Here is a 130,000-nt window from a genome sequence, read left to right as displayed (position 1 = left end):
CCCTTTTTGTTTTCACATTTAAAATTAAATATATATTTTTAAGCTATTAGGCTGCAGCTATATGTTTTTATAGAAAAGGAGTTTAATGTTGCTATAAAATGTGACTAAAACTAGACTAAAATGGAATTTGTTTTCGTCGACTAAAACTAGACTAAAACTAAGAAGGATTAAAATGACTAAAAGGTGACTAAAACTAATATGCATTTTCGTCAAAAGACTAAGACTAAGACTAAATCAAAAATAGCTGCCAAAATTAACACTGGTTTAAATCACATCTGGATATAAACTCATTTCATTTCCTGGTGTAAATGGAGTCAAGTTACTTTTCTGTTGCTCAATCGATTCAATTAAAAGCGTCTAAACGTGTGTAACGTTCTCCACACTGCCCCCTGTGGTGCAGCAGTGTCGGTGCAGCCTGTTAGCATCACAGCTGAAAACAAACGGAAGGTTGTTGTGTCGCTGCTGACGACTAATGAGCCGACAGCTCGTTAAGACTAATGGAGTTTTGACGACTCTCAGATAAACTCCATGTCGAGCTGATTTTCCTTCTCTCCTCATTTGTCTATCTTTAAACACTTGAACTCGTGTGTCGGTCTGAGTTGTGGGTCACAGGTTTACACATTATTTTCATTCCCCTTATCATTGTGCGATTGTGTTTTCATGCTTTTCTTCAGTTGGCAGCAGGAAGCAGCTCAACTCGTGGTTCGGTGACATGGAGGCAAAATAATCTATTTGTTTGGATCATGATGTAATTCCTGAATAGATAAGGAAATGTGTTTTCATGGTTAAAATATTAAAACATAGTTAAGGTTGTTTAGTCTTTGATTAAAAAAATATATAATTTTCAGTCTTGAAAAGACGACGTGTTGTTTTAACAGTTCACAGACAAACATCTCATGATAGAACATTTATTTTTTCATCCTTTCAGGGAAAGTTATTGTATATTTATTATTAATAATGACTCTATTGTTTATCTGTTAGGATTATAATGTGTTGTGATGTCAACCAGCAGCACGATACATATTCATGAGGATGATTCAGACATCCCAGTTAATGACGTTTGTAAACAGGTTGAATTGTTTCTTAGTTTTATTCATGAACTGATTTTATTGAATAACTTTAATGTCTCAATAATTAAATGTTCATCTCACAAAAGAATTGTGTAGACAAACCTGTTTGTTGAGCAGCAGCCGTCAGACTCTGTCGCCCATAACCTGGTTTCACATCATCACACAAACCCGGAGGGGGCTCGATGACATGTGTGTGAGCGGTTATGAATCTTAAACACACAGATGGAGGTAATCTGTGTGTTGATATTCTTATCGTGTCGTTTATCTCAGGGCGACGCAGTCACACAAACGTCTTTATGCAGATTTCAGAAGTGTCCAAACACAGTGTGGACACGACTGAACGCTTCAGAGTCGAAGACATTTACACCAGCAGAGAAAAATAACTCAGGATTCATTTATCTGACTCAGGAGAAACGGAGCTGCTTGGAATGAGGCGATGGAATAATGGGTGATCTCTGCTCATTGTAAAGATAATGAATGAGTTAATGTTCTGATTCTTACTGCCCATTAAACACAGCAGCACCAGTAAATAAAGGCATAATGGTGTTTATTCTGACTCTTTAACTTCATTATGTGCAGTGATACATGTTTATGTTTCACAGCGAGCTGAGTGCATTTCCATAATGGACACGACTGAGAATAAGCCGCTGAATAATGTGTTGTGTGAGCAGCGCCCGTCTCTTTCAGCTGAAAGCTAATAACCTGCAGTTCAAATGACTGATGTGTTCATATGAACCGGCTGCGCTGGATTCACCTAAACATGAAAAATAATCACTGGCGTGTTGAAATGGCTGAAATTGACTTTGAGTGACGAGTGGACTGAGATGGAAGTGGATCTGAATATGAGACATTTGATTGACACATGAAACAGAATTACTGCTGCGTTAGTGAAACGACTCTTCAGACACGTGTGTGAATATTCACATCTAAACACAATTTTGAGATTAATGGAATTTGATGAGTTTACATCTCGTCAACAGTTCGTTTCCCACCGGTCGAAAACACCTTCGGTTAATTCCCCCGGGGTCACGACCTCACAAGCGGGACGAGTGAAGAAGTAAAACACGCCCACGATGAGGGCGGGACCATCTCAGGTGTCAACACGACACCTTCCACGGAGATCGGAGGAGAATCCGACGTCTCAGGAGCAAGTGCAGAGTTGAGCTCAAGCAGAAGCTGTTAGAGTGAGAGCTTTTAGAGTAAGAGCTGTTAGAGTGAGAGCTGTTAGAGTGAGAGCTGTTAGAGTGAGAGCGCAGGGCTGAGAGTGAGAGCTGTTAGAGTGAGAGCGCAGGGCTGAGAGTGAGAGCTGTTAGAGTGAGAGCTGTTAGAGTGAGAGCTGTTAGAGTGAGAGCGCAGGGCTGAGAGTGAGAGCTGTTAGAGTGAGAGCTGTTAGAGTGAGAGCTGTTAGAGTGAGAGCGCAGGGCTGAGAGTGAGAGCTGTTAGAGTGAGAGCGCAGGGCTGAGAGTGAGAGCTGTTAGAGTGAGAGCTGTTAGAGTGAGAGCTGTTAGAGTGAGAGCGCAGGGCTGAGAGTGAGAGCTGTTAGAGTGAGAGCTGTTAGAGTGAGAGCTGTTAGAGTGAGAGCGCAGGGCTGAGAGTGAGAGCTGTTAGAGTGAGAGCTGTTAGAGTGAGAGCTGTTAGAGTGAGAGCTGTTAGAGTGAGAGCTGTTAGAGTGAGAGCTGTTAGAGTGAGAGCAACCAGAAAGACCAAACTCTTCAATAGAGGAAATAAAACCCTCACACACAAAACCTCAGGATCCTAAACAACACATGTTCACACAGGGTCTCAGATGTGTTGTTGTTGTTGTTGTTGAACTAAATGTTGTGGATGAAGCTCATCACTGACAGAAGCATCAGTGGAACCTATGAAACATTAATGTGTATTATGAATCATAGTTTAGTGTTTGTGTGTGTGAGTGTGTTGTTCTTTCTTTTGAAATGAGGTGTGTGTTTTGTGTGAGCTGCACACTTTCCCTCTCCTCCGTGTTCCATCTCTTCTCTTGGTGGCAGCTGTAGATATTTGTGATGACTGAAAAGAAGAAAAGCTTCAGCGTTTGTTTGGTGCATTGTGGGAAATATTGTCGACAGGATTCGTGAGCAGCTCGTTGTGTAACAGCTCGTTGTGTAACTACGATTTGAGCAAAATGACAGATTGGCCCAGTTTGATTGAATCTGGTTCTTTCTGCAGATATTTGAGAGACACAGTCGCACTTTGTGTTTTTTAATTATTCTGGTCCTGAAACAAACGATTTTCTTCATTTATATTCATTATTCATATCTTTTAATCTCTTTATTTGTTTATTTACTCTTTCATCTACCTGCGTCTTTCCTTTCATGTTGATTTATTTCACGTCTTGTTATGTTCATTAGTGTCAAGAGTCACACTTTAAATGAGCCGGTTCATCTCCAGGGGCTCAACTGATAGAAGTATAGAAATCAATTCACCACATTATCTCCCTGTGTGGCTGTGTAATCACAGGTGTGTGTGTGGGGGGGGAGGGGGGGGGGAGGGGGGGGGGAGAGACAGTCAGTGTGGTGGTGGTGGGGGGGGAGTATAAATATATAATTTTAAATATCTGAAGAGCAGAAATAATGAGATTCACCTCACTCTGTTTTCTGTGCAGAAATTATGTGATTAGTTTGAGACATTTAATCATCTTGTAAAAATAAACTTTAGTTTTAAGACCAACAGAGACTAAATGGACCTGATGGTTAATGAGACAAAATATAGATTTATTGTGTTGCCGGGTTCCTGTGTGTTTTATATCCATTAAACTTTAAACAACTTTAAACAAGAAGAAACGTTCAGTCTTAGGAATGCTGGGAAATGTAGTTGTGTCTTTTTGATCACGACGCAGTCTTCTCTGATTGGTCCGGCTCTGTCACATGACCTCCATCCTCAGCTCCCAGAGTAAAACACAACATGGTGGATCTTCAGTCAAATTCTACACGTTTCTTCATCACTGATTCTCGTCAGTAGCCGAGCTCTTTATGCAAATCACGACCAAACGCTTCCTGTTTGTCTGTGATTTGTGTTTTCATGCACGTTGGAGTGCACGAGGATTAAAAGTGACAGAGTCAAAACGTGCGTGTGGACAGTTGAGGACTTGAATTACATATTTCAGAAGTGAATAGAGAAATGTTTATATTTTGTATTGAGGCTCAGAACGTGTTTCTGTGGAATCCTGTGAATCCTGTTTCCACGGATTGAACACAAATCCAAATTATCAAAGTCTCCTTAACGTCACGATATCAGCAGATTGTATTTTTGTAAAGATTTTATTTGTAATATTTGTGTTGAGATACATGTGTGTTACATGTTACATGTGTTACATGTTGATCCTTTGTGCAGCAGATGAGTAGAAACACACTGTGTCAGGAGAAACTGTCTCTGTAGTTTCCACTTCTCTTCATCTGGAGCTCAGACTTTTCATCTTCCTCCTTCTCCTTCCTCCATCGTCACCTCCTGTTTTCAGTCGTTGTCATCGTTTGGTTTCTCGTCCTCTTCCTCCCTCGCTCCCTCTCTCTGACCGCTCCCTCTCTTACCCTCCCCCGCCCCCCCGGCCTCCCCCGGGCTTGATTATAGAATCTGTGCCTCGCCCTCAACTCGCTGGAAATGAAAAATGGATCCAGTGTCCCATCGCTCTCCCCTTAGTGTGTGTGTGAGTGTGTGTGTGTGTGTGTGTGTGAGTGTGTGTGTGTGTGTGTGTTTGTGTGCGAGTGTGTGTGCATGTGTGTGTGAGTGTGTGTTCATGCACTATGGGGGGGGGGAGTATGTGAGTGAAAGAGATAAATGTTAGAGGAGAGAAGGGTGTTGACGTGGAACCGTGTGTGTGTGTGTGTGTGTGTGGTGTGTGTGTGTGTGTGTGTGTGTGTGTGTGTGTGTGTGTGTGTGTGTGTGTGTGTGTGTGTGTGTGTGGATAGATGTGCTGGATGTGTGTGTTGATGGAAGCAGTAAATTCTTAATGAGCCGGGCGGAGAGGCCTGTTGAAGCCCCGGGAGGTGAAGCTGATGAAGACTCCGACAGACCGAACACGCGGCGACAACAAAACACGACAATAAAAAAAGAAACACTCTCGGCTCCATATGTTCACGTGTTGATGAGAAACAGTTTTGTGCAGGAGACGTTTCTGGTTTAGAACCCAGTGGGTGCGTCGTCTGTTTGAACTCATCACAACACACACTGAAAAATATCTCAACAACAAACACCCTCACAGACGTTCATGATCCCCAGAGGATCATTTCACTAACGTCAACAATCCTGACTTTTCATCTTGTGCCACAATAACATCGCGGATGAGAAATTAAGAAGGAGTCGGTCTGAAAACTACAAATTCTCTGTATACGATTAATTATCATTTAAACTAAAAACCATAATCATAAAGTGATGAACAACACGACCCCCTCTAGAGGCCGCCCGCCCTCTGTGCACTTTAATGAGCTGGTGATTAAAGTGTTTTCTGTACCATTAACATATTTGATTTGAGTCACTTCTCTCATGGTCCATTGATCAGAGATGAATCCATGACTCGTCACTGTGGAACATAATGAAGTGAACACACTGGACCACGGTCGATACTCAGCAGTTACCATGAAGCCTCCAGTCGCTGTAATTCAAAACTCAGTGTGACGGTCACGGAGCTCGTGGATCAATAATCCGTCATCACTGTGAAAACACAGCGAGTGAGATTCATCACAAACACAAACACACACACAAACACAAACACAACACAAACACAAACACAAACACAACACAAAGCTGCAGCCAAAAGAAACGTCAGCTCTTCTCTCACGTTCGCTTATTAATTTCACACTTCACTTAGCTGTGATTTCTGTCAGGCTTATGTGGCGGAGCACAGTCGGGACCCTTATTGTTGGCGTGTAACACACACACACACACACACACACACACACACACACACACAGCAGAATAATGAGCAGCAGCACAGCAGGGAGTGGGGGATGGAGTCGTTTTCGTGCACAGGGAAGTAGTTGCACGCAGACAAACAAACACAATGATTCTTGTGTAGTGAGTCTTAAACCTGTCGGTGCCATCTGTGAACGCTGCTCATCCTCTGTCTGCACACAGACACACACAGTTACAAGCACAGCCTCTAGAATCAAGGCTGTTACCGTCAATTAGATCTGAGACAGATGTCTCACCTGGGACTCTTCAGTAAAGTGTTGTGTTGACAAACAGACGACTTCCTGTTTGAGCTGAAACCAAACAGCTGAACTCTGAGGACGTGTTGAGCTCAGACAACAACCAAACCTCTTCTCTCAAAGCACTGACAAACAAAACGATGAAGGCGACAATTCAGGAGCAAAGAGAAGCAACTCTCCAAAACACACACACACACAGACACACACACACACAAACACACACACAGACCTATTTAATAGCAGATGAGACACACAATCACTGACCAGGTCACAACAGGCCTGATCAGCTGCGGTTATTGACTGAGTATTGACTGTCTTATGTTTACTGACACAAACACACACACACACACACACACACACACACACAGACACACACACAATCACAACCTGCAGAGAACATGTAATGCATAACAATCAGCTCTGAGACGAAGGGGGGGAAAAGGTGTGCGTTTGTGCGCATCCATGCAAGTATTCATGAGCCGGTGTGTGTGTGTGTGTGCGTGTGTGTGTGTGTGTGTGTGTGTGTGTGTGCGTGTGTGTGTGTGTGTGCGGTGTGTGTGTGTGATGTGGCAGTAGCAGGTGAGCCTGAGCATTCAGAGGCCTCCTGCATGTTTCCACAGACATTAACTTGACATGTGATGTTTCCAATATTAAAACATAATAATAAAAACAACTCTGAGAATTTATATTACCACATACACACACACAAACATACACACACACACACACCAGAAGAAGCACATTCTCATTAATAATTACCTGCCTGTTCATAGCAGGTGTTTCTGCTCCTCTTGCCCCGGAGTCTCTCTCAGATATTATATTTATGCTAATGAGCGTCGCTGGCGGCTGGTTCTGAACCAGTCACGAGCAGCTGATTGAACCAGAGGCCACAGACGCCTCTTTAATTCAGCTTCTGCTCCACAGACAGTTTGTGCCTTTGAGCAAGGCACTGGCTGCCTGTCACCTGACATGCCCTGAGCGTGCTCGCCACTCGGTCACATTTAGCTTCAAAATGGGAATTTGCTTTGGTTTCCGTCATGAGAGAAAGACTTGAAATGAGTTGTGAGACGACAACACAGTGTTTGTGTTACTGTTACCTCGGGTTTGGTCTCCTCCACCTCCTGAGGGAAAAGTCCGGCTCCTGCTCGCTCCTCAAAAAAACAAAAACCTGCACCTGAGCATCACCAATATCTACAGACACAATAAGTGTCCAGTATGAATGTGTTATAACTCATGTTGGTTTCTGTGTCTGTAGCAGAAAGGATGGAGCAGCTCCCTGAGACCGATGGACCGACATGGAGACATGAAGGTAGGACTCTCTCCTCCATCTGCCTCCTCTCAGCTCTAATAAGGTTCTGCTCCCATCCAGCTGAGGGTGGGTGGAGAATATCTCCTCAGACTCTTCAAAACCTGAAGAATTCTGAACAGAGTTTGGTGGATCTGCTACAGCTGCAGCTCTTCAGGTTCAGGAAGCAGAGGATCATGGGTAATATCCGGGGTTCAGTAGAGTCAACAACGCCTCCGACCTTGAGTTATTATAATTCTCAGCTTCACCTGCTTCAGATAATAAAGACGCTTCAGACGTCCTGAACTCTTCTGACTCGACTCCTCTGGGCTCAGATCTCGACTCAGCTCCAGAGCAGAAGTCGTAACAAGCAGACTTGACTTTAGTGGAGGTCTCTCCTGCAGCCCACTATTTAAAGACCCCCCCGTTCCTCAAACTCCTGATTCAGCACAATTTGAACATTTCTCGTTCCTCGCCCGCAGCTGAAGAAAAGCTGACTCATCAGTACGAAGCTGGTTCTGCCTCATATACGTTTAATTTGGATTTGATTTAGAATCGTTTGTTATAATTCTTATTCACAAATCCATAAATTACAGATCTCCTCCCATCCTCAGGTCAGAGGTCGGAGAACCTCTCAGCCACCACTTGACAGGCCGCAAAACTCCCAGGAGGCCTTGCAGCCACCCGGCTCAGTGCGTAAGGGTCACAGGAGGAAAGGTAAATCACATCTGACCGAGTCATGAGAGCACATCTGGTTTTTCAGTCTTCTCTTTCATCTTCTCTGACTTCTCTCTGTGAAGTGTTGCTGTCTCACAGGATTCCTCCGTTTCCTCTCATCCTTTAATATCATCTCTCTTCATCACTTCCCACCTGAGCTGCTTCTTCCTCGTCTTTCCCACGCTCCCTCCTCCTCATCACTCCTCCTCCTCCTCCTCCTCCCATCTTTTCATCTGCTTTCTCTTTCTCTAGTTTCCAGCTGAGCTCACTTTTCTTTTATATCCCGAGGCTTTCTTCTAAATATCAAATCATGTTGTGGGATCACTTGACTTTTACCATCTCTCCTGATGTGACTGCAGCAATTCATCGTTTCTATTTGTTCTTTCTCTTTTCTATTTGACATTTTAACCTTTATTGAGTCAAACAAATACAGAAGAACATTGTGTTCACGGCTGCTTGGGTTTCAATCAGGTTTTAAATCTGTCTCTAGAGATCTGATCCGTTAAGTTGAGTTCAGTGAATCTTGGTCACAGACAAACAACAGGATGTTGACACCCTGCCCCCCCCCCCCCCCCCCCCCCTCAGGTACAGTCGTGTGCGGCAGCACCTCCATCTCCTCTGTTACCATGGTAGCCATCCCTGACTGCATGGACAGCTCCACGCAGACGGACCTCAGCTTCCAGAGCGTCATGACGATGGGGAGGAGCAGAGGTCACCACCCCCACCACGGCCGAGGAGGCTCCTCCTCCCCTCCCCCTCCTCCCCCCTCCCCTCCCCTCCCTCACCTCGGGGGGCCGTACGGGATCAATGAGTTGTGAGTCTCCACCTTTGTCTTCCAATGTCTAAGAAATGAAAATCTCTAGATATGAAGAATCTGTGTGGACAGGACTGTGATTGACCTTTCTGCCCCCCCCCCCCCCCCCCCCCTCCAGCTGTGTGTTCGAGTACAATGACCCCAACGACTACTTTGACGCGTCTCATCATGAGGTGGACAGACAGGATGACCTGGAGTACGAGGTGAGGACGTCCTCAAGTCACCAGGAGACACGTCTCTTTGTGTCCCTGTGAAACAGCAAATGAACAAAGTAACATGTTTGGAATAATATAATAATAATTTAATAATATAAAAAAAGTGTGTGTGTGTGTGTGATGGTGGTGGAGGTTCACACTTAAGCTGTATTTGTGTGTGTTCAGTTTATAATCTGAATAATAAGAGAAGCATTATAAGATGTGGTATCAGCGTCTCTCGGGGGTTCGATGCCGGCCCCTCAGGACCCTTTGAAACATTCCTGCAGGTAGAAGGTTTGAAAAGTGGAGGGATGAGAAATGAAGAAATGGGAAGCAGAGAAGAAGGGAGTGACAGCATGAGTAGATGAATAATCAAATATAGACTGATCCAGAAGCAGGAAAGAAAGAGAAAGGAGGACAAAGGGATGGAAACGTGAGGAGGGCGGATTGAGGGCTCACTGAAATAAGGACAAACAGAAAATGAAGAAATAAAAACGTTGGATTTCTGCTCCTGAAGCAAAATAACAGCCTAATGGACGTGTTTCAGCTGAATGAGGCTTTTTGTCTCTGCTCCACTGGTTCACTGCTGCTTCCTGAGATCATTATAGAAGTCAGTAAAGTGGAAACTCTTACCACCGAGACTTCCTCCTCCTCCTCCTCCTCCTCCTCCTCCTCCTCCTCTTCCACCTTTTCTGCTTCATGCTCCGTCTTTCCAGGATTAGTTTTCGCTGCGTTTGACCGACAGCTCCTGTGTTCTCCAGCTTGTTCTCTAATTCTAATTCAAATCAAATGTATACATAAAGCATTATTTACGCTATTATTTTACAGCACATGCACAGTTTAAAAAATGGATAAAGTCATCTCAACACAACAACAGGATTTACCACATGAGAAGAAACAGATCCTGATTCTGTCGTAGAGGAGAAATGCGATGGGCCCGAGAGCTGAGCCTTGAGGCACCTCTCAGGTGACAGCAGCCGAGAAAGACCTGCGCTCTTCATCATTAACCACCAACTCTTCCTCCTCTTCCTCCTGCAGGAGGTGGAGCTCTACAAGTCCAGTCAGCAGGAGAAGCTGGGTCTGACCGTGTGCTACAGGACGGAGGACGAGGAGGACCTGGGGATCTACGTGGGAGAGGTGACCACAGGAGACATCTTCTTCCTTCTCCTCTTCATTCTCCATTAACCTCAAACTGACTCGTTGATGGGTTCACTCGTCTGTGGCCTGATGCAGACTGATGAGTCTTCTCTCTCTCTCTCTCTCTCTCTCTCTCTCTCTCTCTCTCTCTCTCTCTCTCTCTCTCTCTCTCTCTCTCCATCTCTACTCAGGTTAATCCAAACAGCATCGCAGCTAAAAATGGACGAATCCGAGAGGGCGACCGAATATTACAGGTACGCAAACAGTTCAGAGACGTAAGAGAAGAAACAACGTCAGAAACAAAGTCCTGCAGTCAAGTGAGAGACGTTATTATCAGCAGTGTCAAAATAAAATACCTGCAGGAAAACAGCTTCTGTGAGTGATTTATTATTATAAAAGTCAGGCTTAAATAAAAAAAAAGGCTGCTTCCATACTTCTGTGTTTTAGTTTGAAAACCTTCTTTCAAACCATCTCTGTATTTTGATCGAAAAAGGAATTTGAAATAGATCATTTTAATATAACGTGTTAATCTGAAAAGTCACCAGTAACTGCAACTCAGATAAAGAAAAAGTAACTTAACCCTGAACTATAAATAAAGATGTTTGTCTTTAATTTCATCATCTGGATATTTTTACCTTGACCTTCTGGTTTCACCTTTTTCCATAAATAAAACGTGAATCAACTTTCACTGAGGTTTAAACTCTTGTCAATCACTCGATGACTTTTGCTCTAGCTTCATTCAGACGAGTGATGAAAAGAATCCTCTCAGTTCTCATGATGACTGTCGACCTTCGGGTCAGGTCCAAGCTTCTCCTGGAAACACAAACTCTTCCTCTGATGCCTTCAGGGTCTAAACTAAAATAGATTCAAATCAAACTATGGAAAGTTATACCCTGAAACCCTGGCGTCGTCCAATCAGAGAGAGCCGTCAGCTGCCCGGTTACTGCTGCCCTAAAAATAGACGGAGAGATGGTGTGGGTGGGGGGGGGCAGTGTCACCACTCAGCTGACTCATGAAACTGTCACTTCTAATAAAATAATCACGTTTTCATGAACATACAGACGTGACTCCAGGACCTCGTGTTTCCTGCCGGACACTCGATTTGTTTTCACAAAGTTTAAAGAATTTGAATCTGATTAAACTGGACTCAACTGGTTCAGTGTGTTTCAGACAGAAAATATCCAACAGACGTTTATCAATCTATTCAGGTTTATCAAAGATCTTTTTGTGATTAGTCCACAAGTGACAGAAGTTAAAGTTCTGAGAGGTTTTTGTCTCCTTGGTGGTTCCTGGTGCAGCTGCTGTGTTCACCCAGTGAAGTGATTGATTCAGTTTGTGTTGTACTGGTTTTTAAATCCAGAACGTAAACCAGTGGACGTCTGCTGGTCGTCCAGATTCAAACTGCTTCACGTTGATGGTTCAATGGTTTCGCTCAAAACACCAAAACGTTGAGTGAACTCAAATTTAAACTGATGTTTCTGACACAATTTACTTTCATAAAAGCAATTTGTAGATTAAAGAAGATGCAGCACATTATTATTGGTTTAAATAAATCACACACAGACACACACACACAGACACACACACTCTGATAGAAAAGCTCAAGTTGGAGATGTGATAAGAATAACCCAGCAGCGATGGGCATCGCCATGGTAACCTGACAGCAGCTCGACCAGTTTCCATGACACCGGTCACCAGACAGAGAAAAGACATTTGGACAGACGTGTTGTCTCGCTGTGAGTTTGGGGAACACACAAAACTTACAAACACAAACCCGACAGCCGTGTGACAGGCGCCATGCATGTTGTGTCTTCACGTGTCAAACATGTCCTCTCTGTTCACGTGAGACAGGTCTTCACTCTGTTGAACTTTGTCCTCTCTGTTCAAGTGAGACACGTCTTCACTCTGTCTCACTTTGTCCTCTCTGTTCACGTGAGACAGGTCTTCACTCTGTCTCTCTTTGTCCTCTCTGTTCACATGAGACACGTCTTCACTCTGTTGAACTTTGTCCTCTCTGTTCACATGAGACACGTCTTCACTCTGTCTCTCTTTGTCCTCTCTGTTCACGTGAGACAGGTCTTCACTCTGTCTCTCTTTGTCCTCTCTGTTCACGTGGGACACGTCTTCACTCTGTTGAACTTTGTCCTCTCTGTTCACGTGGGACACGTCTTCACTCTGTCTCTCTTTGTCCTCGGACTTGGATCCTTCACAGACTCTCGATGTTTGTTTCCTGTATAAAGTTTTTCCCTCGAGGTTCAGAACAGAGGAAGTTTCACTTTGTCAAACCCTCTGAGGACAATTTGGATTTGTGGATATGAACGATACAAATAAACATTGATTGATTGATTCAGTTCAAAACCAAAGATATTAAAGTTATCATCCTACAGCAAAGCTTCATCCTCAACTCAACTGGGTTTTCACATTTTGATGATTTAGTTTTTCTTTTTGAAAACTGAATTCATGGATTCAAGAACGTTCGGTAGATTCACAGTGACCTTGTGAGTCTGAGGCAGACCAACACAATGTGGGGATTCTTATGTGCTGTGTGTGTTTTTGTGTATAACTGAGGAATATGAAGACACAATCTCGTTATCGTCTCCTCTAGATTAACGGAGTCGAGATTCAGAACAGAGAGGAAGCGGTGGCCATTCTGACCCGAGAGGACAGCATCAACTTCTCCCTGCTGCTGGCCAGGCCCGATGTGGAGGTGACACAACGAGACACAACACAACAAGACACAACGCAACACAATGAGACACAACACAACCTGGCACCACACAACGAGACACAACACAACCTGGCTCCACACAACACAACGAGACACAGCACAACCTGGAAGCACACAACACAACGAGACACAGCACAACCTGGCACCACACAACGAGACACAACACAACCTGGCACCACACAACGAGACACAACACAACCTGGCACCACACAACGAGACACAACAAGACCCAACACAACAAGACACAACACAACCTGGCACCACACAACGAGTCACAACACAACCTGGCACCACACAACACCATGAGACACAACACAACACAATGAGACACAACAAGACCCAACACAACCTGGCACCACACAACGAGACACAACACAACCTGGCACCACACAACACAACGAGACACAACACAACCTGGCACCACACAACAAGACACAACACAACCTGGCACCACACAACACAATGAGACACAGCACAACCTGGCACCACACAAGACACAACACAACCTGGCACCACACAACACAACGAGACACAACACAACCTGGCACCACACAACACCATGAGACACAACACAACACAATGAGACACAAAATAACAAGACACAACACAACCTGGCACCACACAACGAGACATAACACAACCTGGCACCACACAACAAGACACAACACAACCTGGCACCACACAACACAATGAGACACAGCACAACCTGGCACCACACAACACAATGAGACACAACACAACCTGGCACCACACAACAAGACACAACACAACCTGGCTCCACACAACACAACGAGATACAGCACAACCTGGCACCACACAACACAACGAGACACAACACAACCTGGCTCCACACAACACAACGAGATACAACACAACCTGGCTCCACACAATCATCTGAATCATCTGAATCAACTGAATCATCTGAATCATCCATAACTTCAGGTTCATCACGTCTCTTCTGTTTCATCACTCATCTCCCAGTTTAATAACCGACTCTCTGCAGCGGCTGCATGAGGCCGATCACAGGCGGTGTCACAGGGGGCTCCCGGTCCCACAGCAGAGACGTCACACGTTCGATGCCTGCGACCACCGGGCGTGGTAGAGAACGAGCAGCTGACCACTATCGATATGATAATAACTATTCAAATTGAAATGATAAAAATCATCATATCAAAAAAATCACAGTTTCTAGAGCTCATGTAAAATAACTGGATCATTTACAGCCTAGAAACCACGGAGCGGCTTTTCCCTGAATGTCATAACTGTCAAACACATGCCTGCACACACACACACACACACACACACACACACACACACACACACACACAGCCATGATAAATGTGTGCAGTGTGTCAGCAGGTCCCAGAGTGTGTGTCCACATGTGCTGACGGAGGAGGAACTGCAGGACGGTATATTCATACATGTCGGTTAAAACACACGTCATACATATTCAGCGACTCTGTGTGTGTGTGTGTGTGTGTGTGTGTGTGTGTGTGTGTGTGTGTGTGTGTGTGTGTGTGTGTGTGTGAGCATTTAGAGAACTCTGACACTTGATGTCGTCACATCTGAGAGAGTAGGAAGAGATGGATGTTTAATCAATGAAGCAAATCATAAATTACATGTGTTGATATGAAACAGGAGAAAAAGAGAGAGAGCAGAAATATGAAGATGAGTGATCTTTAAATTCATTAAATACAGAACAACATGTACAATATCACAAAATATTCAGTTTTACAATATTTGTATTATTTGAGGTTCATACTATTTGATGGAAACATAAAGAAATAAAAGGTGAGCAATAAGATTCACTGCTGCACAGATTATCATGAAAAACACAGATCCCAATGATAACAACCTACAAAATGAATAGAGTAATAATCCTAATATTATAACATTAATCTGTGAGGGGACATTATATTTATGTGTTTCACTGAAGAGAGACGTATGGGATGATGAGGGGTGAAGCAGTGATGGATGAAGAGGAGGAAATAGATGAGGAGATATTCATCTTGTGTGTTCCTGTTGTTTCTGTCAAGGTCACACACACACACACACTCACACACACACTCACAAACACACACACACACACACACACACACACACACACGAACACGCACACACACACAACCCTGACACAACTCTACTGTAACAACACACAAGTTTTATTTATTACCCTTTAACTCTGGCTGCAAAGCAACATATAGAATCTGTGATACTATTTATATTTACACAGAATTTAAATTGATAATGTGGAAGCTGTGGATTTTATATCACAACTCAGACTCAAATATAAATATTACCAAGCTCTGTGTGAAAAAAACGTGAGAGACACACACACACTCACACACACTCACACACACACACACACACACAACTCATCTTCAAACTATAAAAGATCAGCGAATGTTTCTAAACGTTTTCTTTTCAGCAGCTCAGGAACCTCAGATTCGTGGACGTCATGTGACTCTGGAGTCGAGCTGATGAGATTCAGAAACCTGTCGTGGTAAATGTAACAAATGTCTAAACTCTGAAATGTTCCTGGTCTCAGAATGAAAACCCCGTGGACCCAGAGGAGGACATGGAGCTGACGCTGGAGGGAGGAGTCCTCCACCCAAACCCTCAAGCTTCCTCCTGCTCCCTCAACTCGCCTCATCTCTCAGGCTACTACCGCCTCCGCAGGGGAGGAGGAGGAGGAGGAGGAGGAGGAGGAGGAGGAGGAGGAGGCCTGCCCTGCCCTGGAGGAGGTGGGGAAGCAGGACGTGGAGACGGTGCAGGGGGTGACGGGGAAGTGGAGGAGGACGAGGATGAAGAGGACGGAGAGAGAGGAGAGAAGGAGGACAGAGACCCACCCGTCCCTCTCCCTCCTCTGCTGAACCTGGCTCCACTGCTGTCCCACAGCCAGGAGCTGGACAGCGGCGTGGGCCGGACGGACGACAGCACCCGCTACGAGGAGCTGTCGGAGCAGGAGCTGCTGGGGGAGCAGACCAGCGCCTGCAACACCAACACCACCAACACGCCGGGGAGCATCAGGAAGTTCAGGCCCAGCCCCAGGTAGGACCCAGTGTCGCCACTGAAGGCTGACGTCCCACAACATGGACGCTAACAGGTAACCTGTCTCCTCCTCGCAGGCCCAGTCCCAGACTCAGTCCCGGCGTCGGCCCGAGTCCCAGGCCGACGCCCAGCCCTGGACGAGGGGACACCACCCCTCCTTTCCTCCACCTGCGAGACCTGCAGCTCAGCTCGGACTCCCTCCCCGGCCTCGAGTGGACGGCAGGAGGAGGATCAGGAGCAGCAGCGTGCAGCCCCCACCACCTCCATCACAAGGTCAAATATTAACTCATCACAAGGTCAAATATTAACTCATCACAAGGTCAAATATTAACTCATCACAAGGTCAAATATTAACTCATCACAAGGTCAAATATTAACTCATCAAAGTATCGGTCTGGACATTTTCTGTGTTTAACAATCTGTTATAAAATTACACAGAAAGATTTTATGAAGGGGTGGGACATGACACAGATTCCATAAAAATTTAACCTAACATAGTAGATGCACTCTGATAGTATTTTTAGATTTATTGAAACAATATTATTATTTATTATGTTATTAGTTTGAATAGTTTAATGCTCCAATTTATTTTCTGTCAATCAACCGATGATTTCAGCTTCAGAGTTGGTTTGTATCGTGGAGGCCGTCCGGGGCCCAGGAACATATTCTTGCCCTGGGGCCCCGACTGAGGAAAACCCGCCCGTGGGAGGCAAAGATTGAAATACTGTGACGGGATCAATGAAACACTTCTGTGGCCCGGTTGGCTTCTAACTGACCTCTGACCTCTGACCTGCAGCACCACCACCACCATCACCAGCCGCCTCTGTCCATGATGATGATGATGCCGGGCCTGACGGAGGAGGAGTGCCAGCGATACCAGGAGCTGCTGGAGATAAAATGTCAATACGAGAGACGCCATAAAAAACACCAGAGAGAGACGGTGAAGAAAGGTCTGGACGCCACCGATGTGCACGCAGAAGGTCGAGAGGAAATACAGGAGGCGGAACAGGAAGAAGAGGAAGCTACTTCCTTCCTGGTGGTGGATGTGAACTGCAACGAGACCCTGAGCGAGCACGAGATGGCGCTCATCGACGAGGAGCTGCGCCACCTGGAGTTCAAATGCCGCAATATTCTGCGGGCACAGAAGATGCAGCAGCTGAGAGAGCGATGCCTGAAAGCCTGGATGATGGACGAGGAGCCGCCAGAGGGACGAGGTAAACAAGGGAAGAGGGAATGTGACATTTATCTGCTTAATGTAGGATGAACGTGAGATTCATTCTTAATTATCACTGTTCAGGTTTTAATGTTACGATGCCATCTTTTTATCGTAGACGTGGATAACGTGGATAACGATGATAACGACGACCCTCATCATCACGAGTTGTCGTCCATCAACGAGCTGCCGGAGCGATTGGACGACAGAGACAGCACCAGCGCCTACAACACCGGGGGGGAGAGCTGTCGGAGCACGCCATTGGTCAGCACGGAGCAGATCCCGCCTCTGCAGGAAGAGGAAGACGAAGCAGGGCGGCGACTGATGTCTCCGCCTCCTCTCCTCCCCCTGGGTCTCCTCCCCCCTCTGAACTCCCCTCTGACCCCGCGGCGTCACAGGCGGGACAGAGAGAGACGCCACTCAAACCTCAGCTGCTCCTTCTCTCCAGGCACTTACAGGAAGTACGAAACAGCCAATGGCAGCGGGGCAAATGGCTCAAGCTCCACCCCCTCCACACCCTCCAAGTTCAGGTCTTCACGCTTTTTTTTCCCGCTGCTATAAACATGTCATCAAGTTAAAGTTAGTGGTTGTGTTGATTTGTGTTAAGTTAAAAAATCGCTCGATAACTTTCTGTTTCCATCATCAGGTCTCTGACCAGGGAGGGGGCGTCGTCTTCAAGAAGGGGTGTGGCTGACCGAGGGCGGAGCTCCATAGCAGGTACAGAACACCAACAGCTGGTGGCGCTAGTTCACCAATAAATACAGCACCATGCCAACGACAAGTCACGAAGAAGAAAATCAAAAAGGTGACATTCATGTAATATTTACAGTTTTTTTACTTTGTGCAATATTCGTTTCCTTTGCAGATGGAGCCGCCAACAGGCCTGGAGGAGGAAGTGCAGAGTCCAGTCCCTATTTCACCCGGAGACACCACAGCCACAACCAACCACCGGAGCGCTACCAGAGCTGTATGACCCTGCCCTCCGAGGGCCTGGTGGACCCCCTGGACCGGCTCAGAGACCGAACCAGGGCCGAGGGGGAGGAGAGGGGGGCGGGCACAGGGAGCAGCGGCCCGGCCAGTCCGAGGAGCGTGAACAGCGCCCCCTGTGGTCTGGAGGACCGCCACGCTGGAGCCTCACGGTTAGGACTGGTCTTACCACTTGGGCTGACCCAGTCGTCACCAACGGCTTCACGGCAGCGCATGGAGTGGAAGGTAAAGAGTGTGAGGAGCCGCTGGTATGTCGGGAAAAGGTTCAACTTTTATTTTGAAAGACAGACACATTCCCATGCCCCAATAATAACTATAATAAAACTTTATTTAAATAGAGCTTTTCAAAAACAGGTTTCCAAAGTGCTTCACAAACATAGAAACAGAAAAAAAGAAAGAAGTCTAGTCAAAGCCATATTATAAAAGAGAGTTTCTAAACGAGATTTAAAAGAGGACAACGAGGAAGCTTGTCCGATTGGAGTCGTGGAGCCACCACTTTATACTGGGAACCAACAGTTGATCTGCAGATCTAACATTACGAGCTGGGACGTATGGGATTAAACAGCACTTGTGCAGTAAGCAGTTGCACCCCCCCATCATCCTGACAACAGCGTCTGAAACTTATTTCAGTTAGCGCTAAGTCAAACAATCGTAAACACGGTAAAACAAAAGTAAGAGAAGGTTTTATGAGTTTTCTTACACTGAGGTCGACAGAGAGCAAAGCATGAAGCTGTGAAAACTGAACCACAGAGGATTGTGTTTTACTCTAGTGGTTCAAAAATGTAGGATGCAACTCAAAGATTCACTGTGGGTGCTGAGGTTAAATCAGTTGAGAAGCTTCATCCAGGTAAAGGAAACATCTGGAGGTCTTCCTGCCTTCAGTGTGACTCCACAGCGTCTGTGTGCAGGTGAAGATCCGCAGCGACGGGACGCGCTACGTGGCCAAGCGGCCGGTCAGGGACCGACTGCTGAAGGCCAGAGCCATGAAGATCAGCGAGGAGCGCAGCGGCATGACCACCGACGACGACGCCGCCAGCGAGATGAAACAGGTAGAGTCCCAACAGGGAACATAGAACCAGCAGAGGTTCGATACCCGCCGACACAAGCTGCTGCAAAGAATTCAAGTTAAAAATACTTTAAGGCTCTAAGGCAAGGCTCTTCAACGTTTTTCAGGCCAAGGACCCCTTACTGGTGGAAAGCTGGAGCGGTGACCCCCTACTATATATATTGTATACAAGTGTGTTTTAAATTAAACTGGGCCTAGTGCCATATATAAACATAGCTACCCTGTTACTGTGCATTCAATACTAAGCTATTCAAATATTACACAGGCTCATATATTCATTTTTTTAATTTAAACATGTGCAAGGTACAGGGTGGCCATGCCACTGCCATTTATAAACATACATCTTGCATACAACACTGAGCTATTAAACCAATTCACAGATTCATGTTTTTATTTAAAAAAATACATGTAGAAGAGACAGTGAATCCTCAAGCCATCTGTGGACGGCACACATAATCCCACATTAGTGAGATGTCGGACCCTGATGGGTAGCACACAACTTATCTAACCTTGGACGGATGGAGGTTGTCAGGCAGAGGGTCATATCAGCCTCACAATATGTTGGATGCATGTTAATGTGTATTTACAGACATTTAAATTTGTGAAAAAAAAATTGTTAGAAAATAAATAAAAAAATTTAAAATAAAAAAAAAAATGTTTTATCTACCAAACATTTCGCGACCCCCCTGCAGTACCTCCGCGGACCCCCTAGGGGTCGCGCACCCCCTGTAGAAGACCTCTGCTCTAAGGCTCAACCTGCCTGAAGAGAGAACGGGAGCTTTCAGGAAACTCTCAAGGCTTCTGGGGGTTTGTTCACCATTTTGTTCTTAGACCTGCAGCTTAAGTTCTTAGATCTACTAGAGTCTCAGCAAGTGGCTCAGTGTTTCACTCACTTGTTTACTTGTATTAAATGAGCTCCTCTGTCTTCTCCCGTCACACCTGATGTCACTGCTCTTGGAACAGGGCCGCTACTGGAGCAAAGAGGAGAGGAAGCAGCAGCTGCTCCGAGCCAGAGAGTACAGACGCAGACGAGAGCTCATGATGCAGAGCCGCCTGGACTATCTCAAAGGAGACAGGTACGATGACTCGGGGTCACGACTCAATCCTGACCCATTTCTCCATGAAGTTTGGATTAGTAACAGCGACCTATGTCTATAAACTAACAATATACAGGATGAGATATTATAGATGGAACTTTTACTGTCATGAGGATCTCAAGAGGTTATTTTGACAAGTATAAGAATTTAATTTGGTTTTAAATCCGTTTTCTCTGGGATTGGTCACACGTCTGTTCAGCAGCACATCATGAGATTAAGATGAGATCAGTCACAACAGTAATATCATCTTAACGCCTCCTGCTGAAGATGATGATGATGATGATGATGATGATGATGATGATGATGATGATGATGATGATGATGATGATGTAGAGACGTTATTCAGTGAGAATATCCACAAAACATCCTTGAGACAAACTTCTCGTGAATCAAAACCGATGATCCTGTGAAAACAGCTCAAATAGTTTGAAACAGAGTTTAGGTTCCACACTGACACACATTCATTCTCGTGATCACATTCACCTTAAAGCCCTGAAAAGTAAATTATGGTTGTTCAATTTTGTGTAGGAGAAAAAGTCTCCCAGATACTAGATTGATTTTTAAAGAATATAGAATATATATAACTGTATATATTGTATTTATGTGAATTTAATTGTCAAATCAATAGTTTATTTTCTTTTTACTACTCTTTCTTCTTTTCACTTGGAAGGCAAAGTCCTGAAAGACAATATACATCCTATTTTTTATTATTTCCTTTCCAGGGACCCGACATTAGAGCACTGCTCCTCCCGACAGGACTCCCCCAGCAACAACATCCTGTCACTGAGCCAGAAGAAGATCACCAAGAAGAGGAACCGGAGAATCCTGGACAACTGGATCACCATCCAGGAGCTGCTGGCTCACGGATCCAGGTCGCCAGACGGAAAGAAAATATACAACCCTCTGCTCTCTGTGACCACGGTGTGATACGAGAACGGAGACGGATGGAGGGATGAACGTGAAAATACAAACTTGGACCTATTTTTTTTAGCTAGAAGTAACAATTTTGTGGAAATAGGAGAAATTCTGGAGGAAAAGAGGAAACTTTTATGGCTTCAAACTGTGACAAGGACAAAAGATATGAAGGATTAAAGAAATGAGAGGAAACAAAGAACTAAAACATCAGAAGATAGCAACTTTATACATTTTCAGGTTTGAGAACGAATTGTGGAGCACAAGGAGAAGAGCTGAAGCTGGAGCACAGAATCTGTGCTATCCGAGTGCAAGCGCACAGCCTGAGCACAAGCAGAGCTCGAAGCACAAGCAGGGGCTTTAAAGCTTTATAAGATCTGAACGTCAGGTCATGAAGTCCAGCTCTCACAGTGAATACAGGGAAAATGACCTCCTGTAGCATGAGCTCAGTTTCCGAACCCAAAGTGAGGAGTCACATGGTCTGTGATGTAATACAGAGTCTATGTGTCACACTTTGTTTTCATATAGCGTTTCATTTGATTTTCTCCTCTTCAGACTTTGTACAGAAACGTATGTGATGACACATATTAAAATAATAGTAAAGTATTATTGATGCAGCATGAGGCGGAGCTCCAGTTTCAACACCACAATGTGCATTGGTGGAAACATCCTCCTTCTATCCCCGACGGTCAGATCTCAATGATCGGCCATGTTCCTCTCATGCCTTTCAATTTACAGCTGCATCATTTTCCCACAATGCCTTTCGAAGACTCCAGGGGACCGATATGATTGTTACGTGACTGTTTATTTTTTACCTCATTATTACATGTTACAATGTTGATATTATGTCCATTAAATTGTGAGGTCATGAGGTCGATCATCGCAGCAGGATGGTGGATGATGTGCCAGGCCTGTGTAACAGGAGATATTATAATGCATGAATTTAGTACTGAACTTTGTGGATTATTGAACATAACTCTTGATCTCAAGTCGTGTAGCGTACAAAGCGATGTGCCGAACATTTTTAGTAGTGAAAGGCGTGAAAGTGCAAACAATTTAGAGTTAATTAAATGAAATATAATGAAATATCGAGTGAAATGTTCCCTGTTCTTTTGTTTTTCTCTTTCAGCCCGAACATCGGATAAAAAATCTCAAAATATTAATATTGTTTGCTACATTTGACAGTTATTTGTTTTCTTTGACACTGAGTTACTGAACCATGATGATTCCCTTAGACTAGTAATGATAAAAAAATCAGGGGATATGACGTAAAATATCCTGCTTAATGAACTCCAGTCCACCAGGTGATAGATAGATAGATAGATAGATAGATAGACAGATAGATAGATAGATAGATAGATAGATAGATAGATTACTTTATTCATCCCGAAGGGAAATTAAGTCCTCATAGCAGCCGGTATATTGGATACAATAAAATACAATACAATAGAATAAAATAAAAAATATTGAGGTAGAAAGAATAAAAAACAGAAACACAAGATAAATAGGTAGATAAGGTGCAGTGGCAAGATGATGGTAATAGTACTGATGATATGATGGTAATGTTATTGTTAGACAGTATATAAAAATAGTACACTATATATAGTATATAATATAACATAATATATATTTATATATGATAGTAATTATACCAATATAATAGCAGCATATAGTAATAATGGCAGCAACAGTATATATAATAATAGGGTTAGGGTTAATAATAATAATAATAATAACATTTACACAGGTATAAATATGTGTATATAGACTTATATATACAAAGAATATACAAAGAGTATGATATAATATGATATGATATATAGTAGAGGTATGAATATAAGTATTTGACTATACAATAGATAATATAATATACTATGAGTGTACGAATATGTAGACAGAGTGTGCAAAAGACAATATTATTGTATAAAATGATATATAATATCAATATGGGTTATATTAACACATATCACATATGATGTGAAGTGTTCCAGTATATGGAGCGGAGTGTTGTACAGGCTACACAGTGAAGGAGACAGGTATATTTAGATCAGTTCAGTGATGGTGGCTCTGACAGAGGTAGAGGAGTTGTGTAGTCTTATTGCGGTTGGGAGGAACGACTTCCTGTAGCGTTCCTTAGAGCAGCGGGTTGAATGAGTCTGTGGTTGAAGCTGCTCCTTAGCTTGTCCAGTGTTTTGTGGAGGGGGGGAGAGGGATTGTCCATGATTGCCAGCAGTTTTGCCAGCATCCTGTCCTCCAGCACCTCCTCCAGGGTGACAAGCTTAGAGCCAACCACAGACTCTGCCTTCCTGAGGAGTTTTCTCAGTCTGTTGGCGTCCTTAGCCTTGATGCCCGCACCCCAGGACACCACAGCAAAGAAGATGGTGCTCGCCACAACAGACTTGTAGAACATCTGCAGCATCTTGTTGCAGACGTTAAAGGACCTGAGCCTCCTCAGGAAGTAAAGCCGGCTCGGGCCCTTCTTGTAGACGGCCTCTGTGTTGGTGGACCAGTCCAGTTTATTGTCCAGTGTGACACCCAGGTACTTGTATTCAGGGACCACCTCCACACCCGTCCCACCGATGCAGACAGGAGAGGGCAGGGGCTTGTTCCTCCTGAAGTCCACCACCATCTCCCTCGTCTTCTTCACGTTGAGCTGCATGCGGTTCTCCCCACACCACTTCACAAAGCGGTCAACCAGGTCCTTGTACTCACCCTCCCCCCCCCGCCCTCAACACACCCCACAATGGCCGTGTCATCAGAGAACTTCTGCAGGTGACACGTCTCAGTGCAGTGCTTAAAGTCAGCAGTGTGTGTGGTGAAGAGGACGGGGGACAGCACAGTTCCCTGGGGGGCCCCGATGTTACTGATCAGACCATCAGACACACAGTTCTGTAATCTCACAAACTGTGGTCTGCCCGTCAGATAGTCATCGACCCAAGTGATGAGGGGAGCACTCACCTGCGTGCCCTCCAGTTTGGCCTTCAGCAGTCTGGGCTGGATGGTGTTGAAGGCGCTGGAGAAGTCGAAAAACATGATCCGGACTGAGGTGTTGGGTCTGTCCAGGGAGGAGTAAGCCTTCTGCAGCAGGTAGATGATTGCATCATCAACCCCAACATGGGGCTGATATGCAAACTGCAGGGGGTCTTGTGATGGGCACACCAGCGGTCTGAGGTGGGCCAGGACCAGTCTTTCCATGACCTTCATGATGTGAGAGGTCAGTGCCACCGGCCTGTAGTCCTCCAGTGCAGCAGGACGTCCTTTTTTGGGCACTGGGACCAGGCAGGATGTTTTCCAGAGGCACTCTCTGAAGGTGTAGGCTCAGGTTGAAGAGGTGCTGGAGAACTCCACAGAGCTGGCTGGAACAGGCCTTCAGCACACGAGGGCTGATGCAGTCCGGCCCCACAGCTTTCCTCGGTTTGAGCCTCTCCAGCTCTCTCCTCACCTGGCGGCTGTGATGTGGAGTCCAGACAGGGGGGTGGGGGGTGTCAGTGGTGGGTTTGAGGGTGGAGGTTTGAGGGTGGTGCAGAGAGGTGTGTGTTGCAGGAGGTGGTGGGGGGCTGGTGGGTGATGTGAGGATGTCCTTGGGGTGGGAGGTGTGAAAAGGTCTGTGAAAAGATGCTTCAACTCAACTGAACATCTAATCGTACACATGTGAAACAACCGAGGGCCAATAAAACGTTCCCGTGTCTCGGATCCAAACCCCCCCCATCACTGAGCTAATCAGAGGGAGAGAAGTTGAGCTGAAGGTTGAACACAGGGAGCGAGTGAAAGAAGACAATGAGCTGAGGGGGGTTAGAGATCTGAAGGAAGAAGAGGATGAGGAGGACGAGCAGGATGGAGGTAGAGAGATTTATATTCTTCTTCTTCATGGCACAGCACATTTAAAACAGCAGGTTGGAAGGAATATATCAACTTGTACAGATGAAAGAGGAGAGAATGAAGATTAAAAAAGTCCAACTGAAAAATAGGTGGGAATGAGAGATGATTAAAAAACAGCAAGGCTGAGAAGAAGAGGATGGTCAACCCGAGATGGAAGAAGGAATGAATAAACTCCTGACTGATAAACGTGAATGAGAGAACAGTGGATGGAAACTGGAATAACATCAGAGCAGCTCCTAATCACTCTGTCTCTCTGGTGACAGGACCCATCAATCACAGCCGACAGGCAGAGTCCAGAGGAAACAAGGTGCAGGCAGACATGAAGACATCTCTTTGTGTTTAATCACCACACAAACAACGAGGAGGGGTTGGTTGCTGCAGGCATCCAAGTGAAATCAATTTAAATCTCTTTTAGTGTGAGTCTCACTCAACAAGCTGTTGAGCCGTGGCACCACCTGCAGGATGTGCACGTCATTGAGGGATAAAATCACAGACCACAAAAAGTCTGTGGTGGCAGAGTTACAGGAAGAAGATCCCAATGTTCAGGATTCATCTGGACCAACGAGCTGCAGAATCTCTGTGGAGACCTGAACCTGCTTTTCACACAAAACATGAGGTTGTGTGAATCCAGACCACGAGCTTGTTACTGTGCTCAGTTTGTATTCTGACCCTGAGAAACCAGCAGCAGATTCAGTGGTTTGAGTTTCCTGTGTTTAAACCAGTTTGTGTCAGTGACGTGCTGAGCTCCTGCAGACTCACTGAAGAGGAGCAGAAAACTGAATAAAGTTGTGATCCAGGTTAAACACAGAGAATCTGACAAACTTTTAATTTCACTGCCTCCAACAGATCTTTAACTGAGAAGACGTCACCTGACCCCATAACTCCAAAATGCATCTAAAGTTCAATCAGATTCTAAACCTCACCAACTCAAAATGTACAATGTCCTAGAAACTCTGTGGGATCCTCCAATCAGTGAGATCCTCCTTATAGAAAGAAATCCTGCTGAGACTTTACCTTTAAAACATGTGTCTTAGTCCAACAGCTCATCAGGATCCTTTAAAACTCCAGAACATTTATTTATGAGTGTTAATCAAATTCACTGGGTGTAAACAAGATGTGTGTCATGGAGGTGAAGGTAAACAGGAAGTGGATGATTGGTGATGGAGCTGATGCTGTGTGTGGTGTCGGGGGGGAGGGACTCTGTTAATTAGAGAAGTGACAAGTTCCTTATTTATCAGTGAAGAGAGAGCAGAATCAGCTTCAACCATCAGAGCCTCGACATGAACGTCTGCTACACTTTGATCTGCTGCTTCTTCCTGTGTGAGTATCTTCATCATTTATCAAACTCACTCAGAGGAAAGTCTCTTCTCTGTCTGATCCATGAGATTCAGCCCCATCCTTATTTCAGATCTCAAAATGTCTCCCTCCTCTATAATCTGCTTTTGTCTCAAATAATTAAAATAAGAAGATGTAGATTTACAATCCTGTGTCCCCCTCATGTTGAATGGGGTCCTAGAAGGTTGTAGCAGGAAGTAAGGAGTCATAAGGACCTGACTGAGGAGCCGGCCCAATATCCAGACGATTAGGAAAACAACTATTACTAATGACAGGAGGAAGTACAGTTCCCCTAAGGCCACACAGACCTGGTTGTATTCAGTGTGTTTACAGTGGGTGGAGGCTCTGGTTCTGGAACTCTCTTGCAGTGACTGGTATGAATCCACGTTGTCCTGTCAGCGACCTCTACTGCTGTGTGTTGTTAGCAGGATCTGGTTTGGTCCTGTCCAGCATCTATGTAGTCTTCTCCTCCTAAGATCTTTCACTACCACCCAGTGACCGGGCTTCAGGTCACTGGGTGGTCCGGTGGCCGGGGTAGGGAGTGCGTCTTTAACAACCATCTGTGTATGTGCTGTGACATTTCTTTCACAGTACATGCTCAATCGCTGTGGGTCTAAGTTGGAGTTCCTGTAAGTGAGTTGTGGGGGGGTTGGGGTTGGGTGTAACCTGTAAGAGAATGTGTGAGTTAGGAAGTGGCTGGTGAGCAGCTGCTTTCACTGCTGTACCCGCTCCGGCCTCCCTTGTGACACCAGGTCATTATTAGAAGTGTGAGCATCATAGGAACCTGGGTGTGACACTCGACAGTCGACTCTCCCTCACTGCCGACATTACTGTAACAACACGGTACTGTAGATTCATGCTGTACAACATCAGGAGAATACGCCCCTTCTCACTCAGAAGGCTGTGCAGGTTCTGGTCATCTCCGACTAGACTACTGTAACTCCCTCCTGGCAGGTCTACCTGCTAATGCCATCCCTTCACTGGTTACCAGTGGCTGCTCGCATCCGGTTCAAAACCTTAGTACTTGTGTACCATGCTGTGAACGAATCAAGTCCAGTCTACATCCAGGACATGGTCAAACGTTACACCCTGGTCCATTCTCTCCGCTCTGCCTCGGCCAATCGGCTCGTTGCTCCCTCACTGCGAGGGACAGCTGCCACTCAACCACATCACAACTGTTTGCTGTCCTGGCTCCTAAATGGTGGAATGAGCTCCCCATCGACATCTGGACATCTGAAGTTTACATTAAATGTCATTTGGCAGACGATTTTGTCCAAAGCGACTTACAATTAGTACACTCAACATCTAAATGGGGGCATTTTTAGGGGTTCAGTGTCTTGCCAAAGACACTTCGGCATGCAGATGGGGAAGAGTGGGGATTGAACCACCAATCTTCTTGTTGGAGAACGTCCACTCTACCCCTAGGCCACACCGCCCCTAACACATCTTCCACCGCTAACTAAAAACATACCTCTACCAACTATACCTTGAATAACAAAATACAATTTCTGAGACTAACAATTTAGTAGCACTTGAATGACACTTACTTATAGCACTTTGTAGTTTTGCTTTATTTTTAAAGGAACTGTACTTTCTTGATTCTTGTTGTTCTTGGTTTGTACCCTCGGGGTTGATGCACTTATTGTAAGTCGCTTGGGATAAAAGCGTCAGCTAAATGAAATGTAATGTAAAGCATCACATTTACATACTGAGACCTGTTTGGGGAGGAGGGGAGCATCAAACATCTGGGACACTGCAGCATGATGTAAGGAGTTGGTTTGCCTGATGATGTGAGGAATGATCTACTGTCAGTGTAGATGTTCACCATCTCCCTTCAACTTGCTTCACTGAGAGCAGAGAGCTCTGCTGCCTGTGCAGACAGAAGCAGGGAGTGGTCATGTGATCAATGCATCATGAGCTGTTACCACAGGGAAACACACTGGAGTACTATCTGCTGGTCGGCCTCGCCCGTGTGCGGGCCAGTGAAGAGTCATCATGCTAACATCACGTGTTCTATGGCAGCAAAATACTGCTTCAAACCAAAAAGCGTTCAGTTTGTGTGTTAACTGTGTAGCTCTGACGTCCCACAAATAATCAGTTTCAATTAAATTAACTTTCACTTTTACAGTTTAAATGAAATCTTTACTAACACAGAGAAACTGCAGTGAGAATAAAAGAGGAAGGAGAAAAGAAAGATGTGAATGAAAACAGGAACATTCAGTCTCTGTGTTTAACCTCAGACTCTGTGTAGATGTTCAGTTATTACAACACTAATGATCATAAACTAATGACTGCTCTTGTGTGACTGTTCAGATGACGTCAGCGCAGTGATCCTCACCTACTTAGCTAATGAAGGAGAAACCATCAGAGTCAAATATCCCTTCCGTTCATATGGAAGCAGGAAGTTCTGTCGGGGACGATGTGAAGCAGGAGATGTTCTCATTGAAACAGAAGAAAATGAAGCGAGGAACGGACGATACAGCATCAAATATGAGAAACCAGGTGACGCTGAAGGAGATCTGACAGTGACCATCACACATCTGAGCAAGTCTGACGCTGGAATGTACCACTTTGGCCTCGGCAGTGATTCTTCTTTGTATCGGGAGTTTGGGATCCTCGTCACTGATGGTGAGTTTCAACTATAATACATAAAACTGTGTCGTCCTTCTTTCTGAAGCAGGGACGTTGAATTACCTGGAGGCCCCGAGGTGAGTCTCTTTCCTGCTTCTTGTCTCGTGCTGCAGCCGTTTGGACAAAGTGCAGAGACGGGGGGGGGGGGGGGGGGGGACTGATAACTGAATATTGGCTGCAGTACCTGTTTGAAACACTAGCTGTCAGTCCTACGTGTTGATCCTTTAACTACAGATGTTTGTCTTCTCAACAGCTCGGCTGGACGGAAGCTCTGGAGTAAAACAGCTCTATAAGAGAAGTGGAGGAAACGTCACTGTTCGATGTGTCTTCAATAACCCCAAAGGAAGTAAATTCTTCTGCAGAGAAGAATGTGGAGAGACCAAGAACGTTCTCATCAAAACAAGTGGTGACGAAGATCAAAGCGGCAGATACAGCATCAGGTATTATTCAAGATCTGAAGGAGGAGGAGGATTTCTGTTTTTGACCATCACACAGCTCATCAGCTCCGACTCAGGACGCTACAGATGTTCTATTGGTGAAGAATCACACAGAGACTTTGAAGTCATTGTCAGAGATGGTAAGTTTCCACTGGAGTGAACATCAAAGCCTCCTAAAGTCAAAGCTTCCTAAAGTCAAAGCTTCCTAAAGATAAAGCTTCCTTAAGTTAAAGCTTCCTAAAGTTAAAGCTTCCTAAAGTTAAAGCTTCCTAAAGTTAAAGCTTACTAAAGTTAAAGCTTCCTAAAGTTAAAGCTTCCTAAAGTTAAAGCTTACTAAAGTTAAAGCTTCCTAAAGTTAAAGCTTCCTAAAGTTAAAGCTTCCTAAAGTCAAAGTTTCCTAAAGTTATTATTTGGTCCAGATCCAAATCTGATAGAAAGGTTTTCCAGTTGGTGAATAAGTGACTTGTAGTTTCTCTGTCGTCTGTCGTCAGGATTTCTGTGAATCTGTATTTTTCCCTCAGTCTCCACAACAACATCTCCCAGTTCCAGCTCCAGTTTCACACGTTCATCAGCTTCACCTGAAACCACCAACCAGTCTGAGGACCAGACACCTGAGACCACCAACCAGTCTGAGGACCAGACACCTGAGACCACAGGTAAACACATGTACCTGCGTCCTCTCAGTGCCTGTTGAAGCTGAAACACAGATTTTAATATGTGTCCTGTATTAATGCTCAGGAGCTGATACGTTCTCCACCAAGAACTTGATTCTGACTGTGAGACTGACGCTGGTCGTCCTGGTCGTCCTGTTATCAGGGGCCGCACTGATATTCTGCAGAAACAGGACTAACAGACCCAGAGGTGAGGCCACAGGTAATACACACACACACACAAGTACACACATGCTGATCACACATACAACAACTGGATCTTCAGTTTTCAGTGAATATGAAAATCATCGAGATCAAAACCCAGAATCTGATTCAGCAGCAAACACGAAACACAAGTTCCAACGTTTATGTGCAGAAATAAGGAGAAGAAGGAAAACTCACCAGGACAGATACTACAACTAATACTAGAACTCATACTAGGACAAATATTGTAACAAATACTAGAAGATACACAGATAGATATAATAGAACAGAAGGTTTTGATTGGACTCAAAGAACCTGTGTTGTCACCTTCTGCTGCTGAAGCTCCAGATGTGAACTCAGGACCCAGTTTGATTTCCTCTTGTGTTTTCAGAACCTCCGGTGGAGACGGATCCTTCTTCTGTCCCTGAGGTGAGTTTCAGCCGTTAGTAACACAAACGTCCCTGAGGTGAGTTTCAGTCGTTAGTAACACAAACGTCCCTGAGGTGAGTTTCAGTCGTTAGTAACACAAACGTCCCTGAGTTAAGTTTCAGTCGTTAGTAACACAAACGTCCCTGAGGTGAGTTTCAGTCGTTAGTAACACAAACGTCCCTGAGGTGAGTTTCAGTCGTTAGTAACACAAACGTCCCTGAGGTGAGTTTCAGTCGATAGTAACACAAACGTCCCTGAGGTGAGTTTCAGTCGTTAGTAACACAAACGTCTCTGAGGTGAGTTTCAGTCGATAGTAACACAAACGTCCCTGAGGTGAGTTTCAGTCGATAGTAACACAAACGTCCCTGAGGTGAGTTTCAGTCGTTAGTAACACAAACGTCCCTGAGGTGAGTTTCAGTCGTTAGTAACACAAACGTCCCTGAGGTGAGTTTCAGTCGATAGTAACACAAACGTCCCTGAGGTGAGTTTCAGTCGTTAGTAACACAAACGTCCCTGAGGTGAGTTTCAGTCGTTAGTAACACAAACGTCCCTGAGGTGAGTTTCAGTCGTTAGTAACACAAACGTCCCTGAGGCGACAAAACTTTGTCGACCAACATCCAGAAAAGTTTTGAACAGAAGAGAAAGTTATTAAAAGTTAAAAAGAAGAGAGATCTTAAAGAAACAGATCAGATTCCTCCAAAGAGGAGCAGATTATAACATGTTGATATTTAAATGGTTTAGTTTTGTTGATTAATGAAACTCAAATCTCTTGGTCTCCTGCAGCCCGACCCCGTGTACGAGGATTTCAGAGACGAGGGCCGACCTCCTGCTGCTGTGGAAATCTCTCCAGATTATTCTTACGTCAAGTACAACACAACACAACCAGTCACAGCCGGTGATGACTACAGCTTTGTCACTGCTGCTACTTCTCAGCACAATGTAAGGAAAAGCATTACAACATTAAAATCTCTACCAGGTCACTTAAACATGAAGGTGATCCAGAAACACATGAAGGAAACGTAGACTGTGAATAAGAACGGACAGAGACTACGTACAAACCTGTGTTCTCTGGATTGACCAGCAGAGGGCGACTCCACTGGTCGTAATAGAATGGAGGTCAACAGAAGTTTCTGAGCCTACGTCAGTGAACATTCTACTAAGAAGTCTTCTTCAAACAGCTGATGTTCATTTAGTCAATTCTGATCATTTGGAGTCAAAGCTTCAGAGGAGGTGGTTTTAAGTGTAATAACACAATAGTAAAGTAAAGTCACACAAATACACTTTGTCTGTTTTCTTTTTCCAGGCTGACGACAGCTCAGGTTGACTCACCTGCGATCGGGGGGGGATAATTCCAACAGGGCTACAGGCTTTGCTAACAGCACCCCCCACCCCCTCCGATGAGGATGATGTAGTCTACTCCGTCCTTCAGTAGATGATCTGTCACTTCAGCGTCTCCTCTCTCATTGGCCGACAGGAAGTGTCGGCATTTTATATTTGAGCTTGTCTGTGTGTGTGTGTCTGTGAAGATGGCATTAGAACTGAAAGTCTAAAGAATAAAGCAGGAGGTTGGGGGCAGGAGCAGTTTGGGCCTTCACACAAATGATTTATAATAACCTTTGGTGCTTTGTGTTAATCTTGAAGTTAGATTGTGTGTGCGTCACATCGCTGGTCAGTCTCACACCTGTCTTGATAAAGGGTCTGATGAGAGCCGCTGCCTGTTGTGGGATAAATCTGTGACATACGATACACTGTACATTAACTTCTTCTCATATTTAACTTTTTATATTAAAGCATAACTCCCTCAGATTCATTCAACATCACACAGAGTTCAAGCAGCTGCCCCAGGTTCTGGGGGAAGATAGAAAAGTGTTGTTCTGGTTTAGTTGTTTTGAATGTTTACACAAATAGAACATACAGCCGATAGAGCAGGAACACAATATTCTTTACTCCAATGAACAACAACATTGACCCACAAGGCGTCAGCCGAGTCAAGGCTAGTTTATGAAACACAAAATCCAACTGTCATGGTGGGGAGATTTGTCCTTCAACTATCAGAGGAGCAGCGTGACTGGGAGTGGCTCCTTGTCACTTCCTGGTTCCAGAGCCAAGAGGCGTGGATCTAAGCCTGTGCACCAACCAGGGAGAACCACATTGATTTGCGGTGACACCCCTTCATTATTTGGCCCAATCAAATTATACCTAGTGTTATAAATATAACAATCATCGTCTTTTCAGCGAGACTATTGACCACCCCGTGCTTCTTGTTTATCCGAGGCTGTGCATGAGCGCTCATAGCTATGCTGTTAACTTTTCATTGCTTCTTAATAAATCCTTGTTGAATTAGTCCAGACCGGCTCTTCTCATATTTGTGATAAACGAACACGTTGACAGAAGCTGCTGAAGATCATCTGAAGCACATGAAGACAAAAGTCTCTTCTCAGTCTTATTTTAGCTTCATATTATTTATGTTGACAATGTTTTATTATCACAGAAAATTAAAACAGGTTGAAGACAAATAATTCATGTTTAAGTTTATTGTCGTGTTGGTTGTTTTTGGGAGCATCAGGATTAACATAAAATATTTGGTTAAAATCGTGTTTCTCTGCTTTATTCAATTATACAAATTTAAAATACAAAAAGGTAAATTAATTAATATGCAGTTACTTCCTGTTGGTAATTTCTGGTACTGCAGGTCAGTGGAAACACAATCTGGGACTTTCATCAAACACTCTCCTGTGTGTGTGTGTGTGTGTGTGTGTGTGTGTGTGTGTGTGTGTGTGTGTGTGTGTGTGTGGTGGAGGTGGTTGTGGTGGTGATGGTGTGTTTGTGTGTGTGTGTGTGTGTGTGGAGGTGGTGGTGGTGGTGGTGGTGTGTGTGTGGGGGGGGGGGGGGGGGGGTGTTATCTAGTCCAACATATTTAGCTTGATGGACTGAAGGTGTGATTGTGAGTGTGGATTATTGTTTTTCTCTGAAACTAGAAATAGAAAATCACCAGAACCGTCTGCATGGGTACATTTATTAATAGAGAGATATTACTTTAGAATGTATAAAATATAACATGACACGAATCGTCTTTGAAACGATATGTAGTATGTAAGTTCCAGGTTATTGAAATGTGGTAACGGTACCAGTAGGTGGCAGTGTGTAGCAGAGCTGTGAAGTGATAAATACTTTAGTTTCTTCTGTTCACACATACATGAGGTTGTGTGAATCCAGACCAGGAGCTTGTTACTGTGCTCAGTTTGTTTTCTGACCCAGAGAAACCAGCAGCCGATCCAGTGGTTTGAGTTTCCTGTGTTTGAACCAGTTCGTGTCAGTGACGTGCTGAGCTCCTGCAGACTCACTGAAGAGGAGCACATCTCCAGCTCCTCACCAGTGAAGCAGAGATCTTCTGCCCTCTGCTGGTTCTCTGCTGCAGCGCCTCACACCTGCTGCAGGGTTTCAGAGCTCCTGACTTTTGAGCAGCTAATATGCCCAATTCTGTGTTGATCCTAATTAAAGTTAAATTAATTAGTTTGATAGTTTATTCAATGAGTAACTAACTTGTCCACTTTATCTGAACTTGTGGAAGTTGTACAGTAATAAACCATATTCACACAGTTCCTCTGACATCACACTCAGGTGCTGCTCCGAACAGAATAAAGTTGTGATCCAGGTTAAACACAGAGAATCTGACAAACTTTTCATTTCACTGCCTCCAACAGATCTTAAACTGAGAAGACATCACCTGACCCTATAACTCCAAAATGCATCTACAGTTCAATCAGATTCTAAACCTCACCAACTCAAAATGTCCAATGTCCTAGAAACTCTGTGGGATCCTCCAATCAGTGAGATCCTCCTTATAGAAAGAAATCCTCCTGAGACTTTACCTTTAAAACATGTGTCTTAGTCCAACAGCTCATCAGGATCCTTTAAAACTCCTGAACTCTAACATGTGGAGACGTGGGACCATGTTTCAAGTTCATCAATATATCTGATCACTCATTGGCCATCACAGCTGTTTTCATATTGAAATATGAAGGCACCTCTTGGACACATTTATTTAAGAGTGTTAATCAAATTCATTGGGTGTAAACAAGATGTGTGTCATGGAGGTGAAGGTAAACAGGAAGTGGATGATTGGTGATGGAGCTGATGCTGTGTGTGGTGTCGGGGGGGAGGGACTCTGTTAATTAGAGAAGTGACAAGTTCCTTATTTATCAGTGAAGAAAGAGCAGAATCAGCTTCAACCATCAGAGCCTCGACATGAACGTCTGCTACACTTTGATCTGCTGCTTCTTCCTGTGTGAGTATCTTCATCATTTATCAAACTCACTCAGAGGAAAGTCTCTTCTCTGTCTGATCCATGAGATTCAGCCCGATCCTTATTTCAGATCTCAAAATGTCTCCCTCCACTATAATCTGCTTTTGTCTCAATTAATTAAATTAAAAAGATGTAGATTTACAATCCTGTGTCCCCCTCATGTTGAATGGGGTCCTAGAAGGTTGTAGCAGGAAGTAAGGAGTCATAAGGACCTGACTGAGGAGCCGGCCCAATATCCAGACGATTAGGAAAACAACTATTACTAATGACAGGAGGAAGTACAGTTCCCCTAAGGCCACACAGGCCTGGTTGTATTCAGTGTGTTTACAGTGGGTGGAGGCTCTGGTTCTGGAACTCTCTTGCAGTGACTGGTATGAATCCACTTTGTCCTGTCAGTGACCTCTACTGCTGTGTGTTGTTAGCAGGATCTGGTTTGGTCCTGTCCAGCGTCTGTGTCATCTTCTCCTCCTAAGATCTTTCACTACCACCCAGTGACCGGGCTTCAGGTCACTGGGTGGTCCGGTGGCCGGGGTAGGGAGTGCGTCTTTAACAACCATCTGTGTATGTGCAGCGACATTTCTTTCACAATACACGCTCAACCGCTGTGAGTCTAAGTTGGAGTTCCTGTAAGTGAGCAGTGAGGGGGGGGGGGTTGTAACCTGTAAGAGAATGTGTGAGGCAGGAAGTGGTTGGTGAGCAGCTGCTTTCACTGCTGTACCCGCTCCGGCCTCCTCTTGTGACACCAGGTCATTATTAGAAGTGAGAGCATCACATTTACATACTGAGGCCTGTTTGGGGAGGAGGGGAGCATCAAGCATCTGGGACACTGCAGCATGATGTAAGGAGTTGGTTTGCCTGATGATGTCAGGAATGATCTACTGTCAGTGTAGATGTTCACCATCTCCCTTCAACTTGCTTCACTGAGAGCAGAGAGCTCTGCTGCCTGTGCAGACAGAAGCCGGGAGTGGTCATGTGATCAATGCATCATGAGCTGTTACCACAACACACTGGAGTTGATCCTGTGTCTGAATTGTGAGACGCTGATCCAGAAACAGCTCAGGGTCTGGATTCTTCAGTGGTGATTCCTGTACGTCTGATCTGGAGGAACAAACTTCAGTTCTTGTTTCTACACAGTTGTGTTGTTCACCGTCTCCTTCTGCTGGAAGAACAGTACATCTTCTCACAGTGATGTTAGACATTTCCAACAGAACAGATGAGACGTCTTCTGTTCCAACTCAATCAGAGACACAGCAAGTGGGACCAGTAGGGTGAGTGGGGAGTATCCCACTAAACCCCTGGACGCCTTCTCAGCCTCCTCTGCAGCTGCTGCAGCTCTGAGACCCGTAGGAGGCCTTCAGCAACAGGACCAAGGTTTGATGAGATAAAGCCACAGGTCTCTGTTTGCCTCCATGTTCTGGGAGTAGCACTGATGTCATGTATTAATACTAATACATAAATACATAATTCCATTTTGTCCCAATGACTGTGTTCAGTTAGCGCTCCACAGTTATCCATCATATTTATATCTACTTTAGTCGGTCAGTGTGTTGAGCTCTGACTTCCCACAAATAATCACTTTCAATAAATTAACTTTCACTTTTACAGTGTAAATGAAATCTTCACTAACACAGAGAAACTGCAGTGAGAATAAAAGAGGAGGGAGAAAAGAAAGATGTGAATGAAAACAGGAACATTCAGTCTCTGTGTTTAACCTCAGACTCTGTGTAGATGTTCAGTTATTACCACACTAATGATCATAATCTAATGACTGTTCTTGTGTGACTGTTCAGATGACGTCAGCGCAGAGATCCTCACCTACTCAGCTAATGAAGGAGGAAACATCAGAGTCGAATATCCCTTCTATTGGGATTACGGAAGAAGGATGTTCTGTCGGGGACGATGTGAAGCAGGAGATGTTCTCATTGAAACAGAAGAAAATGAAGCGAGGAACGGACGATACAGCATCAAATATGAACCAGGTTATTATAAAGGAGATCTGTCAGTGACCATCACACAGCTCAGAAAGTCTGACTCTGGAACGTACCAGTTTGGCCTCCGCAGATTTTCTTCTTTGTATCGGGAGTTTAAAATCCTCGTCACTGATGGTGAGTTTCAACTAAAATACATAAAACTGTGTCGTCCTTCTTTCTGAAGCAGGGACGTTGAAATTACCTGGAGGCCCCGAGGTGAGTCTCTTTCCTGCTTCTTGTCTCGTGCTGCAGCCGTTTGGACAAACTGCAGAGACGGGGGGGGGGGGGGGGGACTGATAACTGAATATGGGCTGCAGTACCTGTTTGAAACACTAGCTGTCAGTCCTACGTGTTGATCCTTTAACTTCAGATGTTTGTCTTCTCAACAGCTCAGCTGGACGGAAGCTCTGGAGTAAAACAGCTCTATAAGAGAAGTGGAGGAGACCTCACTGTTGAATGTTTCTTCACTAACCCCAAAGGAAGTAAATTCTTCTGCAGAGAAGAATGTGGAGAGACAAAGAACGTTCTCATCCAAACAAGTGGTGACGAAGATCAAAGTGGCAGATACAGCATCAGGTATTTACCAGGATCTGAAGGAGGAGGATTTCTGTTTGTGACCATCACACAGCTCATCAGCTCCGACTCAGGACGCTACAGATGTTCTGTGGGTGAAGAATCACACAGAGACTTTGAAGTCATTGTCACAGATGGTAAGTTTCCACTGGAGCGAACGTCAAAGCTTCCTAAAGTTAAAGCTTCCTAAAGTTAAAACTTCTTAAAGTTAAAACTTCCTAAAGTCAAAGCTTCCAAAAGTCAAAGCTTCCTAAAGTCAAAGCTTCCTAAAGTTAAAGCTTCCTAAAGTTAAAACTTCCTAAAGTTAAAGCTTACTAAAGTTAAAGCTTACTAAAGTTAAAGGTTACTAAAGTTAAAGCTTCCTAAAGTTAAAGCTTCCTAAAGTCAAAGCTTCCAAAAGTCAAAGCTTCCTAAAGTCAAAGCTTCCTAAAGTCAAAGCTTCCTAAAGTTTCCCAAAGTTAAAGCTTCCTAAAGTTAAAGCTTCCTAAAGTTAAAGCTTCCTCAAGTTAAAGCTTCCTCAAGTTAAAGCTTCCTAAAGTTAAAGCTTCCTAAAGTTAAAGCTTCCTAAAGTTAAAGCTTACTAAAGTCAAAGCTTACTAAAGTCAAAGCTTACTAAAGTCAAAGCTTCCTAAAGTTAAAACTTCCTAAAGTTAAAGCTTCCTAAAGTTAAAGCTTCCTAAAGTTAAAGCTTCCTAAAGTTAAATCTTCCTAAAGTTAAAGCTTCCTAAAGTCAAAGCTTCCTAAAGTCAAAGCTTCCTAAAGTTAAAGCTTCCTAAAGTTAAAGCTTACTAAAGTCAAAGCTTCCTAAAGTTAAAGCTTCCTAAAGTTAAAGCTTCCTAAAGTTAAATCTTCCTAAAGTTAAAGCTTCCTAAAGTCAAAGCTTCCTAAAGTCAAAGCTTCCTAAAGTCAAAGCTTCCTAAAGTTAGAGCTTCCTAAAGTTTCCCAAAGTTAAAGCTTCCTAAAGTTAAAGCTTCCTAAAGTTAAAGCTTCCTAAAGTCAAAGCTTCCAAAAGTCAAAGCTTCCTAAAGTTAAAGCTTCCTAAAGTTAAAGCTTCCTAAAGTTAAAGCTTCCTAAAGTCAAAGCTTCCTAAAGTCAAAGCTTCCTAAAGTTAAAGCTTCCTAAAGTTAAAGCTTACTAAAGTCAAAGCTTCCTAAAGTTAAAGCTTCCTAAAGTTAAAGCTTCCTAAAGTTAAATCTTCCTAAAGTTAAAGCTTCCTAAAGTCAAAGCTTCCTAAAGTCAAAGCTTCCTAAAGTCAAAGCTTCCTAAAGTTAGAGCTTCCTAAAGTTTCCCAAAGTTAAAGCTTCCTAAAGTTAAAGCTTCCTAAAGTTAAAGCTTCCTAAAGTCAAAGCTTCCAAAAGTCAAAGCTTCCTAAAGTTAAAGCTTCCTAAAGTTAAAGCTTCCTAAAGTTAAAGCTTCCTAAAGTCAAAGCTTCCTAAAGTCAAAGCTTCCTAAAGTTAGAGCTTCCTAAAGTTTCCCAAAGTTAAAGCTTCCTAAAGTTAAAGCTTCCTAAAGTTAAAGCTTCCTAAAGTCAAAGCTTCCTAAAGTCAAAGCTTCCTAAAGTCAAAGCTTCCTAAAGTCAAAGCTTCCTAAAGTTAAAACTTCCTAAAGTTAAAGCTTCCTAAAGTTAAAGCTTCCTAAAGTTAAAGCTTCCTAAAGTTAAAGCTTCCTAAAGTTAAAGCTTCCTAAAGTTAAAGCTTCCTAAAGTTAAAGCTTACTAAAGTTAAAGCTTCTTAGTTAAAACTTCCTGAAGTTAAAACTTCCTAAAGTTAAAGCTTCCTAAAGTTAAAGCTTACTAAAGTTAAAGCTTCTTAGTTAAAACTTCCTAAAGTTAAAACTTCCTAAAGTTAAAACTTCCTAAAGTTAAAACTTCCTAAAGTTAAAGCTTCCTTTGTCAGGCCTGGACTGAAATGAGGACTCAGATGCAGAGGATTACACATACCAGCACACTTTATTGAATTCCGATCCTCTATGAAGAGTGACAAACAATTGGGCTATGAAAAACTCACTTAATATATCTATGGCCTGAAAGAATAACTCGGAGATAGGAAAACTCCCTAATAAATTCAAAACACTCACTAGACAAGGAAAGAGGTATGATACATAAATCGCTCCCGAAGGTGACAAACAAAAGGCTAGAGCAAAAAATAAAAAGCGCTGCCGAAGGAGGAAAACCAAACCACTGTGAAACGGGACAAAAGAAAAGGCTCACCTAAACAGGAGGCTCATCAAACTAACTAAAACTCTCTAAACATAAATCGCTCCAAAAGAGAGGAAGAAGAACAGATTACAAACAACACAAAACAAAGCTAAACTAGAAAACTTTAACAAACGAAAAATCAAACCTCATAGGCAAAAAACGACAATGACTGTGGAAAAGGGCTTAGGTGCACGGACAAGGACGAAACACTTTGGCACAAGACAAAGGGGAGACGCAGACTATAAGCACATAAGGGTGAAGGGAACAGGTGGAAACAATCCGGGATCAGTGACACATGAGGAAGGGCAAGTGACCTGAAACGAGAGGAGAGTTAGGATTTCAAAATAAAACAGGAAGTTACCAGACAAAAAAACCCAAGACAAGACAAACCTCACCGCGGTGTGTCATCCTTAAGTCAAAGCTTCCTAAAGTTAAAGTGAAAGCTTCCTAAAGTTAAAGCTTCCTAAAGTTAAAGTTAAAGCTTCCTAAAGTTAAAGCTTCCTAAAGTCAAAGCTTCCTAAAGTTAAAGCTTCCTAAAGTTAAAGTTAAAGCTTCCTAAAGTTAAAGCTTCCTAAAGTCAAAGCTTCCTAAAGTCAAAGCTTCCTAAAGTTAAAGCTTCCTAAAGTTAAAGTTAAAGCTTCCTAAAGTCAAAGCTTCCTAAAGTTAAAGCTTCCTAAAGTTAAAGTCAAAGCTTCCTAAAGTTAAAACTTCCTAAAGTTAAAGCTTCCTAAAGTTAAAGTTAAAGCTTCCTAAAGTTAAAGCTCTAACACTCTAACACATCGTTCTGTTGGTTTTCGTCCGTCTGTTAGAACGATGACAGATTTCCAGTAAACCTGGTGGAAGGATGTTTGCTCAGGGAAGATTTACATATGAATTTAATTTAATTAAATTATTATTGATTTTTCAGATAATAATTCACTGATTTGGTCCAGATCCACATCAGATAGAAACGTTTTCCAGTTTATGAATAAGTGACTTGTAGTTCCTCTGACGATCATCTGTCGTCTGTCGTCAGGATTTCTGTGAATCTGTGTATTTTTCCCTCAGACTCCACAACAACATCTCCCAGTTCATCAACTTCACCTGAAACCACCAACCAGTCTGAGGACCAGACACCTGAGACCACAGGTAAACACATGTACCTGCGTCCTCTCAGTGCCTGTTGAAGCTGAAACACAGATTTTAATATGTGTCCTGTATTAATGCTCAGGAGCTGATACTTTCTCCACCAAGAACTTGATTCTGACTGTGAGACTGACGCTGGTCGTACTGGTCGTCCTGTTATCAGGGGCCGCACTGATATTCTGCAGAAACAGGACTAACAGACCCAGAGGTGAGGCCACAGGAAATACACACACATCCAAGTACACACGTGCTGATCACACACACAACAACTGGATCTTCAGTTTTCAGTGAAGATGAAAATCATCGAGATCAAAACCCAGAATCTGATTCAGCAGCAAACACGAAACACAAGTTCCAACGTTTACATGCAGAAATAAGGAGAAGAAGGAAAACTCACTAAGAATCAAAACACAGAAGAAAACGTTCGTTCAGGTCAGACACAAGGAAATACTAGAACAAATACTACAACAAATACTACAACAAAAATACAGTACTAGAAGATAGATAAATAGATAGATAGATATTGTTGTACATTAGTGCATAAAAAGTGTTTCCAGAAAATGGTTTGCCTTTAGGCACTCAATAAATTTGGTTATCAAAATAAAATATAAAACATTAATATTTAAAGTATTAATATTAAATCATAACTTTAATTGGTTAAAGTTCTAGCCGGGCACCACCCTTCAAAGAAGGGAAAAGATAGCCAATTTATTGATTAAGATCAGTCTCATTTAGATCTAGTTCAATTAGAAATCTCAATATTTTACTATTAAAGATTATATAATGAACAGTGAAGGTTATGGAGTTTTTAATAGTGTAACGGTTGGCAAAATTCACTTATGCAATATTAATGACATTTTGTGAAAGAAGAACATTTATTATGAAAATAATAAAGTATAAAAACACAAATAACTAAACAATCAAACTAACTAATGACTAGCTGACTAAATGTGAGTGTGCGTGTGTGAATGTAAATTAGGGGGCCTCTCAAAATGGCTGACCAAATTTCACACCTTTCTAGAATGCTTTCAAAATGGTGGTTTTAGCCCCAACTCAAAGGTCACAAAGCAAAACAAAATATTTCTAAGATCCGGTTACCAAATGGCCTTACAACTGCAGATCGCCTACAGATTAATGAAGCATTCAGGGACTTTTACACCCAGCTTTATACCTCAGATTGTCAGAGTGATTCTAATGCAATTTCTGACTTTCTAAGTGGTCTTAACATCCCTAGTCTTTCATCAGACATAACGAAAAGATTGGAAGAACCTATATCCCAGACAGAAATAGCTTCAGCCATTTCTTCAATGCACTCAGGCAAGTGCCCAGGCCCCGATGGCTTCCCGGCAGAATTTTTTAAGAAATTCTCTCTTCTGCTTTCCCCACTGTTATGCTCAGTCCTCTCTGAATCTTGCAGGCAAGGCTCACTTCCTCCATCATTTACTGAGGCCTGTATTACCCTTATTGCTAAGAAGGGTAAAGATCCGACTGAATGTGCCTCCTACAGGCCTATTTCTCTCCTTAACATGGATGCTAAAATTGTAGCCAAGGTCCTAGCCCATAGATTGGAGATGCCCTCCCCACAATCATATCCAAAGACCAAACTGGCATTGTTAAAGGCAGGCAATCCTATTTTAATATTAGACGACTGCTTGACATTATCTACTCTCCCTCTGAAGATATCCCAGAATGCGTTGTCTCTCTCGATGCAGAGAAGGCATTCGAAGCTTTAGACCTTGCCAATTTGCCTTTTAGAATTGAGGATAAGAAGTTTTCCTATCTAGGTATCTCAGTTACAAGAAAGCACAAAGATCTATTCCAAGACAACTTTACCACGTTATTGAATCAGACTAAACAAATATTAACACAGTGGTCACCCTTGTCATTATCTCTTGTTGGACGTATTACCTCTGTAAAAATGACCATTTTACCAAAATTTCTGTACCTTTTCCAGGCCTTACCTCTCTTTATCCCTGGATCCTTTTTTCGACTTCTTGATTCAGTTATTTCTTCATATTTATGGCAAGGTAAACGACCACGTTTGAACAAGAACCACCTGCAGAAAACCAAGGCTACTGGTGGTCTTGTTCTCCCAAATTTTCGTTTCTATTACTGGGCTTCTAACTTGCGCTGTCTTGCGTTTTGGTCTTTTTACTACAGCCGACCTGACTGCCCTGACTGGGTAGAGATGGAGCTACAGTCGGATGATAATATATCAATTCTTGCACTTCTCGGATCCCCACTCCCACTTCACTCACTCAGATTCATTACAAATCCGGTGGTTAAACATTCTTTAAAAATTTGGGCACAATTTAGGAAATATTTTGGATTTCAGGGCTTCTCTCTTCTGAACCCCATCGCATCAAACCATCTTTTTAAACCGTCCTGCCAGGATTCTGCTTTTCGTGAATGGCACAGGAAGGGTATCATGCGCTTTAAAGACCTGTTCATAGGCAACAGCCGGGCATCTTTTGAGCAGCTAAGTGAAAAATTCAGTCTTCCTAAGTCAAATTTTTTCAGATATCTTCAAGCAAGGCATTTTGTTGTTTCTCATTTACCTGGCTCTTTAATATCAACAGACTTGACCACTGTTGATAGAGTCCTCTCTGTCAATCCACTTAAAAAAAAGTTAATTTCAGTTCTGTATAACATGGTGTTGGATCTTGGACGTGCCTCCACAGATAGGCTTAGAACAGCATGACGAAGACTTGGGTCTCTCTCTATCAGAAGACACTTGGACTTCCATACTTAGACTGGTTAGCTCGACCTCCCTCTGTGCACGTCGCAATTTAATTCAGTTCAAGGTGGTGCACAGGGCTCATATCTCCAAAGCAAAACTAGCATCTATGTACCCTGATATTAGCCCACACTGTATCAAATGTGGTTTTGCTGAAGCTTCACTCATCTACATGTACTGGTCCTGTTCGAGCCTTACCAACTACTGGAGAGAAATTTTCAATACACTCTCTCGGGTGTTAGGCATCAGTTTGGAACCAAGTCCGTTGATTGCTCTTATTGGGCTCATGGAGACGGAGGTCGAGTTGTCCATAGAAAAACGACGTACTATATCCTTTGTCTCCATGCTAGCTAGGCGACTGATCCTGCTCAGGTGGAGGGATGCCTCCTGCCCCAATCACGCACAATGGCTAGAAGAAATCATGTCCTGCTTAAAATTGGAGAAGGTTAGATACTCGCTTAAGCAATCAAGTGGGAGATTTCAGAAGGCGTGGGGTCCTTTTCTTAATGCATTCCAGATTTTGTGAAAACCTGGCCATTAGGTGCAGTTTAACAATGCTATGTACTCTTTGCTTATGCTTATTTTTAGCGCAGGCTCTAGATGTGACAATGTGCTCATATTATTGTAGTGTATTGGCAGTGACTGGGAAGGATTATTTTCCATTTGAAGATTTTATTTGATATATTCTTTCTTTTCTGTTTAACGTTGCATTATTTTTTTTTCTTCTGTTTTTCATTTTCTGTTGCTACCTTGTATCTTTTTTTTTCTGAAGTTATATTGCCCAATTCATGTCTGTCTGGACACATTGGTGTTGATTGTTGTACTCATGTTTGCCTCTTGTCTCTGTAATGTCCATTCAGCATTGCAATTATATATATTGAAAATCCTTCAATAAACAGATTTTGATTTAAAAAAAAATATTAATATTAAATCATACCTTTAATTGGTTAAAGTTCTAGCCGGGTACCGCCCTTCATAGAAGGGAAAAGATAGCCAATTTATTTATTAAGATCAGTCTCATTTAGATCTAGTTCAATTAGAAATCTCAATATTTTACTATTAAAGATTATATAATGAACAGTAAAGGTAATAGAGTTCTTAACAGTGTAACGGTTGGCAAAATTCACTTATGCAATATTAATGACATTTTGTGAAAGAAGAAACTGAAAGAAATCAAACTAATGACTAGCTGACTAAATGTGAGTGTGTGTGTGTGTGTGTGTGAATGTAAATTAGGGGGCCTCTCAAAATGGCTGACCAAATTTCACACCTTTCTAGAATGCTTTCAAAATTGTGGTTTTAGCCCCCCCCCTTCTTCTGAGGTTGCTTTGCGGCCGAGGGGGAAGGTTTAACTAGGTGTAGATGTATGCGTGTCTGTGTGGATGTTAAATCAGAGAATGCAAGAGTCAGAGAGACCTACAGAGGAAGCCTATGGAGGGCCTATCTAACATTAGCTTTCATTAAACTTATAACACAATATCAGAAACACATATCAAACTTATAAACACACACAGAATCAAATAAACAGTCTTGCTTAGCATGTATAATTATTAAGCCCAGATTATTACCAGTCCGAGGGAAAAGGAAAGAAGTTGCTGTTCAGTTTGCAGTTCGGTGAAGTCTCCAGTGGTCGAATGGTCTCTGCCTTAGCGTTACTGTGGAGCCGTGTGCTCAGATGCTGGTTGAAGTTCTCCTGCAGGACACGAGTCGCTACGAGGAGTTTTGTAGAGCTTGAAGGGCGAGGAGATTTCTTTGAGAAGATGAGCTGGAAGCTAGACCTTTGACCTCCGGTTGTTGGTGGGAAGAGAAGAGTTGAGCTGGAGAAATCAGGTTTCTCCTCTCGCCGATGCAGGAGGAGAAGCTGGCGGCCTCCCTGCTGGAAGGTTGTGGATTGGTGAGAGAGGAAGAGTTTGTGGGAGACCTCTCCTTATATTGGGATGATGACCCACAGGTCAATTGGCCATAGTGACCAATAGGAGGTGAGCATTTTGTGGCTTTTCACACCTATGCGTGACATTTTCCAGATCACAGAAAATGTAGCATCCTGTTACATCCTGGAGACGGAGTTCCCCTGACTTTCTCAGAACAATGAGACCGGTGGCATCTTGGGAGAATGAGTTCGCTCCAGCCCATGCGCTCTCAAGAACATGTGGCCGGGCTTTGGTTTCACAAAAACCATGGCCTAACAATATAATAGAAGTTTTGATTGGACTCAAGAACCTGTGTTGTCACCTTCTGCTGCTGAAGCTCCAGATGTGAACTCAGGACCCAGTTTGATTTCCTCTTGTGTTTTCAGAAGCTCCGGTGGAGACGGATCCTGCTTCTGTCCCTGAGGTGAGTTTCAGTCGATAGTAACACAAACGTCCCTGAGGTGAGTTTCAGTCGTTAGTAACACAAACGTCTCTGAGGTGAGTTTCAGTCGATAGTAACACAAACGTCCCTGAAGTGAGTTTCAGTCGTTAGTAACACAAACGTCCCTGAGGTGAGTTTCAGTCGTTAGTAACACAAACGTCCCTGAGGTGAGTTTCAGCCGTTAGTAACACAAACGTCCCTGAGGTGAGTTTCAGTCGTTAGTAACACAAACGTCCCTGAGGTGAGTTTCAGTCGTTAGTAACACAAACGTCTCTGAGGTGAGTTTCAGTCGATAGTAACACAAACGTCTCTGAGGTGAGTTTCAGTCGTTAGTAACACAAACGTCTCTGAGGTGAGTTTCAGTCGATAGTAACACAAACGTCTCTGAGGTGAGTTTCAGTCGTTAGTAACACAAACGTCCCTGAGGTGAGTTTCAGTCGTTAGTAACACAAACGTCTCTGAGGTGACGAAACTCGACCAACATCCAGAAAAGATTTGAAAACGAGAAAGTCATTAAAAGTTAAAAAGAAGAGAGATAAAGAAAAAGATCAGATTCCTCCAAAGAGGAGCAGATTATAACATGTTGATATTTAAATGGTTTAGTTTTGTTGATTAATGAAACTCAAATCTCTTGGTCTCCTGCAGCCCGACCCCGTGTACGAGGATTTCAGAGACGAGGGCCGACCTCCTGCTGCTGTGGAAATCTCTCCAGATTATTCTTACGTCAAGTACAACACAACACAACCAGTCACAGCCGGTGATGACTACAGCTTTGTCACTGCTGCTACTTCTCAGCACAATGTAAGGAAAAGCATTACAACATTAAAATCTCTACCAGGTCACTTAAACATGAAGGTGATCCAGAAACACATGAAGGAAACGTAGACTGTGAATAACGACGGACAGAGACTACGTACAAACCTGTGTTCTCTCGATTGACCAGCAGAGGGCGACTCCACTGGTCGTAATAGAATGGAGGTCAACAGAAGTTTCTGAGCCTACGTCAGTGAACATTCTACTAAGAAGTCTTCTTCAAACAGCTGATGTTCATTTAGTCAATTCTGATCATTTAGAGTCAAAGCTTCAGAGGAGGTGGTTTTAAGTGTAATAACACAATAGTAAAGTAAAGTCACACAAATACACTTTGTCTGTTTTCTTTTTCCAGGCTGACGACAGCTCAGGTTGACTCACCTGCGATCGGGGGGGATTATTCCAACAGGGCTACAGGCTCTGCTAACAGCACCCCCCACCCCCTCCGATGAGGATGATGTAGTCTACTCCGTCCTTCAGTAGATGATCTGTCACTTCAGCGTCTCCTCTCTCATTGGCCGACAGGAAGTGTTGGCATTTTATATTTTAGCTTGTCTGTGTGTGTGTCTGTGAAGATGGCATTAGAACTGAAAGTCTAAACAATAAAGCAGGAGGGTGGGGGCAGGAGCAGTTTGGGCCAGATATATGGCTTTCACACAAATGATTTATAATAACCTTTGGTGCTTTGTGTCAATCTTGAAGTTAGAGTGTGTGTGCGTCACATCGCTGGTCAGTCTCACACCTGTCTTGATAAAGGGTCTGATGAGAGCCGCTGCCTGTTGTGGGATAAATCTGTGACATACGATACACTGTACATTAACTTCTTCTCATATTTAACTTTTTATATTAAAGCATAACTCCCTCAGATTCATTCAACATCACACAGAGTTCAAGCAGCTGCCCCAGGTTCTGGGGGAAGATAGAAAAGTGTTGTTCTGGTTTAGTTGTTTCGAATGTTTACACAAATAGAACATACAGCCGATAGACCAGGAACACAATATTCTTTACTCCAATGAACAACAACATTGACCCACAAGGCGTCAGCCGAGTCAAGGCTAGTTTATGAAACACAAAATCCAACTGTCATGGTGTGGAGATTTGTCCTTCAACTATCAGAGGAGCAGCGTGACTGGGAGTGGCTCTTTGTCACTTCCTGGTTCCAGAGCCAATAGGAGTGGATCTAAGCCTGTGCACCAACCAGGGAGAACCACATTGATTTGCGGTGACACCCCTTCATTTTTTTGACCAATCAAATTATACCTACTGTTATAAATATAACAATCATCGTCTTTTCAGCGAGACTATTGACTACCCCGTGCTTCTTGTTTATCCGAGGCTGTGCATGAGCGCTCATAGCTATGCTGTTAACTTTTCATTGCTTCTTAATAAATCCTTGTTGAATTAGTCCAGACCGGCTCTTCTCATATTTGTGATAAACGAACACGTTGACAGAAGCTGCTGAAGATCATCTGAAGCACATGAAGACAAAAGTCTCTTCTCAGTCTTATTTTAGCTTCATATTATTTATGTTGACAATGTTTTATTATCACAGAAAATTAAAACAGGTTGAAGACAAATAATTCATGTTTAAGTTTATTGTCGTGTTGGTTGTTTTTGGGAGCATCAGGATTAACATAAAATATTTGGTTAAAATCGTGTTTCTCTGCTTTATTCAATTATACAAATTTAAAATACAAAAAGGTAAATTAATTAATATGCAGTTACTTCCTGTTGGTAATTTCTGGTACTGCAGGTCAGTGGAAACACAATCTGGGACTTTCATCAAACACTCTCCTGTGTGTGTGTGTGTGTGTGTGTGTGTGTGTGTGTGTGTGTGTGTGTGTGTGTGTGTGCGTGTGTGTGTGTGTGTGTGGTGGAGGTGGTTGTGGTGGTGATGGTGTGTTTGTGTGTGTGTGTGTGTGTGTGTGGAGGTGGTGGTGGTGGTGGTGTGTGTGTGTGTGGGGGGGGGGGGGGGGGGGTGTTATCTAGTCCAACATATTTAGCTTGATGGACTGAAGGTGTGATTGTGAGTGTGGATTATTGTTTTTCTCTGAAACTAGAAATAGAAAATCACCAGAACCGTCTGCATGGGTACATTTATTAATAGAGAGATATTACTTTAGAATGTATAAAATATAACATGACACATATCGTCTTTGAAACGATATGTAGTACGTAAGTTCCAGGTTATTGAAATGTGGTAACTGTCCCAGTAGGTGGCAGTGTGTAGCAGAGGCTGTGAAGTGATAAATACTTTAGTTTCTTCTGTTCGCACAAAACATGAGTTTGTGTGAATCCAGACCAGGAGCTTGTTACTGTGCTCAGTTTGTTTTCTGACCCTGAGAAACCAGCAGCCGATCCAGTGGTTTGAGTTTCCTGTGTTTAAACCAGTTTGTGTCAGTGACGTGCTGAGCTCCTGCAGACTCACTGAAGAGGAGCAGAAAACAGAATAAAGTTGTGATCCAGGTTAAACACAGACAATCTGACAAACTTTTCATTTCACTGCCTCCAACAGATCTTAAACTGAAAAGACGTCACCTGACCCCATAACTCCAAAATGCATCTAAAGTTCAATCAGATTCTAAACCTCACCAACTCAAAATGTCCAATGTCCTAGAAACTCTGTGGGATCCTCCAATCAGTGAGATCCTCCTTATAGAAAGAAATCCTCCTGAGACTTTACCTTTAAAACATGTGTCTTAGTCCAACAGCTCATCAGGATCCTTTAAAACTCCAGAACTCTAACATGTGGAGACGTGGGACCATGTTTCAAGGTTCATCAATATATCTGATCACTCATTGGCCATCACAGCTGTTTTCATATTGAAATATGAAGGCACCTCTTGGACACATTTATTTAAGAGTGTTAATCAAATTCACTGGGTGTAAACAAGATTTGTGTCATGGAGGTGAAGGTAAACAGGAAGTGGATGATTGGTGATGGAGCTGATGCTGTGTGTGGTGTCGGGGGGGAGGGACTCTGTTAATTAGAGAAATGACAAGTTCCTTATTTATCATTGAAGAAAGAGCAGAATCAGCTTCAACCATCAGAGCCTCGACATGAACGTCTGCTACACTTTGATCTACTGCTTCTTCCTGTGTGAGTATCTTCATCATTTATCAAACTCACTCAGAGGAAAGTCTCTTCTCTGTCTGATCCATGAGATTCAGCCCGATCCTTATTTCAGATCTCTAAATGTCTTCCTCCACTATAATCTGCTTTTGTCTCAAATAATTAAAATAAGAAGATGTAGATTTACAATCCTGTGTCCCCCTCATGTTGAATGGGGTCCTAGAAGGTTGTAGCAGGAAGTAAGGAGTCATAAGGACCTGACTGAGGAGCCGGCCCAATATCCAGACGATTAGGAAAACAACTATTACTATAGACAGGAGGAAAAGTACAGTTCCCCTTAGGCATCGGTTCCAAAACTGGGGTATGCGAACCCCCAGGGGTACACAAAGTGGTTCAGGGGGTACGCAGGGAGAGGATTTGATATTTGCCGGGGGCAGAGGGAGCGACTGTCGACTGGGGGGAACTTTTCTCAGTTTGCCTCAACTGCGTTGCATCGCTCAGGGCCGGGAGGGGCCCTCGCAAACCAGGCGCCAGGGGTCTGTGGCAATGTCGGCAACCCACCCGACCCGTCTTGAAACACGGACCAAGAAGTGTAACGTCGGGTCAGAGGCTTTATATGTGTGTGTGTGGGGGGGGGGGGGGGGCTACGTAGCTGGTGTTGGAATGTCTGAAGGGGTACGGGACTGTAAAAGGTTTGCGGACCACTGCCATAAGGCCACACAGGCCTGGTTGTATTCAGTGTGTGTACAGTGAGTGGATGGTCTGGTTCTGGAACTCTCTTGCAGTGACTGGTATGAATCCACTTTGTCCTGTCAGTGACCTCCACTGCTGTGTGTGTTGTTAGTAGGATCTGGTTTGGTCCTGTCCAGCGTCTGTGTCATCTTCTCCTCCTAAGATCTGTCACTACCACCCAGTGACCGGGCTTCAGGTCACTGAGTGGTCCGGTGGCCGGGGTAGGGAGTGCGTCTTTAACAACCATCTGTGTATGTGCAGCCACATTTCTTTCACAGTACATGCTCAACCGCTGTGAGTCTAAGTTGGAGTTCCTGTAAGTGAGCAGTGAGGGGGGGGGGTTGTAACCTGTAAGAGAATGTGTGAGGCAGGAAGTGGTTGGTGAGCAGCTGCTTTCACTGCTGTACCCGCTCCGGCCTCCTCTTGTGACACCAGGTCATTATTAGAAGTGAGAGCATCACATTTACATACTGAGACCTGTTTGGGGAGGAGGGGAGCATCAAACATCTGGGACACTGCAGCATGATGTAAGGAGTTGGTTTGCCTGATGATGTGAGGAATGATCTACTGTCAGTGTAGATGTTCACCATCTCCCTTCAACTTGCTTCACTGAGAGCAGAGAGCTCTGCTGCCTGTGCAGACAGAAGCCGGGAGTGGTCATGTGATCAATGCATCATGAGCTGTTACCACAACACACTGGAGTTGATCCTGTGTCTGAATTGTGAGACGCTGATCCAGAAACAGCTCAGGGTCTGGATTCTTCAGTGGTGATTCCTGTACGTCTGATCTGGAGGAACAAACTTCAGTTCTTGTTACTACACAGTTGTGTTGTTCACCGTCTCCTTCTGCTGGAAGAACATTACATCTTCTCACAGTGATGTTAGACATTTCCAACAGAACAGATGAGACGTCTTCTGTTCCAACTCAATCATAGACACAGCAAGTGGGACCAGTAGGGTGAGTGGGGAGTATCCCACTAAACCCCTGGACGCCTTCTCAGCCTCCTCTGCAGCTGCTGCAGCTCTGAGACCCGTAGGAGGCCTTCAGCAACAGGACCAAGGTTTGATGAGATAAAGCCACAGGTCTCTGTTTGCCTCCATGTTCTGGGAGTAGCACTGATGTCATGTATTAATACTAATACATAAATAAATAATTCCATTTTGTCCCAATGACTGTGTTCAGTTAGCGCTCCACAGTTATCCATCATATCTACTGTAGTCGGTCAGTGTGTTGTGCTCTGACTTCCCACAAATAATCAGTTTCAATAAATTAACTTTCATTTTTACAGTTTAAATGAAATCTTTACTGACACAGAGAAACTGCAGTGAGAAGAAAAGAGGAAGGAGAAAAGAAAGATGTGAATGAAAACAGGAACATTCAGTCTTTGGGTTTAACATCAGACTCTGTGTAGATGTTCAGTTATTACAACACTAATGATCATAATCTAATGACTGTTCTTGTGTGACTGTTCAGATGACGTCAGCGCAGTGATCCTCACCTACTCAGCTAATGAAGGAGGAAACATCAGAGTCAAATATTCCTTCTATTGGGATTACGGAAGCAGGAAGTTCTGTCGGGGACGATGTGAAGAAGGAGATGTTCTCATTGAAACAGAAGAAAATGAAGCGAGGAACGGACGATACAGCATCAAATATGAACCAGGTATCCTAAAGAGAGATCTGACAGTGACCGTCACACATCTGAGCAAGTCTGACTCTGGAACGTACCAGTGTGGCCTCTATGGTTCTTCTTCTTCTTTTAGGTATCAGGAGTTTCAGATCATCGTCACTGATGGTGAGTTTCAACTATAATACATAAAACTGTGTCGTCCTTCTTTCTGAAGCAGGGACGTTGAATTACCTGGAGGCCCCGAGGTGAGTCTCTTTCTTGCTTCTTGTCTCGTGCTGCAGCCGTTTGGACAAAGTGCAGAGCCGGGGGGGGGGGGGGGGGGACTGATAACTGAATATGGGCTGCAGTACCTGTTTGAAACACTGGCTGTCAGTCCTACGTGTTGATCCTTTAACTACAGATGTTTGTCTTCTCAACAGCTCGGCTGGACGGAAGCTCTGAAGTAAAACAGCTCTATAAGAGAAGTGGAGGAGACCTCACTGTTGAATGTTTCTTCACTAACCCCAAAGGAAATAAATACTTCTGCAGAGAAGAATGTGGAGAGACCAAGAACGTTCTCGTCCAAACAAGTGGTTACAAAGAACGAAGTGGAAGATACAGCATCAGGTATTTCACAGAACATGGAGGACAAGGAGGATTTCTGTTTGTGACCATCACCAAGCTCATCAGCTCCGACTCAGGACGCTACAGATGTTCTGTGGGTGAAGAATCACACAGAGACTTTGAAGTCATTGTCAGAGATGGTAAGTTTCCACTGGAGCGAATGTTAAAGCTTCCTAAAGTTAAAGCTTCCTAAAGTTAAAACTTCTTAAAGTTAAAACTTCTTAAAGTTAAAACTTCATAAAGGTAAAGCTTCCTAAAGTTAAAGCTTCCTAAAGTTAAAGCTTCCTAATGTTAAAGTTTCCTAAAGTTAAAACTTCCTAAAGTTAAAGCTTCCTAAAGTTAAAGCTTCCTAATGTTAAAGTTTCCTAAAGTTAAAACTTCCTAAAGTTCTCATCATCTCATCGTCATCCGCTTATTCGGGGTCGGGTCGCGGGGGGAGCAGCTCAAGCAGGGGGCCCCAGACTTCCCTTTCCCGGGCCACATTGACCAGCTCTGACGGGGGGATCCCGAGGCGTTCCCAGGCCAGTGTTGAGATATAATCTCTCCACCTAGTCCTGGGTCTTCCCCGAGGTGTCCTCCCCACTGGACGTGCCTGAAACTCCTCCCAAGGGAGGCGCCCAGTGGGCATCCTTACCAGATGCCCGAACCACCTCAGCTGACTCCTTTCTAAGTAAAGGAGCAGCGGCTCTAATCCGAATCCCTCACGGATGACTGAGCTTCTCACCCTATCTCTAAGGGAGACGCCAGCCACCCTTCTGAGAAAACTCATCTCGGCCGCTTGTACCCGCGATCTCGTCCTTTCGGTCATCACCCAGCCCTCATGACCATAGGTGAGGATAGGAACGAAGATCGACCGGTAGATCGAGAGATTTGCCTTGCGGCTCAGCTCTCTTTTCGTTACAACGGTGTGGTAAAGCGAACGCAATACCGCCCCCGCTGCTCCGATTCTCCGGCCAATCTCACGCTCCATAGTACCCTCACTCGCGAACAAGACCCCGAGGTACTTGAACTCCTTCACTTGGGCTAAGGACTCATTTCCTACCCGGAGTAAGCAATCCATCGGTTTCCTGCTAAGAGTCATGGCCTCAGATTTAGCGGTGCTGATCCTCATCCCAGCCGCTTCACACTCGGCCGCCAGCCGATCCAGTGAGTGCTGAAGGTCACAAGCCGATGATCCAATGAGGACCACATCATCCGCAAAAAGCAGTGACGAGATCCTCAGACCACCGAACTGCAACCCCTCCCCACCACGACTACGCCTCGATATCCTGTCCATGTATATCACAAACAGGGTTGGTGACAAGGCGCAGCCCTGGCGGAGACCAGCACCCACTGAGAACGAAACTGACTGGCTGCCGAGGACCCGAACACAGCTCTCGCTTTGGGAGTACAGGGATTGGATGGCCCTGAGGAGAGACCCCCTTACCCCATACTCCCGCAGCACCTCCCACAGTTTCTCCCGGGGGACCCGGTCATACGCCTTCTCCAGATCCACAAAACACAAGTGGACCGGATGGGCATACTCCCAGGCCCCCTCCAGGATCCTTGCGAGAGTGGAGAGCTGGTCCGTAGTTCCACGTCCGGGGCGAAAACCGCATTGTTCCTCTTCAATCTGAGGTTCGACGATCGGCCGAACCCTCCTTTCCAGCACCTTGGAGTAGACTTTACCAGGGAGGCTGAGAAGTGTGATACCCCGATAATTGGTACACACTCTCTGGTCCCCCTTTTTGAACAGGGGAACCACCACCCCGGTTTGCCACTCCTTTGGCACTGTACCCGACTCCCACGCGATGTTGAATAGGCGTGTCAACCATGACAGCCCCTCAACACCCAGAGCCTTTAGCATTTCTGGCTGGATCTCATCAATCCCTGGGGCTTTGCCACTGCGGAGATGTTTGACTACCTCAGTGACCTCCACCAGGGAAATTGACGACGAAACACCATCAACCTCGAGCTCTGCCTCCAACATAGAGGGCGTGTTATTCGGATTCAGGAGTTCCTCAAAGTGTTCCTTCCAACGTCCGACGACCTCCTCAGTTGAGGTCAACAGAGTCCCATCCTTACTGTACACAGCTTGGATGGTTCCCCGTTTCCCCCTCCTGAGGTGCCGGATAGTCTTCCAGAAACAGTTTGGTGCCGACCGAAAGTCCTTCTCCATGACCTCTCCGAACTTCTCCCACACCCGCTGCTTAGCCTCCGACACGGCAGCAGCTGCAGCCTGTCGGTACCCTGCAACCGAGTCAGGAGTCCTCCAGGATATCATATCCCGGAAGGCCTCCTTCTTCAATCGGACGGCTTCCCTGACCACCGGTGTCCACCACGGTGTCCGAGGGTTACCGCCCCTTGAGGAACCTAAGACCCTGAGGCCACAGCTAGCCGTCGCAGCTTCAGCAATGGAGGCTTTGAACACCGCCCACTCCGGCTCAATGTTGAAGATACCTAGGACGGGGGCCTCCTCCAGACGTTCCCAGTTCACCCGCACTACTCGTTTGGGCTTACCAGGTCTATCCGGAAATTTCCCCCATTCCCTGATCCAACTCACAACCAGATGGTGGTCGGTTGACAGTTCCGCCCCTCTCTTTACCCGAGTGTCCAAAACATGCGGCCTCAGATCAGATGACACGATCACAAAATCGATCATTGATCTTCGGCCTAGGGTACTCTGGTACCAGGTACACTTATGAGCACCCTTATGTTCGAACATTGTGTTTGTTATGGATAATCCATGACTAGCACAGAAGTCCAATAACAAACGACCGCTCGGGTTCAGATCAGGGAGGCCGTTCCTCCCCACCACGCCTCTCCAGGTATCTCCATCGTTGCCCACGTGGGCGTTGAAGTCACCCAGCAGAACTACGGAGTCCCCTACTGGAGCCCCATGCAGGACTCCATTCAGGGTCTCCAAGAAGGCCGAGTACTCTGAGCTGCTGTTTGGTGCATACGCACAAACAACAGTCAGAGTTTTCCCCCCTACAACCCTTAGGCGCAGGGAGGCGACCCTCTCGTCTACCGGGGTAAACTCCAACACCGCGGCGCTCAGCCGGGGATTTATGAGTATCCCCACACCCGCCCGGCGACTCACGCCCTTGGCAACTCCGGAGAAGAATAGAGTCCAACCCTTATCCAGGAGTACGGTACCAGAGCCGAGACTGTGCGTGGAGGTAAGCCCCACCAGATCTAACTGGTAGCGCTCCACCTCCCTCACAAGCTCCGGTTCCTTTCCCCACAGCGAGGTGACGTTCCACGTCCCCAGAGCCAGCTTCTGCCGCCCGGGTCTGGTCCGTCGAGACCCCTGACCTTCGCTGCCACCCATGTGGCTGCGCACCCGACCCCAACGGGTCTTCCCACAGGTGGTGGGCCCATGAGATGAAGAGAGGGGGGGTGCCACGTAGTTTGTTCGGGCTGTGCCCGACCGGGCTCCGTGGCAAACCCGGCCACCAGGCGCTCGCCATCGAGCCCTCCGTCTGGGCCTAGCTCCAGACGGGGGCCCCGGGCTTCCTCCGGGCTGGGTCCCATCTCCTCTTGTATCGATATTCATTGAGGGTTTTTGAACCATTCTTAGTCTGGCCCCTCACCTGAGACCACTCTGCCATGAGAGACCCTACCAGGAGCACAAGGCTCCAGACAACACAGCCCTCAGGTTCACAGGGACACGCAAACCTCTCCACCACGATAAGGTGACGGTTCCAGGAGAGGCTAAAGTGAAAGCTTCCTAATGTTAAAGTTTCCTAAAGTTAAAACTTCCGAAAGTTAAAGCTTCCTAAAGTTAAAGCTTCCTAATGTTAAAGTTTCCTAAAGTTAAAGCTTCTTAAAGTTAAAGCTTCCTAAGTGGTCTGTCGTCAGGATTTCTGTGAATCTGTATTTTTCCCTCAGACTCCACAACAACATCTCCCAGTTCCAGCTCCAGTTTCACACGTTCATCAGCTTCACCTGAAACCATCAACCAGTCTGAGGACCAGACACCTGAGACCACCAACCAGTCTGAGGACCAGACACCTGAAACCATCAACCAGTCTGAGGACCAGACACCTGAGACCACCAACCAGTCTGAGGACCAGACACCTGAGACCACAGGTCAACACATGTACCTGCGTCCTCTCAGTGCCTGTTGAAGCTGAAACACAGATTTTAATATGTGTACTGTATTAATTCTCAGGAGCTGATACGTTCTCCACCAAGAACTTGATTCTGACTGTGAGACTGACGCTGGTCGTACTGGTCGTCCTGTTATCAGGGGCCGCACTGATATTCTGCAGAAACAGGACTAACAGACCCAGAGGTGAGGCCACAGGAAATACACACAGACAGTACACACATGTGGATCACACATACAACAACTGGATCTTCAGTTTTCAGTGAATATGAAAATCATCGAGATCAAAACCCAGAATCTGATTCAGCAGCAAACACGAAACACAAGTTCCAACGTTTACATGCAGAAATAAGGAGAAGAAGGAAAACTTACCAGGACAGATACTACAACAAATACTAGAACTCATGCTAGGACAAATATTGTAACAAATACTAGAAGATACACAGATAGATATAATAGAACAGAAGGTTTTGATTGGACTCAAAGAACCTGTGTTGTCACCTTCTGCTGCTGAAGCTCCAGATGTGAACTCAGGACCCAGTTTGATTTCCTCTTGTGTTTTCAGAAGCTCCGGTGGAGACGGATCCTGCTTCTGTCCCTGAGGTGAGTTTCAGTCGTTAGTAACACAAACGTCCCTGAGGTGAGTTTCAGTCGTTAGTAACACAAACGTCCCTGAGGTGAGTTTCAGTCGTTAGTAACACAAACGTCCCTGAGGTGAGTTTCAGTCGTTAGTAACACAAACGTCTCTGAGGTGAGTTTCAGTCGTTAGTAACACAAACGTCCCTGAGGTGAGTTTCAGTCGTTAGTAACACAAACGTCCCTGAGGTGAGTTTCAGTCGTTAGTAACACAAACGTCCCTGAGGTGAGTTTCAGTCGATAGTAACACAAACGTCCCTGAGGTGAGTTTCAGTCGTTAGTAACACAAACGTCCCTGAGGTGAGTTTCAGTCGTTAGTAACACAAACGTCCCTGAGGTGAGTTTCAGTCGTTAGTAACACAAACGTCCCTGAGGTGAGTTTCAGTCGATAGTAACACAAACGTCCCTGAGGTGAGTTTCAGTCGTTAGTAACACAAACGTCCCTGAGGTGAGTTTCAGTCGTTAGTAACACAAACGTCCCTGAGGTGAGTTTCAGTCGTTAGTAACACAAACGTCCCTGAGGTGAGTTTCAGTCGATAGTAACACAAACGTCCCTGAGGTGAGTTTCAGTCGTTAGTAACACAAACGTCCCTGAGGTGAGTTTCAGTCGTTAGTAACACAAACGTCCCTGAGGTGAGTTTCAGTCGTTAGTAACACAAACGTCCCTGAGGTGAGTTTCAGTCGTTAGTAACACAAACGTCCCTGAGGTGAGTTTCAGTCGTTAGTAACACAAACGTCTCTGAGGTGAGTTTCAGTCGTTAGTAACACAAACGTCCCTGAGGTGAGTTTCAGTCGTTAGTAACACAAACGTCCCTGAGGTGAGTTTCAGTCGATAGTAACACAAACGTCCCTGAGGTGAGTTTCAGTCGTTAGTAACACAAACGTCCCTGAGGTGAGTTTCAGTCGATAGTAACACAAACGTCCCTGAGGTGAGTTTCAGTCGTTAGTAACACAAACGTCCCTGAGGTGAGTTTCAGTCGTTAGTAACACAAACGTCCCTGAGGTGAGTTTCAGTCGTTAGTAACACAAACGTCCCTGAGGTGAGTTTCAGTCGATAGTAACACAAACGTGCCTGAGGTGAGTTTCAGTCATTAGTAACACAAACGTCCCTGAGGTGAGTTTCAGTCGTTAGTAACACAAACGTCCCTGAGGTGAGTTTCAGTCGATAGTAACACAAACGTCCCTGAGGTGAGTTTCAGTCGTTAGTAACACAAACGTCCCTGAGGTGAGTTTCAGTCGTTAGTAACACAAACGTCCCTGAGGTGAGTTTCAGTCGTTAGTAACACAAACGTCCCTGAGGTGAGTTTCAGTCGTTAGTAACACAAACGTCCCTGAGGTGAGTTTCAGTCGTTAGTAACACAAACGTCCCTGAGGTGAGTTTCAGTCGTTAGTAACACAAACGTCCCTGAGGTGAGTTTCAGTCGTTAGTAACACAAACGTCCCTGAGGTGAGTTTCAGTCGTTAGTAACACAAACGTCCCTGAGGTGAGTTTCAGTCGTTAGTAACACAAACGTCTCTGAGGTGAGTTTCAGTCGTTAGTAACACAAACGTCCCTGAGGTGAGTTTCAGTCGATAGTAACACAAACGTCCCTGAGGTGAGTTTCAGTCGTTAGTAACACAAACGTCCCTGAGGAGACAAAACTTTGTCGACCAACATCCAGAAAAGTTTTGAACAGAAGAGAAAGTTATTAAAAGTTAAAAAGAAGAGAGATAAAGAAAAAGATCAGATTCCTCCAAAGAGGAGCAGATTATAACATGTTGATATTTAAATGGTTTAGTTTTGTCGATTAATGAAACTCAAATCTCTTGGTCTCCTGCAGCCCGACCCCGTGTACGAGGATTTCAGAGACGAGGGCCGACCTCCTGCTGCTGTGGAAATCTCTCCAGATTATTCTTACGTCAAGTACAACACAACACAACCAGTCACAGTCGGTGATGACTACAGCTTTGTCACTGCTGCTACTTCTCAGCACAATGTAAGGAAAAGCATTACAACATTAAAATCTCTACCAGGTCACTTAAACATGAAGGTGATCCAGAAACACATGAAGGAAACGTAGACTGTGAATAAGAACGGACAGAGACTACGTACAAACCTGTGTTCTCTCGATTGACCAGCAGAGGGCGACTCCACTGGTCGTAATAGAATGGAGGTCAACAGAAGTTTCTGAGCCTACGTCAGTGAACATTCTACTAAGAAGTCTTCTTCAAACAGCTGATGTTCATTTAGTCAATTCTGATCATTTAGAGTCAAAGCTTCAGAGGAGGTGGTTTTAAGTGTAATAACACAATAGTAAAGTAAAGTCACACAAATACACTTTGTCTGTTTTCTTTTTCCAGGCTGACGACAGCTCAGGTTGACTCACCTGCGATCGGGGGGGATTATTCCAACAGGGCTACAGGCTCTGCTAACAGCACCCCCCACCCCCTCCGATGAGGATGATGTAGTCTACTCCGTCCTTCAGTAGATGATCTGTCACTTCAGCGTCTCCTCTCTCATTGGCCGACAGGAAGTGTTGGCATTTTATATTTTAGCTTGTCTGTGTGTGTGTCTGTGAAGATGGCATTAGAACTGAAAGTCTAAACAATAAAGCAGGAGGGTGGGGGCAGGAGCAGTTTGGGCCAGATATATGGCTTTCACACATATGATTTATAATAACCTTTGGTGCTTTGTGTCAATCTTGAAGTTAGAGTGTGTGTGCGTCACATCGCTGGTCAGTCTCACACCTGTCTTGATAAAGGGTCTGATGAGAGCCGCTGCCTGTTGTGGGATAAATCTGTGACATACGATACACTGTACATTAACTTCTTCTCATATTTAACTTTTTATATTAAAGCATAACTCCCTCAGATTCATTCAACATCACACAGAGTTCAAGCAGCTGCCCCAGGTTCTGGGGGAAGATAGAAAAGTGTTGTTCTGGTTTAGTTGTTTTGAATGTTTACACAAATAGAACATACAGCCGATAGACCAGGAACACAATATTCTTTACTCCAATGAACAACAACATTGACCCACAAGGCGTCAGCCGAGTCAAGGCTAGTTTATGAAACACAAAATCCAACTGTCATGTTGTGGAGATTTGTCCTTCAACTATCAGAGGAGCAGCGTGACTGGGAGTGGCTCCTTGTCACTTCCTGGTTCCAGAGCCAATAGGAGTGGATCTAAGCCTGTGCACCAACCAGGGAGAACCACATTGATTTGCGGTGACACCCCTTCAATATTTTGACCAATCAAATTATACCTAGTGTTATAAATATAACAATCATCGTCTTTTCAGCGAGACTATTGACCACCCCGTGCTTCTTGTTTATCCGAGGCTGTGCATGAGCGCTCATAGCTATGCTGTTAACTTTTCATTGCTTCTTAATAAATCCTTGTTGAATTAGTCCAGACCGGCTCTTCTCATATTTGTGATAAACGAACACGTTGACAGAAGCTGCTGAGGATCATCTGAAGCACATGAAGACAAAAGTCTTTTCTCAGTCTTATTTTAGCTTCATATTATTTATGTTGACAATGTTTTATTATCACAGAAAATTAAAACAGGTTGAAGACAAATAATTCATGTTTAAGTTTATTGTCGTGTTGGTTGTTTTTGGGAGCATCAGGATTAACATAAAATATTTGGTTAAAATCGTGTTTCTCTGCTTTATTCAATTATACAAATTTAAAATACAAAAATACAAAAAGGTAAATTAATTAATATGCATTTACTTCCTGTTGGTAATTTCTGGTACTGCAGGTCAGTGGAAACACAATCTGGGACTTTCATCAAACACTCTGCTGTGTGTGTGTGTGTGTGTGTGTGTGTGTGTGTGGTGGAGGTGGTTGTGGTGGTGATGGTGTGTTTGTGTGGGGGGGGGGGGGTGTTATCTAGTCCAACATATTTAGCTTGATGGACTGAAGGTGTGATTGTGAGTGTGGATTATTGTTTTTCTCTGAAACTAGAAATAGAAAATCACCAGAACCGTCTGCATGGGTACATTTATTAATAGAGAGATATTACTTTAGAATGTATAAAATATAACATGACACGAATCGTCTTTGAAACGATATGTAGTACGTAAGTTCCAGGTTATTGAAATGTGGTAACGGTACCAGTAGGTGGCAGTGTGTAGCAGAGGCTGTGAAGTGATAAATACTTTAGTTTCTTCTGTTCACACAAAACATGAGTTTGTGTGAATCCAGACCAGGAGCTTGTTACTGTGCTCAGTTTGTTTTCTGACCCAGAGAAACCAGCAGCAGATCCAGTGGTTTGAGTTTCCTGTGTTTGCACCAGTTCGTGTCAGTGACGTGCTGAGCTCCTGCAGACTCACTGAAGAGGAGCACATCTCCAGCTCCTCACCAGTGAAGCAGAGATCTTCTGCCCTCTGCTGGTTCTCTGCTGCAGCGCCTCACACCTGCTCCTAATTTAATTTACATTAATTAGTTTGATGGTTTATTCAATGAGTAACTAACTTGTCCTCTTTATCTGAACTTGTTGAAGTTGTACTGTAATAAACAGCGCCGCCGCTCCCATAACGTGCACTACGCGCTGTGCGTAGGGCACCAAGTCCTGAGGGGGCACCACAAAATAGGCAACTGAAAAATCATCATAGTTATAATAATTATGTAGCCGAGCGTTTGGTTGTATCATAGGTCCGGCCTCAGCCGACAAAGGACACGAGAGCAGGTCGTGCGCTCGGGACAGCACACCCGTTTATTCTCCGTTCATTTTACAACTTCACTCATCACAGAACCCACTTCCTTTAAAACCCCCTTTCAAAATAAGAGTTACTACCAACAACCTGCTTAGAACAGGAAATACAAATCATCCCTCAACAATAACGTCATTAAATAAAATAGCTTACTATTATAATACCGATATTATTTCAGTATAGAAATATTAGGCACCTTTTAGGCATGTATATCACAAAACAGGCAGAACAAGAGATATATTTAATTGCTCCAAAAAAGTTACAATAGTACCCCATCCCCCCCCCCCCCCCCCCCAAAAAAAAAAATAACAACCAATACACACTCAACTCCCTAAGCTCGCCGTGCCCTTTCCTATCTCAGTGGCCTGACGAGCTTTGACAGTAGAATAGGTCAACTTTTCGAAAATGGCCTCAAAAAGACAACAGGAGTCAGGGGCAGAAAAAAGAAAGAGAAAGAAACTGCGAGATGACGCCCGTGGATCACTTTCAAGTAAGTCCATGTTTAATCATTGTAAAAAAAAGCACTGGTAATAACCCTTATTCACACAGGTCCTCTGACATCACACTCAGGTGCTGCTCCGAACAGAATAAAGTTGTGATCCAGGTTAAACACAGAGAATCTGACAAACTTTTCATTTCACTGCCTCCAACAGATCTTAAACTGAAAAGACGTCACCTGACCCCATAACTCCAAAATGCATCTACAGTTCAATCAGATTCTAAACCTCAGCAACTCAAAATGTCCAATGTCCTAGAAACTCTGTGGGATCCTCCAATCAGTGAGATCCTCCTTATAGAAAGAAATCCTCCTGAGACTTTACCTTTAAAACATGTGTCTTAGTCCAACAGCTCATCAGGATCCTTTACAACTCCTGAACTCTAACATGTGGAGACGTGGGACCCTGTTTCAAGGTTCATCAATATATCTGATCACTCATTGGCCATCACAGCTGTTTTCATATTGAAATATGAAGGCACCTCTTGGACACATTTATTTAAGAGTGTTAATCAAATTCACTGGGTGTAAACAAGATGTGTGTCATGGAGGTGAAGGTAAACAGGAAGTGGATGATTGGTGATGGAGCTGATGCTGTGTGTGGTGTCGGGGGGGAGGGACTCTGTTAATTAGAGAAGTGACAAGTTCCTTATTTATCAGTGAAGAAAGAGCAGAATCAGCTTCAACCATCAGAGCCTCGACATGAACGTCTGCTACACTTTGATCTGCTGCTTCTTCCTGTGTGAGTATCTTCATCATTTATCAAACTCACTCAGAGGAAAGTCTCTTCTCTGTCTGATCCAAGAGATTCAGCCCGATCCTTATTTCAGATCTCTAAATGTCTCCCTCCTCTATAATCTGCTTTTGTCTCAAATAATTAAAATAAGAAGATGTAGATTTACAATCCTGTGTCCCCCTCATGTTGAATGGGGTCCTAGAAGGTTGTAGCAGGAAGTAAGGAGTCATAAGGACCTGACTGAGGAGCCGGCCCAATATCCAGACGATTAGGAAAACAACTATTACTAATGACAGGAGGAAGTACAGTTCCCCTAAGGCCACACAGGCCTGGTTGTATTCAGTGTGTTTACAGTGGGTGGAGGCTCTGGTTCTGGAACTCTCTTGCAGTGACTGGTATGAATCCACGTTGTCCTGTCAGTGACCTCTACTGCTGTGTGTTGTTAGCAGGATCTGGTTTGGTCCTGTCCAGCATCTATGTAGTCTTCTCCTCCTAAGATCTGTCACTACCACCCAGTGACCGGGCTTCAGGTCACTGGGTGGTCCGGTGGCCGGGGTAGGGAGTGCGTCTTTAACAACCATCTGTGTATGTGCAGCCACATTTCTTTCACAATACACGCTCAACCGCTGTGAGTCTAAGTTGGAGTTCCTGTAAGTGAGCAGTGAGGGGGGGGGGTTGTAACCTGTAAGAGAATGTGTGAGGCAGGAAGTGGTTGGTGAGCAGCTGCTTTCACTGCTGTACCCGCTCCGGCCTCCTCTTGTGACACCAGGTCATTATTAGAAGTGAGAGCATCACATTTACATACTGAGGCCTGTTTGGGGAGGAGGGAAGCATCAAGCATCTGGGACACTGCAGCATGATGTAAGGAGTTGGTTTGCCTGATGATGTGAGGAATGATCTACTGTCAGTGTAGATGTTCACCATCTCCCTTCAACTTGCTTCACTGAGAGCAGAGAGCTCTGCTGCCTGTGCAGACAGAAGCAGGGAGTGGTCATGTGATCAATGCATCATGAGCTGTTACCACAGAGAAACACACTGGAGTTGATCCTGTGTCTGAATTGTGAGACGCTGATCCAGAAACAGCTCAGGGTCTGGATGCTTCAGTGGTGTTTCCTGTTAGTCTGATCTGGAGGAACAAACTTCAGTTCTTGTTTCTACACAGTTGTGTTGTTCACCGTCTCCTTCTGCTGGAAGAACATTACATCTTCTCACAGTGATGTTAGACATTTCCAACAGAACAGCATGATAATAAAGACAGCGTGCATCAGACAGATGAGACGTCTTCTGTTCCAACTCAATCAGAGACACAGCAAGTGGGACCAGTAGGGTGAGTGGGGAGTATCCCACTAAACCCCTGGACGCCTTCTCAGCCTCCTCTGCAGCTGCTGCAGCTCTGAGACCCGTAGGAGGCCTTCAGCAACAGGACCAAGGTTTGATGAGATAAAGCCACAGGTCTCTGTTTGCCTCCATGTTCTGGGAGTAGCACTGATGTCATGTATTAATACTAATACATAAATAAATAATTCCATTTTGTCCCAATGACTGTGTTCAGTTAGCGCTCCACAGTTATCCATCATATTTATATCTACTGTAGTCGGTCAGTGTGTTGAGCTCTGACTTCCCACAAATAATCAGTTTCAATAAATTAACTTTCACTTTTACAGTTTAAATTAAATCTTCACTAACACAGAGAAACTGCAGTGAGAATAAAGAGGAAGGAGAAAAGAAAGATGTGAATGAAAACAGGAACATTCAGTCTTTGGGTTTAACATCAGACTCTGTGTAGATGTTCAGTTATTACAACACTAATGATCATAATCTACTGACTGTTCTTGTGTGACTGTTCAGATGACGTCAGCGCAGAGATCCTCACCTACTCAGCTAATGAAGGAGAAACCATCAGAGTCGAATATCCCTTCTATTGGGATTACGGAAGAAGGATGTTCTGTCGGGGACGATGTGAAGCAGGAGATGTTCTCATTGAAACAGAAGAAAATGAAGCGAGGAACGGACGATACAGCATCAAATATGAACCAGGTTTCATTGAAGGAGATCTGTCAGTGACCATCACACATCTGAGCAAGTCTGACTCTGGAACGTACCAGTGTGGCCTCGGCAGTAATTCTTCTTCTTTTAGGTATCATGAGTTTCAGATCATCGTCACTGATGGTGAGTTTCAACTAAAATACATAAAACTGTGTCGTCCTTCTTTCTGAAGCAGGGACGTTGAAATTACCTGGAGGCCCCGAGGTGAGTCTCTTTCCTGCTTCTTGTCTCGTGCTGCAGCCGTTTGGACAAAGTGCAGAGACGGGGGGGGGGGGGACTGATAACTGAATATGGGCTGCAGTACCTGTTTGAAACACTAGCTGTCAGTCCTACGTGTTGATCCTTTAACTACAGATGTTTGTCTTCTCAACAGCTCAGCTGGACGGAAGCTCTGAAGTTAAACAGCTCTATAAGAGAAGTGGAGGAGACGTCACTGTTCGATGTTTCTTCACTAACCCCAAAGGAAGTAAATACTTCTGCAGAGAAGAATGTGGAGAGACCAAGAACGTTCTCATCCAAACAAGTGGTGACGAAGATCAAAGCGGCAGATACAGCATCAAGTATTATTCAAGATCTGAAGGAGGAGGAGGATTTCTGTTTTTGACCATCACACAGCTCATCAGCTCCGACTCAGGACGCTACAGATGTTCTATTGGTGAAGAATCACACAGAGACTTTGAAGTCATTGTCAGAGATGGTAAGTTTCCACTGGAGTGAACATCAAAGCCTCCTAAAGTCAAAGCTTCCTAAAGTCAAAGCTTCCTAAAGATAAAGCTTCCTTAAGTTAAAGCTTCCTAAAGTTAAAGCTTCCTAAAGTTAAAGCTTCCTAAAGTCAAAGTTTCCTAAAGTTATTATTTGGTCCAGATCCAAATCTGATAGAAAGGTTTTCCAGTTGGTGAATAAGTGACTTGTAGTTTCTCTGTCGTCTGTCGTCAGGATTTCTGTGAATCTGTATTTTTCCCTCAGTCTCCACAACAACATCTCCCAGTTCCAGCTCCAGTTTCACACGTTCATCAGCTTCACCTGAAACCACCAACCAGTCTGAGGACCAGACACCTGAGACCACCACCAGTCTGAGGACCAGACACCTGAGACCACAGGTAAACACATGTACCTGCGTCCTCTCAGTGCCTGTTGAAGCTGAAACACAGATTTTAATATGTGTCCTGTATTAATGCTCAGGAGCTGATACGCTCTCCAACAAGAACTTGATTCTGACTGTGAGACTGACGCTGGTCGTACTGGTCGTCCTGTTATCAGGGGCCGCACTGATATTCTGCAGAAAAAGGACTAACAGACCCAGAGGTGAGGCCACAGGTAATACACACACACACACAAGTACACACATGCTGATCACACATACAACAACTGGATCTTCAGTTTTCAGTGAATATGAAAATCATCGAGATCAAAACCCAGAATCTGATTCAGCAGCAAACACGAAACACAAGTTCCAACGTTTACGTGCAGAAATAAGGAGAAGAAGGAAAACTCACCAGGACAGATACTACAACTAATACTAGAACTCATACTAGGACAAATATTGTAACAAATACTAGAAGATACACAGATAGATATAATAGAACAGAAGGTTTTGATTGGACTCAAAGAACCTGTGTTGTCACCTTCTGCTGCTGAAGCTCCAGATGTGAACTCAGGACCCAGTTTGATTTCCTCTTGTGTTTTCAGAAGCTCCGGTGGAGACGGATCCTGCTTCTGTCCCTGAGGTGAGTTTCAGCCGTTAGTAACACAAACGTCCCTGAGGTGAGTTTCAGTCGTTAGTAACACAAACGTCCCTGAGGTGAGTTTCAGTCGTTAGTAACACAAACGTCCCTGAGTTAAGTTTCAGTCGTTAGTAACACAAACGTCCCTGAGGTGAGTTTCAGTCGTTAGTAACACAAACGTCCCTGAGGTGAGTTTCAGTCGTTAGTAACACAAACGTCCCTGAGTTAAGTTTCAGTCGTTAGTAACACAAACGTCCCTGAGGTGAGTTTCAGTCGTTAGTAACACAAACGTCCCTGAGGTGAGTTTCAGTCGTTAGTAACACAAACGTCTCTGAGGTGAGTTTCAGTCGATAGTAACACAAACGTCCCTGAGGTGAGTTTCAGTCGATAGTAACACAAACGTCCCTGAGGTGAGTTTCAGTCGTTAGTAACACAAACGTCCCTGAGGCGACAAAACTTTGTCGACCAACATCCAGAAAAGTTTTGAACAGAAGAGAAAGTTATTAAAAGTTAAAAAGAAGAGAGATCTTAAAGAAACAGATCAGATTCCTCCAAAGAGGAGCAGATTATAACATGTTGATATTTAAATGGTTTAGTTTTGTTGATTAATGAAACTCAAATCTCTTGGTCTCCTGCAGCCCGACCCCGTGTACGAGGATTTCAGAGACGAGGGCCGAAATCCTGCTGCTGTGGAAATCTCTCCAGATTATTCTTACGTCAAGTACAACACAACACAACCAGTCACAGCCGGTGATGACTACAGCTTTGTCACTGCTGCTACTTCTCAGCACAATGTAAGGAAAAGCATTACAACGTTAAAATCTCTACCAGGTCACTTAAACATGAAGGTGATCCAGAAACACATGAAGGAAACGTAGACTGTGAATAACGACGGACAGAGACTACGTACAAACCTGTGTTCTCTGGATTGACCAGCAGAGGGCGACTCCACTGGTCGTAATAGAATGGAGGTCAACAGAAGTTTCTGAGCCTACGTCAGTGAACATTCTACTAAGAAGTCTTCTTCAAACAGCTGATGTTCATTTAGTCAATTCTGATCATTTGGAGTCAAAGCTTCAGAGGAGGTGGTTTTAAGTGTAATAACACAATAGTAAAGTAAAGTCACACAAATACACTTTGTCTGTTTTCTTTTTCCAGGCTGACGACAGCTCAGGTTGACTCACCTGCGATCGGGGGGGATAATTCCAACAGGGCTACAGGCTTTGCTAACAGCACCCCCCACCCCCTCCGATGAGGATGATGTAGTCTACTCCGTCCTTCAGTAGATGATCTGTCACTTCAGCATCTCCTCTCTCATTGGCCGACAGGAAGTGTTGGCATTTTATATTTTAGCTTGTCTGTGTGTGTGTCTGTGAAGATGGCATTAGAACTGAAAGTCTAAACAATAAAGCAGGAGGGTGGGGGCAGGAGCAGTTTGGGCCTTCACACAAATGATTTATAATAACCTTTGGTGCTTTGTGTTAATCTTGAAGTTAGAGTGTGTGTGCGTCACATCGCTGGTCAGTCTCACACCTGTCTTGATAAAGGGTCTGATGAGAGCCGCTGCCTGTTGTGTGATAAATCTGTGACATACGACACACTGTACTTTAACTTCTTCTCATATTTAACTTTTTATATTAAAGCATAACTCCCTCAGATTCATTCAACATCACACAGAGTTCAAGCAGCTGCCCCAGGTTCTGGGGGAAGATAGAAAAGTGTTGTTCTGGTTCAGTTGTTTTGAATGTTTACACAAATAGAACATACAGCCGATAGACCAGGAACACAATATTCTTTACTCCAATGAACAACAACATTGACCCACAAGGCGTCAGCCGAGTCAAGGCTAGTTTATGAAACACAAAATCCAACTGTCATGGTGGGGAGATTTGTCCTTCAACTATCAGAGGAGGAGCGTGACTGGGAGTGGCTCTTTGTCACTTCCTGGTTCCAGAGCCAATAGGAGTGGATCTAAGCCTGTGCACCAACCAGGGAGAACCACATTGATTTGCTGTGACACCCCTTCATTATTTGGACCAATCAAATTATACCTACTGTTATAAATAATACAATCATAGTCTTTTCAGCGAGACTATTGACCACCCCGTGCTTCTTGTTTATCCGAGGCTGTGCATGAGCGCTCATAGCTATGCTGTTAACTTTTCATTGCTTCTTAATAAATCCTTGTTGAATTAGTCCAGACCGGCTCTTCTCATATTTGTGATAAACAAACACATTGACAGAAGCTGCTGAAGATCATCTGAAGCACATGAAGACAAAAGTCTCTTCTCAGTCTTATTTTAGCTTCATATTATTTATGTTGACAATGTTTTATTATCACAGAAAATTAAAACAGGTTGAAGACAAATAATTCATGTTTAAGTTTATTGTCGTGTTGGTTGTTTTTGGGAGCATCAGGATTAACATAAAATATTTGGTTAAAATCGTGTTTCTCTGCTTTATTCAATTATACAAATTTAAAATACAAAAATGCAAAAAGGTAAATTAATTAATATGCAGTTACTTCCTGTTGGTAATTTCTGGTACTGCAGGTCAGTGGAAACACAATCTGGGACTTTCATCAAACACTCTCCTGTGTGTGTGTGTGTGTGTGTGTGTGTGTGTGTGTGGTGGAGGTGGTTGTGGTGGTGATGGTGTGTGTGTGTGTGTGTGGGGGGGGGGGGGGTTGTTATCTAGTCCAACATATTTAGCTTGATGGACTGAAGGTGTGATTGTGAGTGTGGATTATTGTTTTTCTCTGAAACTAGAAATAGAAAATCACCAGAACCGTCTGCATGGGTACATTTATTAATAGAGAGATATTACTTTAGAATGTATAAAATATAACATGACACAAATCGTCTTTGAAACGATATGTAGTACGTAAGTTCCAGGTTATTGAAATGTGGTAACTGTACCAGTAGGTGGCAGTGTGTAGAAGAGCTGTGAAGTGATAAATACTTTAGTTTCTTCTGTTCACACAAAACATGAGGTTGTGTGAATCCAGACCAGGAGCTTGTTACTGTGCTCAGTTTGTTTTCTGACCCTGAGAAACCAGCAGCCGATCCAGTGGTTTGAGTTTCCTGTGTTTGCACCAGTTCGTGTCAGTGACGTGCTGAGCTCCTGCAGACTCACTGAAGAGGAGCACATCTCCAGCTCATCACCAGTGAAGCAGAGATCTTCTGCCCTCTGCTGGTTCTCTGCTGCAGCGCCTCACACCTGCTGCAGGGTTTCAAAGTTCCTGACTTCTGAGCAGCTAATATGCCCAATTATGTGTTGATCATAATTAAAGTTAAATTAATTAGTTTGATAGTTTATTCAATGAGTGACTAACTTGTCCACTTTATCTGAACTTGTGGAAGTTGTACAGTAATAAACCATATTCACACAGTTCCTCTGACATCACACTCAGGTGCTCCTCCGAACAGAATAAAGTTGTGATCCAGGTTAAACACAGAGAATCTGACAAACTTTTCATTTCACTGCCTCCAACAGATCTTAAACTGAAAAGACGTCACCTGACCCCATAACTCCAAAATGCATCTAAAGTTCAATCAGATTCTAAACCTCACCAACTCAAAATGTCCAATGTCCTAGAAACTCTGTGGGATCCTCCAATCAGTGAGATCCTCCTTATAGAAAGAAATCCTCCTGAGACTTTACCTTTAAAACATGTGTCTTAGTCCAACAGCTCATCAGGATCCTTTAAAACTCCTGAACTCTAACAGGTGGAGACGTGGGACCATGTTTCAAGTTCAACAACATATCTGATCACTCATTGGCCATCACAGCTGTTTTCATATTGAAATATGAAGGCACCTCTTGGACACATTTATTTAAGAGTGTAAATCAAATTCACTGGGTGTAAACAAGATGTGTGTCATGGAGGTGAAGGTAAACAGGAAGTGGATGATTGGTGATGGAGCTGATGCTGTGTGTGGTGTCGGGGGGGAGGGACTCTGTTAATTAGAGAAGTGACAAGTTCCTTATTTATCAGTGAAGAAAGAGCAGAATCAGCTTCAACCATCAGAGCCTCGACATGAACGTCTGCTACACTTTGATCTGCTGCTTCTTCCTGTGTGAGTATCTTCATCATTTATCAAACTCACTCAGAGGAAAGTCTCTTCTCTGTCTGATCCATGAGATTCAGCCCGATCCTTATTTCAGATCTCTAAATGTCTCCCTCCTCTATAATCTGCTTTTGTCTCAAATAGTTAAATTAAAAAGATGTAGATTTACAATCCTGTGTCCCCCTCATGTTGAATGGGGTCCTAGAAGGTTGTAGCAGGAAGTAAGGAGTCATAAGGACCTGACTGAGGAGCCGGCCCAATATCCAGACGATTAGGAAAACAACTATTACAGTTATAGACAGGAGGAAAATTACAGTTCCCCTAAGGCATCGGTTCCAAAACTGGGGGTAAGCAAAGTGGTTCAGGGGGTACGCAGGGAGATAATTTGATATTTGCCGGGGGCAGAGGGAGCGACTGTCGACTGGGGGGGACTCTTCTCAGTTTGCCTCAAATGCGTCGCGTCCCTCAGGGCCGGGAGGGGCCCTCGCAAACCAGGCGCCAGGGGTCTGCAGCGATGTCGGCAACCCACCCGACCCATTTGAAACACACGGACCAAGGCTTTATATGTGTGTGCGGGGGGGGGGGGGGGGGGGCTACATAGCTGGTGATTGAATGTCTGAAGGTCTTTTTCACTACCACCCAGTGACCGGGCTTCAGGTCACTGGGTGGTCCGGTGGCCGGGGTAGGGAGTGCGTCTTTAACAACCATCTGTGTATGTGCAGCCACAGTGCACGTTCAACCGCTGTAGGTCTAAGTTGGAGTTCCTGTAAGTGAGCTGTGGGGGGGGGGGGGGGGGGGGGGGGGGTAACCTGTAAGATAATGTGTGAGGCAGGAAGTGGTTGGTGAGCAGCTGCTTTCACTGCTGTACCCGCTCCGGCCTCCTCTTGTGACACCAGGTCATTATTAGAAGTGAGAGCATCACATTTACATACTGAGACCTGTTTGGGGAGGAGGGGAGCATCAAGCATCTGGGACACTGCAGCATGATGTAAGGAGTTGGTTTGCCTGATGATGTGAGGAATGATCTACTGTCAGTGGAGATGTTCACCATCTCCCTTCAACTTGCTTCACTGAGAGCAGAGAGCTCTGCTGCCTGTGCAGACAGAAGCAGGGAGTGGTCATGTGATCAATGCATCATGAGTTCTGTCAGACAACTCACGTTCGATCATGTATTATATTTGCTATAACAGATTTAGTGTTTGGCGTCTAGGCTCCAACTTAATCACTCCCCCATATGATTACACAGGAATGATGGGAGTGATGAGCAAATACTTGTAACCCCCGTTGGAGCCTACAGGTGGATGCTGGGCCTACAGGTGGATGCTGGGGTGGTGGAGGGACTGAAGCAACAGGTAGCAATACTGCAGCAGCAGTGCGAGCAAGAGGGGTTGATGGGAAATGTCTCTCTGGTTAAATAGACCATCTGATAAGTTGGGTGTGTATTAAGATGGTTGTGGAGATTGATGTATGTCACATGATTGGCGCATTGCAGCTCGAGTTGCCTGCCAGAACTAGCTCGCAGGCGTCGCCATATTTCTGTCAGACAACTCACGTTTGATCATGTAATATATTTATTACAACAGATTTAGTGTCACATGTGCAACAGATTTGCACATGTGACACATTTGTCGCATGTGCAATGCGACAAATATAGCACATGGCATGTCTGTTGCGAAATCATCGCATGCCAGAAGTTATAAGAAAGTCATATATACAAGTTATTTACAATTATTGCATGCAACATCTATGAGGGCCCATTTGAGGGTTCAGTATCTTGCCCAAGATTGAACCACCAACCTTTGGTTAGAGGAAAACCACTCTACCCACATATTACCTGCTAGCATTTGATTCCTTTGGCAAAGGTACTGTTGTCAGGAGACAGAAGCTTCAGACCCATGGCTGGAGATTGGACTACGACTCCCATAATCCTGCTGGAGTGACGTACCAGGAAGTACTATAACACGAGCCGGTCCCGTAGTTTTGTTTACATCACGTGCAGGGAAGATGGCGTGTGATTCGAGACTGAATTGTTTCATTCATAACGTTCAGTGCAGACTTCATTCAGCAGAGGAGACAGGATGAAAGCCCCAGCGGATCCAGGCGCGCTTCCTCTGCCTCCGAGGGACAACATCCCGCGGTGAGGGAGAAGTTGGTAGAGCAGAGATGCCCTCACAATAAGGCATTATGCTAAAGTCATCATGCTAAAGTCATCATGCTAAAAGTCATCATGCTAAAAGTCAACATGCTAAAGTCACACTAAAGTCATCATGCTAAAGTCATCATGCTAAAGTCACACAAAAGTCATCATGCTAAAGTCATCAGGCTAAAGTCAACATGCTAAAGTCATCATGCTAAAAGTCAACATGCTAAAGTCATCATGTTAAGTCAACATGCTAAAGTCATCATGTTAAATCATCATGTTAAAGTCATCAAGCTAAAGTCATCATGTTAAGTCATCATGCTAAAGTCAACATGCTAAAGTCATCATGTTAAGTCAACATGCTAAAGCCATCATGTTAAATCATCATGTTAAAGTCATCATGCTAAAGTCACAATAAGGCATCATGCTAAAATAATCATGCTAAAGTCACACTAAAGTCATCATGCTAAAGTCATCATGCTAAAGTCATCATGCTAAAAGTCAACATGCTAAACTCACAATAAGGCGTCATGCTAAAGTCATCATGCTAAAGTCACAATAAGGCATCATGCTAAAGTCATCATGCTAAAGTCATCATGCTAAAAGTCATCATGCTAAAAGTCAACATGCTAAATGCATCATGCTAAAGTCACACTAAAGTCATCATGCTAAAGTCATCATGCTAAAGTCAACATTCTAAAGTCACAATAAGGCATCATGCTAAAGTCATCATGCTAAAGTCACAATAAGGCATCATGCTAAAGTCATCATGCTAAAGTCACAATAAGGCATCATGCTAAAGTCATCATGCTAAAGTCATCATGCTAAAAGTCATCATGCTAAAAGTCAACATGCTAAAGTCACACTAAAGTCATCATGCTAAAGTCATCATGCTAAAGTCACACTAAAGTCATGCTAAAGTCATCATGCTAAAGTCAACATGCTAAAGTCATCATGCTAAAAGTCAACATGCTAAATTCATCATGTTAAGTCAATATGCTAAAGTCATCATGCTAAAGTCACACTAAAGTCATCATGTTAAAGTCATCAAGCTAAAGTCATCATGTTAAATCATCATGTTAAATCATCATGTTAAAGTCATCATGCTAAAGTCATCACACTAACGAATGATACTAGCTTACAGATAACTCTACTTATTCTTCTTCTAAAATAATCTAAAATCTAGAATAATAATGATTAAGAAAATACAAATAATAAAATATAAATGGTAAAATCATTAAATGCATTAATATTAATACATAAATACATAATTCCATTTTGTCCCAATGACTGTGTTCAGCAGCTGTTCTACAGATATCCACCATATTAACAACTGCTTCAGTCGGTCAGTGTGTTGAGCTCTGACTTCCCACAAATAATCAGTTTCAAATTAACTTTCACTTTTACAGTGTAAATGAAATCTTCACTAACACAGAGAAACTGCAGTGAGAATAAAAGAGGAAGGAGAAAAGAAAGATGTGAATGAAAACAGGAACATTCAGTCTCTGTGTTTAACCTCAGACTCTGTGTAGATGTTCAGTTATTACCACACTAATGATCATAATCTACTGACTGTTCTTGTGGGACTGTTCAGATGACGTCAGCGCAGAGATCCTCACCTACTCAGCTAATGAAGGAGAAACCATCAGAGTCAAATATTCCTTCCGTTCATATGGAAGCAGGAAGTTCTGTCGGGGACGATGTGAAGCAGGAGATGTTCTCATTGAAACAGAAGAAAATGAAGCGAGGAACGGACGATACAGCATCAAATATGAGAAACCAGGTGACGCTGAAGGAGATCTGACAGTGACCATGACAAATGTGAGCAAGTCTGACTCTGGAATGTACCACTTTGGCCTCGGCAGTGATTCTTCTTTGTATCGGGAGTTTAAAATCCTCATCCATGATGGTGAGTTTCAACTATAATACATAAAACTGTGTCGTCCTTCTTTCTGAAGCAGGGACGTTGAATTACCTGGAGGCCCCGAGGTGAGTCTCTTTCTTGCTTCTTGTCTCGTGCTGCAGCCGTTTGGACAAAGTGCAGAGCCGGGGGGGGGGACTGATAACTGAATATTGGCTGCAGTACCTGTTTGAAACACTAGCTGTCAGTCCTACGTGTTGATCCTTTAACTACAGATGTTTGTCTTCTCAACAGCTCAGCTGGACGGAAGCTCTGGAGAAAAACAGCTCTATAAGAGAAGTGGAGGAGACGTCACTGTTCGATGTTTCTTCACTAACCCCAAAGGAAGTAAATTCTTCTGCAGAGAAGAATGTGGAGAGACAAAGAATGTTCTCGTCCAAACAAGTGGTGACGAAGATCAAAGCGGCAGATACAGCATTGAGTATTTCACAGAACATGGAGGACAAGGAGGATTTCTGTTGGTGACCATCACCAAGCTCATCAGCTCCGACTCAGGACGCTACAGATGTTCTGTGGGTCGATCACACAGAGACTTTGAAGTCATTGTCACAGATGGTGAGTTTCCACTGGAGTGAACGTCAGCTCCAGTTTCACACGTTCATCAGCTTCACCTGAAACCACCAACCAGTCTGAGGACCAGACACCTGAGACCACAGGTCAACACATGAACCTGCGTCCTCTCAGTGCCTATTGAAGCTGAAACACAGATTTTAATATGTGTCCTGTATTAATGCTCAGGAGCTGATACGTTCTCCACCAAGAACTTGATTCTGACTGTGAGACTGACGCTGGTGGTCCTGGTCGTCCTGTTATCAGGGGCCGCACTGATATTCTGCAGAAACAGGACTAACAGACCCAGAGGTGAGGCCACAGGAAATACACACAGACAGTACACACATGTGGATCACACATACAACAACTGGATCTTCAGTTTTCAGTGAATATGAAAATCATCGAGATCAAAACCCAGAATCTGATTCAGCAGCAAACACGAAACACAAGTTCCAACGTTTACATGCAGAAATAAGGAGAAGAAGGAAAACTTACCAGGACAGATACTACAACAAATACTAGAACTCATACTAGGACAAATATTGTAACAAATACTAGAAGATACACAGATAGATATAATAGAACAGAAGGTTTTGATTGGACTCAAAGAACCTGTGTTGTCACCTTCTGCTGCTGAAGCTCCAGATGTGAACTCAGGACCCAGTTTGATTTCCTCTTGTGTTTTCAGAAGCTCCGGTGGAGACGGATCCTGCTTCTGTCCCTGAGGTGAGTTTCAGTCGATAGTAACACAAACGTCCCTGAGGTGAGTTTCAGTCGATAGTAACACAAACGTCCCTGAGGTGAGTTTCAGTCGATAGTAACACAAACGTCCCTGAGGTGAGTTTCAGTCGTTAGTAACACAAACGTCCCTGAGGTGAGTTTCAGTCGTTAGTAACACAAACGTCCCTGAGGTGAGTTTCAGTCGTTAGTAACACAAACGTCCCTGAGGTGAGTTTCAGTCGTTAGTAACACAAACGTCCCTGAGGTGAGTTTCAGTCGATAGTAACACAAACGTCCCTGAGGTGAGTTTCAGTCGTTAGTAACACAAACGTCCCTGAGGTGAGTTTCAGTCGATAGTAACACAAACGTCCCTGAGGTGAGTTTCAGTCGATAGTAACACAAACGTCCCTGAGGTGAGTTTCAGTCGTTAGTAACACAAACGTCCCTGAGGTGAGTTTCAGTCGTTAGTAACACAAACGTCCCTGAGGTGAGTTTCAGTCGTTAGTAACACAAACGTCCCTGAGGTGAGTTTCAGTCGTTAGTAACACAAACATCCCTGAGGTGAGTTTCAGTCGATAGTAACACAAATGTCTCTGAGGTGAGTTTCAGTCGTTAGTAACACAAACGTCCCTGAGGTGAGTTTCAGTCGTTAGTAACACAAACGTCCCTGAGGTGAGTTTCAGTCGTAAGTAACACAAACGTCTCTGAGGTGAGTTTCAGTCGTTAGTAACACAAACGTCCCTGAGGAGACAAAACTTTGTCGACCAACATCCAGAAAAGTTTTGAACAGAAGAGAAAGTCATTAAAAGTTAAAAAGAAGAGAGATCTTAAAGAAACAGATTCAGATTCCTCCAAAGAGGAGCAGATTATAACATGTTGATATTTAAATGGTTTAGTTTTGTTGATTAATGAAACTCAAATCTCTTGGTCTCCTGCAGCCCGACCCCGTGTACGAGGATTTCAGAGACGAGGGCCGACCTCCTGCTGCTGTGGAAATCTCTCCAGATTATTCTAACGTCAAGTACAACACAACACAACCAGTCACAGCCGGTGATGACTACAGCTTTGTCACTGCTGCTACTTCTCAGCACAATGTAAGGAAAAGCCTTACAACATTAAAATCTCTACCAGGTCACTTAAACATGAAGGTGATCCAGAAACACATGAAGGAAACGTAGACTGTGAATAACGACGGACAGAGACTACGTACAAACCTGTGTTCTCTCGATTGACCAGCAGAGGGCGACTCCACTGGTCGTAATAGAATGGAGGTCAACAGAAGTTTCTGAGCCTACGTCAGTGAACATTCTACTAAGAAGTCTTCTTCAAACAGCTGATGTTCATTTAGTCAATTCTGATCATTTGGAGTCAAAGCTTCAGAGGAGGTGGTTTTAAGTGTAATAACACAATAGTAAAGTAAAGTCACACAAATACACTTTGTCTGTTTTCTTTTTCCAGGCTGACGACAGCTCAGGTTGACTCACCTGCGATCGGGGGGGATAATTCCAACAGGGCTACAGGCTTTGCTAACAGCACCCCCCACCCCCTCCGATGAGGATGATGTAGTCTACTCTGTCCTTCAGTAGATGATCTGTCACTTCAGCGTCTCCTCTCTCATTGGCCGACAGGAAGTGTTGGCATTTTATATTTGAGCTTGTCTGTGTGTGTGTGTCTGTGAAGATGGCATTAGAACTGAAAGTCTAAACAATAAAGCAGGAGGGTGGGGGCAGGAGCAGTTTGGGCCTTCACACAAATGATTTATAATAACCTTTGGTGCTTTGTGTTAATCTTGAAGTTAGAGTGTGTGTGCGTCACATCGCTGGTCAGTCTCACACCTGTCTTGATAAAGGGTCTGATGAGAGCCGCTGCCTGTTGTGGGATAAATCTGTGACATACGATACACTGTACTTTAACTTCTTCTCATATTTAACTTTTTATATTAAAGCATAACTCCCTCAGATTCATTCAACATCACACAGAGTTCAAGCAGCTGCCCCAGGTTCTGGGGGAAGATAGTGTTGTGCAATAGTAGGAGTAGAATTGACGTTGGCTAATTATTAATAATCATGAAATATGATTATTAAAATAACAATTATTTCTTAAAAATAATCAAAAATGATAAAGCTATTAATTAAGAAACGTAACACATTTAATTAGAAATGATACGGTTATCCATTAATAATAGTTAAAATAATTAATGAAAACAATAAAATTATCAATTAAGAATAATACAAATCTGTAATCATTGCTTATTGTTGCGGGGCACCACCCTGGTTACAGGGACCAACGATACAATCTATAAATATCAGTCTCATAATGATAAATGTCAAATCAATAATCTCAATATTTAATATTAATAATTATTTAATTAACAGTGAAGGCTACTAAGTTCGAGCACAGGCAATCATAATCCAGCTGCAATCACATACATATGCACAAATAATCACAGACTACAGATACTTTAATTACAAAAGCATTTATTAAAAAGGGGAAATAAAGTTATAATGTTATTCAATGATTCATCATTTTAACAAGCTCCGATATTTCAAAGATAAACACAGCAGCAGCACTTATCACAATTCAGACAATACATGTAAAACCGGCGGTCTACCTATTTATGTCTGTCTCGGTGTGTGTGTGTGTGTCTGTGTCAAAGTGTCTCTCTGTGTGTGTGTGTCTATGTGTATGCATGTGAAATAAAGTTAGTGTTATTTAATGATTCATCATTTTAACAAACTCCCATATTTCAAAGATAACAACAGCAGCCACTTATCACAACTTAGAAAAACACATGTATTCATCTATGTGTATCTGTGTGTGTGTATCTGTCTGTGTCTATCAATGTGTCTCTGTGTCTGTGTGGGTGTGTCTGTGTGTGTGTGTGTGTGGGTGTGTGAGAGAGCGAGAGAGAGAGAGAAAAAGAAAGGGGGCGTGGCGATGACGCAGTCACTTGGTGACGTCACATCTAAGATGGCGGCCGATCATGATCCGTGGAATCAAGGCCTAAAAACTCTCAAAATGGCGGATTGACTACAAAACAAGATGGCGGAGCCGTTATGAATTTAGAGCCAGAATGGGAGGAGAGGGAGAGAGGAGGCGTGGCAATAATAGACTCAAAATGGTGGGTTTAACTTGCGTTATTCAAAATGGAGTCTATGTTAATGACACCATGTGGCCGGAGCTCACACTGGTGGTCGTCACATGAATTACACCAAGGGATTTTCAGACAAAGAGAATTCTTTGTCTCTGCTTCGGCGTTCGGCCGCATGGCTTCCAGATGTGTCCAGCCTCTCTGAATATAGATTTAACTATGTTACATGAACTGTATTCTAAATACAGATCGGATGTGTGTATAGGTCGGTTTAGAAGGAGAGAGAGAGAGAGAGAGAGCATACATACAAGGAGAGAGCAAAGCTCTTAAAAGCACCGTCAGAGACAAGTTACATTTACTTTACCACTCAGCACCCAAGTGGCGTTGTGTGCTGAGGTTTGACCGGTAAAGTCTCTTTAAAGTTGTTCAAACGGTCACAATGAGCTGGAGACGCTGCTCACGGCGCTTAAAAACTGTGGCACAAGGCCGTAACCGGAAACCGGAAGTGGCGAATCGCCGCTAACACTAGAGACTCGGCGGTCTCATACAAAACAAATACATTCAAGTATTAAAACAATACGCTACGTATTAGATTAACATCTGCCCAGACAATAAAGCCTCTTACTGTACCACCCTCGCGGTGTGCGTGCGCGTCGGGCCAGTGAATCACGTGGTCTCTCAAGCGGTCTTCGGCCGCTGGACCGGACAAACAGCGGATTTGCTCGTGCTGCTTCGATGGGATGAACGTCGTCCTTCTTCTTCAGGGATGTGGAGCTCGTGCTCCTCAGCGGAATGAATCTCGCGCTTCTGCAGGGGATGAACAGCGGTAACGCCGCTGTGGATTTGGAAAGAAAGTCTGTGATGCTCGACCGGCGAGCGAGTTCCTGTGCGCGGCCTCTTCAAGTTAAAATCACAAAAGTCCTTTTGGAAATAAAAACGTCGACTGAATAAAGAAATAAAAGAAATGAAAATAAAATAACTCTGGTTGATAAACTAAAGTTAAGGTTGCCCCCGTTAGCAACTGAATCAGCTGAGAGGCCCCGAAGGGGGCCTGGTGTTGTCTTCAGAGCAGGGTAAAAATGGCAGCGATTATTGGGGTCTCAGTGGTTTTGTTCTACCTGAGAGGTCCTCCTCCTTGAGGAGTTGGTCATAGGATGATGCTGGCTTTAAGCCAATTGAGTGTCAGAAATGGATCTGAGTGGGCGGGGCTTGGAACTGAGCGGGGGTTTCTGGGAAAACCCCAGGACATTTCTCCACCACCAGGGGGAGATTCTTGAGCCTGCAGGAGGATGTTTCCCGCCCAAAGTTTAACAACCCTTTGTTCCTCTCGGCTTCAGTGTCTGGTGGCTCCCCGCTGGGCTCTGGCCCAACAATAGAAAAGTGTTGTTCTGGTTTAGTTGTTTCGAATGTTTACACAAATAGAACATACAGCCGATAGAGCAGGAACACAATATTCTTTACTCCAATGAACAACAACATTGACCCACAAGGCGTCAGCCGAGTCAAGGCTAGTTTATGAAACACAAAATCCAACTGTCATGGTGGGGAGATTTGTCCTTCAACTATCAAGAGGATGAGCGTGACTGGGAGTGGCTCCTTGTCAGTTCCTGGTTCCAGAGCCAATAGGAGTGGATCTAAGCCTGTGCACCAACCAGGGAGAACCACATTGATTTGCGGTGACACCCCTTCATTATTCTGACCAATCAAATTATACCTACTGTTATAAATAATACAATCATCGTCTTTTCAGTGAGACTATTAACCACCCCGTGCTTCTTGTTTATCCGAGGCTGTGCATGAGGGCTCATAGCTATGCTGTTAACTTTTCATTGCTTCTTAATAAATCCTTGTTGAATTAGTCCAGACCGGCTCTTCTCATATTTGTGATAAACGAACACGTTGACAGAAGCTGCTGAAGATCATCTGAAGCACATGAAGACAAAAGTCTTTTCTCAGTCTTACTTTAGCTTCATATTATTTATGTTGACAATGTTTTATTATCACAGAAAATTAAAACAGGTTGAAGACAAATAATTCATGTTTAAGTTTATTGTCGTGTTGGTTGTTTTTGGGAGCATCAGGATTAACATAAAATATTTGGTTAAAATCGTGTTTCTCTGCTTTATTCAATTATACAAATTTAAAATACAAAAATACAAAAAGGTAAATTAATTAATATGCAGTTACTTCCTGTTGGTAATTTCTGGTACTGCAGGTCAGTGGAAACACAATCTGGGACTTTCATCAAACACTCTCCTGTGTGTGTGTGTGTGTGTGTGTGTGTGTGTGTGTGTGTGTGTGTGTGTGTGTGTGTGTGTGTGTGTGGTGGAGGTGGTTGTGGTGGTGATGGTGTGTTTGTGTGTGTGTGTGTGTGTGTGTGTGTGTGTGTGTGTGTTGTGGAGGAGGTGGTGGTGGTGGTGTGTGTGTGTGTGGGGGGGGATGTTATCTAGTTCAACATATTTAGCTTGATGGACTGAAGGTGTGATTGTGAGTGTGGATTATTGTTTTTCTCTGAAACTAGAAATAGAAAATCACAAGTACCGTCTGCATGGATACAAATTGTATTAATAGAGAGATATTACTTTAGAATATATGAAATATAACATGACACATATCGTCTTTGAAACGATATGTAGTATGTAAGTTCCAGGTTATTGAAATGTGGTAACGGTACCAGTAGGTGGCAGTGTTTAGCAGAGGCTGTGAAGTGATAAATACTTTAGTTTCTTCTGTTCACACATACATGAGGTTGTGTGAATCCAGACCAGGAGCTTGTTACTGTGCTCAGTTTGTTTTCTGACCCTGAGAAACCAGCAGCCGATCCAGTGGTTTGAGTTTCCTGTGTTTGCACCAGTTCGTGTCAGTGACGTGCTGAGCTCCTGCAGACTCACTGAAGAGGAGCACATCTCCAGCTCCTCACCAGTGAAGCAGAGATCTTCTGCCCTCTGCTGGTTCTCTGCTGCAGCGCCTCACACCTGCTGCAGGGTTTCAGAGCTCCTGACTTTTGAGCAGCTAATATGCCCAATTATGTGTTGATCCTAATTAAAGTTAATTAGTTTGATAGTTTATTCAATGAGTAACCAGCTTGTCCACTTTATCTGAACTTGTGGAAGTTGTACAGTAATAATCCAGATGTGATCCAGATTAAACACAGAGAATCTGACAAACTTTTCATTTCACTGCCTCCAACAGATCTTAAACTGAAAAGACGTCACCTGACCCTATAACTCCAAAATGCATCTACAGTTCAATCAGATTCTAAACCTCACCAACTCAAAATGTCCAATGTCCTAGAAACTCTGTGGGATCCTCCAATCAGTGAGATCCTCCTCATAGAAAGAAATCCTCCTGAGACTTTACCTTTAAAACATGTGTCTTAGTCCAACAGCTCATCAGGATCCTTTAAAACTCCAGAACTCTAACATGTGGAGACATGGGACCATGTTTCAAGTTCATCAATATATCTGATCACTCATTGGCCATCACAGCTGTTTTCATATTGAAATATGAAGGCACCTCTTGGACACATTTATTTAAGAGTGTAAATCAAATTCACTGGGTGTAAACAAGATGTGTGTCATGGAGGTGAAGGTAAACAGGAAGTGGATGATTGGGGATGGAGCTGATGCTGTGTGTGGTGTCGGGGGGGAGGGACTCTGTTAATTAGAGAAATAACAAGTTCCTTATTTGTCAGTGATGAAAGAGCAGAATCAGCTTCAACCATCAGAGCCTCGACATGAACGTCTGCTACACTTTGATCTGCTGCTTCTTCCTGTGTGAGTATCTTCATCATTTATCAAACTCACTCAGAGGAAAGTCTCTTTTCTGTCTGATCCAAGAGATTCAGCCCGATCCTTATTTCAGATCTCTAAATGTCTCCCTCCACTATAATCTGCTTTTGTCTCAAATAATTAAATTAAAAAGATGTAGATTTACAATCCTGTGTCCCCCTCATGTTGAATGGGGTCCTAGAAGGTTGTAGCAGGAAGTAAGGAGTCATAAGGACCTGACTGAGGAGCCGGCCCAATATCCAGACGATTAGGAAAACAACTATTACAGTTATAGACAGGAGGAAAATTACAGTTCCCCTAAGGCATCGGTTCCAAAACTGGGGGTAAGCAAAGTGGTTCAGGGGGTACGCAGGGAGATAATTTGATATTTGCCGGAGGCAGAGGGAGCGACTGTCGACTGGGGGGGACTCTTCTCAGTTTGCCTCAAATGCGTCGCGTCCCTCAGGGCCGGGAGGGGCCCTCGCAAACCAGGCGCCAGGGGTCTGCAGCGATGTCGGCAACCCACCCGACCCATTTGAAACACACGGACCAAGGCTTTATATGTGCGTGCGGGGGGGGGGCTACATAGCTGGTGATTGAATGTCTGAAGGTCTTTTTCACTACCACCCAGTGACCGGGCTTCAGGTCACTGGGTGGTCCGGTGGCCGGGGTAGGGAGTGCGTCTTTAACAACCATCTGTGTATGTGCAACCACAGTGCACGTTCAACCGCTGTAGGTCTAAGTTGGAGTTCCTGTAAGTGAGCTGTGGGGGGGGGGGGGGGGGGGGGGGGGGGTTAACCTGTAAGATAATGTGTGAGGCAGGAAGTGGTTGGTGAGCAGCTGCTTTCACTGCTGTACCCGCTCCGGCCTCCTCTTGTGACACCAGGTCATTATTAGAAGTGAGAGCATCACATTTACATACTGAGGCCTGTTTGGGGAGGAGGGAGCATCAAGCATCTGGGACACTGCAGCATGATGTAAGGAGTTGGTTTGCCTGATGATGTCAGGAATGATCTACTGTCAGTGTAGATGTTCACCATCTCCCTTCAACTTGCTTCACTGAGAGCAGAGAGCTCTGCTGCCTGTGCAGACAGAAGCAGGGAGTGGTCATGTGATCAATGCATCATGAGTTCTGTCAGACAACTCACGTTCGATCATGTATTATATTTGCTATAACAGATTTAGTGTTTGGCGTCTAGGCTCCAACTTAATCACTCCCCCATATGATTACACAGGAATGATGGGAGTGATGAGCAAATACTTGTAACCCCCGTTGGAGCCTACAGGTGGATGCTGGGCCTACAGGTGGATGCTGGGGTGGTGGAGGGACTGAAGCAACAGGTAGCAATACTGCAGCAGCAGTGCGAGCAAGAGGGGTTGATGGGAAATGTCTCTCTGGTTAAATAGACCATCTGATAAGTTGGGTGTGTATTAAGATGGTTGTGGAGATTGATGTATGTCACATGATTGGCGCATTGCAGCTCGAGTTGCCTGCCAGAACTAGCTCGCAGGCGTCGCCATATTTCTGTCAGACAACTCACGTTTGGTCATGTAATATATTTATTACAACAGATTTAGTGTTTTGGCTCCAACTTAATCACTCCCCCATATGATTACACAGGAATGATGGGAGTGATGAGCAAATACTTGTAACCCCCCAAAACTGCACATAGTCGGAGCCTGACGTACGGATCGGTATCTGCTATGTGTGGCCATTCTCCGTAGGGGCATTAGCCTGCAGGAGAATATGCTAACTAGTGAACTGTTAGAATCAGAATCAGAATTCTTTTTATTGCCTTGTATATTTTCACATATAGGAAATTGCCTTGGTGTGGTTGGTGCACTTTACAAACAACAATATAAAAACAACAATATAGAGCAATATAAACATCAATATAAAAAACAACAATATCGAAAAAATAATATATACAGTAAATGTGTTTTGTGCGGTTTTAAGGTGCAAAGATTGGTGGTAGTGCCAATAATGTAGTGTTATAAATTATGTGCGAGGGTGGGGGGGGGGGGGTCAGCAGAGTCAGTGTGATGGGGGGGGCTTGTTTGTGAGCCCCACTGCCATGGGGAAAAAGCTGTTCAGGTGACGCGAGGTTTTAGTCCTGACGGCCCGGAACCTTTTCCCAGATGGAAGTCTCTGGAACAGGTGGTGACCGGGATGGGAAGGATCAGCGATGATCTTGCCTGCTCTCTTTCTGGTCCTGGAGTGGAACAGGTCTAGGAGAGCCGGCAGGTCACAGCCGATGACCTTCTCAGCTGACCGAATGATCCGCTGCAGTCTGCCCTTGTCCTTGGCAGTGGAGGCAGCGAACCAAACGGTGATGGATGAGGTGAGGATGGACTCAATGATGGCTGTGTAGAACTCAACCATCACTTTCCGCGGCATGCTGAATTTCCTCAGTTGCCGCAGGAAGAACATCCTCTGCTGGGCCTTCTTGGTGATGGAGGTGATGTTCTCCGTCCACCTCAGGTCCTGTGCTATGATCGTCCCCAGGAATCTGAATGACTCCACTGTTTTAACTGGGGAGTCGCACATGGTGAGGGGGGCGGTTTGGGCTGGGCTCCTCCTGAAGTCTGCCACCATCTCTACAGTTTTTGAAGCGTTCAGCTCCAGGTGGTTCTGGCTGCACCAGGAAGCCAGGCTGTTAACTTCCTCTCTGTAGGCGGCCTCGTCCCCATTGGAAATTAATCCAATAAGGGTGGTGTCGTCGGCAAACTTCAGGAGTTTGACAGAGGGATGGCTGGAGGTGCAGTTGTTGGTGTAGAGGGAGAAGAGGAGAGGAGAGAGCACACAACCTTGAGGGGCTCCAGTGCTGATGGTCCGGGTGTCAGAGACAAGCTTCCCCAGCCTCACGCGCTGCTTCCTGTCGGTCAGGAAGTTGGTGATCCACCTGCAGGTGGGGTCAGGCACGCTCAGCTGGGTCAGCTTGTCCCGGAGAAGAGCTGGAGAGATGGTGTTGAATGCGGAGCTGAAGTCCACAAACAAGATCCTGGCGTAGGTGCTGGGGGAGTCGAGGTGCTGGAGGATGAAGTGGAGTCCCATGTTGACTGCATCGTCTACGGACCTGTTGGCTCTGTAGGCAAACTGCAGCGGGTCGAGGAGGTGGTTGGTTATAGTTTTGAGGTGGGTCAGCACGAGTCGCTCGAAGGTCTTCATTACTACAGAGGTCAGGGCGACTGGTCTGTAGTCATTAAGGCCTGTGATCCTCTGCTTCTTGGGAACGGGGATGATGGTGGATGTTTTCAGGCAGGCGGGTACAACACATTCAGCCAGTGAGGTGTTGAAAATGTCCGTGAACAATGGAGAAAGCTGATCCGCACAGTGCCTCAGTGTAGAGGGGGAGACAGCGTCTGGTCCAGCTGCCTTGCGGGGGTTCAGTTTCTTCAGGAGCTTATTTACATCTCTCTCCTGAATTGAGAGAGGTGTGAAGGGGGGGATGGAGGTGATGGGGCAGTCTGGGGCCATTTTGTGGGGGGGGCTAGTGTCTTTGTCCAGGCTGGGGAGAAGAGGTGTGATAGATGCGGGGGGGGTTTGAGAGGGTCTATCGAATCTACAATAAAAGTCATTCAGATCGTTGGCAAGTCTCAAGTCTTCCACAGAGTGGGGGGATTTGGTCTTGCAGCCGGTGATCACCCGAAGGCCTTTCCAGACTGACGAGGAGTCGTTGGCTGCAAACTGTTGTTCCAGCTTCTTTGAATACAGTCGTTTGGCCTCCTTAATCTCCTTGCCAAACGAGTATTTAATTAGTCTGAACCTATCCATGTCCCCACTCTTGAAGGCCACCTCTTTCTCCAAACGAAGCTGTTTGAGTTTTGCTGTGAACCAGGGCTTGTCGTTGTTATAACACACCCTGGTGCGTGTTGGAATACATCGGTCTTCACAGAAGCTGATGTAGGACGTCACAGCATCTGTATATTCGTCCAGGCTGTAAGTGGCAGTTCTAAAAATGTCCCAGTCTGTGTTTTCAAGGCAGTCACGCAGCTCCTCCACAGCTTCTCTGCTGCTCCAGTTCTTTGATCTCAGCACAGCAGGTTTAGAAATCTTGAGTTTCTGTCTGTAAGCCGGGATCAGGTGAATGAGAGCGTGGTCGGACAGACCCAGGGCAGCGCGGGAGACTGCATGATAAGCCTTGCTGATGGTGCTGTAGCAGTGATCCAGGGTGTTCTCCCCCCTGGTCGGGCATTTAATTGACTGTTTATATTTTGGGAGCTCCTGAGATAAGTTCCCCTTATTAAAGTCCCCAAGGACAATAACGGGGGAATATGTGTTCTCTCTCCTTCTCTCCACTCCCAGTATCTGCTCAGCGAGTTGTCGTTGAGCCTCGCGCACGTCAGCTTGCGGGGGGATGTAGACTCCAGCCAGGATGAAAGAGGTGAATTCCCGGGGAGAGTAGAACGGTCTGCAGGTGATGAAAAAAGTTTCCAGGTCCGGAGAACAGGACTGTAAAATGACTTTCACGTCGCTGCACCAGCCCTGGTTTATATAAAAACAAATCCCTCCGCCTTTTGCCTTGCGTGAGAGGATCGGGTCGCGGTCCGCGCGTAACAGCTGAAAGCCGGTCAGCTGTGCGGCGGAGTCCGGTGTGGCTTCGGTCAGCCACGATTCAGTAAAACAGAATACAGAAGAGAGGGAGAAGTCTCTATTTGTCCGGATGAGAAGGCGCAGTTCGTCCATCTTATTGCACAGCGAGCGGACATTAGAGAGGAGAATGCACGGGAGTGATGAGCGAAATCCTCTCTCCCTGAAGCGCACCAGAGCCCCAGCGCGCTTTCCTCTCCGTCTCCGCCTCAGTCTCGCTGCGTGGCCGAGGAGCACCGCACCTTTGACCAGTAAATCAACTAAATCCACGGAAGATGCGAGAAAGTTGGGACATAAATCAGATGGTGTTGTGTCCCTGATGTTAAGAAGCTCGTCCATCGTGAAAGTAATCCGAGTTGGGTCGCAATTAACAGAATTAAATACTAAAAACAAACACAGAAGTGCGCACCAACACACCGTGGCAGCCGTTCGTGGCGCCATCTTGGTTGAACTTGGTTCAACCAAGATGGCTGAACTTGGTTATGTGCGCCATTCACCGCCGCGGTGTGGTAATTCGCTGTAGGCAAATTGTCTGCAGGGGAATATACTACCTGGTGAGGTTCCCTATACGGGAATATAGTGAACTTGGCACATGGCAACATATGCACCGGAATTTCACACTTTAAGCCCAGCAAACCACCTGAAATGCAATAAAATAATCAGTCTGCAAAGCACATACAAATTATTCACTCACATGTTTTGTTTGTATCGCCAATATTCAAAACATGATTCGTTTCATCGGGCTTAACAAATGCGACATCCTGTCCTTAACCCTCGACAAGAGTAAGAAAAAACTACCAAAAAACCCCCATAAACAGGGGAAAATGTAGAAACCTCAGAGAGAGCCACATGTGAGGGATCCCTCTCCCAGGATGGACAGGAACAGATGTATGCCACGGCAAGGGTGCAATGAATCCCTTGGCATCGTTTGCATTGTATCGTCACCATTTGAGGGGATGAAGGCGCGCCGAAACATGCCTGTGACTAGCCCGGACGCAGAGACGTGATGGATCCCGAGATCTGACATGCAACAAAGGATTTATGCAGCGGAGATTACATATTAAAACATCAAGGCTGCAGATGATGTTTGAGAGTCAATATTCCTTCTTGTGGTGTCCAACATGGCATTAGTAGCATTGATGATGGAGTGTTGCAGTCATAGCGGTGCCACATCTTAGGGAGTGCGGGGACAGCATCCAGGTGTTAGGCCTCAGCTCTGGCAGGGATGGCGAAGCTTTGAGGAGATCTCGTCATGCATTTTCAACCATTGTTGGTAGGCAAGGGTGTCGTCAGATGGTTTGAAGAGGGATGCAAGCGTTTGATCATAGAGGAGAAAGAACAGAAAGCAGTATTATTCTTAGCAATGATAATTCAGAAGTCTCGACAAGATCTATCAGACTTGTTGTGAACATGTGTTCTTCTAAGACTAGAGAGGATAAGGTCATGTAGAGGATTAAATGAGCGTCCTTGTCAGATTTCCTATTAGACTGCTTCCGTTATCGTATACTCTGACTCACCTTGACAACAATTCAGTAATAAGGAAATATAAAGCCAAGGTAAATGTTAGGTAAGACTGTCATCATTGAGGATTCATAGATTTTCTATTGTAGCAGCATTGACGCATGATAAAGTTATTGGTTCTTGATCTATTCACTGCTCTGTAGGAATTGGATGAATACCATGAGGTCAAGACGCTCGGGTTTGGTTGGACAGACATTAATGAAGACTCCCCCAAAACAGCTGTGGTCTAAACTTCCTCTCTATGGGCAGAGATTTAATTTATTTATATTGTGATTAATTAAATTTATTTATATCAGGGTATCCACGGGATCTTGAAAAGTGTTTAAAGTGGATAAATACGTTTAGACCTCTACAGACCACAGAGTATATGTTATGTGCGCCATTTGCCGCCGCGGCGTGGCCATTCTCCCTAGCTTGTAACGTTAACGTTACTGCTAGCGTTGCTAACGTTAACTCATTTGCCGCTGCTTCAACTTCTACAGACCTCAGAGTGACAATGGGAGCCACAACAACTAGGGCTGCACAATTAATCGAATTGCATGATCGTCAGCGATATTGACATTTAAAATGCGTGCTTTGCTACATATCAAATCAAGCGCTTTCTCGACTAACATTCGCTAACCACCAGAGGGAGAACAAGATGGGAGTTGTCATGCACGCACCCTGCAGCGGTAGCCAGAACAAACGTTTTGTCTTCAGCCGATTCCGGTATTTCTTAGAAGAGTAGAGAGACAGAGAGTAGCCAGTCACGGTGTCGTGTGAAAGGTAAATCAATTATCAGGAGCAGAAGGCGGAATAGCACCATACATAGAGCAACAGCTTGTTGATGGCGTCAACAACGCTGGGCAGTTTGTGCTGTTTTTGGATGAGAGCCTCAATCCACAAAGAATAACAACCCGATATCCACGTTTGATACTGGCAGATGGTAATTTTCTCTTCAGGTGAAAAAACAGACTAGTGTCCCTGTGTTTGTCAGCTGAAAACTTTGTTACATTAAAGATATGCCACATGGTGGCTCTTTTTGAGAAAGTTGTAGCATTATATCGGTGACAATGTTAACCTAATTTGTATTATGTATGCTGCAAAATAGTGTTCCTTTAATTATTTAAAGTATTGTAAAATTTCCAATTGCAAAGTTGACTGAACCATTTACTGCTCAGTGTGTCTGTGAACTGTTTCTCACACCACAAGTAGATTATGACCACCAACAGTAGATTCTGACATATTTACTTCCTCAAAGTGCACCAGATTGTAGTCGACAAAGCGAAGACAAAATAATTGCCTGCGAATTTAATATCCGATCATTCGTTAGTTAGCTCATAGCGCGTGTTATTCGTGCAGCTGTAATAAACTTTGTTTTACCGGAGGTGCTGATGGAAGTAGCTGAGGAGTGAGCCATCTCGCTCCCTTCCTATCCCTGAAACTCGGGCATGTGCAATGCGACAAATATAGCACATGGCATGTCTGTTGCGAAATCATCGCATGCCAGAAGTTATAAGAAAGTCATATATACAAGTTATTTACAATTATTGCATGCAACATCTATGAGGGCCCATTTGAGGGTTCAGTATCTTGCCCAAGATTGAACCACCAACCTTTGGTTAGAGGAAAACCACTCTACCCACATATTACCTGCTAGCATTTGATTCCTTTGGCAAAGGTACTGTTGTCAGGAGACAGGAGCTTCGAACCCATGGCTGGAGATTGGACTACGACTCCCATAATCCTGCTGGATTGACGTACCAGGAAGTACTATAACACGAGCCGGCACCGTAGTTTTGTTTACATCACGTGCAGGGAAGATGGCGTGTGATTCGAGACTGAATTGTTTCATTCATAACGTTCAGTGCAGACTTCATTCAGCAGAGGAGACAGGATGAAAGCCCCAGCGGATCCAGGCGCGCTTCCTCTGCCTCCGAGGGACAACATCCCGCGGTGAGGGAGAAGTTGGTAGAGCAGAGATGTCCCGGGAAGAATCCGTCAGTGACGCTGCCACCAGCGTTTGTTCGGCCTCGCGGAGCCGCCTTCAGTCAAGAAGTAGTTGAAACTAACTCGTGGCTCAGACCGGATGAATTAAACGCTTCGGGTGCGCAGCTCCTCCAGGATGTGGTGCGCGCCGATTGGCCCGCGGGAGTCGTGGCGCAGAAATAAAAGCAATAAAGCGAACTTTTTCGGAGGAGGAATCACTCAGATTGAGAGAGACAACGACCCACGGAGGAACAACGGTCACTTGGTCAACGGCTGAGTTGTTGTTGAGTCAACATGCTAAAGTCATCATGTTAAATCATCATGTTAAAGTCATCATGCTAAAGTCACAATAAGGCATCATGCTAAAGTCATCATGCTAAAGTCATCACGCTAAAGTCATCGTGCTAAAAGTCATCATGCTAAAGTCATCATGCTAAAGTCATCACGCTAAAGTCATCGTGCTAAAAGTCATCATGCTAAAAGTTAACATGCTAAAGTCATCATGCTAAAGTCATCATGCTAAAATAATCATGCTAAAGTCACATTTAAGTCATCATGCTAAAGTCATCATGCTAAAAGTCAACATGCTAAAGTCACAATAAGGCATCATGCTAAAGTCATCATGCTAAAGTCATCATGCTAAAAGTCATCATGCTAAAAGTCATCATGTTAAGTCAACATGCTAAAGTCATCATGCTAAAAGTCAACATGCTAAAGTCATCATGTTAAGTCAACATGCTAAAGTCATCATGTTAAATCATCATGTTAAAGTCATCATGCTAAAGTCACAATAAGGCATCATGCTAAAGTCATCATGCTAAAGTCATCACGCTAAAGTCATCGTGCTAAAAGTCATCATGCTAAAGTCATCATGCTAAAGTCATCACGCTAAAGTCATCGTGCTAAAAGTCATCATGCTAAAAGTTAACATGCTAAAGTCATCATGCTAAAGTCATCATGCTAAAATAATCATGCTAAAGTCACATTTAAGTCATCATGCTAAAGTCATCATGCTAAAAGTCAACATGCTAAAGTCACAATAAGGCATCATGCTAAAGTCATCATGCTAAAGTCATCATGCTAAAAGTCATCATGCTAAAAGTCATCATGTTAAGTCAACATGCTAAAGTCATCATGCTAAAAGTCAACATGCTAAAGTCATCATGTTAAGTCAACATGCTAAAGTCATCATGTTAAATCATCATGTTAAAGTCATCATGCTAAAGTCACAATAAGGCATCATGCTAAAGTCATCATGCTAAAGTCATCGTGCCAAAAGTCATCATGCTAAAAGTCAACATGCTAAAGTCATCATGCTAAAGTCACACTAAAGTCATCATGCTAAAATAATCATGCTAAAGTCACACTAAAGTCATCATGCTAAAAGTCAACATGCTAAAGTCACAATAAGGCATCATGCTAAAGTCATCATGCTAAAGTCACAATAAGGCATCATGCTAAAGTCATCATGCTAAAGTCATCATGCTAAAAGTCATCATGCTAAAAGTCAACATGCTAAAGTCACACTAAAGTCATCATGCTAAAGTCATCATGCTAAAGTCACACTAAAGTCATCATGCTAAAGTCAACATGCTAAAGTCACAATAAGGCATCATGCTAAAGTCATCATGCTAAAGTCACAATAAGGCATCATGCTAAAGTCATCATGCTAAAGTCATCATGCTAAAGTCATCATGCTAAAGTCACAATAAGGCATCATGCTAAAGTCATCATGCTAAAGTCATCATGCTAAAGTCACACTAAATTCATCATGCTAAAGTCATCATGCTAAAGTCATCATGCTAAAAGTCAACATGCTAAAGTCATCATGTTAAGTCAACATGCTAAAGTCGTCATGTTAAATCATCATGTTAAAGTCATAATGCTAAAGTCACAATAAGGCATCATGCTAAAGTCATCATGCTAAAAGTCAACATGCTAAAGTCACAATAAGGCATCATGCTAAAGTCATCATGCTAAAGTCATCATGCTAAAAGTCATCATGCTAAAAGTCAACATGCTAAAGGCATCATGCTAAAGTCACACTAAAGTAGTGTGACCAGACGTCCCCGATTTCCGGGGACAGTCCCCGTTTTCGGTGATCTGTCCCCGGTCAAAGCTGTCCCCGGAAATGTCCCCGATTTTGACACTGAATGGGGGAAAAATCCGCGCAGACTCAAACACCAGTTATTACTGTAGTCATTTAACGCATCACCAGAGAAGACGTCGTATGACGTACAGACGTTATCAAGACGCACGACCAGACGCAGCAGCGTCAACAACAACAATCTAGAGGCGGCAAAAAGGAAAAAGAGAAGATCAGCGGTCATAAATGGTATGTTGTGTATGAACTTATTTATTTTGTGTGAATTGGCAGTAGACTTGGCTGTGTGTGTGTGTGTGTGTGTGAGAGAAGTGATGTAACGTTATAAAAGTCAGTGAACGTTAACATTATGACAATGTTTTCATATCTGTCATAAGTGAAGCTGTAATGGTAACGTTAGCATGAGATTACCAGGTGATGACATTGTATGTGGCTCTGTTTTGGAAGAGGGGGAGGTGGAACTGCTTTGTTAGCATATAATTTTCCTGTAGGCATAGTGACCTGAGACTGTTAAAATAATAATAATGATGATATTATTAATTAATAATTAATTAATTAATAATAAGTCAATGGTTGATAGTTGTGTGTGTTAGGCTGCTGTTTTGTTTTGCGCTGTGTGGGTAATCAATGACTGTAGTAGTTATAAATGCAGACCATTTGATTAGCTGATGCCCTGAGTCACTGTTTTATAGGTCACTGTTTTTAGTAAAGGTGAAATAAAGAAGTAAACAACAGAGTGAAGGAGAGAAGAGGAAAAGAGCAGGAGAATAGTGTGGAAAGGCAGAAATAAAGAAGTAAACAACAGAGGGAAGCTAAGGAGAGAAGAAAGAAGGGTGAAGAAAAGAAAAGCATTGAAGGAGAAGAGAACAGACGAGAGGCAAAAAGAGTAGAGGAGAAGATGGCTCTTTCAAAGAAGCGCAAATGCCATTTTACAGAACAAATCCAGAAAGAATTTCCATTTATACGCCCCTGTCGCCCAGGCCAAGACGACACAGTGGTCCACTGCACCCTTTGCCAGTCTTCTTTTTCAATTGCCAGTGGGGGGAGATATTCTGTGGTGGAGCATCAGCAGACAAAAAAACATAAAAAAGGTCTGACTGCCAATGCTCTTACGCCCACTATCACCACATTCTATAAGAAGACAGAGCCTTCCCAAAAGGAGTTCGAGCTAGCTGTGCAGGAGGGCATCTTGGCGTACCACACTATGAAACACAATCATAGTTACCGATCTATGGACTGCACAGCACAACTGACAAAGAAGCTTTATGAGCCAAAGTTTTCCTGTGGCCGGACCAAAGGTGAAGCCATAGTGAATAACGTCTTCGCACCATGGGCAACCAATATGGTAAGACAGGACCTAGAGCAGGTTGAATTTGTTTCCCTGTCCATTGATTCATCCAATCATGGACATTTGAAGCTGCTGCCATTAATCGTCAGGTATTGCAAAGCAAATGATGGCAGCATGTCCATAGAAACAAAATTGCTTGATTTTGTTGAACTTAAAGGAGAAAAGGCAGAGGAACTTGCAGCTGAGATCATGGTGGTGATTGAAAAATTCTCCCTGGAAAATAAAGTAGTGGCATTCTCTGCCGACAATACAAACACCAACTTTGGCGGGCTGAATAGGGTGGGGAGAATCAACGTCCACACCAAAGTGAAAAATGCACTGCAGCGGGAGGTGATTGGCCTGGGTTGTCCTGCCCACATCATCCATAATGCAACCAGAACAGCTATGGATACCCTTCCCATCGATGTAGAGTACCTGCTCACAAAGATATTCGGGTATTTTCATATTTACACTGTTAGAGTGGAAAGATTGAAGAGCTTTTGTGAATTTGTTGGCCAAGAGTATCAAAAAATCTTAGGACACAGCAACGTTCGCTGGCTGTCCATGCTCCCTGCTCTAGAAAGAGTGCTTAAAATGTATGCACCACTTAAAGCCTTTTTTCTTTCTGAAGAGAAATGCCCTGTTGTCTTGCGAAGAATGTTTGAAGATCCACTGACTGAACTGTGGCTTGCCTTTGCCCATGGAAACCTGGCCATATTTAGTGAAACAATCAAGAAGCTTGAAGGCCAGGACCGCTGTGCTGTGGAGTCAGCTGCAATCCTGAGAGAGGTGGAGATAAAATTGACAGCAAGACGTGACGACAGCTTCATTCCAGTACTGGCCAGAGGACTACTGGGAGAGCTCGTGGAAAATGCAGCAATTACTAGAGAAAACTTTCTCAATACAACTCAGTCTTTCTTCACAACGGCTGTGAACTACTTGCAAGCTTGGGGAAAGCATACAGACAATTTAAATGACTTGCACTGTCTCCTTTTAAAAAAGAAACCTCTGCGCAAAGAGATCCAGAAGGCAACAGCCACACTGCAGGAAAAGTGCCCCAATGTGAAAATCAAAGAAGATGATTTGTTTGATGAGGTTTCTGCCCTGCAAGAGTTCCTAAAGGGGGAATCACTCTTGAAATGGAGAGAGATTGAGACACCACTCAGTCAGAGATGGAGCACAGTATTTACTCATTTCAAAGAAAATGACATCCCGCACACTAACCTGGCAAGATTAGTGTCTGTTGTCATGTGCTTACCCGGCAGTAATGCACCAGTAGAGAGGGTGTTCTCTCAAATGAATGACATATGGACAGACAGCAGAAATAGGTTCACTGTTCCTTCCATCAAGGCCATACTTATTGTAAAGACAAACATCAACCTCCCTTGTGATAAGTTTATGGAGATGCTGGCCAAAGACAGAGCCATCCAGAAGAAAATACATTCTTCTGAGAAATATGCAAATCAGGTAAGTAGAGGGAGGGAGAGAAAGTGGGAATGAGGGAGAGTGAGAGACAGAGAGACAAAGTGAGAGAGGAGAGGAGATAGGTGGAGAAACAGATAATATATGAGCCCAATTTCTATACTGGAACTGTCCCCCTGATGAGTGACTTTTGTGGGTGCACTTTATAAATGTAGGTTTTGATTTTAATACAGTAGCCTATTACTATTGGCTCTGTTCTTGCAGTTTTTCTCATGTTCTCTGCTCTTATTCTACCCAGGCTCCTGAGGCGGAGGTGGATGAATGAGGGACCCACCATCACACACAGGCAACGCCCAACCATGTGCAGTTTCCGTAACCACACCTCTACCTGTGAAGGCTTCAATTATCTTATAGTCCAACTAACTTTACAATATCTACTGACACTGAGCTGTGATAATATAACACTGTGAAGACATACAGGAAACATTCTGCATACTGATAAAGTGTTTGTTTAATTATAAATTTTATTTTCTATTAAAATCCATTAATGATGTATTTTTATTAACATAACTAATGTTCTAATATTTTCTCAGGGCCCCTGTCAGTCACGGCCACGGGCCCTCAGAATTTTCCTAACTTTTTGCCCCCTAATGGCACCTCTGACCTTTTGTGTAATAAAAGCTGGTTAAAATACATGAAAAAGTACTTGTCCCCATTTATTATTTCATAATGATAATATGTAATGATTTTTCACCGCCGCATTGAAAATGTCCCCGATTTTCATTTCAGAAATCTGGTCACCTTACACTAAAGTCATCATGCTAAAGTCATCATGCTAAAGTCAACATGCTAAAGTCACAATAAGGCATCATGCTAAAGTCATCATGCTAAAGTCATCATGCTAAAAGTCATCATGCTAAAAGTCAACATGCTAAAGTCACACTAAAGTCATCATGCTAAAGTCATCATGCTAAAGTCATCAAGCTAAAGTCATCACACTAACGAATGATACTAGCTTACAGATAACTCTACTTATTCTTCTTCTAAAATAATCTAAAATCTAGAATAATAATGATTAAGAAAATACAAATAATAAAATATAAATGGTAAAATCATTAAATGCATTAATATTAATACATAAATACATAATTCCATTTTGTCCCAATGACTGTGTTCAGCAGCTGTTCTACAGATATCCACCATATTAACAACTGCTTCAGTCGGTCAGTGTGTTGAGCTCTGACGTCCCACAAATAATCAGTTTCAAATTAACTTTCACTTTTACAGTGTAAATTAAATCTTCACTAACACAGAGAAACTGCAGTGAGAATAAAAGAGGAAGGAGAAAAGAAAGATGTGAATGAAAACAGGAACATTCAGTCTCTGTGTTTAACATCAGACTCTGTGTAGATGTTCAGTTATTACAACACTAATGATCATAATCTACTGACTGTTCTTGTGTGACTGTTCAGATGACGTCAGCGCAGAGATCCTCACCTACTCAGCTAATGAAGGAGAAACCATCAGAGTCAAATATTCCTTCCGTTCATATGGAAGCAGGAAGTTCTGTCGGGGACGATGTGAAGCAGGAGATGTTCTCATTGAAACAGAAGAAAATGAAGCGAGGAACGGACGATACAGCATCAAATATGAGAAACCAGGTGACGCTGAAGGAGATCTGTCAGTGACCATGACAAATGTGAGCAAGTCTGACTCTGGAATGTACCAGTTTGGCCTCGGCAGTGATTCTTCTTTGTATCGGGAGTTTAAAATCCTCATCCATGATGGTGAGTTTCAACTATAATACATAAAACTGTGTCGTCCTTCTTTCTGAAGCAGGGACGTTGAAATTACCTGGAGGCCCCGAGGTGAGTCTCTTTCTTGCTTCTTGTCTCATGCTGCAGCCGTTTGGACAAAGTGCAGAGCCGGGGGGGGGGGACTGATAACTGAATATGGGCTGCAGTACCTGTTTGAAACACTAGCTGTCAGTCCTACGTGTTGATCCTTTAACTACAGATGTTTGTCTTCTCAACAGCTCAGCTGGACGGAAGCTCTGGAGTAAAACAGCTCTATAAGAGAAGTGGAGGAAACGTCACTGTTCAATGTTTCTTCACTAACCCCAAAGGAAGTAAATTCTTCTGCAGAGAAGAATGTGGAGAGACCAAGAACGTTCTCATCCAAACAAGTGGTTACAAAGAACGAAGCGGAAGATACAGCATCAGGTATTTCACAGAACATGGAGGACAAGGAGGATTTCTGTTGGTGACCATCACACAGCTCATCAGCTCCGACTCAGGACGCTACAGATGTTCTGTGGGTGAAGAATCACACAGAGACTTTGAAGTCATTGTCACAGATGGTAAGTTTCCACTGGAGTGAACGTCAGCTCCAGTTTCACACGTTCATCAGCTTCACCTGAAACCACCAACCAGTCTGAGGACCAGACACCTGAGACCACAGGTCAACACATGTACCTGCGTCCTCTCAGTGCCTGTTGAAGCTGAAACACAGATTTTAATATGTGTCCTGTATTAATGCTCAGGAGCTGATACGTTCTCCACCAAGAACTTGATTCTGACTGTGAGACTGACGCTGGTCGTCCTGGTCGTCCTGTTATCAGGGGCCGCACTGATATTCTGCAGAAACAGGACTAACAGACCCAGAGGTGAGGCCACAGGTAATACACACACACACACAAGTACACACATGCTGATCACACATACAACAACTGGATCTTCAGTTTTCAGTGAATATGAAAATCATCGAGATCAAAACCCAGAATCTGATTCAGCAGCAAACACGAAACACAAGTTCCAACGTTTACGTGCAGAAATAAGGAGAAGAAGGAAAACTCACCAGGACAGATACTACAACAAATACTAGAACTCATACTAGGACAAATAGTATAACAAATACTAGAAGATACACAGATAGATATAATAGAACAGAAGGTTTTGATTGGACTCAAAGAACCTGTGTTGTCACCTTCTGCTGCTGAAGCTCCAGATGTGAACTCAGGACCCAGTTTGATTTCCTCTTGTGTTTTCAGAACCTCCGGTGGAGACGGATCCTGCTTCTGTCCCTGAGGTGAGTTTCAGTCGTTAGTAACACAAACGTCCCTGAGGTGAGTTTCAGTCGTTAGTAACACAAACGTCTCTGAGGTGATTTTCAGTCGTTAGTAACACAAACGTCCCTGAGGTGAGTTTCAGTCGATAGTAACACAAACGTCCCTGAGGTGAGTTTCAGTCGTTAGTAACACAAACGTCCCTGAGGTGAGTTTCAGTCGATAGTAACACAAACGTCCCTGAGGTGAGTTTCAGTCGTTAGTAACACAAACGTCCCTGAGGTGAGTTTCAGTCGTTAGTAACACAAACGTCCCTGAGGTGAGTTTCAGTCGTTAGTAACACAAACGTCCCTGAGGTGAGTTTCAGTCGATAGTAACACAAACGTCCCTGAGGTGAGTTTCAGTCGTTAGTAACACAAACGTCCCTGAGGTGAGTTTCAGTCGTTAGTAACACAAACGTCCCTGAGGTGAGTTTCAGTCGTTAGTAACACAAACGTCCCTGAGGTGAGTTTCAGTCGTTAGTAACACAAACGTCCCTGAGGTGAGTTTCAGTCGTTAGTAACACAAACGTCCCTGAGGTGAGTTTCAGTCGTTAGTAACACAAACGTCCCTGAGGTGAGTTTCAGTCGTTAGTAACACAAACGTCCCTGAGGTGAGTTTCAGTCGTTAGTAACACAAACGTCCCTGAGGTGAGTTTCAGTCGTTAGTAACACAAACGTCCCTGAGGTGAGTTTCAGTCGTTAGTAACACAAACGTCCCTGAGGTGAGTTTCAGTCGATAGTAACACAAACGTCCCTGAGGTGAGTTTCAGTCGTTAGTAACACAAACGTCCCTGAGGTGAGTTTCAGTCGTTAGTAACACAAACGTCCCTGAGGTGAGTTTCAGTCGTTAGTAACACAAACGTCCCTGAGGTGAGTTTCAGTCGTTAGTAACACAAACGTCCCTGAGGTGAGTTTCAGTCGATAGTAACACAAACGTCCCTGAGGTGAGTTTCAGTCGTGAGTAACACAAACGTCCCTGAGGTGAGTTTCAGTCGTTAGTAACACAAACGTCTCTGAGGTGAGTTTCAGTCGTTAGTAACACAAACGTCCCTGAGGTGAGTTTCAGTCGTTAGTAACACAAACGTCCCTGAGGTGAGTTTCAGTCGTTAGTAACACAAACGTCCCTGAGGTGAGTTTCAGTCGATAGTAGCACAAACGTCCCTGAGGTGAGTTTCAGTCGTTAGTAACACAAACGTCTCTGAGGTGAGTTTCAGTCGTTAGTAACACAAACGTCCCTGAGGTGAGTTTCAGTCGATAGTAACACAAACGTCTCTGAGGTGAGTTTCAGTCGTTAGTAACACAAACGTCCCTGAGGTGAGTTTCAGTCGTTAGTAACACAAACGTCTCTGAGGTGAGTTTCAGTCGTTAGTAACACAAACGTCCCTGAGGTGAGTTTCAGTCGATAGTAACACAAACGTCTCTGAGGTGAGTTTCAGTCGTTAGTAACACAAACGTCCCTGAGGTGAGTTTCAGTCGTTAGTAACACAAACGTCCCTGAGGTGAGTTTCAGTCGTTAGTAACACAAACGTCTCTGAGGTGAGTTTCAGTCGATAGTAACACAAACGTCCCTGAGGTGAGTTTCAGTCGTTAGTAACACAAACGTCCCTGAGGTGAGTTTCAGTCGTTAGTAACACAAACGTCCCTGAGGTGAGTTTCAGTCGATAGTAACACAAACGTCCCTGAGGTGAGTTTCAGTCGATAGTAACACAAACGTCCCTGAGGTGAGTTTCAGTCGATAGTAACACAAACGTCCCTGAGGTGAGTTTCAGTCGATAGTAACACAAACGTCCCTGAGGTGAGTTTCAGTCGTTAGTAACACAAACGTCCCTGAGGTGAGTTTCAGTCGTTAGTAACACAAACGTCCCTGAGGTGAGTTTCAGTCGTTAGTAACACAAACGTCCCTGAGGTGAGTTTCAGTCGTTAGTAACACAAACGTCCCTGAGGTGAGTTTCAGTCGATAGTAACACAAACGTCCCTGAGGTGAGTTTCAGTCGTTAGTAACACAAACGTCTCTGAGGTGAGTTTCAGTCGATAGTAACACAAACGTCCCTGAGGTGAGTTTCAGTCGATAGTAACACAAACGTCCCTGAGGTGAGTTTCAGTCGTTAGTAACACAAACGTCCCTGAGGTGAGTTTCAGTCGTTAGTAACACAAACGTCCCTGAGGTGAGTTTCAGTCGTTAGTAACACAAACGTCCCTGAGGTGACGAAACTCGACCAACATCCAGAAAAGATTTGAAAACGAGAAAGTCATTAAAAGTTAAAAAGAAGAGAGATAAAGAAAAAGATCAGATTCCTCCAAAGAGGAGCAGATTATAACATGTTGATATTTAAATGGTTTAGTTTTGTTGATTAATGAAACTCAAATCTCTTGGTCTCCTGCAGCCCGACCCCGTGTACGAGGATTTCAGAGACGAGGACCGACCTCCTGCTGCTGTGGAAATCTCTCCAGATTATTCTTACGTCAAGTACAACACAACACAACTAGTCACAGCCGGTGATGACGACAACTTTGTCACTGCTGCTACTTCTCAGCACAATGTAAGGAAAAGCATTACAACATTAAAATCTCTACCAGGTCACTTAAACATGAAGGTGATCCAGAAACACATGAAGGAAACGTAGACTGTGAATAAGAACGGACAGAGACTACGTACAAACCTGTGTTCTCTCGATTGACCAGCAGAGGGCGACTCCACTGGTCGTAATAGAATGGAGGTCAACAGAAGTTTCTGAGCCTACGTCAGTGAACATTCTACTAAGAAGTCTTCTTCAAACAGCTGATGTTCATTTAGTCAATTCTGATCATTTGGAGTCAAAGCTTCAGAGGAGGTGGTTTTAAGTGTAATAACACAATAGTAAAGTAAAGTCACACAAATACACTTTGTCTGTTTTCTTTTTCCAGGCTGACGACAGCTCAGGTTGACTCACCTGCGATCGGGGGGGATTATTCCAACAGGGCTACAGGCTTTGCTAACAGCACCCCCCACCCCCTCCGATGAGGATGATGTAGTCTACTCCGTCCTTCAGTAGATGATATGTCACTTCAGCGTCTCCTCTCTCATTGGCCGACAGGAAGTGTTGGCATTTTATATTTTAGCTTGTCTGTGTGTGTGTCTGTGAAGATGGCATTAGAACTGAAAGTCTAAAGAATAAAGCAGGAGGGTGGGGGCAGGAGCAGTTTGGGCTTTCACACAAATTATTTATAATAACCTTTGGTGCTTTGTGTTAATCTTGAAGTTAGAGTGTGTGTGCGTCACATCGCTGGTCAGTCTCACACCTGTCTTGATAAAGGGTCTGATGAGAGCCGCTGCCTGTTGTGGGATAAATCTGTGACATACGATACACTGTACTTTAACTTCTTCTCATACTTAACTTTTTATATTAAAGCATAAATCCCTTAGATTCATTCAACATCACACAGAGTTCAAGCAGCTGCCCCAGGTTCTGGGGGAAGATAGAAAAGTGTTGTTCTGGTTTAGTTGTTTTGAATGTTTACACAAATAGAACATACAGCCGATAGAGCAGGAACACAATATTCTTTACTCCAATGAACAACAACATTGACCCACAAGGCGTCTAACGAGTCAAGGCTAGTTTATGAAACACAAAATCCAACTGTCATGGTGGGGAGATTTGTCCTTCAACTATCAGAGGAGGAGCGTGACTGGGAGTGGCTCCTTGTCACTTCCTGGTTCCAGAGCCAAGAGGCGTGGATCTAAGCCTGTGCACCAACCAGGGAGAACCACATTGATTTGCGGTGACACCCCTTCATTATTTGGCCCAATCAAATTATACCTAGTGTTATAAATATAACAATCATCGTCTTTTCAGCGAGACTATTGACCACCCCGTGCTTCTTGTTTATCCGAGGCTGTGCATGAGCGCTCATAGCTATGCTGTTAACTTTTCATTGCTTCTTAATAAATCCTTGTTGAATTAGTCCAGACCGGCTCTTCTCATATTTGTGATAAACGAACACGTTGACAGAAGCTGCTGAAGATCATCTGAAGCACATGAAGACAAAAGTCTCTTCTCAGTCTTATTTTAGCTTCATATTATTTATGTTGACAATGTTTTATTATCACAGAAAATTAAAACAGGTTGAAGACAAATAATTCATGTTTAAGTTTATTGTCGTGTTGGTTACTTTTGGGAGCATCAGGATTAACATAAAATATTTGTTTTTTAGTGTCAGTCTGGTCATGTGTGGTACTGCAGGTCAGTGGAAACACAATCTGGTACTTTCATCAAACACTGTTGTTTTCCAAACAGGAAGCAGCTGAGTGTGTGTGGTGGAGGTAAAGTGTGTGTGCGTGTGTGTGTGTGTGTGCGTACGTGTGTGTGTACGTGTGTGTGTGTTCTCTAGTCTCCTCCCACAGTCCAACATATGTTGATGGACTGAAGGTGTGATTGTGAGTTTGAATTATTGTTTTTCTCTGAAAAGAGAAATAGAAAATCACAAGTACCGTCTGCATGGATACAAATTGTATTAATAGAGAGATATTACTTTAGAATGTATAAAATATAACATGACACATATCGTCTTTGAAACGATATGTAGTACGTAAGTTCCAGGTTATTGAAATGTGGTAACGGTACCAGTAGGTGGCAGTGTGTAGCAGAGGCTGTGAAGTGATAAATACTTTAGTTTCTTCTGTTCACACATACATGAGGTTGTGTGAATCCAGACCAGGAGCTTGTTACTGTGCTCAGTTTGTTTTCTGACCCTGAGAAACCAGCAGCCGATCCAGTGGTTTGAGTTTCCTGTGTTTGAACCAGTTCGTGTCAGTGACGTGCTGAGCTCCTGCAGACTCACTGAAGAGGAGCACATCTCCAGCTCCTCACCAGTGAAGCAGATATCTTCTGCCCTCTGCTGGTTCTCTGCTGCAGCGCCTCACACCTGCTGCAGGGTTTCAGAGCTCCTGACTTTTGAGCAGCTAATATGCCCAATTATGTGTTGATCCTAATTAAAGTTAAATTAATTAGTTTGATAGTTTATTCAATGAGTAACTAACTTGTCCACTTTATCTGAACTTGTGGAAGTTGTACAGTAATAAAGCATATTCACACAGTACCTCTGACATCACACTCAGATGCTGCTCCGAACAGAATAAAGTTGTGATCCAGATTAAACACAGAGAATCTGACAAACTTTTCATTTCACTGCCTCCAACAGATCTTAAACTGAGAAGACATCACCTGACCCTATAACTCCAAAATGCATCTACAGTTCAATCAGATTCTAAACCTCAGCAACTCAAAATGTCCAATGTCCTAGAAACTCTGTGGGATCCTCCAATCAGTGGGATCCTCCTTATAGAAAGAAATCCTCCTGAGACTTTACCTTTAAAACATGTGTCTTAGTCCAACAGCTCATCAGGATCCTTTAAAACTCCTGAACTCTAACATGTGGAGACGTGGGACCATGTTTCAAGGTTCAACAATATATCTGATCACTCATTGGCCATCACAGCTGTTTTCATATTGAAATATGAAGGCACCTCTTGGACACATTTATTTAAGAGTGTTAATCAAACTCACTGGGTGTAAACAAGATGTGTGTCATGGAGGTGAAGGTAAACAGGAAGTGGATGATTGGTGATGGAGCTGATGCTGTGTGTGGTGTCGGGGGGGAGGGACTCTGTTAATTAGAGAAGTGACAAGTTCCTTATTTATCAGTGAAGAAAGAGCAGAATCAGCTTCAACCATCAGAGCCTCGACATGAACGTCTGCTACACTTTGATCTGCTGCTTCTTCCTGTGTGAGTATCTTCATCATTTATCAAACTCACTCAGAGGAAAGTCTCTTCTCTGTCTGATCCAAGAGATTCAGCCCGATCCTTATTTCAGATCTCAAAATGTCTCCCTCCTCTATAATCTGCTTTTGTCTCAAATAATTAAAATAAAAAGATGTAGATTTACAATCCTGTGTCCCCCTCATGTTGAATGGGGTCCTAGAAGGTTGTAGCAGGAAGTAAGGAGTCATAAGGACCTGACTGAGGAGCCGGCCCAATATCCAGACGATTAGGAAAACAACTATTACTAATGACAGGAGGAAGTACCGTTCCCCTAAGGCCACACAGGCCTGGTTGTATTCAGTGTGTTTACAGTGGGTGGAGGCTCTGGTTCTGGAACTCTCTTGCAGTGACTGGTATGAATCCACTTTGTCCTGTCAGTGACCTCTACTGCTGTGTGTTGTTAGCAGGATCTGGTTTGGTCCTGTCCAGCATCTATGTAGTCTTCTCCTCCTAAGATCTTTCACTACCACCCAGTGACCGGGCTTCAGGTCACTGGGTGGTCCGGTGGCCGGGGTAGGGAGTGCGTCTTTAACAACCATCTGTGTATGTGCAGCCACATTTCTTTCACAATACACGCTCAACCGCTGTGAGTCTAAGTTGGAGTTCCTGTAAGTGAGCAGTGAGGGGGGGGGGTTGTAACCTGTAAGAGAATGTGTGAGGCAGGAAGTGGTTGGTGAGCAGCTGCTTTCACTGCTGTACCCGCTCCGGCCTCCTCTTGTGACACCAGGTCATTATTAGAAGTGAGAGCATCACATTTACATACTGAGGCCTGTTTGGGGAGGAGGGGAGCATCAAGCATCTGGGACACTGCAGCATGATGTAAGGAGTTGGTTTGCCTGATGATGTGAGGAATGATCTACTGTCAGTGTAGATGTTCACCATCTCCCTTCAACTTGCTTCACTGAGAGCAGAGAGCTCTGCTGCCTGTGCAGACAGAAGCCGGGAGTGGTCATGTGATCAATGCATCATGAGCTGTTACCACAACACACTGGAGTTGATCCTGTGTCTGAATTGTGAGACGCTGATCCAGAAACAGCTCAGGGTCTGGATTCTTCAGTGGTGATTCCATTTAGTCTGATCTTGAGGAACAAACTTCAGTTCTTGTTTCTACACAGTTGTGTTGTTCACCGTCTCCTTCTGCTGGAAGAACATTACATCTTCTCACAGTGATGTTAGACATTTCCAACAGAACAGATGAGACGTCTTCTGTTCCAACTCAATCAGAGACACAGCAAGTGGGACCAGTAGGGTGAGTGGGGAGTATCCCACTAAACCCCTGGACGCCTTCTCAGCCTCCTCTGCAGCTGCTGCAGCTCTGAGACCCGTAGGAGGCCTTCAGCAACAGGACCAAGGTTTGATGAGATAAAGCCACAGGTCTCTGTTTGCCTCCATGTTCTGGGAGTAGCACTGATGTCATGTATTAATACTAATACATAAATACATAATTCCATTTTGTCCCAATGACTGTGTTCAGTTAGCGCTCCACAGTTATCCACCATATTTACATCTTCTTCAGTCGGTCAGTGTGTTGAGCTCTGACTTCCCACAAATAATCAGTTTCAATAAATTAACTTTCACTTTTACAGTTTAAATGAAATCTTCACTAACACAGAGAAACTACAGTGAGAATAAAAGAGGAAGGAGAAAAGAAAGATGTGAATGAAAACAGGAACATTCAGTCTCTGTGTTTAACATCAGACTCTGTGTAGATGTTCAGTTATTACAACACTAATGATCATAATCTACTGACTGTTCTTGTGTGACTGTTCAGATGACGTCAGCGCAGAGATCCTCACCTACTCAGCTAATGAAGGAGAAACCATCAGAGTCGAATATCCCTTCTATTGGGATTACGGAAGAAGGATGTTCTGTCGGGGACGATGTGAAGCAGGAGATGTTCTCATTGAAACAGAAGAAAATGAAGCGAGGAACGGACGATACAGCATCAAATATGAGAAACCAGGTGACGCTGAAGGAGATCTGACAGTGACCATCACACATCTGAGCAAGTCTGACTCTGGAACGTACCAGTGTGGCCTCCGCAGATTTTCTTCTTCGTATCGGGAGTTTAAGATCATCGTCACTGACGGTGAGTTTCAACTATAATACATAAAACTGTGTCGTCCTTCTTTCTGAAGCAGGGACGTTGAATTACCTGGAGGCCCCGAGGTGAGTCTCTTTCCTGCTTCTTGTCTCGTGCTGCAGCCGTTTGGACAAACTGCAGAGACAGGGGGGGGGGGGGGGGGGACTGATAACTGAATATGGGCTGCAGTACCTGTTTGAAACACTAGCTGTCAGTCCTACGTGTTGATCCTTTAACTTCAGATGTTTGTCTTCTCAACAGCTCAGCTGGACGGAAGCTCTGGAGTAAAACAGCTCTATAAGAGAAGTGGAGGAGACGTCACTGTTCGATGTTTCTTCACTAACCCCAAAGGAAGTAAATACTTCTGCAGAGAAGAATGTGGAGAGACCAAGAACGTTCTCATCAAAACAAGTGGTGACGAAGAGCGAGACGGCAGATACAGCGTCTTGTATTTAACAGGATCTGAAGGAGGAGGATATCTGTTTGTGACCATCACACAGCTCATCAGCTCCGACTCAGGACGCCACAGATGTTCTGTGGGTCGATCACACAGAGACTTTGAAGTCATTGTCACAGATGGTGAGTTTCCACTGGAGCGAACGTCAAAGCTTCCTAAAGTTAAAGCTTCCTAAAGTTAAAACTTCTTAAAGTTAAAACTTCTTAAAGTTAAAGCTTCATAAAGGTAAAGCTTCCTAAAGTTAAAACTTCTTAAAGTTAAAACTTCTTAAAGTTAAAGCTTCCTAAAGGTAAAGCTTCCTAAAGTTAAAACTTCTTAAAGTTAAAGCTTCCTAAAGTTAAAACTTCTTAAAGTTAAAGCTTCCTAAAGTTAAAACTTCTTAAAGTTAAAGCTTCCTAAAGGTAAAGCTTCCTAAAGTTAAAACTTCTTAAAGTTAAAGCTTCCTAAAGTTAAAGCTTCCTAAAGGTAAAGCTTCCTAAAGTTAAAACTTCTTAAAGTTAAAGCTTCCTAAAGTTAAAGCTTCCTTAAGTTAAAGCTTCCTAAAGGTAAAGCTTCCTAAAGTTAAAACTTCTTAAAGTTAAAGCTTCCTAAAGGTAAAGCTTCCTAAAGTTAAAACTTCTTAAAGTTAAAGCTTCCTAAAGTTAAAGCTTCCTAAAGGTAAAGCTTCCTAAAGTTAAAACTTCTTAAAGTTAAAGCTTCCTAAAGTTAAAGCTTCCTTAAGTTAAAGCTTCCTAAAGGTAAAGCTTCCTAAAGTTAAAGCTTCCTAAAGTTAAAGCTTTCTAAAGTTAAACCTCTTAAGGCCAATGTATGCTTCTCCGTTTTGACGGACACGGACAGATAGGACCGCCCTCTCCAACGTGGAACGCCCTCTCCGTGCCTCTCCCGGCTCCTCGGAGAGCTTTTCGTGCAGCTCTCATTTTTCTAACAACACGTCGAAATGGCGGACAGCCCACGGATAGCACTTGGCTGTGATTGGTCCGCTAAAAACATAATTTCCGCCGGGCGTCATTTCCGGACCTCTAACTTCCTGTTTCTCTCCCTAAATCACAATAAACCTAAATCACAACTACGACTCTATGATTAATGTGACAAGTGTGTTAAGCCAGCGGCGTTGTCCGGCTGACGGTGGCTGGTTAGAGCACTTCATGTGTGTACGGTCACAGACGGTTATAACGAACTTTGATAACGGGGGTAGCGGGCTAGCCACCATGCTAACTGCGGTGGGAACAGCGCAAAAACCCGCTGACTTTAATCCCACAGCTCATGACACTGTTTCTCAAACACCGTCAGGTTAGAAGCAAACACTTGGTAGTAGTTAGTATCGGGTGTCCCTGCTGACTGTGTGTGGAAGTTGGGGGGAGCTAGCTGCCTCCGTGTAGCTTCAAGCTGTTGCAGCTGTTGAATTAGCAACGCAGTTTGGAAACAAGACCGGGGAACCGCTGCGTTAAGACACGATAACAAAAGCATTTTGACCCGCTGGGTGTCACTTTATTCAGCAAAAACTGTCGCGTCATCAACATCCTTTTTCTGTTGCCATCGTTCACTGTGTGTGAGGAGCCGGGAGGACGTAAATAAACCAGCGTGGACTTCTTCTATATACCTCATGAGGTAGGCTTGTCTAAGCTCGACTTCCGTTTCGCCATCTACTGTTCTGGCGGTGAATTGTTTTCACAACAAAAAGGCTCGTAGAACTATAAATCAAAAAGGGTCCGTCCGATCCGTCCGTCCGTCAGTCCGCAACGGACTCGGAGAAGCATACTGAGGCCTTAACACTCTAACACAGGGGTGTCCAAACTACGGCCCGCGGGCCATCTGCGGCCCGCCATCCATTTTAAATTGGCCCGCCACAAAAAAAATTAAATTTAAAAAAAAGAAATTTAAAAAATTAAAAAATTACAGTTTTTTACGATTACATGTATTGCAAAACAATACACACAGTGATCTGCAAAACACTAAACACACTTGTATACATTAAACACAGAAGGATATCAAGATGTCACTTCCTTGCAATTCCTAAGCACAGCCTGTCTGACCACCCTATGAGCCAATTGGTTAAACACAACATGTTTAACCATTTGGCGTTTAAACACAGCATTACTTAATGGTAGACACAACTATCAGGTTTAAGCACTATAGCAATGCAGCAGCTGAGTTCACCTGTTTTCAACCAAAATGGAGCTTGTGCTCAAAAAAGAAGAAGAGTGAGAGTGAGAGGGAGAATCCACGGAGGTGAAGAAGGCTCTGGCTGCAGCATTAGTAATGATGTGTGTGATGTTGCATACTGCACACATAACTTTCATAATGTAAATGTACTGTATTCCAGACCTATGCTGAACTACACAATCTTGTCTTTCACTGTATTTCTGAGTTTTACAGATGGATGAGGAAATCACATGAATTCATATAAATAGATGAGGCAGGGTTCATAGGACAAAATCAAAAAGGAGAGGCAGAATTATCATTGGCCACGGGGCTATAATCCATGTCCCAGGAAAACGTGGGGGTAACATCACCCTTTGCGCTGCCACTACACAGAATGGGGTCCTCCTCCATCACTCCAACATGGGCCCTTACAACACACCTCACATTCTCAAATGTTTGGACCGATTACACAACATCGTCACAGCAGTGAACCACAGGCACCAGATACAATCTATTGTCATCTGGGACAATGGGTCATTCCACCGCTCTGCTCTGGTCCAGAACTGGTTTCAACACCATCCACAGTTTACAGAACCATACCTTCCACCATACTCTCCGTCTCTAAACCCAGTCAAAGAGTTTTTCTCAGCATGGTGGTGGAGGGTTTACGATCTCCAGCCCCAGGCTGTAATAGTTTGTTATAACCACTGGAGACCGGAATGAAGGTAATGAGATGACTTCTTTATTGCGTGCCTCAGCTCCAGAATACAGCAGCATCAAGTGCGTTCCCAGACGCCTCACATTGAACACCTTGTGTAACCCTCCGCCACTGTTGAGAACCCTGAACAGTGTTAGTGCGCGGCACTATATCCTACATCCTCCTTTCTTAACATGGAGATAAACTTCATCATTTTAACTGCTTAACAACCTCAAATGAAATTAAACTGATGCACTAATGAACTCATATCAACACAAAGTTTGTTGTTCTTCTAATAGGATTACATCAACAAAACTGACTAAATAACATCTATCTGTTTATCTCTCTGTAAGAAGAACACAATAATTAACTAAGAATATCATAAGAGAACATTTCAGATATTCAAGCATTTCACTTTTCAAGTAGACCTCATTACTTACCGTAAACAGTTTACCATTTCCACACTGAACATTTCACAACTTAAATCATTTTACATTCCCTTGTTTTTTTTTTTTTTTATACAGACTAGACTGTAAGCTTGCGTTTACGCCATTTTACCACAGTCCTTAATGTTGATTCATTTGAAAGTCCTCGAACCTCTTGGGGGGTCTGATGACTCGGCCACTCCTGGTTTGAGTCAGGCCTGGTGTGGATGAGGAATTACAGTCCATAGTCTCTGCTGTGCTTGTAGATGGCGAACCTGGCAAATCCTCATCCTCGCAGTCCGAACCTGAGCCTGAATTCACCTGGGTGCAGGCGGGTGTCTTCCTCAGATGACGCCTGTTGCGCCTGTAGCGTTGCCCAGATGATGTCTGTATGTTGTAGGAACGAGGTTCAGCTCGCCCTGCTGTAACTACAGCTGGACGCCAACCCTGTGCAGTCTCCATGTGCACAGTGTTGCCAGGGCTCAGTTCAGGAAGCTGCTTCGTGCCTCTGTTGTAGTAGTGTTGCTGTCTTCTCTGTAGGCATTGGAGCGCAGAGTGTGCATCCTGGGGCACTGCGGGCTGGAGAATGGCGCTGGAGCTTGGCAGAGTGCTCCTCAGTATCCTGCCCATGAGCATTTGAGCAGGAGAGTAGATCATACCCGTAACAGGTGTGTTCCGCAGGGTGAGAAGTGCAAGATGATGGTCTGTCCCAGTTTGCTGTGCCTTTTTGATCACCTGCTTCACAGTTTTCACATTTCTCTCCGCTAGGCCGTTAGACTGTGCGTAGCCAGGGCTAGAATGAGTGAGTGTTATGCCCCATGATGTTGCAAAGTTGTGCATCTCCTGACTTGCAAATGGAACATGGTCACATACTATCTCTTTTGGAATTCCCAGTCTGGAAAACACTGACTTCATTTTCATGATGACGTTATGGGCGGTCTTGTCCCTAATGTTCAATACTTCTGGGTATTTTGAGAAGTAGTCCACTATCAAGAGGTAGGACTGACCTTGTATTTCGAAGATGTCTGCTCCCAGCTTGTGCCACGGGAGCTCAGGAATGTCATGTGAAATCATCGGCTCTCTCTGGTTTCTGGGCTGGAGCTGTTGACATGTACTGCAGGCCTCGACCATTTGTTCTATGTCTCTCGCTATTCGTGGCCAGTAAAAATGTCTTTTTGCCAGTGCTTTTGTTCTCTGCACTCCTTGATGCGCCATGTGTAGCTTTTGCAGCATCTCTTGTCTCAGCACATTCGGGATGATAATTCTGTCACCGGCAAACATTATGCCGTCTCTCACAGACACAGTGTGTCTGATGGGCCAGTATTGTGCCATTCGCATGTCCACCTGTTTCTTGTGGTGTGGCCAGCCTTTTCTGTGTGTGCTTTGAAGAAGTTGCAGTGCGTCGTCTTTCTGTGTCTCACCTTTCAGATTTTCTAGGTACTCTGTGCTGAGAGCGTCCGTGGGCTCCAAGGTGTAGATCACTCTCTCATCAGCCATGTCGTCTTCTGATGTATCTTGTTCCTGTATGACTGCTCGGGACAGAGTGTCTGCAATTAGCATCTCTTTACCTGGCTTGTAGATGACATTCAGGTCATATCGCTGTAGCTGCAGTAGCATTCTTTGCAGTCTGGATGGTGCTGCACCCAAGGGCTTTCTCAGGATGTTCTCCAGTGGCTTATGGTCTGACTGGACAATAACTCTCACGCCATAGGCGTATTGATGAAACTTTTTGACAGCGAACACGATGGCCAAGAGCTCTTTTTCTATCTGAGCATAATTCTGCTCCGATCCAGTAAGTGCTCTTGATGCGTAGGCTACTGGGTGTCCATCTTGAAGCAAACACGCTCCCAGCCCATCCTTGGATGCATCAGCCTGTATAACAAGCTGTTTCCTTGGATCAAAAAACTTGAGCACCGGTGCATTTGTAAGGGCCTCTTTGAGTCTCTTGATAGCCTCATCATGTTCGTGTTGCCACAGCCACACCATGTCTTTGCGCAGCAGCTGTCTCAAAGGTGCTGTGAGGGTGGCCTCACCTGGGATATATTGAGCGAGATATTTTATCATGCCCAACATTCGCTGTAGGCCTGGTTTGTCCTCAGGTGACGGCATCGCTGTGATGGCTCTTATTTTCGTGTCGTCCGCCTTCACTCCTTCTGCAGTGACCACATGCCCCATGTACTTGACACTGTTCACTTTGAATTGTATCTTTTCTTTGTTGAATTTTACATTTGCTTCTTTTGCTCGCGTTATAACCTTTTGTAGTATATCATCATGTTCCACTTCTGTGGATGCTGCGATGATCATATCATCTGCTATGACATGGACTCCCTTAATGTCACAGAACGTTTCACAGTTGCGCTGTTGGAAAACTTCACTTGCTGATTTGATTCCAAAAGGCATGCGTTTGAATCTGTATCTCCCCCACGGGGTGTTGAAAGTGCACAGCCGCGATGAGGCCTCGTCCAGCTTCACCTGCCAGTAACCATCTTTCTCATCAAGCACAGAAAATATTTTCTTCCCAGCCAGTTTGCTCAGCACATCATCAGTCGTGGGAATGGAGTAATGCTGTCTCAGGATCGCTTTATTTAAGTCACTGGGATCCAGACAGAGCCGTAGCTTGCTCTTGTCTTTCTTTTCAGTGACTACTAGGCTGTTTACCCATGATGTGGGCTCAGTCACTTTTGCAATAACATCAGCTTGCAGCAGGCTATCAAGTGTGACTTTCAGTCTGTCCATAATTGCGAGTGGTATTTTCCTACATCCATGTATGACTGGTGCAACATTGGGGTCTATGTGAATGTGATATTCTCCTTCAAACTCACCGAGTCCATTGAAGACTGATGGATGCTGGGCTATCAGTTCTTCCTTTGTCGCTGGATGTTTCACTGCCAATGTGTCGATGTCCACTCTTTTGATCAGGCTGAGCTCTTCACAAGCCTCCCTGCCGAGGATGGGTACGGTGGAGTGCCTTGACACGTAAAATGTGAGGTCTGCCTGGGCCTTTGACGTCGAACATGTGAGCGTGAGCGTCCCTTCAGGCTCCATCCTCGTCCCTCCATACGCTATCAGCACTGTTTTCGTTGGTTTCAGAGAAAACTTTCCACTCTTCTCCCGTCTGGTCTCCCTCGCCATGGAGTTGAATACCTTAAGTGGTAGGACATTTGCCTCTGCTCCTGTATCCAGTTTAAACTGGACAGGCATGTTGTTAACTGTTATGCTTGAAAACCAGGACTTGTCTCTTCTGGATTGTAGTTGGTCAAGTCCCACTGTGCCAATAAACAGTCCGTCTAATTCTGTGTCTATTTCGTGCACTGTTTTCCGTGTCTGTGTCTGACCTGTCCTGCACATTCTTGCATAATGGTTCTGCTTTCCACATTTGTTGCATGTTGCTCAATATGCAGGACATTGGCGTGGTTGGTGTGACTTCCCACAATTTCGGCATATTGTGCTCGGTCCTTTGCTTTGCATGTATGTTGCTGAAGGTTTCACTTTATTCAGTGTTTGCTTGTCCCATGTTTTACGTTCGTGTAGCACGTGCACCGCTGTCTCATTTCTGGATGCGCCCATAGCCTGTATCTGAGCCTTCGCGGTCTCTGCAGCGCGACACGTGTCTATCGCTCTCTCCAACGTGAGATTAGGCTCTCTCAAAAGTCTCTCCTTTAAGCGCTGATCGCTCAGGCTGAACACAATCTTGTCTCTGATCATGTCATTCTCCGAGGCGCCAAATTCACAGTCTTTACTTTTCTTCTTCAGTTCAGTTACATGCTTTTCAATTGTTATGTCCTCAGCTATAGGATGCGCCCAAAACTGGTATCGTTCAAACACTGTATTTTTCTTCGGTAAACAGTATGCTTTGAAGGCTGCCAGAATTCCACTCACTGTTTCATTATCCTCGTCGTCAAGATTCTTTTCAAGCGTGTTGTAGTCTTCCAGTGCCTCTTCACCCAGTGCATGCAGTAGAATTGCTACCTGGATCTTCTTGTCCTTTCCTTCTGCACCACTCGCGGTCATATATATTTGGAAGCGCTGTTCCCATCGTCTCCAATTTTCTTCCAAGTTGCCGGTTAACACCAACGGCGACGGTAGCTTAAACTGTTCCATTTTCAGTTAGCTGTTAGCTTTTCTCTCATCGCTAGTCTCCGTCCCGATACACGTTAGCTGTGGCTTCCTCTTCAGAAAAAAAAACCCCCGGTGTATATTCCTCAGGCAAAATGACGAATTGGACCACTTCTGACACCATGTAATAGTTTGTTATAACCACTGGAGACCGGAATGAAGGTAATGAGATGACTTCTTTATTGCGTGCCTCAGCTCCAGAATACAGCAGCATCAAGTGCGTTCCCAGACGCCTCACATTGAACACCTTGTGTAACCCTCCGCCACTGTTGAGAACCCTGAACAGTGTTAGTGCGCGGCACTATATCCTACACAGGCTCAGGTTCTCCTCATTGAAACTCTACTGGATACAGAATGTTCTGTTGTCTGATATTTGTGGAGCTTACAGTGTTGTGCACACTCCTGTAGTAGCATGACAACTGGGACATGTTGTGTTGTGATTCTCCATGTTGACATGTTGACTGATTTGGGGGTATGGAGAGAAATAAATTCAATTTTCATGAGTCTGCAGCATTGGTCTTATGTAGTGTTTGGTGAATTTATTGTATATTTGCACTTTCTCAGAGTAAAGAGCTGATCAAAACAGTTGATGCAAGATAATTTACTTTTACATGCAAAAAGAACATTTTTGTGAAAAAACATTCTAACCACAGCATCAGCACCAACTTGTCCTTCATGGCAAGCCCCTCCCCCCCCCCCCCCCCCCAAGCTACGCGATTGAGGCGCACTGTCAACAGTCCGCTCCAGGGCAGGGGGCGTGGCGGCGTGAGTGGCCCAGACCTTCACATTTTTTTCTGTATGTGGCCCTCAGGATAAAAAGTTTGGACACCCCTGCTCTAACACATCGTTCTGTTGGTTTTCGTCCATCTGTTAGAACGATGACAGATTTCCAGTAAACCTGGTGGAAGGATGTTGTGTGTGGGAAGATTAAGATTTACATTTAATTTAATAAAATTCTTAGTCAGATCCATGATATTTGCTTTATCTTTCTTTAATATTGTGAAATAGGACGTTTTTATGTTTATTGATTTTTCAGATAATAATTCACTGATTTGGATCCACATCTGTTAGAAACGTTTTCCAGTTTGGGAATAAGTGACTTGTAGTTTCTCTGACGATCATCTTTCGTCTGTCGTCAGGATTTCTGTGAATCTGTATTTTTCCCTCAGACTCCACAACAACATCTCCCAGTTCCAGCTCCAGTTTCACACGTTCATCAGCTTCACCTGAAACCATCAACCAGTCTGAGGACCAGACACCTGAGACCACCAACCAGTCTGAGGACCAGACACCTGAGACCACAGGTCAACACATGTACCTGCGTCCTCTCAGTGCCTGTTGAAGCTGAAACACAGATTTTAATATGTGTCCTGTATTAATGCTCAGGAGCTGATACGTTCTCCACCAAGAACTTGATTCTGACTGTGGGACTGACGCTGGTCGTACTGGTCGTCCTGTTATCAGGGGCCGCACTGATATTCTGCAGAAACAGGACTAACAGACCCAGAGGTGAGGCCACAGGAAATACACACACACACACACACACACACAAGTACACACATGCTGATCACACACACAACAACTGGATCTTAAGTTTTCAGTGAATTTGAAAATCATCGAGATCAAAACCCAGAATCTGATTCAGCAGCAAACACGAAACACAAGTTCCAACGTTTACGTGCAGAAATAAGGAGAAGAAGAAAAAATTACCAGGACAGATACTACAACAAATACTAGAACTCATACTAGGACAAATAGTGTAACAAATATTAGAATATACATACATAGATAGATATAATAACTTACTAAGAATCAAAACACAGAGGAAAACGTTCGTTCAGGTCAGACACAAGGAGATACTAGAACAAATACTAGGACAGATACTAAGACAAATACTAGAAGATACAAAAATAGACAGACAGCTGGTGAAGTGGTCGAATGCAGGATGTTTGGAAACAGGTGACTCAACATTAACAGGAAGTAGAAACAGAAACAAGACAGGAAATGAGGTCAAGAATGTTCCACAGTCTCAATGTGAGATGTGACAACTGGATTAAGTGAATATTATTGAATCTGATTCTTTCTGACTTAATGAGGGGAAACTCCGGCTCTAAGCTTTGGAACTTTTCTTCTCTAACATCACTCCATCCTTTAATTTATATTTTAATAATCAGAAATAAGCCACATCAGCTATTATCAGTCCCCATTTGTAACCAAGTGGTGGATAACCAGATCGAAGGGAAAGGAAACAGAAGGTTTTGATTGGACTCAAAGAACCTGTGTTGTCACCTTCTGCTGCTGAAGCTCCAGATGTGAACTCAGGACCCAGTTTGATTTCCTCTTGTGTTTTCAGAACCTCCGGTGGAGACGGATCCTGCTTCTGTCCCTGAGGTGAGTTTCAGTCGATAGTAACACAAACGTCCCTGAGGTGAGTTTCAGTCGTTAGTAACACAAACGTCCCTGAGGTGAGTTTCAGTCGATAGTAACACAAACGTCCCTGAGGTGAGTTTCAGTCGTTAGTAACACAAACGTCCCTGAGGTGAGTTTCAGTCGTTAGTAACACAAACGTCCCTGAGGTGAGTTTCAGTCGTTAGTAACACAAACGTCCCTGAGGTGAGTTTCAGTCGTTAGTAACACAAACGTCCCTGAGGTGAGTTTCAGTCGTTAGTAACACAAACGTCCCTGAGGTGAGTTTCAGTCGTTAGTAACACAAACGTCCCTGAGGAGACAAAACTTTGTCGACCAACATCCAGAAAAGATTCGAACAGAAGAGAAAGTTAATATAACTTTAAAAAACGGAATCAGTTTATGGAACAAACCTTAAAAGATCTATTAAAGTCAGAATGTTGAGGAAATACAATGATTGAGTTCGGTTCAGTTCTGTTGTGTCAGGTAAATCATTTAGTGTGCTTCTTTAACTTAGGAGCTGATGATGATGTGAGATGTGTTGACCTGCAGCTATTCAGATTTTATTGAATTAATTGCCTCGTCTTGTGAAAGAGGAGCAGATTATAACATGTTGATATTTAAATGGTTTAGTTTTGTTGATTAATGAAACTCAAATCTCTTGGTCTCCTGCAGCCCGACCCCGTGTACGAGGACATCAGAGACGAGGGCCGACCTCCTGCTGCTGTGGAAATCTCTCCAGATTATTCTTACATCAAGTACAACACAACACAACTAGTCACAGCCGGTGATGACGACAACTTTGTCACTGCTGCTACTTCTCAGCACAATGTAAGGAAAAGCCTTACAACATTAAAATCTCAACCATGTCACTTAAAGGCTGAATTATAGTCCTGCGACTGCAGAAGGCCACGCAGCTGCATCGACGGACTCGTTTTGGTTTATGCTTCACTAACGTGTTGCGCGTGTTGCAACGCAATTCACCGCCAGAACACTAGGCGGAGTAACGTTTTCTGTCGAAAACAAAACACACAAAGAAGAGATACTCCGGCTCCTCATAGCCTATTTCTGGCGGACAAATCGGCCAGTCAGTGGCGGGTTGTACAAGTGGTCATACTTTCTTCTGCCAAGTGCTCTTCTATTTGTTCCATAATCGTTCTTCTAAATCTTCCGTGATTTCCACGTATTGTGGGGCATGAAACCGGAAAGTAGACTCCGGAAGGGATGTAGTAAGCAGACCAATCACAGCCTTGCGGGCTGCGTGAGGCTCGCGTCGCTTTGTCGTGTAGTTAGAAAAATTGGCGGACGCACGCAAGCCGCAAGAGGGCTCGTACAACCCGACTATAAATCGGTCTTAAGCCTTGTGTTGTCCCCCTCACATGCCCACCACATATTGTCACGCACACGTAGGGCTATAGACACCTGAGCAGCCCTTGCAGATGTATTTGTTACACCTGCGACACACGGTGTGAGTTTTACACTCCATTTTCCTGGAGCATATCTGACATCTCTCCCTCTTGCTCGCTCCGAGCGGGGCTTCTGAGGCGGCGACTAGGGCCGGCGCTCGGGTCGAGTCTCGTCGCCATCGTGGTCCAGAGCTCTCCGCTTGCCCAGAACCCAGTCTGGGTTGATCTGTCTCCATATCACAAAGCGTTGTAGGAAGAGACGTTGAGTATGTTGACCAGGGGCCATTCCGCAGTCATCCTCCTGCAGCTGTAGGTTCCGGTCACCTTGTCCAGGTGGTCCACGCCTCCTTTGTTGAGGTTGTAGTCCCGTCCTCGAGGTCGCTGACGTCGGCCTCCATGTGTCCACATGCTCAGAAGCACCATGTTCCTGTTTCTCTTTGGGATGTAAGACACCAGGAGGCGTGAATGTGAACCTGGATGAGATCACCTCTCTCCCTTTGACGGTCAGGAGTTTTGGCTTGTTCTTCCGAACCATGCCGACCACGGTGATCTTCCTCTCCAGCAGCTGCCGCGCGAGTTCGTAGAAGGTGAAGTAATTGTCGAACATGACGTTGCGACTGTGCAGTCCCTCCGTTACATCAAGCACTAACCCTGGTTCCGTTCCGTCCGCTGAACACTTGCATCTTCCAAGCGTAGCTAGATTTTGCATCGCAGGTCACCCACAACTTGATCCTGTATTTCTCCAGCTTGCTGGGCATGTTCTGACGGAAAGGACAACGGCCTAGGGAGAAGAAGAGGAGGAGAAGAGATGAGAGGAGAGGAGATGAGGACGAGGACTAGCAGCCGCTATCTAGCTATAGCTACATAACATAATAACATGACATAATAATAATATATTTTTTTAAAAGGAAAAAAAGACTAACCTCTGACCAGTTGCTTGGCCAGGGTTAGGGTCAGGGTTCTTGTCCCCGTCGTTGCCTTTGTCTTTATCTTGTCTCTTCGTCTTCGTCTTCGTCTTCGTCTTCGTCTTCTTCTTCGTCTTCCTCGTCGTCTTCGTCTTCGTCTTCTTCTTCGTCTTCCTCGTCGTCTTCGTCTTCTTCTTCGTCTTCCTCGTCGTCTTCGTCTTCGTCTTCGTCTTCGTCTTCGTCTTCCTCTTCGTCTTCGTCTTCGTCTTCGTCTTCTTCTTCGTCTTCCTCGTCGTCTTCGTCTTCTTCTTCGTCTTCCTCTTCCTCGTCGTCTTCGTCTTTGTCTTCTTCTTCGTCTTCCTCTTCGTCTTCGTCTTCGTCTTCGTCTTCTTCTTCGTCTTCCTCGTCGTCTTCGTCTTCGTCTTCTTCTTCGTCTTCCTCGTCGTCTTCGTCTTCTTCTTCGTCTTCCTCGTCGTCTTCGTCTTCGTCTTCGTCTTCGTCTTCCTCTTCCTCTTCCTCTTCGTCTTCGTCTTCGTTTTCGTCTTCCTCGTCGTCTTCCTCTTCGTCTTCCTCTTCGTCTTCGTCTTCGTCTCGGTCTTGCTGTTTCGCGTCCTCTTCGGGTTCAGAGGATTGTTGAATAGAAGTTTCTGAGCCTACGTCAGTAAACATTCAGGAGTTTCTGTCTCAGTCTCTAGTTTCAAGTCTTCTTCAAACAGATGATGTTCATTTAGTCAATTATGATCAATTATAGTCAAACAGAACATAAAGCACCGGATGTGTTGGGGGGGGTGGATACCACAGTGTGATTGACAGCTAGCACTGTCCAGCCAGGCTCCACCCCCTGCTCTTCCAAATATGGTTACTTCTGGTTTAAAAAACCAAGATGGACGTCCCATCGGGTTAATAGTTGTTTTTTAAGTGTAATAACACATTAGTAAAGTAAAGTCACACAAATACTCTTTGTCTGTTTTCTTTTTCTAGGCCGACAACAGCTCAGCGTCACTCACCTACGCTCAGGTGAATATTTCAAACAGGGCCCGAGGCTCTTCCAACAGCGCCCCCCCTGGTGAGGAGGAGGTCGTCTACTCTGTCCTTCAGAAGAAGATCTGACTCTGTTCACTTCAGCTTCTCCTCTCTCATTGGTCGACAGGATGATGCTGAGGATAATCTGAAGCACCTGAAGACAAAAGTCTGTTTGTGTGAACGGGACTTTTTTCTTATTTTAGCTTAATATTATTTAAGTGTTTATCTAGTCTCCTCCCACAACACGTGTAGCTTGATGGACTGAAGGTCTGATTGTGAGTGTGGATTATTGTTTTTTCTCTGAAACTAGAAATAGAAAATCACCAGAACCGTCTGCATGGGTACATGAAATAAAATAAAACATTTATTAAAAGAGAGATATTACTTTAGATTGTATATAATATAACATGACTTAAGTCGTTTTCGAAACGATTCGTAGTAAGTGCCAGGTTATTGAAATGTGGTAATGGTACCAGTAGGTGGCAGTGTGTAGCAGAGGCTGTGAAGTGATAAATACTTTAGTTACTCATGTGGATGTAAAGTTTTCAGATCAATAAAGGTTCTGAAGTGTTTTCACCTGAATGTAGTAAAGTGTGTCTCCTGTGTGTAACTGGTGTCTCCTGTAATTACAGAAGTGATACAGTTTGCTAAACAGAACATTAAAGCAGCTCTAATCAATACTTAATAATCATAATAATAATAATAATATAAACTATCTGCTATCAGCTGAATTTGAATCTTCATGAATCTTCAGCTCACTGAGGAGCTCATGTTGCCACTGGTCTGTTTTTTTCTAGTTTGTCTTCTCTTGTATTTAGTCTCTTAGTTATATGATTATTCTTTGTTCCATAATATTTTTGTTCTTTAAGTGTATTATTTATTTAGAGAGTATGGATTTATTCTGTTTATTACCTTCTATTTTGAGCCATTTAACTCTTCCTATCTCTTTAGTATTTATAATGTCAGTCACTGATCATTTTCAACTTGTTTACATTGGACTCACTTCAGAGCAGATCTCCCAGCATGCAGAGCGACGTGCAGTTCACAGGAAATGCTCTAGGCGGAGACAGCGCCACAGTGATGCTCAGTGAGGATCATCAATAACAGAGTAAAAGGAGTGGAGGCTGTGAGCTGCTCTAAGTGTGATGATGTGATTCTGTGTTTCCTGCAGATCAGATCATCGGTTCACAGAGACAGTGAAGAGAAAACCTCTCCTGCTGTTATTGTGTAATGATTCCTCTCAGAAATCCTCTGTGGACATGCAGGGACACAGGCAGTGATGCATCAGGACAGGTCCTCTGCAGTCTGGGACTTTTGTCCTCTGCTTCCTGTTTCCTTTAAAGAGTCGATGCTCAGGTTGCGTGTTTCCATCCTCAGCTCAGAATTAGCATCATGAGACGATGATCTGTTTGTCGTTGGTTTGTTGAACAACCACTTTGGTTTATATTGAACAACCTCACCAGTTATTGAATGTTGTTCCACGTGATGATGCATTGATTGACACAGAACACTTTGTCTGAGTGCAGCATTGAGATGCAACACACATTCAGTTGGTTTCCTGCTGAGCCTGGTTTCTCTGGAGGTGACAGAGTTTCAGCCATCGACACGTTTACGAGACAAAAGTTTCCCTCGACCGGAGAGAAGCTGATCGAATGAATGTTCTCCAGATATGAGACTCAGATTCATGGAATATACAAACAGATCATGAATGTGTTGGAGCTGAAGGCTTTGGGACAGTTTATATAATCAGGAGACAAACGTTCTGCCCAAAGGTTAAAGGGAAAGTTCAGATATTTAGATTGAAAACGCCTTTTTCTTTTAGAGCTAAATGATGAACGTTTGCTGAAAGTGGTTCAGAAGCTGCAGGTTCAGTGTTGAACATGGTGGACAAAGGAAGAACTCATAAGCCTAATGGGTCTAATTGCCTCAGAGGATTTATTGATGTGTAATTAGATAAAAGTGTGAACCCTGATACATCTTCTCATTGCTCCTGCACATTTGTCTCCATTAACCGCTCTCCACCTCCTTCTGTCTGCTCCTCCTTTGTCCTTCCTCTCTCAAGATGAAAGAGACGACAGGTCATCTTTAATCCACAAGTGTGTCTGTGTGTGTGTGTGTGTGTGTGTGTGTCTGTGTGTCTGCGTGTGTGTCTGTTTGCTGCAGTTCCTTGTTTTTCAATATTCCAGTCAGAGAGGCTGAGTCACACTTACAGTAATCTTTATATATATATATAGGAGAGCGAGCGCAAGAGAGAGAGAGAGCGTGTGTGTGTGTGTGTGTGTGTGTGTGTGAGTGTTTGTGTGTGTGTGTGTGTGTGTGTGTGTGTGTTTGCTTGATGACATGTCCTAGACGATGCCAGACATGAGACAAGGACATGAGAGAGGAGAGATCTGCTGTATTGATCACTAAAACACACAAACACACACACACACACACACAGGTTAAGTGAATTAAGCTTCAAGTGAGGGAGGACATGAGTTGGAGGGGAGGTATGTAATGAGGAGGAGGAGGAGGAGGAGGAGGAGGAGGAGGAGGAGGAGGAGGTGGAGAGACAACCTGAGGAGGAGATAATGGAGCTTCTCTCTGTCTCTGAGGAAACTCAATTTGCTGAGTAGAAGGACACGAGAAGATGAAGATGAAGATGAAGATGAAGATGAAGGAGTGGGCGATACAGGAAATAAGCTGGTTTCTGTCTGAAGGCTGCACGACTCTGGATTTGTTAGATTTCCTCTGAAGTTTCAGCTTCGCGGCTTCAGTCCTCAGATATATTTAAAAACATATCTTAAATCATAACTGTCTTTTCATTAATTAACAACAAACCTTTACATGTTTTTATTATAAGTTCATCTTCTAATGTGTCGTCACAACATGAAGAACTCTGACTAATGTATAATTATTATTATCAGTTATTATCAGCAGCTTTGTGACGTTGTGTCGTTAAATATCTTAAATTGAAATATCTCCTTCATGATCTTCAGCCAGACGCTGATGATTAAACGACCGAGTCGAGCTCCTGATGTTTCCTGATCAAAGTTTCCTTCAGGCTGTGAAACGTGTTGAACTTTAAAGCTCCCACAGCTTCAGGCTCCTGGTGTCGTCCAATCAGCAGCGACGTGTTGAGTTTCTCTCTAATGTTAAGGTCTCAACTTTAACGTGTAAAGTGCCTTGAAATAATGTTTCTTATGATTTGGCGCCATAAAATAAAATAGAAATGAAATAAGAATAAACCTCTTGATAATAAACTCATGGTTGTTTCATCTGATTTTATTTGATGGTGATTTTGAATGTGATTTAAACGCTCTCTGATTTCATCAAGTGTATTTTACTAAACTAACTCATGAGCTTCATCTCAGAGACGTAGATGCAACATTTTTATATCAATTCAATATCATCAGAGTTTTATCCTGAGTCTCTGTTGACCTGCTGTGACTGGTGTTTCCATCATGGAGAGTTTTCCTCTTTGACTTGACACCACATTGAGTTTTCTAACATACACAGTATTGTGTTGTTAGTGTATTATAAGCACATTAATATAACATTTAATTACCTTCCTGTTACTGTTGACTGGTGATGCTGTTGTAACGCCAGAAAAATTGAATTGAGAGTAACTGCTGATACGATTCATCCAATAAATTTACAGAAGCTTTAATTAGAAAATAATAAATGATGCAGAAACACAAATTGTAACTGAAGAAATTCACCAGCTGCTTCCTGAACTCAGCAAATCAGACGTGAGATAATAACTCGTTTATTTTATTTGCCGAAGACGTTTTAACCAAACGAGCCGATCACAAGTATGACAAGAAGACCAGAGGAGAGGGAGGAAAAACAGAGCGATGGAGAGGTAAAAATAGAGGAGGAGGGGGGAGGCATGGAGGTAAAGGAGAAGGGAGGGGCAGTAGGTACCAGGGGAATACAGAGAGAGAGGGGGGAGAGGGAGGGAGAGAGAGAGAGAGAGAAGCTGATGTCATCTCTGTGATTCTAGCCAATCAGAGAGCAGCGGGGATGCCAAGGTGGGAGGGAGAACAGGCAGAGCTCAGAAGGGTGTGTTTCATGTGCCACTGCAGCATCAGAGCAAAAGAGAAGAAGACAGAAGAGGAAAGACACAATTCAGTGGAGAGCGAGAGAGAGAGAGAGAGTGAGAGAGAGTGAGAGAGAGAGGAGGAAAATAAATAGAGTCAGAGGAGGAGAAGAGACGAAGGAAGAGAAGAGAGGACGGAGAGAAGCAACCTGCAGAGGTAGGAAAACAAAAGCATATCACCATGTGTGCGTGTGTGTGTGTGTCAGTGTGTGTGTGTGTGTGTGTGTGTGTGTGTGTGTGTGTGTGTGTGTGCGTGTCAGTGGGCTGTACACTGGCTATGAACCGGGGGGTGTGAGGATCTTACATAATACGATGAACAACTGGCTGATCAGGGTGTGAACTGGCATATGATTGTGTGTGTGTGTGTGTGTGTGTGTGTGTGTGTGTGTGTGTGTGTCATGAAATCCTTGATGCTTTGCCTGTTCAGACCAGCTCCACCTCACCAGCTCCGTTCAGCTTCATACTGACGTGTCGACTGCAGTGAAAACACTTTTATGAATATTGAATGAAATGATGCACTGTACAACATTACAGTGGTAAATTATTCACAGCTGCTTCCTTTCATGGTAAAGCTCTGAGACCCACATCTGTCGGGTTCCAGTCCGACCAGCAGTGACTGGTGCATCCCGGTCTGACCACCCCCCCCCCCCCCCCCCCCCCCTGCAGACCCTGAAGTTGGAGTCAGGGCAGAGACGTGCTGTCAGCTCCAGGGTTCTGGAGACATGGATGAGAATCTGCAGACTCTTTTTATCAGTTGGTCCAAAAAGGCTCTGACTCCATTTAAAGACTCGTCTTCCTCCAGAATCCAGAGAGACTCACGTTCAGTGAAGAGAAGCTTTGGATCATTGAATGTTTCTCGTCTTCCATCAGAGACGGAAACGATCATCGACCGATTGATGAATTGATCGCGAGTTGCAGCTTAATGCTTCACATTGATGCAGATCCACTCAGAGGATCCACTCTCTGTTACTGCTTCACTTTCACCAGGTTTCTGTTTGCTCACACTGGAATTCCTCTTTTCACCCTGAGCAACGTCATTTAACACACACAGACACACACACACACACACACACACACACACACAGAGACACACACACACACTTTTGTGTACTGTGGCATTTCCTCTTTTGGTTGCTTTGGCAGTGGACTCCCTTAAAGTAGGCCAGAACCTGAGAGGAGGAGGAGGAGGAGGAGGAGGAGGAAGAGGAGGAGGAGGAGGAGGAAATATTAGTGAGTGAAAGACGAGCTGAGAGGTTTATCAGAGTGGGAGGGGGAGAAGATTTTACCCCCGTGGAGAATGAGTCCAAAAAGGGCAGAAAAAGAGAGGATGAGGGGGGATGAAATAAAAGATGGACTGGGAACAGGATGAGAGAGGAAGAGGAGGAAGAGGAGGAGGGGGAGGAGGGCGAGTTGAGCTTCACCTGGTGGAGGAGGAGTTTTTCTTCCATTGTCCCTTTTGTTTAGATCTTCTCGGTTCATTGAATTAACACAGAAATAAACAAGAATCTTTATAAATACAAATCTGATTCCTTCAGAAATGTTGTTAAACAAACACAGATGCATGTTTGTCTCCTCGACTCTGAGCTGGACACTGTCTCCAGGTCCCAGGACACGTCTTCCTGACTCGGGCTCATCATTCTGAGTTCTCTGAACATTAGACGATGTGATGAGTTTAAACAACGTGAACTCGACCTCAGCTCCTGGAACAGACCGTGGTTCTCTCCTCAGTGACGATGGAGATGGTCCAGAAGGAGGTGGAGCGTCCTCCTTCAGCCTGAAAGGTCACATGACCCTCCGCTGCTCCTCCACCTCCACAGGCTGGACACTAATCCAATCCAACCCACTAATCGATGCAGCCAGAACTCCATCACACAAGCTTCTGGTCCTTCACGTCCACTGTGTTCCTCTGGGTCACGTCTCCATGAGACGGGTTCTTCTCACCACGCTTCCTGATGGTCAGCTGCCAGATGTTCTCAGAGCCGGGGCGTCGCTCCCTCATCTGCTCTGAGATCAGCTCCTCTCTCTCCAGCACTTACTGCACTTCTACCTGATCTCCTGCTCTTACTGAACAGATGCAGCACTTAGAACTTCCTTCAAGGTCTCCGGCTTCAGTGTCCTCACTTTGGATAAAAGCTCCTCGACCTGGGAAGTGATGCAACATGTTTCTTCTGTAGGAGGCAAACAGGAAGCTTGTGTGAGACAAACAAAGTGACACGAATAGAAAATACAGTCTGACGGGTTTTTTCTCCAAAATTTTGCCAAATAAATACATAAAACTTAACAAACATAAGATTTCACTGCATATGATGAAATGTAATTTGACCATAAACAGAGACTTTGATTTTCAGATGCTAAAAGAAGATCAATTATTAATTCCAAACGTCAGCAGAGATCTTCCAGCTTGATGTCGTCCAGAAAACACACATAGGAGAGTCAGATTTATTATTTTTGCAATGTCTCTTAAAGGCTGAATGCACGAGCATAAATATACACAAAGAAATGCGGTTATGTAACTTTATCTATTCAACTCACAATATTTAGCCTCAGTTCAACAAAGTGTTGTGCAGAGTTGTGCTGCTGCAGCACAATGTGTTTACATATTAGCTTTGCATGGATTACAGTTACACATTTGACTGTTCCATCGTGTGAAAGTCGACCTGTGAACTCAAATAAATAAAGTACTACACAGTGTGAAGCCGTTCATCTCCAGCTCCTGCAAATATTTCACAATAAAAGCAACTTTTTAAATGATAGAATGGATTTGGTCAACAGAAACGCTGGAGTGCTTTTATTTTGAAACGCCTAGAGAAAGTGTAACCGCCATTTATGTTTGTGACATAAATGCATCAGATAAACATTAAAACTTCGGTGAATCTTTTCTCTGTTTATTCTGCTGAGAACCACAACGTTTATCGTTCTGTGTCACAAACACTTCCTGAACCCGTTTCAAATTAAAAGCACTCCAGCGTTTCACTCTCTGAATCCATTAATCTGCTCTAAAGGGATTTGATTGTTTTCCTCAGACCTGAAGATGCTCGTCTTTGAACCCTGGAGTCCGGACATTTAGTTTAGTCCATATCCGACTTGAATTGAGGGAAAGCAGGAGACAAACCAGAGTTACGGGTTCGACTGATCTCGATCGAATGTTGAATGGTTGTGGTGGTTGTTGGTTCCACCGAGGAGCTGATGTGGTTTGTTCCCAGGATCCAACACAAACCACTGGACAGATTTCCAGTGAACTTGTCGGAAGGATCAGTAGATCTGAGAGTTGTGGTGCGGATCCAGGAGTCTTTCACTTTCTTTAACATGGGTTTTCCACATTAGAGAATAACTCATGGATGTTGCTTGTCATACTTTGAGGACTCTTATAAATGAGTGTGTGTGATTTGGTGCAGATATAAATAAAATGCTAAACTTGTAATTGAATCTAGACAGGGAAGTTCTAGTTATAGAAGAAGTTCAGCCTCAGTTTCTGTTCCGAGTCCGAGGCTGATCTCAGTCTGTGTCTCTGCAGCTGGAGAGACGCTCCGACTCGCTGCCCCCCCGACGCCCTGGGTCCATACCACAGTTTGTGGACTGAGGTCCATCAGGTCAGTGAGAGTTCAGACTGAGGTTTGTGTGGGTCACAAAATGAGATTAATCTGACTCCTGCTCCTTCTCAGCTCCTCTGTTTCCTCTCATCTTATCCATCTTCATCCATCTCTCTCACGCCCCCACTCTCTTTCCTCCCTGCTTCAACTTTGCCTTCCTCTCTCTCTTTTTCTTCCATCCTTGTTTTTCCATTTCTCCTCAGCAGAATGAGGCCTTTGTGTTGAGAAATGGGAGGAATGCCCCTCTTCCTCTTCATCCCCTTCTTCCTCTTCTTCATCTTCTTCCTCTTGTCTTATCTCAGCTTTTCGTGTTTTGACTCCTTCAACCCTCCTCTACCTCTGTCTGTGTGTGTGTGTGTGTGGTGTGTGTGTGTGTGTGTGTATCTGTGTGTGTGTGTGTGTATCTGTGTGTGTATGTGTGTTGTTGGGGGGGGGGGGGGGTCCATTAGCTAGGATTAGGGACTGTAGGAGGGTTTTAACAGCCCCTCTGTGTTTGGGGCTTTAATCTCCTCAGAAACAGCTAATCTAACTTCAGTGGCTTTAACACATACAGTGAACACACATGTTTGAGCGAACACACACACACACACAACACACACACACACACACACACACACTTCCTCCTACAAATATGTGACTTGCGTCTGTTTTCCGCGGCTGTGTAACTGTGACAAGAGTCCGATTCATGGCCGACCCCCAAACACAGAGGAGACTTTATCAGTCAAATATCTGAGCAACAATATCATCAGTGACCAACAAACCACAGCTGCTGCGTCACAGTCACATGTGGAAAGGTTGTGTGATCACTGGGAATATTCCAGTCTCAGTATAATGTGTGTGTCTGTGTCACCTGCAGTGAAGACACATCACAAATCCTGCTCCAGTCCAATGTAAAAGAGTCGAGAACGTGAAGCTGAAACGATCTGTGTTTCCTAACGTTTGATTCTTAACGTGAGAATTTGTTGCCTTTTCTTTCTCTTAACGAAGTAAAGAGAAAATCTTCAGGTTTTAAATTCTCTGAAAACGTGACCTTT

General features: G+C 44.1%; 6 protein-coding genes across 14 annotated transcripts in view; all 6 read left to right on the top strand.

The window, feature by feature from the left end:
* Positions 1–22,485, top strand: part of LOC128441952 (PDZ domain-containing protein 4-like) — a 27,934-nt gene extending 5,449 nt beyond the window's left edge. The window contains 16 exon segments of the mRNA XM_053424084.1: positions 7,485–7,538; positions 8,129–8,231; positions 8,817–9,045; positions 9,164–9,248; positions 10,278–10,376; positions 10,568–10,630; positions 12,982–13,083; positions 15,653–16,167; positions 16,233–16,428; positions 16,952–17,395; positions 17,489–17,898; positions 18,015–18,085; positions 18,234–18,580; positions 19,264–19,404; positions 20,385–20,546; positions 21,257–22,485. Of these exon segments, the coding sequence (XP_053280059.1) occupies positions 7,485–7,538; positions 8,129–8,231; positions 8,817–9,045; positions 9,164–9,248; positions 10,278–10,376; positions 10,568–10,630; positions 12,982–13,083; positions 15,653–16,167; positions 16,233–16,428; positions 16,952–17,395; positions 17,489–17,898; positions 18,015–18,085; positions 18,234–18,580; positions 19,264–19,404; positions 20,385–20,546; positions 21,257–21,445 (3,210 nt within the window). The 3' untranslated portion in view covers positions 21,446–22,485.
* Positions 22,486–26,492: 4,007 nt separating this feature from the next.
* On the top strand, positions 26,493–33,339 carry LOC128441964 (uncharacterized). 4 transcript variants are annotated; one of them, XM_053424105.1, is made up of 8 exons: positions 26,493–26,629; positions 28,958–29,272; positions 29,529–29,852; positions 30,234–30,368; positions 30,451–30,585; positions 30,958–30,995; positions 31,779–31,934; positions 32,299–33,339. In XM_053424105.1, exons 1-8 carry the CDS (start codon positions 26,590–26,592, stop codon positions 32,317–32,319), a joined length of 1,164 nt encoding a protein of 387 aa, XP_053280080.1. In that variant the 5' UTR covers positions 26,493–26,589; the 3' UTR covers positions 32,320–33,339. The 4 variants fall into 4 exon arrangements, with proteins under 4 accessions (XP_053280080.1, XP_053280079.1, XP_053280077.1 ...); XM_053424104.1 differs by lacking the exon at positions 32,299–33,339 and having other exon boundaries at positions 30,234–30,333; positions 30,449–30,585; positions 31,779–32,260; XM_053424102.1 differs by lacking the exon at positions 32,299–33,339 and having other exon boundaries at positions 31,779–32,259.
* Positions 33,340–35,159: 1,820 nt separating this feature from the next.
* Positions 35,160–61,221, top strand: LOC128441965 (uncharacterized). 3 transcript variants are annotated; one of them, XM_053424106.1, is made up of 8 exons: positions 35,160–35,283; positions 37,092–37,406; positions 37,661–37,981; positions 56,976–57,176; positions 57,259–57,381; positions 57,761–57,798; positions 59,652–59,807; positions 60,172–61,221. In XM_053424106.1, exons 1-8 carry the CDS (start codon positions 35,244–35,246, stop codon positions 60,190–60,192), a joined length of 1,215 nt encoding a protein of 404 aa, XP_053280081.1. In that variant the 5' UTR covers positions 35,160–35,243; the 3' UTR covers positions 60,193–61,221. The 3 variants fall into 3 exon arrangements, with proteins under 3 accessions (XP_053280081.1, XP_053280082.1, XP_053280083.1); XM_053424107.1 differs by lacking the exons at positions 56,976–57,176; positions 57,259–57,381; positions 57,761–57,798; positions 59,652–59,807; positions 60,172–61,221 and adding exons at positions 41,089–41,169; positions 41,252–41,374; positions 46,200–46,237; positions 46,901–47,056; positions 47,421–48,470; XM_053424108.1 differs by lacking the exons at positions 56,976–57,176; positions 57,259–57,381; positions 57,761–57,798; positions 59,652–59,807; positions 60,172–61,221 and adding exons at positions 41,252–41,374; positions 46,200–46,237; positions 46,901–47,056; positions 47,421–48,470.
* Positions 61,222–63,665: 2,444 nt separating this feature from the next.
* On the top strand, positions 63,666–69,729 carry LOC128441967 (polymeric immunoglobulin receptor). 2 transcript variants are annotated; one of them, XM_053424110.1, is made up of 8 exons: positions 63,666–63,770; positions 65,613–65,933; positions 66,184–66,507; positions 66,777–66,876; positions 66,991–67,115; positions 67,500–67,537; positions 68,173–68,328; positions 68,693–69,729. In XM_053424110.1, the coding sequence occupies exons 1-8, from the start codon at positions 63,731–63,733 to the stop codon at positions 68,711–68,713; spliced, it is 1,125 nt and encodes a 374-aa protein (XP_053280085.1). In that variant the 5' UTR covers positions 63,666–63,730; the 3' UTR covers positions 68,714–69,729. The 2 variants fall into 2 exon arrangements, with proteins under 2 accessions (XP_053280085.1, XP_053280084.1); XM_053424109.1 differs by having other exon boundaries at positions 66,991–67,127.
* A 1,728-nt stretch (positions 69,730–71,457) lies between these two features.
* LOC128441962 (uncharacterized) lies at positions 71,458–121,877 on the top strand. 2 transcript variants are annotated; one of them, XM_053424098.1, is made up of 8 exons: positions 71,458–71,613; positions 75,339–75,653; positions 75,900–76,220; positions 116,725–116,859; positions 116,942–117,064; positions 117,909–117,946; positions 118,637–118,792; positions 121,254–121,877. In XM_053424098.1, exons 1-8 carry the CDS (start codon positions 71,574–71,576, stop codon positions 121,380–121,382), a joined length of 1,257 nt encoding a protein of 418 aa, XP_053280073.1. In that variant the 5' UTR covers positions 71,458–71,573; the 3' UTR covers positions 121,383–121,877. The 2 variants fall into 2 exon arrangements, with proteins under 2 accessions (XP_053280073.1, XP_053280074.1); XM_053424099.1 differs by lacking the exons at positions 71,458–71,613; positions 75,339–75,653; positions 75,900–76,220 and adding exons at positions 105,497–105,599; positions 107,407–107,724; positions 107,980–108,297.
* On the top strand, positions 83,703–103,782 carry LOC128441971 (uncharacterized). Of its 2 annotated transcripts, none has more exons than XM_053424116.1 (7): positions 83,703–83,804; positions 98,204–98,518; positions 98,767–99,090; positions 99,274–99,396; positions 99,781–99,818; positions 102,221–102,376; positions 102,741–103,782. In XM_053424116.1, the coding sequence occupies exons 1-7, from the start codon at positions 83,765–83,767 to the stop codon at positions 102,759–102,761; spliced, it is 1,017 nt and encodes a 338-aa protein (XP_053280091.1). In that variant the 5' UTR covers positions 83,703–83,764; the 3' UTR covers positions 102,762–103,782. The 2 variants fall into 2 exon arrangements, with proteins under 2 accessions (XP_053280091.1, XP_053280090.1); XM_053424115.1 differs by having other exon boundaries at positions 99,274–99,408.
* Positions 121,878–130,000: the final 8,123 nt, after the last annotated feature.

The sequence above is a fragment of the Pleuronectes platessa genome, chromosome 6, assembly GCF_947347685.1.
Source record: "Pleuronectes platessa chromosome 6, fPlePla1.1, whole genome shotgun sequence".
NCBI classification, from domain to species: Eukaryota; Metazoa; Chordata; class Actinopteri; order Pleuronectiformes; family Pleuronectidae; genus Pleuronectes; species Pleuronectes platessa.
Note: the sequence above shows the minus strand (reverse complement) of the source record. Positions and strands in the feature narration are given on the sequence as shown.

What these genes read in the sequence shown, in the direction of transcription:
- LOC128441964 (XM_053424102.1), top strand. Translation starts at nt 26,590, where the DNA reads ATGAACGTCTGCTACACTTTGATCTGCTGCTTCTTCCTGT. An exon ending in TGGGATCCTCGTCACTGATG is followed by an intron (nt 29,273 to 29,528) that starts GTGAGTTTCAAC and finishes TCTTCTCAACAG; the next exon opens with CTCGGCTGGACGGAAGCTCT. An exon ending in TGAAGTCATTGTCAGAGATG is followed by an intron (nt 29,853 to 30,233) that starts GTAAGTTTCCAC and finishes TTTTTCCCTCAG; the next exon opens with TCTCCACAACAACATCTCCC.
- LOC128441965 (XM_053424106.1), top strand. Translation starts at nt 35,244, where the DNA reads ATGAACGTCTGCTACACTTTGATCTGCTGCTTCTTCCTGT. An exon ending in GATCTGCTGCTTCTTCCTGT is followed by an intron (nt 35,284 to 37,091) that starts GTGAGTATCTTC and finishes GTGACTGTTCAG; the next exon opens with ATGACGTCAGCGCAGAGATC. An exon ending in ATCCTGCTTCTGTCCCTGAG is followed by an intron (nt 57,799 to 59,651) that starts GTGAGTTTCAGT and finishes GGTCTCCTGCAG; the next exon opens with CCCGACCCCGTGTACGAGGA.
- LOC128441967 (XM_053424109.1), top strand. Translation starts at nt 63,731, where the DNA reads ATGAACGTCTGCTACACTTTGATCTGCTGCTTCTTCCTGT. An exon ending in TGAAGTCATTGTCAGAGATG is followed by an intron (nt 66,508 to 66,776) that starts GTAAGTTTCCAC and finishes TTTTTCCCTCAG; the next exon opens with TCTCCACAACAACATCTCCC. An exon ending in CTGCTACTTCTCAGCACAAT is followed by an intron (nt 68,329 to 68,692) that starts GTAAGGAAAAGC and finishes TTCTTTTTCCAG; the next exon opens with GCTGACGACAGCTCAGGTTG.
- LOC128441962 (XM_053424098.1), top strand. Translation starts at nt 71,574, where the DNA reads ATGAACGTCTGCTACACTTTGATCTGCTGCTTCTTCCTGT. An exon ending in CAGGACTAACAGACCCAGAG is followed by an intron (nt 117,065 to 117,908) that starts GTGAGGCCACAG and finishes TTGTGTTTTCAG; the next exon opens with AACCTCCGGTGGAGACGGAT. An exon ending in ATCCTGCTTCTGTCCCTGAG is followed by an intron (nt 117,947 to 118,636) that starts GTGAGTTTCAGT and finishes GGTCTCCTGCAG; the next exon opens with CCCGACCCCGTGTACGAGGA.
- LOC128441971 (XM_053424115.1), top strand. Translation starts at nt 83,765, where the DNA reads ATGAACGTCTGCTACACTTTGATCTGCTGCTTCTTCCTGT. An exon ending in GATCTGCTGCTTCTTCCTGT is followed by an intron (nt 83,805 to 98,203) that starts GTGAGTATCTTC and finishes GTGACTGTTCAG; the next exon opens with ATGACGTCAGCGCAGAGATC. An exon ending in TAAAATCCTCATCCATGATG is followed by an intron (nt 98,519 to 98,766) that starts GTGAGTTTCAAC and finishes TCTTCTCAACAG; the next exon opens with CTCAGCTGGACGGAAGCTCT.